The 121896-nt window shown below is 46.4% G+C and overlaps 4 protein-coding genes and 1 long non-coding RNA gene across 8 annotated transcripts; 4 read left to right on the top strand and 1 right to left on the bottom strand.

The window, feature by feature from the left end:
* Window positions 1-13419: 13419 nt before the first annotated feature.
* LOC144721979 (molybdopterin synthase sulfur carrier subunit-like) lies at window positions 13420-16534 on the top strand. Of its 2 annotated transcripts, none has more exons than XM_078599995.1 (3): window positions 13420-13515; window positions 15340-15461; window positions 16402-16534. In XM_078599995.1, exons 1-3 carry the CDS (start codon window positions 13501-13503, stop codon window positions 16526-16528), a joined length of 264 nt encoding a protein of 87 aa, XP_078456121.1. In that variant the 5' UTR covers window positions 13420-13500; the 3' UTR covers window positions 16529-16534. The 2 variants fall into 2 exon arrangements, with proteins under 2 accessions (XP_078456121.1, XP_078456122.1); XM_078599996.1 differs by lacking the exon at window positions 13420-13515 and adding an exon at window positions 13583-13938.
* Window positions 16535-17122: 588 nt separating this feature from the next.
* LOC144721978 (molybdopterin synthase catalytic subunit-like) lies at window positions 17123-21906 on the top strand. The gene is made up of 4 exons (XM_078599994.1): window positions 17123-17243; window positions 18619-18772; window positions 19191-19314; window positions 21416-21906. The coding sequence occupies exons 1-4, from the start codon at window positions 17123-17125 to the stop codon at window positions 21542-21544; spliced, it is 528 nt and encodes a 175-aa protein (XP_078456120.1). The 3' UTR covers window positions 21545-21906.
* Window positions 21907-29413: 7507 nt separating this feature from the next.
* Window positions 29414-41531, top strand: LOC144721982 (E3 ubiquitin-protein ligase RNF126-B-like). 3 transcript variants are annotated; one of them, XM_078599999.1, is made up of 10 exons: window positions 29414-29552; window positions 32135-32196; window positions 32417-32477; window positions 32865-32982; window positions 35858-35969; window positions 36867-36917; window positions 37036-37105; window positions 37481-37574; window positions 38342-38457; window positions 39328-41531. In XM_078599999.1, the coding sequence occupies exons 1-10, from the start codon at window positions 29460-29462 to the stop codon at window positions 39469-39471; spliced, it is 921 nt and encodes a 306-aa protein (XP_078456125.1). In that variant the 5' UTR covers window positions 29414-29459; the 3' UTR covers window positions 39472-41531. The 3 variants fall into 3 exon arrangements, with proteins under 3 accessions (XP_078456125.1, XP_078456126.1, XP_078456124.1); XM_078600000.1 differs by having other exon boundaries at window positions 35861-35969; XM_078599998.1 differs by having other exon boundaries at window positions 29415-29552; window positions 35852-35969.
* A 617-nt stretch (window positions 41532-42148) lies between these two features.
* LOC144721980 (integrin alpha-11-like) lies at window positions 42149-104280 on the bottom strand. Its single transcript, XM_078599997.1, has 30 exons — window positions 103948-104280; window positions 88095-88215; window positions 83658-83779; window positions 79641-79732; window positions 78627-78741; window positions 77581-77708; window positions 75914-76062; window positions 71817-71967; window positions 70180-70345; window positions 67955-68028; window positions 65159-65303; window positions 63041-63189; window positions 62655-62801; window positions 61443-61643; window positions 60732-60862; window positions 58968-59134; window positions 57989-58131; window positions 56854-56964; window positions 56653-56738; window positions 55071-55212; window positions 54054-54149; window positions 52932-53008; window positions 51155-51244; window positions 49829-49931; window positions 48062-48175; window positions 46414-46524; window positions 45137-45250; window positions 44601-44696; window positions 43886-43999; window positions 42149-43149 (listed from the first exon to the last, which is right to left on the bottom strand). Exons 1-30 carry the CDS (start codon window positions 103988-103990, stop codon window positions 43081-43083), a joined length of 3567 nt encoding a protein of 1188 aa, XP_078456123.1. The 5' UTR covers window positions 103991-104280; the 3' UTR covers window positions 42149-43080.
* On the top strand, window positions 102836-121011 carry LOC144721983 (uncharacterized). Its single transcript, XR_013586004.1, has 3 exons — window positions 102836-103135; window positions 120543-120657; window positions 120754-121011. It is a non-coding gene; the product is annotated as an uncharacterized LOC144721983 (long non-coding RNA).
* Window positions 121012-121896: the final 885 nt, after the last annotated feature.

Raw genomic sequence — 121896 nt, forward strand, 5'->3', positions numbered from 1 at the left:
CACCTCCATAAATAATTGACTGCATTGTAGGATGATATATGTTTTCTAGTAAGCCACCAAATAGTGCCACTATGCATCCAATTATTTAAAAATCATCGGACCGTGGCAGAAACGTGACCCTCCCTGCGCACGGGCTCCAAAGCGATGGTGACGAATGCTGATTCATGCAGCCGCCTATTTAATGTGTGAGTCCCAAACGGACACTCATCCTCAGCAGTAGCCATGATCAATCAACTGCTCGATGAAGGCCTCTCCCGAAGTACTTGCCATCTCTCAGCCCTGCGATGCAACAATCTATCTCCCGCACGCAAGCTAATCACGTCGCTCCATCTCCCCAGCGGACGTGCTCTTGGGTGTGTTCGCTACTTTGGCTGCCACTCCTGACTTAGTTTCAATGACTGACCATCAATCCCTTTCTGGGTGATGTGTCCTGTCCAGGCACACTTATTTTTCTCTCATCATTGTATCTCAAATTTGTGCATACTACATACCTGTCAACCCATACAGTTCACCGGTATTCTTGTATAAAGGGAAATTGAGTTGTCAGGTCCATACGGTGTTACAGCCGTTTCAATACGGGCAAACATTTGTTGTTGTCTATTTGTTTGTGCATCTCCCTTGTGAGAAACACAAACTTTGTAGGATTAACGGTGAGGTTTATAAGGGCACGGCGTGACCAATAAGGTCTGAGTTGGTCTGTAATAAGGTAGGCACTGATAAGGGGTTGACAGGTATGATACTATCAAAACCATGTGTTCCTCTCTTGGTCTCTAGGTGTAAATCCAAAGCATTACAACAAAACCCAACAACACAGAGAGCCCTCCAAAATGAGAAAGCACACCTTTGTTAGCATGCTCACCATTGCGAACTTATTTACATCAATTTAGTTATTGATGTAATAACCAAACATTTGTCATGCCTCCAAATGAGGTGGACACTTGCACAGAGTCAGTGGATGAAATACTGCCTCAACTCAGTACTGATTACCAGAATACCAACAGCTGTAATGTTGACATTCGCAATCTCAGAATGCCATTGCCAATTTAGGGATGTGTATGCGAGTGCATTGGGCCAACTTACAAAATGTTTCAATTTGCTAGGATTTGTGAATTTCGTGGAATTGAACGCATATGAAGTCAAACAACAATACAACCTTGAGTCGTATTTTGCTGCACATCGTTAACCGGCACTTTGTATTCACCATCGAGGACAAGTTACGTCAAATACACGACGGCTGCCAACATTAGGCGACAACAAATTGTTCCGTGGTCAACACGACATTGAATGCCTTGAAATAATTTTTTTTTACAAAACGAAGACGTCTCTAGTAAATATATTCAGAGTTAAGATTGTGAAGTGGACACCGCACACCTATGTTTTGGTCTCATCCTGGCCGCAGGTTGATTTGAGCATTGATATGAGCCAGATGTCCTTCTGCAGAGGACGCTGGTGTTTTGGTCCACTGTGTATCGCTCTCGCTCGCTCGCTCTCTCTCTCTCCCAGGGCTGTAGACACGCACCGGGGTTGGCAAGCTCACGGTGGTGGCGCCAATCCCAGTGAGCGAGAGCTCGCCTTGGCGCCTGCGCAATTAAACACAGCGGCTTGGGGGCTCCTCTCCCGTTCCAAGGGAACACGGAGTTACGCCTGCACTTGCGACGTCTCTCCCTCTTATATTTCGATTTAAAGCTTTCGTGACCGCAGGGATTCGTCTTCTTGGTTCTTTCGGTAAAGTCACGTCGAAGGGAAATAATAAAGTAATAAAAATAAAACATAATAAAATAATTCTCACGACGTTTCGGCCGCAACGCAAGCAGCCGTCCTCAGGTGAAGAACAGGTCTGTCGGAAAGACAGCGTCTGAATGGCCTGTTCTTCACCTGAGGACGGCTGCTTGCGTTGTGGCCGAAACGTCGTGATAATTATTTTATTATGTTTATTAATTTATTATTTATTTCCCTTCTACGTGACTTTACCGAAAGAACCAAGAAGACGTCTCCCCTTGTGCGTTGCGACGCAATGAGAAACACAACCGGCTACATCTGCGTGTAAAAAAGGGGTGAAATGTGCAAGTGCAGCTGCTTATATGGCTCTCACGCCACTGTCGGCAGATGGGCGAGCAAGGTTAAGGTGCATCCCTGCAATTGCTTGCTCATGGCATTGCTTGCAGAAAGGCCCCCACTAGAGCCAACACCAGAGAGAGTCTCTCTCGAGGGTACTTTGGCCTACTCTTTTCCACGCCCGCCGGGCGTCATGGAAGTGGTGGGAGTGCCCACACTTTATCTCACCACACACCACCTGCCTATCGATTTAATTGTGGTGCACCCCTTTATACTGCCGGGTGTATATCTCTCTATATGTGTTGAATGTCTTCCGCACCGTACGTAGCCAACCGTGCGAATCGGAGGTGCGGGATTATAATCGCAGAGAGGCGGGGGGATCTAAGTAGCTTGCCAATTGTTTCAATATTCAACCGGAAACCTCTTGATTGCAATTCCAGCGTGCTGACAATTACACCACAATCGTCTTGACTCTTACATTATACACAACGCATTGTATATCTGTCCATCCGTCATCAGTCAGTCACTGGAGTACTGTCAACTGCACAGAGTCAAGTAAGGGCTCATTCTGACTGGAAAGAACAAGAGACGTATGACATTCTTGATTTGAAGTTTTCGTGACTGCAAGGATCCATACTCTTGGTTCTTTCGGTAAAGTCACGTAGGTGAAAATGAATAAAAAACTAAATCACGACGTTTCGGAGGCAACACAAGCTTCCGTCATCAGGTGGAACAACCCCAGCAAAAAAATGTTTTTACTGTAGTGGGCAGATAATTTTTTACAGCACTCTCTGCCCACTACATTATTTTTTTGCTGGGGTTATTCCACCTGATGACGGAAGCTTGTGTTGCCTCCGAAACGTCGTGATTTAGTTATTTTAATTTTATTTTCACCTACGTGGTGACTTTACCGAAAGAACTAAAGAGTACATATGGAATTGATAATGAGCAATGTAATACATAAGACCAGGAGTGGATTGACACACGGGTAGTACAATTGTACGTACAACGCATGGTGTGTGCATGCAGGCCTGTACTTTAGCAACGTGTGCATCTTCTGCAAGCACCACCGTTTCTCGCAAGCAGAGACATCAGTGTATAATTGACCGAGCATCCCAAGTAGAGTCCTCCTGAGAACGAGTCTTGTGACTTTAGCGAGGCTATCCTGGCTATTGTGTTGCCAGTTCATCTGGCGGCACATGGGCACTGCTGGGTTACTGGCAGAGGTGTGGACTCGAGTCATGTGACTTGGACTCGAGTCAGACTCGAGTCATGAATTTGATGACTTGCGACTCGACTTGGACTTGCATATCAATGACTTTGTCCCACCTATGAGATGTGGACTCGAGTCATGTGACTTGGACTCGAGTCAGACTCGAGTCATGAATTTGATGACTTGCGACTCGACTTGGACTTGCATAACAATGACTTTGTCCCACCTATGAGATGTGGACTCGAGTCATGTGACTTGGACTCGAGTCAGACTCGAGTCATGAATTTGATGACTTGCGACTCGACTTGGACTTGCATAACAATGACTTTGTCCCACCTATGAGATGTGGACTCGAGTCATGTGACTTGGACTCGAGTCAGACTCGAGTCATGAATTTGATGACTTGCGACTCGACTTGGACTTGCATAACAATGACTTTGTCCCACCTCTGGTTACTGGCTGCCTTTCTCCATGGAGAGATATCACTGGCAGTTCTTCTTTGTTTCTTTCGGTTAAGTCACGTCTAAAGATAAAATAATAAATTAAATTAAATAATAGAATACGACGTTTCGATTGCAACACAAGCAATCATCATACCTGATGGTGATTGCTTGTGTTGCAATCGAAACGTCGAATTCTATTATTTAATTTAATTTATTATTTTATCTTTAGACGTGACTTAACCGAAAGAAACACATAATAATTCCTGCAGTCACGAAAGTTCTAAAATTAAGACTGGCAGTTCTGTTGGGCAGATAGCTGTGCACCTGGCAAGTCTTCAATGGGTGCTTTTGCCAATTACACAACTGTGGGGTGGGTGGGGGGGTTATAGCCTTGCAGATCAAAGAGTCTTGTATAAAGGTAATACACTTTGTTCTGTGTTGAGCTTCAACACACTGTTTGGAGGGCGACTCAAGAATGCGTCTAGAGGTATAAAGGAAGTGCCCAGTTTGGGGTTATGATGGTGGTGTTTTTGCAATGCAATCCAAATGTACAAAAATCTATCAACGATAACGTATTCAATATTTCAATTATCCATAACCTTAACTCATACATGTCCTAAAATGGTTACACTAATTCCCGGGACCTAGCTTAACCCTTAAGGCAGACAGAGAACGATGCTGCTTGTTGACTTGGAGTCAGAGAGCTGTACAGTGAAATGAAGAAGAAAGCTCAAGATAGGACAGCATGGAGGAGGTCTGAGCCAACTACCTGCCAATGAGCAAAGGACTGGAGAAGACGAGACTCGTCCTAAAGAGGTGAAATCTTTAAGACTCTAATGCAGCCATACACTTTTGGATCTGGTGGTGCATCCTTGTTAACCAACTCGTAAGGGCAAGAGTTTGTGGATCATCTAGGTTTGTAAATCTCCCAAACCCACTGGCTTGTGAGATGCCCAGGAGATGGCGATTCAGAAAATCGGCTGTGTCTTCCTGAACCTTTGAACATTCTCCCCTTGTGTTGCGTGTGTTTTTTCTGGGTCCTCCGGTTTAATCTCTTATGCAGCAAAATCGACGTTCATCGAATTGACCAAACATTTTAAACCTCCTCAAAATATTGTTTTAGACTAAATTCACCTATCTTGGATACATTCCATTGCAAAAATACCTATATGGAAGCGTGTCCAACTGAATACAGAACAATACATTAAAACCTACTTTAAATGCTCTATTCACAACATACGATCAGTAAAGCCCTCGAGACGAGTGTACCAGCGCAGGTACATTTTGATCCGGGCGCAAAGGCCAGGTGGCGAGCAGACTTCAAAAGTGGAGAATGCCTCACGTCTGCACATTGACCAGGTGTGGAGCCACAGGGTGCAATGGGCCGCGAGATTATGTGGGTGAAAGGGTGGCATCTCACTTCGTGGGAATAGCTGCACAACTCCTGTCTGCCACTGCACGTTTTTTGTGTTTTATAAGAAATGTGTTTTTTTTTACAGCAGTTGTAGTAAACCATGACGGTGGTCAAAGTAGCTTACTGGTGATGAATTCTCTTTGTACAGATGCCACCAGCCAGCACTTTATCAGTCTGCTTCTGGATGAATTGCTCCGCATATCGTCGTGTCAGTCATTTGGCCATATTTCAGAATGCTGGTCAGTGTGGGTTGGTGAAGGGGAAGGCCCTTGATCGGTTCAGACAATCAGAATATGTATTTATACTGGAGGAATCTGATAAGCTATAAAGCAGTTTTCCACAGATGTCCAGGTAGAGGCGAGTAAGAAGGTTAGAACAACAAACAATACAAAAACACGATCGGAGTGCAGGAAAGGTAAGCAAATCACAAAACAAACAATTTTTAATTTCTAATACAAATTAAGTATTCGTATTTTACCAGATTAAGTCCACTGTGCTATTAGTTTCTTTTTCAGAAACGACCTTGCCACAAATCATTGCTCAACGAAGTGGCTTATCATGTGGAAATTTATAGCAGCCAAATAATCTCAACGCCAGCACTTCATGAGTCCACTGCTGGATGAACTCACCATATCGTGTCAGTCACGGGGTTATTTGGCCATATTTCAGCATGCTGGTCAGTGTGGGTTGGTTAAGAGGAAGGCCCATGATCAGTTCAGATATCACTCGTCACCGATGTAAGAAGCCACGGCCAGGAAAGTAACTTTCTGTCACGCGGGTTTGTAGAGCAGTGTGATAAACACCGCGTTACCACTTAACATTCGACACCTATAAATCTAAATACATAAACTGTACAACATGGAAAAGTATCCATCGCATGCGATTCAACGTGTGTATCTTGAGCCTTACGATTCGATATTTTTTATTTGTGGAATCGATGGATTATAACATCTCTCTACTAACGACGCATTACCCAACAGCTGGTATAACAATCATAATGCGGGTGGTTGTTCATAGTTTAAATCCAACAGCCTCAAATCTTGACTTAAAGCTTTCGTAACTGCAGGAATTCATATTCTTTGGGTCTTTCGGTAAAGTCATTTGATTATTTATTATTTTATTTGAACATATCTACGTGACTTTACCGAAAGACCCAAAGAATATCCAACAGCCTCCTTTTTTAATTCTTCACCTAATATGCAGCCATAAATTTACAGTCAAAATATAACACAATTATGACTGCAGAGCTAAACCAAATGACCAAAATGAATTCATTGGGCAGTTTCTTTTTACAGGTATTGTATTTTTGTCTCCTTTTTAATATTACAAATGTTCTAGTAAATGTCACCGATGCTAATCAGGTATGCACAGGTGTGCAGATAGATTACCCGGAATCAAATGTCTGTGTGTCTGATGAGGGTTAAAAGCACTTTGTTTGATTGCCATTTATCACTTAAACATCATCAGACAATGGAGTTCAGTAAGTCACCAAACTCATTTCCACTTGTGTTTTACTGATGTAGCTTTTATGGGTTTTTGTAAGTTTAAAATATATGTATTTGCATGATTAACTATGTTGTTCACTTAACAAATGTGCTGATGGAATGGGTTTGATGTCTGAAGATGCCGATGCTTAATTTTAAATTATGCTTACAAATTTTTTTTTTATATTTGGACAAAAGTATTGTATTTATATTTAACTTTCCAAATGTAGTACAGCACCGACAAAACATGTAATGTTGTGCCATTTTGATATATACTTTTAAAAACTACGCAACAAAATTTCACATTTAATACCTGGAAAAATGTTTGTGAATGCGGCTTTGTGTGTATACAATTTGAAACTTTATAACAGTGGAAAACATTAACCCAATCTTTCTCCAACTACAACGCATTAAGTCCTTGATGAGGTCACTGAACGTCTGCAGATGGAAACGCCTCTGATGGATAAATACTCGCCCCCAGCAAGGAAAATCTTGGTTCAGAGTGGTCGAGACATGACACCACCTTTGTTGTGGCGATGGAAGAAGGGTGGTCCCAGCCCTTGACTTCCTTGGCTGATTAAATTGAAGTCGAGCAATGAAGGTACCGACCACTGAAATGTCACGTTCTCGTTTTCATGTTATTCAAATTCTTGATGCTTGGCAAGTACAACAGAGGCCGACCTGGGCCTTTGCCAGTGATGCATCTTTGGTGTAATTTGCCTTTAGTTAAGCTTACCCACAGTGATGGGTACAGATCTTGAGATTTGGTTTGGTGGGTGGCACTCCCACAACACAAGGATTTAATGCGTGTCCTCCAATTAATTGACGTCTGTCCAATTTTGCAAGCCACTTCTGTGCCAAGGTGGAATTGCCAACTTGCAACGCTACCGCTCTGAATTCTTGCCATGCAGATATCCACGCCCAGGAAAGAACAAGTACTTTGCTGCCATTTCAGCAACGGAGTTGGTTTAATAATGCTTGTTTAGGGATGGAAATGACCATATGTTTCTGGTCAAGACTATTAGTCAGAGTGGTTGGGAGACCGTGGCATGTCACCAAGTCATTTAGGTTTGGTTATAATTGCGGCATAAACCATTTCAAGCTCTAAATAGCTGGGCTTGCAGACAGCGGTGGCCAGCGCATTGTGTGGAAAAAACATGTCTTTCTTCTACTGCGTCCCATCATCCTTGCGTATGGATACATGGCGATCCTACTCAAAGGTACAGAATCTTAGTAACTGGAGCAAAATGTGACCCAATTGGTTGCAGCTCCGAGAAACCCAACTAAATTGGGATTCAATCTTGATTTGAAGCTCTCGTGACTGCAGGAATCCATACTCTGTGGTTATTTCGGTAAAGTCACGTAGGTATAAAATAAAATAAATCACGACGTTTCGGGCAGCAGGCCATGCTTTTCCACCTGATGACGGACGCTTGTGTTGCGCCCGAAACGTCGTGATTTATTTTATTTTATAACTACGTGACTTTACCGAAAGAACCAAAGAGTATAAATTGGGATTCATGTTCAGTTTCATTAATGTACTGTAGATCACATTGCATTCACAATTTGTTTGAATTTTTATACAACAGTACATCTGCTTTCTGTTAGTTGAATTGCTTGCTTAAATTTGAGAAATAAGCAATGTTTTTATTTTACAATGTCGTTTCGTGTCTGTATCCTGTATACGAGTACCATTCAATGCAATTTATGCTGTACATTTTCTGTGTGTATTGGGAAAATTTGTTCAGTGTAAATTTTGCTGGGCCGTTTAAATATCTCTTAAGAGGCACAAATACACTTGACAGCTGAAATGTATGTATGTTGAACTTCTTTCGCAGAATGGCAATGGATAGCTACAAATCATTTTAATAAACTATTGACTACTATGCACAATGACAAGAAAAGCTTCACTGTGTCTCACGTCTCATTTTCAGGAAGGTCCTTGGAAAGTTTTCACAGGAAAGCGCAATGATTGTTTCGTGTAATGTCTCGTGTAATGCCGATTGAGTAATTTAGTAACTTGTGGTGAGAGCCATCGTGTTTCCCACTCTTGTCAGTGTGCATCATCTACAGTGTGCAGGCTTCAGATTTGTATAAACTTTAGATGACAATTGAGCGGCAAACATGGAGCGTGCATTAGTGCACACACAATACTCGCGAACATCTGAGCCATCAAAATACACGTAACATAATTGTATCTATTTATACACTGAACAAATATAACACTACCAAATTTATAAAAAGGTCCCATGACACTGTTCTATAAAAATGATGACCACGTTGTAATTGCAAATGCCAATTTAAAGATTTTGTCAGAAAATGTATGGATGCCTGCGGGGACCACCAAACTAAGAATGTATGGGTTTTTCTAGGCCAACGCGCAGCAAAGCAATGCATTCCGCATGCACTACGGTCTAATGCAGTGGTGACAAAGCGGTCAGGGCAATGCTCTTTGAACCTGGTGACCTGAGTTCGATTCCCAGCCAGGTCACCTACCCTGGTCTCCTTCACCAATCAGCCCCACTGCGGCGTGGGGTTTGTGTTGCGAGGTGGCCAAGGGGACGTTAGCCTGGCACGAGGTTGTTGTTGCTCTCAGACAGAATGTGTGATGCCAATGAGACTAAAATTACTACTCAACAATGCACACCAAATGTGAAGTAACCGTTGTGCTATTAGAACATCACGGGAGAAGTGCATTCCTTTGGAAGACTTTCAGCATTAAGATTTTGAAAAGGCTGGAAGGACTCACACTGATATTACGCCACTATTATTAAGGTCCATCAATTGAACTTTACTACTTGAGAAGGCCTCCATCCAGCAATGGACAGATCATGGCTGATGATGATTATGAACATCACTATACATATATACATCACGTTAGGCATATAACGATGCATCAATTAACTGATTAAAATTGATGCTTATAGTTACGATACATTCGATGAATTTGGATTGTGAGAATGGATCGTTTTGTATTGACACAAGTTGGACGTATTGCAATTATGTTAGGAGACCCCGGAAGCCACTAGTGGTGCTTCAGTAACCATAATGTTGTAGTAGGTTTTTACTCTTTTAAACTGGTACAAAACTGACACCTTTATTATAATGTTGTGTTTAGTAACTATTATTAAATCAAACCGTGTCCACGAAACGTGACAATTCAAATCGCATGGGGGGCATGCATGTCTTAGAAACATGTTCTTCCATGAGTAATGGCAGGTCGGTTTTTTTGTTCATAGTCTCTGACAGAAAAATGAAGATCGTAACGTTTTTTGGCGACTTTTCTTGACGTAATGTTGAGGATTAATGAAAGGCATTCTTGAATAGTCTTGCTAAGTGAGGAAAGTGGTCGGTGCTGTATGATAGTATACACAGTATCCGCGCCTCCGCTTAACATGGATGTCTACGTGCCGTGCGAAATACATTGAACATACTTACATATAGGGCCCTGAATGGAAGCGAGTGAAGATTTGGGATACAGCAATGTACCTATGGATGTTAGAAATGTTAAAACACTGATAATAGTTTGAAGGAAAGGCTGCGGTAATGCTGAAAGGTGAAACTAAACTCAACTTTTTTTTATTTTTCCAGGTAAGGCCCACTGACCTATATAGCTCTTTTTCAGAAGCGACCTGGCCACAAATGATAGCTCAACGAAGTGGCTTGTCACGTGGAAGTGTATAGCAGCCAAATACTCTAAACGCACGTTGTGGCTAACTTTGGCTTAACAACAACTACAATGATGCATTTCAATGTATGAGGCCGTGCTGCAGGCCATATGCTTTATATTATTACACTGATTAGCGCGGCTGGCTACATATGGTGGGAAAGAAGTTAAACATATATACATACATTTGAGGTCACATATATAAGGAATAATATCTGGTATGCCTTATAGACGGTTGTTAATGGTAGTACAGTAATACTAACAATGCATTGCGTGTATGAGAATGTACGCGCTTGTGCCGTGTGGCTTTACAGGGGGTGGCGGCGCTCAATGCGGGTCTCGGTAATTAGGTCCCATGAGTGTACTCGCCTTGAGTTGAGGTAAGGAGTCTCCTCATTTTCTCGACTCTCACTTTCACCATCTCCCCCATTCTCTCGAGTGCACCTTGGGAATGACATCTCCCGAAAACGAAGCTTGATAGCCAGGTATAGCACGTGCCCAGGGAGAGTGCCGTGGGTGTCCAATTTTATATTTTTTTCCATAAAGAACTCACACCCAGCTCCACCAACTTATTTAGTCTAAAGACAAGAATATAGACTGGCTCTGTAATGTAACCCGATCTCATTTGTCTCGCTTACTTTAAGCAAGCGTGTACAAAAAATCCAGCGTTTTTAAGGTAATTTCCATATCGATGTGATATTCGTTTGTAACGAATACATTCTTTGATTGTGCTCAGGATTCGGCTTTGTTTTCATTTTCATGCAGACGACTCATGCTCCACTCTCATTCAGTGTGTTTGCTCATTTTTTTGTGGTTCGTAACCCATATGAAAAACGTGCTAAGCATACGACAGCGCTTTTTGCATAAATGTTGATCAGGTTCTTTACTTTCACAAAGCAAAATTGTTTTGCATGCACCAATGAAATCTCAATTTCACATACTTCATTTTTATTTGCTACGAGGAAAATTTGGCCTTAAAATGCTTATTGTCCCAAGTGCTTTTTCACGAAATCTCTCAAAGATCACAAAGCACTGACAACTTTCCCACGAAACCTATCAACGTCTATAAAGTGTGTACACATTTTGTGGCTTTGACCACATTTCTCGTGCTCATCGCTGTACTTTTAATTTTACATTAATCTATTCGTACGGGGAATAATTGGCATTGTTGTCCAGGTCACGCAACCACAGACAAATGCGTAATCTCGCCTTTGGGGTTTTATTTCTGCCATTCACATGACTGGTGTTTGGCGTCTGCACTGTTTGTGAAAACACACATATACCACGGTTGTGGTAAGCCACTGACACATCTTCAAAGTAACTCCGATCTGTTGAGTAACCAAGGTCACAGGATCAGTTGCATATTTTTTTTTTTAAAGTTCAAGCTGAAAATATTTCGTGTCACATTTTATTTTCAAGCCACACAACATTTTGTGTCACATTTTATTTTGAAGCCAACATTACAGAACTGGGACAACAGCTTCTCTGCTGTGACCCCCATATTCGACTGAATGCATTGTTTCTTGTGTCAGTAGTTTATTCAGGATGGATTCGCATCACAAGGCCTCTTGAATTGCATATTACCTTCTATGACATGTGGATCACCAAAATGGAAACTGACAAAGGAAATTTACCAAAAGTGTGGAGAGATGCATGCTTGGAATTACATTGAGAAAGAAAGAGGAACACTTAGATGAGAGACTAAACAAAAGCTAGAAAACAAAAACGAACTTGTACAGGACACATTACCAGAACGGATGATAGCGAATGGTTAAGATTGACAACGGAGTAGCAGCCAAAGAACGATACATGCCTGGGAGGATCACCACCATAAACATTGGGAAATCAGATGAGCTCATGTGCAGGTGCCAGATGGAGTGTTGCATCACAAGACCGTCAGGGATGGTGTCAGCTTGGGGAGGTCTTCATTCAGCAGGGGATAGATCATGGTCAGAAAAATATACTGTCAACATAACATATATCCATAACTGTTCATAGATTAGTACAATAGTCACCCTGTAGCGCGTTCACGTTTCTGCAACTTAATTCTAACTGTACTAGGATCAGTCAGAAATGTATCTACCTGAACCGATTTATACTACAGGGAATTTATTATTTAACAATGATTTATATTAGTGCAATATTTGCGAATGCTCTTTTTTCTATTTTCTCCATTGCTGCTACTTTATTTAGTTTTGTAATTTGGTGACCCAGGTCACTCTTACAAATGAGACTACTGGTCTCTTGATTTCTCACCTCCTGGTTAAACAAAACAAACTTTAAACAATCATGAACGTTGGATGGAAACTGCGTTTGGACAATAACAATCTCTTGCTGGTGCTCTGAGCAATCTCAGGCTATGGCACGCAGCCTGCACGTACAGCCTTGAAAACTGTTGCAGGCCTCTATTTTGTTTTTATATTTTTTACCTTTCATTGGCCAGAACAGTCAGATAGACATTACCGTATGAGAATAGGTTTTCCCTTTTTTCTCTCGCAACAAAGCAGGTGTTAGGATGTTAATACACCAAACTGAAACCTTTTACAAGGATTCGTGTGTGCATTAAGCACATATACTTGTGGTTAGAATGCAAACAAAAAACGTACTCTGAAACTGATTGGTCCACGCCAGAGGCAGCTTTCTTTTGAGCCTAGTCTTAAAACGGTGTTAGACCAGAAGACGCCAAAAGGCGTACATCACAAAGGCAAGCACTATCAGAGTAATGAGAGCTCGGGGTGAGCAGCTACATCATGGGACCTGTTACCAGAAAAAAAGGGGAAAACCTATTCTCATATTTTGGTACTGGCAAAGGAGGTCCCATGATGAAGACATTACCGTAGTTGTGTATTGGAGATATTTTGTTCATAAGCAACATTAGTCGGTCTAAGCTACCACCTGCTGGTACAATGTGATCATTGCACGGGCCAGCAAGCTAAACCCAATCGTTGGTCTGAAGCCCCCGTGGGCAGTGAATGCAATACGCTCTGCGTTTTCACGAAACACATTCCCAGTAAACACGCAACGTTGCGCCAAAGTTGACATGCGGTTTGCCCAACGTTGGCCCAAAAAGTTCCATGTGCACTCGATCGTTCTTTGGGATGTGACGAGAACTCAGAGGGGCCCCTGTGGTAGACAGAGGCAATTGTGGTCACGTGGTGCGTGGGAAGTGGAAGTGACATGCCACGTGTTGTCGGGTGAACACGGCGGTCCGGATATCCACGTGAATGACTGCGGTGCAGGTCAGTGTGTGAGTTGTGAGTTACCTGCTCGTACAAAAGCACCGGGTTCGTCACGGCCACGGCTATGGCCCTCCCTTCTCTATGCTCGCGAAACGTGCAGCCCTCCAAAGGAACATTTTGCGCCGGTTTGACACATTTCAGGCTGGCCCTGCCTGCGATCCATCCCTGGGTTCCACCAGGCTGGATTGTGCGAGGAGCTGGACACAGTTCCGTCAGTGAGCTACTCCAGCCGGCAAGGCTGCGCTGGCTGGGTCATGTAGCCCACACTCATTGCTCTACTTTACGCGACGAAACGGGCGCGGCACGGGCTGGAGAAGAGACGGGCTGATGTGGGGTATACAGAATGATTCCGTGGAGCAGATTGGACTTGCCGATGACTGGTACCAGCGGTGTCAAGATCGACCCCTGGAGGAGGAGGAGGAGGTTTGTGTGGGATGCTGCGGGGGGGAGTTGGAGGCAGTCGCCCTCCAACAATAGCGGGGGACAGAGGGGCGACGCTCACAGTAAGGAGCGGAGCGCAGAGGGTTGGCACATTGGGGGAGGCAAAGTTGGTGCAATCTGCCACAGGCATCTCCGTCTTCCCATGGCACATGGGTCTGTCCCGTCACCTGCCAGCGGACTCTTCGACACTTCACGTGGCCTCAAAGTGCACCTAGCATGGCACTTTTTGGCCAAGGTTATATAGCCTTCAACAGACTGTAGGGGCAAGTGCTGTTAGCGAGCAACAATGAAGGCCTGCACGGCACACCAGGGGGTGGGTGGCCAGCAACCACGCCTCTCACCAGTGTCATTGTTTACAACACCGAGCCAGGTACTCATTTGAGGCCGAGTCGACCTAGGGGAGGCCCAGGACCCATTCCGTGCATCGTCACTTGGTGTTGGCCGTGAGCAGGAATCGAACTCGGGTCGCCGGGCTCACCGTGTTGCGCTGCGCACTCCGGACAAGGTTGGAGTGGTGGGGGCCCTAAAGGCACGGAGAGTGGCACTGGGAGACATTGGGAGAGACGGGCATAGTGCTTTAGACACGGAAATACATGTACCTTAGAGAGACGTGGAGACGCAGATACAGGGTTGGCTACGCATCTCCCATTATTAGGACGGTTGGCTACGTACGGCGCGAAAGAAGTTCAACAACATACAGGACGCACACTGCGATAGTCATTTAGACATGCACGTACAAAAGCAGAGCGCAGAAAGTGAAAGCTGGAGACAGGGACATGGGAGAGACAGGGACATGGGAGAGACAGGGACATGGGAGAGACAGGGACATGGGAGAAACAGGGACATGGGAGAGACAGGGACATGGGAGAAACAGGGACATGGGAGAGACAGGGACATGGGAGAGACAGGGACATGGGAGAAACAGGGACATGGGAGAGACAGGGACATGGGAGAGACAGGGACATGGGAGAGACAGGGACATGGGAGAGACAGGGACATGGGAGAAACAGGGACATGGGAGAAACAGGGACATGGGAGAGACAGGGACATGGGAGAAACAGGGACATGGGAGAGACAGGGACATGGGAGAAACAGGGACATGGGAGAAACAGGGACATGGGAGAAACAGGGACATGGGAGAGACAGGGACATGGGAGAGACAGGGACATGGGAGAGACAGGGACATGGGAGAGACAGGGACATGGGAGAGACAGGGACATGGGAGAGACAGGGACATGGGAGAGACAGGGACATGGGAGAAACAGAAACAAACTCCATATGACGAGGCACGATCAGCATACACAGCAGCAGCATCTGATGATGGCGGCGATATTGGGACCCTGCGGTGGCAGTGAATGTTCGTCTGTGTCCTCCCCTGGCCAGATCACGGTGCTGTACTTTGCGAAGAGCGCCGAGCTGGCAGAGACGAGGAGGGAGGTCCTCACTGTGCCGAGGCAGCTCACGTCCCAGCAGCTCTGGCTGGAGATCGTGTCTCACCATCCAAGGTTCAAAGAGGCCCTTTGGCTCATTTACATGTTTCCAGTATTTTAAAATTGTATTAAAATATCATCCTCATTAGCCATGATTAATCCGCTGCCGGATGAAGGCCTCCCAAAGCCAGCCATCGACATCTCATCTCTCACGATCCTGCGATTTAATAATCCACCTCACATCTCCGCACAAGCCAATGTAATCACCCCACCTCATTGGTGGACGTCCACTCAGACGCGCTTGTCATCGTGATCATTACATCAGCCACGGACCGCCATCTGACCTGGTTCCTAGTGAGATGTTTTACCAGACCTCTGTTTTTATCAGCAAACATCAAATTATTCGATCTGATTTAGTTGAATTAATCTGTGGTTAATCTACATCGTTGTGGCATGATTTGATCATCTTAATTTAGATGCACTTCACGTCAGAAGTCAATGGAACATTACATTGTCACAAACCAGTTTGCAACATGTATATTTATGTTTAAAACATGTAAACAGGAAACTACTGGGAACACTACACTTTTATTTTTCAGAGGTGGTGCAGTGTTGACGGGCCTGAATAATTATTCAGTTGTGATGGGTTGATGATACTCATTCTACACCTTCACCATGAGAAGTGGGTTCACCACAGGAAACAATAACACTGAATTTAAAGGAAACATATATTAGAGGTGACGTTTCAGGCAATCGTCCTTGTTCATAGCACATACATATAAAGGCCAGAGAGATATCGTGGATAAAGGTTGGAGACTGAACTTTACACCATGGGGCCTAATAAGAATAACACATTTTTTTAAATGTCCTAACGACCGCAACCAAGACCCAATAAAACAATAGGAATGTTTATTCTCAGTAAGGCATGAGGAATCAAGTGACCAGCAGTCAATGATGGCAGGCCGTTGTCAGAGATTCACATTTTCTTGTTGCCATGTCCATACTTTGCCCGCAGCCTTCGAGTGATTGAGCAGAACCTGGTCCTCGCCGTTGGGGAGCAGTACGTCTCCTTGGGTGACGAAGAGCTTCTTCTTGAGCCAGGCCAGGAGGTGGCTCTCGTGCCCCCGCTGAGCGGCGGCTAGCGGCAGGTGAGCAGCGATAACGATACAGACATCATCATCATTATCAGCCGTGGTCAATCCGCTCCCCCAAGCCACCACCACCACCTCTCACTATCCTGTGTGGTAATAATCCACCGAGCACCTGCACACAAACTCATTTCATCGATCCATTTTCTCAGAGCGCATCCTCCAGATGTGTTTATACACTTGAAAATATCAACTCCTAACATTCTAAAATTGTTCATATATGTCTTCACGTATAAAACAATATTTTTTGTACATCGGTCTATTTACTCTCCACGCTAATATTTTCAAGCTAAGAGGCGAATGGACAAAATCATTTTATTTAGAGAGAACAGAGTTCAGTTTAAATATGCTTTCCCCCATAATTCTCCACAACAACGCTGTATTAGCCTCCTCAGCTCCTGAATCTCCCAGCACGTGGAGCAAAACGTCGCATATCTGGCCGATAAATTCTCAGCACAACCCGAAAACACATCGGAGGGCCAAACAGCACAACTGCGTCAACCTATGCAGTTGTTAAGGATATTACAGTTGTGAACTGCAGTTGCTACACCGACAGTGTCTGACAGGTACGGTGTTTGCGCGCAGGCCATGGTGGATGCTGCAAGCCGTCAGAGGGATGTGGTGACACTGTCGCATCACAAGCTGAGCGTGGAGGAGGCAGTGGCGGCCGTTACCGCCCCGTGCTGTGGGGCCGTGTCCCTCTTCATCGGCAAGTCGGACACGCTGCAGCAGGCAGCACTTACAGTGACACAAGTCTATAGGCATGCCGAGGTAGCCATGTGGCTCAAGAGTGTGGAGCTGGCACTGTTGAGATCCTGGGCTCGACTCCAGGCAGCTGCCTGTGATTAAACCGGGTTCTCTTGTGTAGAGAGTAGATGGTCTTGGGCCAGTGACCAATCTCTGCACAAATAAACTCCAACATCATATGTTGTATACATTTCAGCTCTGGAGGATTAAAACTGTCAGTTTGACTGTCATGTGACAAACATTTATCTGTGTAGTATGGCGGTTTGGAAAGTATCACTCCCTACTGTGTAGAAAGCAGTCTCTTAATGGGATCTCAGAAGTAGGTATGTTATCTCCTTGTATGGGTCATTCTCTAGCATGGGGTAATGCACTGCTCTGAGAGAGGCTGGAACAGATTCGTCTTGTGACATAATGCCGTGATCACGATCAGTAGACATTCTCGCTCCCACGATATGTCCACACATCGAATCGTGTGAATGAACATTAATTATTATTTACAATTTCATGCAAATTATATGTAAATGTGGCATTATACATGACCGGAGCTCACAGACTTACAAGCGAGACAGAATTTTTATTTGTAAAAATAAAAAAATAGATGATTAAAACAAAATATAATTGAATAAAATTGCAACCCAAAATTGTGACAATGAATAACAATGGGGGGGGGGTCAATGTTCATATGGCTACAAATCAGTACACAATACGAGTTTGCTGTCTTGGCAGACTGTGCGTATCCACAGATACGACACGTTATTATTCTGTACAGTTTTGCACTTTACTCTTTTTCCCCAAATTCGCATGTTTCATTGTACTATCATCATCGTAGTCGTGTCACACGCCAAACAAATTTCCATTTCAAACTCACAGCTTGCAGTGCAGCACCCTGTGCCGGAGAAGGGCTCTGGAAGGTGATGTCTAAGAAGTATTTTGAGAGTCACCTGCTGCTGTGAAACATTTGTCCAAAAGTGCCATTCTGGCAAACAGCCTCAAAACATTTTATTTTGGAAATGAAGCAAGGCGTCTCGCGTCTGCGTGGGTCTTCCCGGTTGCGCTGTGTAGCTCTCCGATGGGTTTTCGGCTTGTGCCTGGTTTTGTTGCGCATGAGGTTCCAATTCAGCTCCTGAAGAAGCTCCCAGCACGTGGAGAAAAACGTCGGACATCATGCCAAACAACTGCACGGTACAACACGGAAAACCCATTGGAGAACTAGACACCTCGTTCGTTTGTTCCTTCATGTGCTTCATTCTCAAATGTGTCACTCGCATGCGCTTATTGACGCCTGCCTGCCGTTGCCGTTGCGATAAACGGGGTCGGGGACGCTGTGATGAATGCAGGCATGACACGCGACAGCTTCGAGGCGAGGAGAGTGGTGCGGCTGGAGTACGAGGCCTACGAGTCCATGGCGATTGCGGAGATGCGCAAGGTGTGCGCAGCGATGCGCCGCCAGTGGCCTGCGTTGGAGCACATCGCAGTGGCTCACCGGCTCGGGTTCGCAAGCGCAACCAATCACCCGTTGTTTTTCTATCAACGTCAACAACAATGCACATTCGTGTTGTGTCTAAATGCAAAAGCATCTCAAGACGCTCTCACGCATGTACGTGGTGGGGAGCGTTGGCGCAATGGCCAACAGAAATGGTAAGCGGTATCAGAACTTGTCCTGGGCCTCTCCTAGCTCTACTCTGCCTTAAATGAGTAGCCTAGTACAGTGTGCGAGCATCTAAACTTGCGCGTTAAAGGTAGGTAGGCCTGGGTCCGGCTACACCACCCCGGCGTGTGCCGCTGTGCCTTTCTTAATCGGTGCCCACTTAACAGCACTTTGACTGACAGTCTGCATTGCCGTACATAGGACATTTGGCTATGTACGGCGCAACATAAGTTCAACAGGCATACATTTGGTTTTGTGCAGTGTGGTGCCGGTGGAGGAAGCGAGCGTGGTAATCGCCGTGTCATCCCCGCATCGCCGAGACTCTCTCGATGCCGTCAGCTACTGCATCGACAGCCTCAAGGCCACAGTACCCATATGGAAGAAGGTGAGTGGGAGCTGTTCTCTCAGAATGAAACCAATCTGCTGTCTCTCCGTTGAGTCGCTGTGAACATTAGGGCAGCAGACCTGTGAGGTCAATTATGAGTTACTCAATCATCGGTGGACGAATGCTGTAGTGGTAAGCACACTGTATTATGTACAGGTAGTCCCCGACTTACGATGGAGATGCGTTACGACGACCCCATCGTAAGTCGAAAATATCGTGAGTCGAAAATGGCCTAGCCTACCCAGGAGTCTTAAAGAATGGTGATAATTTAGCAAAACAGAGCAATTTACAGTACCGTACTGTATAAACTATATACTGTATGTATTTATTAATTACAATACATGCTTTTTCACTAAAATTGGGCTTTGAAAAACATAAAACAGAAAAAAATACACGCGCTAACACCGTGACAACTTAACTCTGTCGACCGCTGGTGAGAGTGAGAGGCATCACCACACAAGGCGGGAGATGCGTACATTCCGGCAGCATCCCAACGTACAGTATCGTACCTCGTACGCTGCTGCGTTTGCCTGCCGTGCGAACTGTAAAATATTTTACAATTTTGTCAAATCGCTATCGCCATCGTAAGATCGATATATCGTAAGTCAGACCATCGTTAGTTGGGGACTACCTGTATTTGTTTATTCATTGTGATCTTATTGTACAGCACCGTCAGATGTTGCTGTTCCTGTTTTTTATCGTAGGATTATAAAATATAAATTTTTAGTGACAAGTGATTGCATTATGTTAACTGTTTATTTTAAAGTAGTTTTGTACACTATTATTTTAATTACTATTCCTTAATTTATAAAATATCTGTCGCGGCGCTTTGAGGCGATTTTATTGCTAAAAGGACAATCTAAAATAAATAAAAACGATCGATTGTGCTATGATCCTGGCTACGGTTAAAATGATGACGAATATCTGACCTGGTCCTGGGTCTCCCCTAGGCCGACTGGGCCTAGTATTTTCTTCTTATTTGTGTAACCCAACTGATGAAGAAGCTGTTGATGATTGCTCCCCATACATCTATCAAACAGTGATTTTTCCTGAGTATTACAATACTTTTGCGTGTTCACTTCATTGCCACTTAGCAATACAACCTCAACAAATATGAGATCATTTGTACATAATGATGATGTGCTATTCAAATAATAAAAGCTTTCACAAAATTAGTGAATAGATTTACTGGATAAAGATTTGCCTTGAGTAAAAACTGTAAACATGCATCTTCTCGGTTCTTTCGGTAAAGTCACGCAGAATTGAAATAATAAAATAATAAAAATAAAACATAATCAAATAATTCTCACGACGTTTCGGCCACAACGCAAGTAGCCGTCCTCAGGTGGAGAATAGGTCTGTCGAGGAGAACAGGTATGTCGAAGAGACAAGAGTCTCCTCGACAGACCTGTTCTCCACCTGAGGACAGCTACTTGCGTTGTGGCCGAAACGTCGTGAGAATTATTTTATTATGTTTTATTTTTATTATTTTATTATTTCAATTCTACGTGACTTTACCGAAAGAACCAAGAAGATGAATCCCGGCAGTCACGAAAGCTTTAAATCGAACTCTAAACATGCAGTCATTTGTATTTGATTTTTAAAAGTTTCAATGTTCTACTCAAGCTTATGATGTCAAGCTTTTGGAACCCTTGGCAGTTTGCGTGAGAAGAGTTAAATACTCTTAGGTTTTTTGGGTAAAGTCACGTAGGTAAAAATAAAATAAAAAATTAATAAAAGTAATAATAGAAATAAAATAATAAATCACGACGTTTCGGAGGCAACACAAGTCTCCGTCATCAGGTGGGACCGTCACAGCGAAAATTACTGCATCAAGTTAGCTGTGACGGTCCCACCTGATGACGGAGACTTGTGTTGTCTCCGAAACGTCGTGATTTATTATTTTATTTTATTTCTATTGTTACTTTTATTAATTTTTAATTTTATTTTTTACCTACGTGACTTTACCGAAAAAACCTAAGGGTATGAATCCTTGCAGTCACGAAAGCTTCAAATCTAGAAGAGTTAAAGTTTACCACTCTGTCGATTTAAGGGGCAATTCTGCGTGTGGATTTACAAGGTGTTGTGTTTGGATCTGCAGGAGGTGTATGACACCAACGAGTACTCCTGGAGGGAGAATAAGGAATGCACTTGGACCGAAAAACAGGGAAAACACGAATGCGGCACGAATGTACGAGACTCTGAAGATGCAGTTGACACGTCCTCGTGAACTCATAACGCAGTATTAACATGATCGTGATTCTAAGTTCATTTTAAATATACAGTAATAATAATTGCGTTTTTAGTTATTAACAGTTGGACATTTTCCTGGCCTCACTGGAGATTACTTGGTAAGGATGCAAGATAGATTACACCAGCAGTATAATGCAACTTGAATTTATATATAGTGCCTAAATGGAATGAGACACACACTACTAACTCAGCATTTGTTTCTTGATTGTTGGCTCAATTGTGTAATTGATCTGGTGGTCATATCTAACCTGGCTGCTCAGAGTCTTAAGGGTTAAGCTGTCTTAATCCCGAGGTGTGCTGAGTGGGAGGTACAATATAGATAATAAATTATGCACAATGTATGTGTTTAAAATATTGTTTATTTGTGTTCGGTTGAGTATACGGTATAAACATTGTTTCATGAGGTTCATTGCAAGATAAAGTGTAATGCCCTCATCCTACCCTCTTCGTACAGCCACGTACCAATTGCTTGGTGAGGTCACTGTGTGCAGATCTAAATGCCTCTGACAGCTAAATTCTGTGGCCCACAGCATGGGAAATCTCAATTCCAAGTGGCAATGACAAAACACCACTTTTCTTGTGGTTGTGCAAGTGGGGTGGTCCCAGCTCATGACCTGCTTGGATGATTATTACATTGAAGTTCAAACGAAAAGGCTACCAGATGCAGAGCATTTTATTATTTAACTCTGCTGATTGGGTGGGTTTAGCAATTAAGCTGCGGTCCCCAATGTCTGGCCAGCATGGACATATTTATGTAAGCTCACGTCACATTGAACCCACCTGCCCAAGCCAAATTTGTAAGTCCCAAGTTCAGGGTGAGAATCGTTATCAGGGTAGAAGTTCAATGAGTGTCCTTGGTGCATTCATTTGAGGCCATTGCCCTAGATGCCTGTAGAGGCAGCTGAAGCATTCTTGGCAGTGAACAGAAAATATTTGCCTTTGTTGAACTCTCGCGTTAATGAGCGTTACCTTGTAGGATGGGGCCAGTGAGGGAGAATGGCCCAAGTGATTTAGGGGAGCTGAGGGCTTCACTCATAGGAGGTAAACTCATGTGACAGATCGGAGGTCAGAGGGAAATAGTCGATGAGTAACTTGGAGGGCCCCTATTTAATGGCAGGCCCCCCGTGGTAGTGTTCAGAAGCCTTGTGATGGCCTGGTATGCAGGTCAGCAAGGTTATTTGTAACATGGGAACTATGGCAACCAGGATGCCTACACCTTGACTCACATTGCAGAGGGGAACATGGCTAATGATGGGTTAAGAATGTGTGTATAAGAAAGAAAAATTCTAGCTAAAACTACATGCCCCTTCTCTACGAAAAACTCGGTACATTTTTTCGTATAAGTGTGTCATTACACAGCACTTAATAAAGGAAGCGCATGATGGCATTTAAGCTAGATTTTTTTTTTAGAAGACGTACATGAATAGACAATTTTGGTATTTTTGTCTGGTCGTACGTGCTTTTTACAGTTTTGAAATGCCAAATATATAGGAAAGTTACGTTTTAGAAACATGAGGGGGGTGGAAATGGGACTGTATGGTCTAACTGGACATCAGCAAAGAGCACTTGGTGGTAGACCTAGATTCAAATCCTAAAAGTAACAACAATCCCAAGTTTTTTTTGGCTAATTAATTTGTTTTCAAATTTTTGGGATTTATATAAGCGTAGATTTGATTGCGTTTGTGCTAAGTTTCAGCTTTCTAGCCTGTATACAGTGTCATGAGAATTCAAACCAATTCTCTCACAAGCAGATAGATACACATCTTACGTGGGGCACTGTCAACGTTTGGAGGACTGACTTGCACAGTGTGTGAGATCGAGGCCGACGCCGCTCGTAGTGCCCCCTCGTGGCAATGAACCGGTAACCCACCGGCCACGATGACGAGTATCGGACAAAATGTTTGCGTTCGCGGTGAGAAGGTGGTGGGGGCCGAGTTCTTTTGGGCCTTTTGTCTTTTCGTGCGGAGGAAGTTGACTCAGCCGAAAGCGAGTTCTTGGTGCGGTGCGTAATCATCGGCACTGGGGTGACAAAGGTGGTCGAGTGTGGGGTTGGTCGCCCACCCCCTCGTGCACAGTGGCGGCCTTCATAGTTGCTCGCTAATAGAATTTACCGCGACATACTGTCGACGAGACCGGAGATCTAAGCTCTTTAAATAAATAGTATAGGAATCAAAGGGCATCCGTGTCGCACATTCACCGCAAGGTGAACAGGGAGTGGCCGTGCAGATTTATCTCGAGGCTCGCTCACCAGCATAAAGGCCAATCTATATTTGAAGTTTTCGTGACTGCAGGGATCCATAATCTTTGGTTTTATTTGATTCCTACGTGACTTTACCGAAAGAACCAAAGAGCAGGACCGCCCTGAATTATCATGAGCAGAGGGTCGGGGAGACCCCCACATTTTCCATCACTCACCTCACCAATGATCACCCACACCGCTCACCAGACACCTTTCACCTATGACTGATGGACGAAGTGTTGACGGTACATGCTGAGTGTGAACGGCACTTTTTTGTGAGTGATGAGCGTGCGGTCAGTGTTTATACTGAGCGCGTTGTTATACTGGTAGGAACCTCCTGGTTACACCAGCCCACAGGGGATTATTGTGTCCGTCGTGCAGGGAGGGGCTTGGTGGGGAGGGAGGGGCTGGGTGGGGAGGGGCTGGGTGGGGAGGGTGGGGATGGGCTGGGAGGGGCTGGGTGGGGAGGGGCTGGATGGGGAGGGGCTGGGTGGGGAGGGTGGGGCTGGGTGGAGAGGGGAGAGTGGGGAGGGGCTGGGTGGGGAGAGGCTGGGTGGGGAGGGTGAGGTGGGGCTGGGTGGGGTGGGGCTGGGTGGGGATGGGCTGGTCACAGTTTATTTGCTTACATTGTCATTTGAAAAATAAAGGTAATTGTGACAATGAAAATTGTTTTATAACAGTGTGTATTTTCACGTAACTTTTGTGGTTTAAAAAATGTCAAAAGGAACTATTGGCCCCCGGGCATCTTCACTTTATCAAATGTGGCCCTCTTTGCAAAAGGTTTGGACACCCCTGCTATAAGGCGTTCATCAGATGCAATAGCACATTTTATCCAGAAGAAGGTGCACCACTCATTGCGATTCGCGGGCGGTTCCTGGGGTTTGTATCGCTTTCCAACTAAGGTGGAAGGCATTAATGCATTAGTCCCGTCTGTCTGCAGCGGGGAGGAAAGTGACAATAACTCTTGTAACGATGATCCATATAGAACTACATTTTAGTACCAGGTTGTGTTGCTATTAGGGACTTACCCGATGGATAAACAGGCACAATTTGACGTGCGGCCGTCTTGTGCGGCTCGGAAGATAATGTGATGATACATAATCATCAGCCATGATCAATTCATCTTCGTCGTCACCAGCCATGATCAAGCCAACAATTAACGATGTCAATTACGAGAGAAACCCATCAACTTCACAAATGACGGTGCAGGCTGGAAAACCATACTCACGGAAACGTCTAAAGAGCCTCTGCTCATGCAAAAACCTTCAGCAGTTCCTAAATAATGCCATTGTGGTCCTCTTCAATCCAATGCTTGATCAAGGCCTCCCCACGCTGCCGAATCTCCCACGGTCCTGCGATGTAAGACGACAAACGGTACCTGCACATGGTCTGATTTCATCGCTCCATCTCCACGGTGGATGTTCTCTCGCCGGCGTGTTCACTCGCTCAGCTGCTACTCTGTCATTATTCTCGACCATCGGGCACAATCCCTTCTAACGACGGGTCTTTGTCAAGGGCGGTCTCTCCATATAGGCGAGGTAGTAGGCGGTCGCCTAGGGCGTCAAATTAAGTGGGGCGCCAAATTCGAGGAAAAAAATATACAAATACAAAACATAACGAAGATGCCATTTCAATTCCCATGCGCATACAGAGTGAATATGAATTATAATTATTTTTAGTATATTTATGAGAATATTGGTTGGACGGACGGACGGACAAACCGAACAAGTATACCTCTGTTAAATAAAAGAAAACATTAAAGGGAAAATAGGGGCAAAATTTTTCCCAGTTTACCAAAAACCTCAGCCAAGATCTACCCTTGGGATTTGGGAGTGGGGGCACCGACTGCATGGTTCGCCTAGGGGGCGCAAGTTGCTGGCAGCTAGTCTAGGGTGGCCCCTTGTCTTGGTCCAAGCCCACTTCTATGAGGTTGATGTCAAACACATTCCTGCGGAGGGAGCTGGTAGGAACGTTGGGTTGCTCGGTCAATGGCCAGGGTCAACGGCGGCGTGGTGTATTCCGCAAATATGCCCGACTGTGAGGGTGGGCACAAGCCGGCGTGAGTAGGTTAAACGTTGAGTTTTATAAGGGCACCACGGGGTGACCAGCCCCTCCCCACCCAGCCCCACCCCCACCCAGCCCCCCCACCCAGCCCCACCCTCCCCACCCAGCTCCTCCCCACCCAGCCCCACTCTCCCCACCCTCCCCTCCCCATCCAGCTCCTCCCTGCACGACGGACGGACGGACACAATAATCCTCTGTGGGCTGGTGTAACCAGGAGGTTCCTACCAGTATAACCTGCGTCTACTCTATGAAGTCTAAATCTGCGTCATTTTAAGCATGTACCTCTCGATGCTCCGTTTTTTTGTTGTTAATGTTCGTGATGAATGTCATAATAACTGAGGATGGGCCAAACATTATGTTGTACATTGGTAACATTGATTAATTGGTTCTGATACATGGAGGTTATGCTTTTGATGTGTATTACGCTGGGATAAAAAGAGGCTCAACATGTATTTTGGCTCTTTGATGAAGATAAAACACTGGTCCCTTTCCAAACATATTTGACAGGCGTGTATGGACTGCAGATTGGCTTCAAGTTAATATTCTGGAAAGAAGACACAAATTTGATATTGGCGTCAGGGTCGGGATTGAACCCCCACACTCCTGTATTTTAGGCTAGATAGAGACCCTGCAGCAACATCCTTGTGCCATTGTATATTGTTGTGGAAATTTGTCATTCTTTTTTACGAGATATCCTGGAAAGTAACGTAAGGTTGTGTTTAGTGTTGACCCTGCAAACCCCAGTAAACAAGGAACGTTAGGCAAACGTTAGTCCAATCACATGCTCACGTTTGCCCAAGGTTTGGCGTGCTTCCTGGGACAACAGACCTCTCTCTGTCTTTTGATTATGTTAATAATCATTGCTTTTTAATATTAATATTATCCATTACTGCAAATAGTTTATTTAAAAAAAAAACACCATGAGTATCATAAATGTTTTATTCCAGTCTTTGAGTGTACATCGCTGGTTTCATTAAAAAATATTGAGTGTGATATATCGATGTGTTTCTTTCAATGTCACAAAACCTATTAAAATCAATACTTACGGGGACAAGTGCGTGTTGGAAAGCATAAAAAACGTGGACATGCATGATTCCTTGTTTTACATACTGTAGCTCACAGAACATCGCTCGTTCCTAATTGTAATCCCATAAGTCCCTGGTTTCTTATAGTACGAATAAGCCCTGTACAACAAAAAATATCTCAAGTATAAGTTACACTGTTGGCTAGCATTACGTTTTTACTGATTAAATGTATTGTGGCAATTTGAGGTGAACAGCGTCATCTATTGATGTTAAATTCAGTCGTGAAAAATCACTGGTGAGGAGATATATTGATCAGCATTTAATCAAGACATTGGCAATTGTAAATAATATCTGTGTAACCGTGGCAATCGTTCTTGATTTGAAGCTTTCGTGACTGCAGGAATCCATACTCTTTGTTTCTTTCGGTAAAGTCACGTAGGTAGAAAAATTATAGATCACGACGTTTCGATCGCAACACAAGCAATCGTCATCAGGTGAGACAACCACAGTAAAAAAGAAACGCCTACTTCAGCAGTTTTTTCTTGCTGTGGTTGTCCCACCCGATGACGATTAAATTAAATATTTAAAAAAAATTCCCTAAACAGTGTAAAATTTAGGAAAATTTTTTTCACGAAAATGCATTGTCACGCACAACGAGTCTGTGTGCAAAATGTCAGCTCGATTGGATCACGGGAAGTGGGTTAAAAACGACCGAAAGATTTGCACGGTCCTAAGCAAGCAAGCAAACTTAATATAAAGGATTTAAAAACACATTTCCCGATCAACCACGACTCCTATGATCTGTTGATTTCGTGGGGTCCATAAAAAAAAACTATTATCTGCAGTTATCAGCCGTTTTCCCACCCTGCTTTGCAATTATTCACGAATAAGGGGAGTCGCAATTAATCCGATTTTCCGAGATTTCTTTTTGTTTTTACGGATAATAGGATCGACAATATTATTCCCTTACGTCACCATGGATAAGACGAGTTCTCCTGTACACACACGCAGTAGTACTACACGTGTGTGTAGCCTCCGTTCACCCGGCAATATAAATGCGCAACACCACAGTTATAGTCTTAGTTCTTTCGGTAAAGTCACGTAGGTAAAAAATGAAATTAAAATTAATAAAAATATTAATTTATATTTTTCTTAAAAAAATGAAATTAAAATTAATAAAAATATTAATTTATTTTTCTAAATTTTAATTTATTTTTTTACCTACGTGACTTTACCGAAAGAACTAAGAGTTAAAATTAATAATAATAAAAAATTTTTATTTTTATTTCATTTTTTACCTACGTGACTTTACCGAAAGAACTAAGAGTTAAAACATTTATATTTTTTTATTTTTTATTAATTTTAATTTCATGTTTTACCTACGTGACTTTACCGAAAGAACTAAGAGTATGAATCCTTGCAGTCACGAAAGCTTCAAATCTAGAACAGTTATAGTCGATTGGCGGGTCACGCGTGCCGGGGTCAAGTGTGGGTCTACTCCCACCTCTCTTCTCAACTCAACTCTTGCAAGACGGCTGACCAGCGTATAAGACGAGTAGGCCAAATACAATCTCCGCAGGTGGAGGGCTCTGTAGACCTGAGCCTCCCTATCGTTGGGGTGGAGGGGGGAGGCCCTTTTGCCAGCAGTGGCGTGAACAGGAAATTGCAGGGGCTGCACCTTTATATGTTGCAACACATGCGCATGCCTGTCAACCCCTTATCAGTGCCCGAACTGATTACAGGCCAATTCAGCCCTTGTTGGTCACCCTGTACCCTGATACATCTCAACGTTCATCCTACACAGTCCCGTCACAAGGGAGAAACACGAACAAATAGACAAAAACGGGGATTTTTGACCGAATTGAAACGCCTGTAACGCCGTATGGACCTGCAAACTCAATTTCCCTGCACAAGAACACGGCGTAAACCGCATGGCTTGGCAGGTACTGTACTCATGCGTGCTCGCGTGTGTGTTCAGCGCACCCTTTGCACTCTGCCCCACCACCTCTCTCTCCCTCGCTCTCTGTCTCCTTTTTTTCTCTCGCTCTCCGCTCTCTCTCTTTTATTTTTTATCTAATTTTTTTATTTCTTATTGTTTCTTTTTACTATCGACTCTTTTCTGTTTTTTTAATCTTTATTCTTTTTTTCTTTATTTTTTCTCTTTCTTTTTTTCATATTCTATTCCGCTCTCTCCCTCTCCGCTCGCTCTCCTTCTGCTTCGCTCCCTCTCCTTCGTTCTCCGCCCTCTCCCTCCCTCTCCCCCTCGCTCTCCGCACTCTCCGCTCTCTCTCCGCACTCTCTCCCTCGCTCTCCGCTCTCTCTTCCTCGCTCTCCCCCTTGCTCTCCTTCGCACTCTCCCCCCTCCCTCTCCCCCCTCTCCCTCTTCCCCCCCTCTCCTCTCTCCCTCTCCCCTCTCTCCCTCTCCCCTCTCTCCCCCCCCTTCGCCCTCTCCCTCCCCGCTCTCCCCCGCTCTCTCCCCCTCTCCCCCGCTCTCCCCCCTCTCCCCCCCGCGCTCGCGGTGACGTCACTCCCCGCCTCCTCCCCGTCCGCCACCGACCGCCGCGATGGCGGAGGCTCTGGGGCCGCAGCAGCCGCAGCAGCAGCAGCACACGCACTTCTGCCACCAATGCACGCGCGAGATCGACCCCAAGCTGCCCGTGAGCCGCGCACAAACTCCTCCATCTCCTCCCGCGCCTTCATTCGCGGGGAGAGAGACGTTCACGAGGCGGTCGCTGTTGAGAGAGAGGGGGGGGTAGGCACATAGCCGGGTGTGTGAAGCTTGGTTGGTTGGTGGTGGTGGGGAAGGGCGCTTGGAATCCGAGGGTACAATAAGGCGCTGGAATGTTCTTGAGATTGTGGGTGGTGTGAGAGGGTAACTGTAGTTGTGGTGTGGGCGCCGTGGTTGTTGTGGTGGTGAGGGCCTTAGCATGGTGGTGGTGGTGGGTTGTAGGGTTAGGATGGTGAGGGCCTTGGCAGACGGTGCGCGTCTGATGGGGGCGGTGTGGCCATGGTGAAGGTGGCCCGCATATGGTTGAGGTGGTGCGGGTGTCGTAGTGCTCGGTGGTAATTGTGGTGGTAGATTTCAAGGTTAGGATACGGCCTTGGGTGGTGTGGTACTAATGGGGGTGTTTTTTTGCCATGGTGATGGTGTGGTTTACAGTACTGGACTGCTCGCTCACAACACCTGGCCCCAACAATTGTATGGCTATGGGGGGGGGAGCATTGCCTTTATGTTCGGGCTGGTGTGGGTATTATGTGGTGTGGTTACGGTGAGTGAGTGTGTCATTGGTCGGGTCGGTACAGTGAGTGTGTATATGTTGGGGGCGATGTGGGTTGAGTGTGGTTATGACTGTGCTGGGGTGTTTCCGAAATAGTTGTGGGTATCGAATGAGTGGTGTGGGTCTGATGATCGTTTTGGGACGGTAGGGGTCGGTAGGTATGATGGTAGTGTCGGTACGATTGGGTTGCTGTGTGTATCTTTACAGTCGTGGCGTGCCACTGAGTTGTCACATAGGTATTGGTCGCGGTGTGTGTTTGGTGGATGTGTGCATGTGGTGAGGTAAGAGTGGGGTGGATGTGGTGGGGGGTGGTGTGGGTCTGGTTATGATGTTGGGTCTGTTAGGGGCGGTGTGCATCTGGTTAGGTTTGTGTTGTATTTGTTTAGGGTGGGTATGGGTGGTGACACATGTGTCTGGCAGGTTTGGTCTCGGTCTAGTTCAGTCTAGTGCATCCATATGGGGTGAACTCCGTTTGCTGGAGGTCTGGTTAGGGTTGGTAGAGTGGTGGTGTTAATCTCCTATGGTTATTTTTACTGGTAAATTTGGTGCGTTTCTCGTCAGTGATAGCTTGATTATAGAATGGTTGGGGTGTGTTTAGGTGTGTTTGTGACTCGAGTACAGTTGATTTGTGTCCGGTAGTGGTGTGGGGTTACTCTAGAATTGACGGTGTGTGTTTTACTCGTACGCTTGGTGTCTGGAAGGAGTGGCATGAGATGCTGTGCCTTGTGCCCCCCTTTATTAAGAAAATCTCCCCACCACTGCCAGTGTGGACAGTGGGCCCACTCACTCACTCACTGTCTGTGTCTTGGGTGCCAATGATTACACTTCACCCTTTGGCTGGAGGACACGAGAACGAACATAATGTTGCCATCTGCACCCATAATGTCTTTCAACATTAAAAAGTGTGGTTAGTTTGTGGCCTTGTCTTTTTTTATGCGTCTGGTATCTTGGTACAAGGGTTGTGTTTACAAGCTTGGAGTGACGCTATCACCAACGCTGCATTTACATTTTGTGCGGTGAACATGGTTTTTTCTTTCACCTCCCTCCCCTGGCTCCGTGTTTTTTTGTTCTCTGTATTTTTTACACAGCGTGCTGGCCGATGTGTGCAGACAAGCTTGAGCACGGTCTCAAAAGTCCCCCCCCCCCCGCTTGTGTTTGCGAATATGGCCATGGGTGTCTTGTTCCTGTACTTTTTTTCCTGCGCGTGATGGAAAGGCCCACCGCGAAGGGGAAGTCAAACTAAATGTTGTGAGATGAAATCACCTTGCAGCATTTGCATGTACGGCACAATTCGCCACAGAGACCTGGTTCCTGAGTCCTGAATGATTCAAACCTGCCCTTCCCTGTTAACCCCCTTCCATTGATTCGATGGATCGTCACGATTTGAGGTCACGAATCGAATCAGGAATAATTTTTGTCTCATTATTTAGTGTAATTTGTATTTATTCTGTATCATTGGTACATTTTTATTCGTTGCAGTAGCCTAAATGTAAAGCTAATATAACCATTTGCTAAATCTGTATCTAAAATAATGTATAATTCCACAACTTCATGAATCTCGTGTGAGCATAATTGTAATTGATGAATTCATGCACCATTACATGTCAGTTAGTTTTCTTTTACACCAGTTATTTAACATGCAAGTACAGTTTATACCGTAATTTCCAATGCGGTACTGCCATTACTACATGGCTACAAACACACTTATCCTCCTCCCCCATGTAGTTAACCAAGAGTTATATCTAACTCCATACACAATGCAGCTGGTACACCTCTCAACTGAATTGCAGCAGGATTGTCCCATTGAGACGTTTAGGGCTGCATCCCTGCTGGTTGGAGATGAATACTGCATCGAATGTCATTCACAAACGTGGCACTTGGCCAGTGGGGGGGGGGGTACTTGAGTGGGTTTCATGCGACCTGTTTGTGATGCTCGTCACTGACTCGTGCGTTTAATCTAGGATTACACTTGCCCGAGATGTGACTCCGGGTTCATTGAGGAATTGCCTGCGGGAGGATCTCGGTGAGTAGTAAAAAAACAAAAGAACACACGGAGAAGGATAAGCCAAATGCAGGCTGCCTTTTCAACACGCATGCTAATTATTTATTGACATGTATGTATGTTGAACTTCTTTCGCACCATACGTAGCCAACCATGCTAATATTTAAGCCAACGAGTTGAATTTTCGATTGAAATGAATCTATGATATGCACGTTTTTATTTTGTAATTTGTTCTTGCCAGGAGTACCATCAATCACAGATCCAGGGTGTATGAAGAAGACCCATACATGCTCTTGGACCAGGTATGTAAAATACCGCATTTTTTTTTTATATAAAGTGGTTAATCAGTGGTCAGACTGCAGTGCACCACAAGAAAACAGACTTGACATATGGCAAAAATATTGGGGTTCAAAGTCATCTGGCTAATAATAGATTTATCCGGCTTATCCCTGTACAGAAAGTCTATAATTTCTGCACATAAACGTCATCAACAAATACCAAATTATTGATTTGTCTCCATTTCATCATCTCACCTTAAGAGGTATTTTGATACATTAATATGACCAGAGTATTCACGTGGACTCACATTTGTATTAATATGCATTGTCTGATAAATATTTATTGACAGTGTTTGCTTGGCATTTGTCGCATCTTGGTGAACGCTTTTGTTTTTTTTATTTCTCCCACAGTTCTTGTGGCAATCGGTGTTCGTACAGGACCCATCTACCCTGGCCCGGTCTTGGGATCAGGATGGGAGAGCAGCAAGTCCCAGCTCGTCTGACGATGAAGAGGAGAGGGAACAAGGAGGTTGGTTACAGTACCCATCTCAGCTCTGAGTCATGATTATTTCATAATGATTAGGCATGTCAGGATGAACATACTCTCCATCCTCCCCTACTTTTTAAAGACACAATTCAGCTCAAACATCAATTGTTTTTAGTCTTTGTACCGATTTGTGTTCGGTCTCATATGATCTGCCTCTTTTGTTGTGGCTTGTCCGGTCTATCAGCCTAAAGGCGCATTAGCATATTGAGCTGGACATGATGTTGTGCAGACCTATAATCCTTGCAGTTTGGAGGAGTTTGTTTGGATCACATAAAGATTTGTGAAATTTACAAACCCCCCTGAGCTTGTGAGATGACAAACAAGGCACATGCCGATAATCCATTACTTTGTGGAGGCGATGGTTAGTGGATGTTGTGAAACTCCCATCTCCTGGGCATCGGGGTCGCCATACCTTAGCTCTGCTGGAGTTGGCAGTACTGCAAGTGGAATAATCTCCATCTGTTTCCATCTATATAGGGATAGTAGAGTATTGCCCCCCCCCCTTGCACGTGTGTGTTTTCTCTGGGTGCTCCCACATTTATAATTACACATTAATGGAGTTGGTCAAACATAATTTATGGCTACAGAGTTGGTGCAATTGTTTGTGCTGGTTCTGGCTGCCTTCCCACTTGTCTATGGTATCCCATTCCTCTGAATCATCAATGTATTTTACAAATGTGTGGCTTCAACTTATTTTTTGGAAATGGCAGGACAGCAAATTAATGATTGAATCCACCTGTGCAGAGCTTTGTGTGCAATCCCATCATATTCATGAATTCCTCTGGGTAGTCACGTATTCCAAACACCTATAAATGGAATTGGTCGAATATCTCGATGCAGGAACCTCCTGAAAAATAATCTTCAGACTCAGGCAGGCTTTCCTCAACAAAAGGCATTATTGTAATTATCATAACATGTACATAATCAATCCGAGACACATTATTTTATTCATATTTCATAAGCATGCTGTTTTCATACAGTGCCCAACCACCCACACCTCTGATTAGCACGGTTGGATATGTATATTGTGAAAGAAGTTTAACATACATACCATTCTGCAGGTCTTCCCTCCCTCTGTGCGACTTTGGAGAATTCTTCTTCACCGTCTCTTTTCCCCGGCTCTTATAACCTTGCTCAGTTCAAAAAACACTTTAACTCTTACATCTTTTATAACTTCAATAGTGGGCTTTGTTGCTGGCCGCTTGATGTTTTAGGTTTTTTTGGTCCCTGCTCGTAATCTGTTTTAAACAAATCATAGATTTTAAGACATAAATGTATACATGCCTAATAAGGAGACTGTTCTGGAAATACAGGTTTGATCTGGCTGAGCTAGATTAATCAGCCTGCAAAAATGACTCGACATTAGGTTACTTATATTCAAGTATGCAAATGGTTTTATACGATTCCTTTCACCGGAGTTACTCGGTGTGAAATGTACCTGCAGTGCTCAAAATCAGGCTATTCATAATAGTCCGCAGCTATTTTTTTTAAGTACATTGTAATGTGCCTTTTTAAATTTACCAGTACAGGAAAGCCTCTCGAAGACAGAGTAATTGGGGGAATAATATTCCGGTTATGGTGAAATGTCCAGCATACTGTAAATAATGAAATAAATATCTTCCTTACTTTTTACTACACTGGAGATATTAAATTGAAACTTAATAATTTTATATTACTCAACTCAATATTTATTGGTTAATATTGAAAATGTAACATTGCAAAACATTGCTACTGAACGGTTTAATATGAATCCCTATCACCAGGAAGCATGAGGTGGAAGGCTGAGATTTTTCTTGATTTGTAAGGCTGAAGAGATTTATTTGACCGGCTTGAATACTTTATACGTAAAATAAATCTAAAGCACGTGACATCCAAGGGTAACGGGTTCACCGAATTCCATCTTTGAGAATTGCGAGTGCACATTCGCACACCATAGCCTCCTGGGCACAACTTGCTTTGTGTGAACGGTGACGGTGTTCCGATCCGTTATATGGTTGATAGAATACTCGTTATTTCTTTATTTCGTTTAGCCGCTTCCGAGAGGTTTGTTGTTAAAGCAAATTCATGTAAAATTCTGATAGAAATGCAAGTTTTTGGGGAAAGTGTATACAACTGAAAGCACTCCCAGCTAACAGCCCTGTTGACACTCATTGACATACTGCCCACTCACTAGAAAATTGCATAGCTGTGGTGTAAATGTGTGCGGATATCTGAAAGCGCAAATGCACAGTGTGTTTCCATGGATTTTAGTGCTGGGCATAATTTCACTCCACACGGTCAATGACTTCATGTGGAGCAAAATACCTGAAGGAGGTGTTACACAAAGGTTTCCATCTGCAGAGTGTTGAGCTTTCACTGGCCAATGCAGTTCTCCATTGTGCAAAAAATACTCAAATAAACTTGCCAAACATCCCAAGCATGACCCTCCCGAATTTCCCCCCCAGTTATATTCTGTGCTGTAAGCAACGTGTCACGAGATGCACAACTTTTTGGAACTCTCATGTAAAAAAATCGCATTTACCCATATTTCATGTCTTATAAAAGAATGACACTGGATAGTGCACATTATCACTTGCCCTGCGGTAGAGGTATTCATCATATAGAAATCAAACACAATTAATTTTAGTTGAACGAAATGATGAGTAATCCTGAAAGTGACGATGAACTCATTAGACGTGAGAACCCAGTTTAATCGCAAGCAGTTGTCTGGATTTGGATGCTAGGTCTCAGCAGTGCTGGCTCGGTACTCGCGCACAGAGATTATTAGTCCTCTTGAGGCCCCCCACTTCCCCCATAAACAAAGTATAATGAACCCCAGGACTCCCCAAGGTAAAAATAATAATTTAATCAGTTCCAGCAGATACGAGCCGAGGATGGGACAGCCAGAGGCAAGGACGGAGCACCAGTCGGGACAGCGCTGGCAACACATTTCTGCAGACGCACAACGGACGGGCCCCCTCCGTCGAAGGGTACGTGTCCGAGATCAAGAGACAAAGGGGCTGTCATTTGCTGAACTCCATGGATTGTGTGTTTCAAGGAGGCACTGAAAAGAACATCACTTCTTAGAGTTCTATTTAGCCATCGGTTAAAGACCTCTTACAAGACAAGTGTGGTCATTTGCAGTCGAGAGAAGATTATACAGGCGATATTCATTTGCGTTTTACTGTTACTGAGCACACTTGCATAGTGATGAAGAGAGTTGGTTTGGATGCCGCGGTGCAGTCTTAATATTTTCCAAATGTAACAAATGGCTCCATTACTATAGGATCCGCACCTTGACTGGATTGCCCGGAAATGGCACATGTAAGTGTATTGTTTATGTAAGTGATATTGGTACAGCACACTCAATTAAAACACAACCTCCAACTATCACAGTCAGAGAACATGTCGTATAGATGATCCTTATGGCGGTACCCAGGATTTCCAAATAATACAAAAGGGGCAAGGCAATTAAATATTTTATTTCTGGGACACTATTTTTTCCAGGGGTGTACTTAACTCCGCGACTGGGGTAGCAATCAATCTGAAATCAGTGCTATTCCACGATGTCGAAACGCAGCGAGGACAATTGCGCCGAAACTCTGAACGCTCGCATGCACTGTGGCGGTGCATCGTGTACAGCTCGTCGAGATGAGTCGATTTCCGCATCGCCGACCATCAACAGACTAAAAATGACTGCATCACGGACATTATGCGAGAGCCGGGGTACTATGGTACCCCGGGGTACCGCCATAAGGTTCATATATGCGTGTTGCAGTGGAGTGCTCCGTCATATATAAACATTGAGAATATCAAGTAGAACTCAAACATTTGCATAGAAATAATAGCTCATTTATTTTACTTTGACTTTCGCTATGTTTCTACAGGATTATTCAGCACCTTTTAGGAAGCTTTCTCGGACGGCAGTTTGCACCATGGTAAGCATCATTTAATTGGCATCTCCCACGGGATATTTGCATTCAAAGACCAATTTTTGCAAAAATGTTAAAAGCCTGCAGATCAATAAGTACAATATGTACCATTGCTGTTGTCTAGGGGAGCCCTGCATTCTGATCCTGGAGACTACGTGTGGGGAGTAAACGGCATTGATCAAATAATCACGCAGGTACTGCGCCTAAGCCCACAGTGCACACCAGAACTCATTAAATTTCCCACTTGTATTCCACTGCATAATAATAAAACATCCACCATAATTATTCTTGAATCGTTGCATTACTCAGAGACCGTTTATAAATAATTCAGTTTCAATGTAATAAATCATGCAAAGTGCAATGCACCACACATTACAGTGGTTGTTCCTAACAAGTAGCCTCTTGTGCTACAAAACTAAATTTCAGTCGATGCATAAATTGTATTTACGAAGCAATTGGCCCTGTGTTTTTTTTATAGGTCAGATTGGACAGATACTTTCTGCTCACTGGGTATTGTGCAGTGTGGTGTCTTGGCCGGTCGATGACGCTGTTGCATTTTGCATTGGCAGCTCCTGGGACAGCTGGACAACTCTGGCCCGCCACCTGCTGACAAAGACAAAATCATGGCTATCCCAACCATAAGCATCTCATCAGAGCAAGTCGGTGAGCATGTGCCTCATACAGCATGATGGAGACACCAATATATCATTGTCTTCGAGTATATTTGATCTCAGTTTAATATATGTTCAATGTTTAATTGTAGGTAAAGATGTAGTGTTGCAATTGCTTGCTCATACTGCTGCTGGTGGAAAGGCCTCCGCTAGGGGGACCCTGTAGAGGGTATTTGGTCTACTTCTCCACACTGGCAACAAGGCTTGGAAAAGTTAGAACGAAGCACACGCGATCTGCTGATCGACTGATGTGCCCATTTATACTGCTGGGTTGACAAAGGTGGGAGCATTTAAGAAGCTTGTCCATTGTTTGAATTTGCCGTGTCGGGAGATTGAAATAGCGAGCTATGCATTGCAAGTGATCTAAACATTACACCATGGCAGCATTCCTAAATTGTACATGTCCACATATACTTTGTACACCTGTGTCTACACTCGTGCATATATATATACACACACACAAACCCTTTGTTGATTCACTGCTGGATGGAGTTCTCTTCATGCCGTGTCAGTCATGTGGGTTAACTATACTTCACTATGCTCATTAATGCCAGTGGGTGAATTGGGGGTGGCCCAGAATCAATTCAGATATCGTTCATCACAAATTTTGGCTGTTGGCAGGAGTCAAGTTAAGGTCGCCAACCACTGCCACCAAATTATTTGTTTAAAGAATGTAAAATATGAAAAATATGTTATTTTCAGTTTACGTTATTGCCAGCATGCGATCACGTGTGTTTGTGTGCGTGGGAATTCATGTAGATTGCGGTTTGGAATGCTCCGTTTGCAAAGAGGACTTTGATGAAGGGGAGAAAGCCAGGCAGCTGCCTTGTAAACACATCTACCACACGGACTGCATTATCCCGTGGCTAGAAATGGTGAGAGTTAACCACCTGAACCATTTCAACTTAATTTTTTCAAACATCTTTTCACAATTTCTGTAGAATTGTAACTATTTCTGTGATGTTCTCTCTCCACTTTTTGGAACTGCATTTGCTTTGATGATCCTTTTAGACACCATTAATTCGTAAATAAAAAAATCACTTAATCTCTACTATTGTTTCACTTAAACGCATTGTCACATTAACTTTATCATTGTCCACCTCGCAGAAAATTGTTATCACATGCAACTTAACCCTTTCCCGTTCCGAAACGTCTGCAAGTTGCGAGGTGGGTCCCGTTCACCGTTGAATCTCATATAAGGGATTACATCTTGAATCATTGCCTCACTTGATGCAGCTAATCTGGCTGTGACGGTCCCACCTGATGACGGAGACTTGTGTTGCCTCCGAAACGTCGTGATTTTTGTTTTATTTTATTTTATTTTCATTAATTTTGATGTTTTACCTACGTGACTTTACCGAAAAAACCTAAGAATATAAAAAACGGTTAGCATTAATTTTATTTAGAGAGGCATAGGGCCATTGTTTTTAAAGACATTATACCCATCGTAGATAACTATAGCAACACGACTGCATTTCATGATAGCTGGCGCCAAACTGTGCCACACTTATTCTCGTATGGCCTTGTGGGAACCTCAAGACGGATCTCATAAGGATGTGTAATTTTAGCTTTTATTCCGATTCTGTACACGCACGTGCACGTCATCGAAATGGGAAAGATTAACAATTGTCAATTTTTATAAACAGACATTTATTTTCATAAAATCGCAACTTATGCAATAATTGAGCAACAGAGCAGCGCATTAAAACAACGCAACTGACTGTACCGTCTCTCACCGAGCGCAGCACGACACGTGCCCTGTGTGCCGCACGAGCCTGAGCGGAGAGAGCACGGCCACGGCGCAGCACGCCTTCTCCGGGCCTTACCCCGCCCCGGGGAGTGCCCCTTCCTCGGAGCCCCAGGGCCCCGGCACCAGCCAGGACGTATAGCGCACGTCGCTGCCACCGTCGCTGCCGCCACCGCCGCTGCCGCCACCACCGCCGCTGCCGCCACCACCGCCACCCACGCAACCGCCCCCAGCTTTCGCCTGAAGTATCCGCACCACCACCACCTTGCCGAGCCATGGAACATGGCCACTATAAACGTTCGCCTACCAAATTTGCTGGCGGATGACCACCTTTACGGTGGAGGGTCGTCTCTTGCGTTAACTTACACTCGAGGGTAGCGAACTGCGTAGATGCAACACATGCCGATCAGATTCATAACAGTGTGTTTAGGCTGTGTCCTCGTGTTTAGTATTGATGATGCTGCACACTGCGAAGGATTGTATGCGTATGATTTTTAAATGTGAGGTTGGAGCCCTTCACGCATTGGCTTGCATTAGTTTTAAATGGAACTTTGCTATAACGATACCGGCCTTTTCAGACTGGAGGCATGATGCAGTGCCAAGCTGTCTGATATTTCTCTAGGTGCCACCCCTGTTACGGGCAGTGCTGTTTCCAGGAGATCTGTAGGCCCGGTGCAAAGCTCATCGTTGCACAGTCAGCTTGCACAGTTGAACAGCTCTTGCTCTGGGATACAATGGCGCAATACGAATTATGTACAAGCCAGCCCATGAACATCATCGATTTTCAATCCAGTGGAAAAAAAACGAATCTGCAATTCTAACACATTCAGAGGCTGTGAAAGCAATGTAAACGCCAATAAACACAATTTGTCGACATTTCAAACAATTTGTCGACTTTTTTGGGCTCGAGTGACGTGGTAAAGCAATCTTTTGCGGAATTCTAATGCAAGGCAAGATAAAGCCAGTGTATTTAGCCAACAGGTCTTTCTCAAGGTGCACTTTTAGCAAAAAAAAAACTCTGCTTTGCCAGTAAAATAATGTGTAATTCCACCATGTGTATAGCATCCCTATTGCTGTTGCAGAACCCTGTTAGTGCTTATTTATGCCAACACTGTTACAAATAAATACTTTAAATTTTAACGCAACTCATTTTTAATTTTAGGGTAGTTTCTACCCGAATCACTTTTAAACATTGAAATAACGTGAACAATGTTGGTGAGTAGTGTAAAATGAACGTGGGATAAAATGGTTAACAAGGGAGAGCGAATGTTGTTTTTGGTTGTGAAGTGAAAGTTAATGTTTTTTTTCTCCCGAGTTGTTTCTTCATGGTGCACAGAACAAAGTGACATTATCAGCAACTTACATGTTTTGCTCTTTGAGTTGAAAAATTCTATTCCTTTCACCTGAGCCTTACTTAGCAAAAATCTTGTTTTGTTGTTTATGGTACGCAGTGTAATGTTTTTTCAAAGTTTGAGAAATGTGTATACAGTTTTGGATTTCTGTTGTATAATAAGGGTGTTTAAAGGAGTTTGCTTCACCAATATTGATAATGATGATGCATGAGGGTCAATTTGGAAATATAAAATTGTGTGTTATTGGTATTTCTAGATTGTGACTTGCACTTGTGTTTTGTCAGATATATAATATTCCATATATTGGTACACCATACTGTTGTTCTATGTGGATTATCATGCAAGTTTTTGTTCTTATTGTTTAACAAAGAAAAAAATAGACACCTTATATTGGCAGCTTGTTGTTGTTGTTGAGTTTGGTTTTTCTGAGCAAACATTTGTGTATTTGAACACTTTTCATGTTGGTGACTCGTCTTGACAAACGGATATTTTTGTGCAAAAATTTTACATTCACGTAAAAAAATTATAGTTCTTAGTTTCTCCCAAAAAACCCCCGCGGACGTTAAGGATAGGCAGTTCGAAATAATTGTTTTGGGATGCACATACACGTAACGTGTATATGCATGTGGAAGTTGTGTGTACATATTTGCACGATGGAATAGCAGGCGTTGCAGATCAATACCTGTGGGAAAGGAAACTAGATCTCGACCATAGTGTCTCGTTTATACGTCTTCATTTGTGATGGCATAAAACTCTACCAATAACTGCTGTGATTTCTGTCATGCAACTGAACTAATGTTTTATGTAATCTGTGAGCTGTAAATGTATACAGTAAATCTGGCATTTGTAATCCTCGTAACGTTTTGTCACTTCTTCCTCCCCGTGCCCCCCCTCTCCCCTCCCCAGTTGAAGGTACAGAAAAGGATATTACAACACAGCATGATTTTCCAGTGGTGAGATGTAAATACGGTACTAAATTGGTATTTTTTTGGACCGAAGACGCATTCCGAAGTCATTAAGAAAACACATTCATCAATAACACTGCCTTAAAATGAAAACAAATCTCCAGGTGACGTTTCAGGAAAATGGCCCTTATGTGCTATGAAGGGCCATTCGCCAAGATGTTGCCTATTGTATATTATTCTTTTTATTTCAAGGCAGTGATGTTAACGAATGTGTTGATTTTTCTTAAATGTCCTTGTGCACACAATGCATAATTTAATCAATTTCGAATCTTAAAGCTTACGATAAATGCTTCAAAACGTGTGTAAGAAGAATCATGTTCTTTTTAGATTTCAGTAAATTGCGTGTATGTAATGCTTGTTACAGGCTGTTACATTCACCATGGTGTAAGAAACCCGCAGTGACCCTGCATTACAATGATTCGTCAAGTCTAAATGGGGACAAATCATCACACTCCAAGCAGCCAAGCTTTGGCCAAGACATTGAAAAGAAAACACGAACGCAAACAGTTAAACAGTGCATGTATTTTTCACGTTTCGTTAAAACGTCTGCATCATTAAAGTAGCGACCCTGTTTAACAATTTGTACATCGTTGCTTAGAAGCAACACGACAGAAAGGAATCTACGGGTCTACAAACTTTACAGCAGAGATTGTCACCCGGATTGTTAGACAAACATAAGCTCCACATGCCAGAGCTTTTAATCAACGAACGTGCGGATGACAATGAAACGAGAGGAATGCATATTTACAAAGAAGCACATTTTGGTCTAAAAGACATTGCCTTTTTTATAGAAAATCAGTGTCACTTTTGTATCCTTCGTGGAAATATATACGTGCATAAACTAAATATCTGTAACATTACATTTCTGAACAATACCTGAAATATAAATTGTGTGGTCTTCCTATTTGAAAGGGGGAAAAAAACATTGGGGGGGCGTAAAGCAGTAATAAATATAACTTTAAAAAAATACAATCCCCCAACTCCCATGATGCACCCTTTCATAATGCACAAGGGTAACAGACCATGTAATCGTGTTCTCTATACACAAGGGAGAGGTCATATCGGGGACATTTGGGACATGAAGGAAAACCTTTCGAAGGACAGCATATGGAGTGGGGTGCCCGTGGGTTTCCTACGTGGAACATTGTAGACAACACATTTTTAAAAAGGTCAATTGTTGAGTGTAAGGACTAGAGAATTACCCTTTATATTTTTTCCACCACAGTGAACTAGTTGTACTATAAAATCAACTAAAAAGTGCAACCAATCCTAAACAAACGTTAACGCCCACTCTCTTGACCCTTAAAGTTGTAAAGGATGTGCACACAAAATTGGACCTTGGGCTGGGTACGAGTGTACAGCTACTAACGAAAACGTACGTGAGACAAAGACCAAATGAGAGGGAGTGAGAGAGCACCATCCTTTGCGCCGCAGCTATGTGGGGTGAATCACCTCTGCCTTCTGGAGCTGCTGCATCGGCTGCTTTCGCTTGAGGAAGCCCAGCTGCAAGCGACGCAAAGCACAATCTCATTAGTGCGGCAGATGACATCGCGCACCGCTCCTGACCGCCCCTGACGCAACTGCTGGTACACTGGCACCAGCGCAGTGTGTGGCCGTGCTTGTGCCTGGGAACCTAATGGGGAATCGCGGCGCCTTCCTGATAGGCTTGCATTATAAGAATGGCATGGATACCAAATGTACTCAGCTATTATTAAATGCGTACGAGGCTGTTGATGGGCATTATTTAACTATCTCGTATCACGATTGCTGAGCGCAGGCCCAAAGAGGCATATACGGTAACGCAAAGTGGACCACAACTAAGAATGCTAATTATCACATCAGATTCTAATCAGTCACTAACAAGGGAAGAGATTTCAAATGGTGAAGTTAATGGGAACAATGACTGGTAGCAATACAAGAATGATAAGGAAATGACTGAACAAAAGTGACTGGAGTGAACCAGCAGAGGATCATCTCTCAACTGACATACCATAAAGCAAGCAGATCTAATACATCTCTAGCCTGTACTCCCATTGCAGGAGAGGTGATGGATAAAGCATAGACTCACGATTAGTTTCCCACACTGAATGATGAAAGTAATCTGCAAAGCCAACATATATGATTCTTGAATGCAGAACTGTTGTTAAATTGGTGCACGTGTATTAAAACGTTTCTGCTCGAGCCTCGGTGGGATCCACACACATTTCGGCGATGCACTGTCGGTGTGTGCCGAGGTTACCTTCCACAGTGCCAGAATGATGAGCGCCAGCAGCAGCAGCCCTCCCAAGACACTCGCTAATATTATCCAAAACGGAAACACGTACTTCCCTCGCTTTATGACCTCCACGGTAACCTAAAAATAAACAACAAAGGGGAAAACTCACTCAGTTCGTTGGTGCTACTGCGTTTAGCAGTGGTGCACACTGACAAAAAAACCTGACATTTGTCAACAGTGGCCTTAAAAGGATAAATATATAATAGGCAATGTCGGCCAATGGTCCTTCATAGCACATCAGAGAGATATAGTGGATAAGTATTAGAGGCTGCACTATACACCATGGAGCCTGATACGAATTACATTTCACAAAAATACTCTTTAGTTCTTTCGGTAAAGTCACGTAGGTAGAAAAATAAAATACAAATATTTTTCTACCATAAATAAAATTAAATACAAATATATTTCTACCTCCGTGACTTTATCAGAAGAACAAAAGAGTATGGATTCCTGCAGTCACGAAAGCTTCAAATCAAGATTTCACAAAAATGTTTTCTGATGAAAATTTTGAAATTTGCCATATGAATAGTTACCCAAAAAACTCGGTTTAAAATCGTTGTGTGTGTATGGCACCATTAGCACTTCTCCATTGCAATCGCTGTACTGGAAAAGCCGAAGCTCTGAATCCCATCGATGTGCGGGGTTCGTGCACGCTCGACCACGCTGCGTGCGTGCGTACGTTCGTCGTGCCGTGTCCTTCCTTGATGACCATGAGCGAGGAGTTGAGAAGGTGCAGCGTCGTGGGCGCCACGATCCTCACGTGACTCAGCTTTCCCTGTGACAGCGAAAATCGCGCATCGCTAGAAATGTCTCCGAGCTCGACTTTCCATCGCCGTCCCCACAATTGCCGCCACTATTGTTGTCATTGTCATCAATCGTCATCATCATAATAACATCGTCAATGTGCCACACATCATGTTTGTCATTTTTATTACCAACATCATGATCATGGTCATCATCTGCTGTGCTTAATATTCTTTAAAAATTAAGGCCGATGTTGATTCCATCAGTGCTCTGCCTGTGGACACATTTTAAGATATTAGTTTAACCCTGGCTTTTCCAGGTTAATTATTACTTAAACACAGGAGAAATTTGTTTTATATTTAGAATCAGAATCTTTATTCAGACTGGAGGAATCCGATGAGCTATGAAGCTCCTTTTCACAGGTCTCCAGTAGGTGGAGTATACTACGCGTTAGTGAGTCAACCTCCGCACCTTGTGAAATGTGGAATTCCACAGCCTCGTCGTCACCTTGACCCCCAGCGTCTGATGCTTGTCCATCCGTTTTATTGTGCAGAGAAACGAGGCACATTTGGCCGTCTTGCAATTCTGTAAAACAATTGCACGCATTTAATTTCACTCGTGGGCTCAGGAGGCGAGCACTTAGCCGCCACCACCACCGAGGTCCTCAATTCAAATCCTCCGTGTTTCAGTTGCCCAGGATTAAACCATGTTCTCATGTGATGAGTTGTTGGTCTCAGCCCGGTCACCAATCACTAAGCAAACATACAATTGCATTTGGTGTTTCCGTCAAATGTGGCTAAATTGCAGCTCTAGGCCAATATTTATTTGATGGACATACAACACACACTTTTCAGGGCATATAAAAGGTGTGTCTCCTATGTAGCTGCAGAGGTCTACTGAAGTGACATTTTCTCGGGCCATTCTCTGACAAGAGATATCCACTGCTCGCGGTAGGAGTTACAAATTAAACTTTAATTGCATGGCACCAATAGCATAACTTGAATTATAATTGGTGGCGATAAAACTTAAATAAATGACTTTTTATTTGACGACCATACGTTTACCATTACACCACAGCTGACCAGGGGCTTGTGCCAAAAAATATTTAAAAAAACAACCCCATCCTATATACCATTCATCTCACTGTATTACTAACAGACTCCATTTGATTAATGAAGGCATTTTGGAGAATAATCAATGGACACAAACACACGTGCACATTAAATCTACAAAGACCACAATGTAATGAGACTAGACTCTAACGCTTTAAATTGATTGGAGGCAGTTTCATAGATGGGATGTTCGACGTACAGATATCCATGAATTAAAAAAAAACAGCTCTAATAAGATGTAGCAACCTTGTCAGAAACATGTATCACAGTGGTACATTTAAATAGCAATGTATCTTTTGTGTAAAAATCACTAAAAACAGTCGTTAATCACCACTGCTAGGTGAGCAAATGTGTTATATAAAAAATATTAAAATAACGTTTATTGTATCCAATAGATGATATTACGTCCAACTACGACCGATATCTTAAAGACATGGTATTTGCTTTTAGCATCTGGCAATTCACCAGCATTGATTCAAGCAAGCCTGACTGCTGTATGTTGAAACCGGTCCAGAGGTTGTAATGAAACAATCCTGCCAAGACGATTTACTTTTTAGATGTGCGAGACGGATATAAACGAAGGCGATATATTGCCCGCTTAACGATGTTGTTATTCTTGGGCTTAGGTGAGCTCACCAGTTCTCTCACAGCCGTGAAGTCCTCGGCCAGGTACACGGCACGTGGCTGGCTCTGAGCCACGGCGAACGGGTCGACGGCGTTCCCAGTGTGGCAGCGGACTTTGTGCGGCTGGAAGAGGCACGATGGAAGGAAAGAAATCAGTGCCTCCACCACAAACACTGCAACCCACACAACAAAGGCTCATTCTTAACAGCGTGCTTCAGACGCACCGAACCTCACAAAAATAATATTCAGGGCCTACCTTGGCTCCTCACCACCCTCAACCAGTATATATATACAAGGACTGTTTTCTTGGAATTTCTCTCACTTGATACAGCTATCGTGCTGTGACGGTTCCACCTGAAGACGGAAGCTTGTGTTGCCTCCGAAACGTCGTGATTTTTATTTTATTTTTTATTATACTTTTATTAATTTTAGTTTTTTTACCTACGTGACTTTACCGAAAAAACCTAAGAATACAACAACAACCCGTTTGTATATGCTGAAAATATGAACGCCATTGGATTGTGTTTTTACAAACACTTAATATTTTTTTACGTGGATAGATAGACATGTGAAGAAGATGCCCTGTCTGCTCATCATGTTTTGTCACTTATGATCTCCACAATGATACGAATGATAATTTTGTGTGAACGTGTTATGGGTTCAATGTGTGGAATTGTTTCAATATTTACGAATGCGATACACAAGCCGCTCTAACAATCAAGTCGCCACGCTGAACACACGACCACCGTGATGGCACCGCCATTGTAGGTGTCGTGGCCATGTGGACACTCCCAACATGATTAGATAGAGCTTAGAGACACCCACTGAATGTTGTGCCCCCGGGTCAACACACACACACGCAGTCAGCACACACACACAAAGTCAGTCCACCCAGCACACACACGGTAAATACATGAAGGTAGCACACGCCATCAGCACACACACAGCATCGACACAGAACAGACAGCACGCACACATGTTCAACACGCACACACATTCACAATTAGCACATTCACAGGATCAACACAACACATTCACACGGCCACATCACTGGAACGTCGGCTGTGGCATCATGTAAATTATTTCGCTTCCTGGAAGATGATACCGAATCGCTGGGTTTGGGCTTCAGTAGAATTTTGCATAGTTATGCAATATACATAATAATCTTAACGATGCCTAGGTGGATGATTATGTGGAATAAAATTATATAAAATAATGCAAACAGTCATGGTGCAATGTGCTTCAAGCCATTACTTCCAGCAGAAAACAGGCAAATTCTGGACCAGTTTTGACCATCTGAGTCTTATCAGCAGTGTCAATGTATGGCTTCTACTGACGGTATAATACTGCATGAAAAAAACTATGAACTTTTTTTGTACAGGACAAACCTTGCTGATGAGACTCAGGAAGTCAAAACCAGTCCAGGGCTTAGAAAACATAGGTCCAAATGAACCAATTGTCGAAATGAACATGGAGATTGTTTGGCGGTGAAATTAACCCTTACTGGTTAGTCCGTTTATTTTAGTTATTTTCTGTTAAATGAATACTTGGCCACAGAGTTTAATTGTGGCACGGTCGACGGGAGGAGCTGTGTAATGCAGGCGATCGCTGGCTGCGGCACATGTGCCATGGACAGGTGCTGCTGCGTGCCACCACAAACCGGGAAGGTGTCCACGTGTGTGATGTAGAGCAGCGGATTTCCTTGCTGCGAGAATGCTGGAATGGAGACGTTCACCTGAAGGTGCTCTAGAAGATACGGCCCCGTGTTCTGTATCTGCAGATGAGTACACGTGTGTGAGCAAAAGTATTGGCAAAAGCAGACAATAGGCGCCACAGTGGCGAGATATTAACTACCTCGCCGGGTATATTTGGAGTTTGCATGTTCTCCTGGTGGTCGCGTGGATTTTTCTCCGGTCCTTCGGGTTTTCCATCCACATTTATAAACAAGCGTTTCAACTATTTGGTTGCTATACATTTCCACGTGATAAGCCACTTTGTTGAGCTATCATTTGTGGCCAGGTCGCATCTGAAAAAGAGCTATATAGCTCAGTGGGCCTTACCTGCTAAAATATAAAATTGTTCGGTTTAGTTTTAGATTGGGCAAAGCCGACACGACGCACAAGGGGATGGTGTGGCCAGAACCACACCCGTTCGCCTTTGTCTCCCCGGTGCTGATATTTAATACACGCTGCACACCAGGCACTAGTTTAAGGCCGTGTCGACCTAGTGTTTTGAGCAGGAATCTAAGTCAGGTCTCCAGGTTCGAATAGCAATGCCCTAGCCACGACACAAGCACTCCCCACATATGCGAGCACGTGTGGTAGCACACATGGGATTCAACGGGTAAAAAGTAACGATTCACTCTGTCAGAAGTAAAATGGATTGTTATGATTCAGCTCTGTGCTTCGATTTTAAAACATATATTCTTCGGGCTTCTATGTTTTTTTTATTTGTTCTGCCTAGTTTGTACAATTTAGTTTGCTCCGTTAACTCGCATATAACATTCACATAATGTACATATAATTTAAATAAATCATTATTAATAATTTTAAATGATCAGTTTTTTTATATCGCGTCGTTCATACTCAAAGGCTGCCAGGCAGCCAACAATTGTTCTGCAGGTTCTTTATACTGTATATAAAGATGTCTTTCAGCCAATTGGTGAGTGTTAATACAAGTGGCAGAAAAATCATCAATGTTGATATTCATGATTATATGCATGTGGCATGAGCCGGAGAATAACTTTAACTCGATGCATTTATGCATCGTTATTGTCGATTTATGTCAGTTATGAGATAGACTGCCCAATATATTCTGCATGCAGTACAGAACACATTTCAGGTTATGTTTTCTGTCACGTGTTTACATAATGAAAGAACAAATGTAAAGATCAATGACGCACATTTCATGTCTAAATTTCATATTGAGTAATGTACCGATGAACCAATAGAATTGTGCGTGTAGTAATGTTTCGTGTTGGTAAAGTGCTGCCCCCTACTGTGGGATCTCCGAGGTAGCTCTGTGATGTCCGCTTCCACGGGCCATTCTCTAACAGGAATGGTTGCACTGCTCTCTGTGAGAGATCCAAATGGATTCTCTCGTGATGCGACTGACTGCGTGATTTGGGGTACAATTGGGGAGAAATTGCAAATAAATTTGGATTAAAAAAATATAATCTACTATGCTTGATTCGTCTAAGTTCCATGTAATTGGTTCTCGTGACTTCCGCAGCAAATAAAGGCTCTGCATTAACCACAATGGCAACTGAAAAAATAACCGAGAATCGGAACGCAATCCTGAATAGTGAAAATTCATCAAAACACAAGCAGTTGAGAGGATCGTTACATGACCAATATGTATCCCTGAAAACTATAGGGGGAATTGCTGTGTGTCTATTGAGATCAGCTTATGACACGGGCAAGCTTACTGTGATGGTGAATTTGAAAATCGTCCCAATGTCATTGAAGGACTTGATGATGTTGGGAGGCCGGACATCTTTAAGGATTTCAATGTATTCGATGTTGGTCTGCCTGGAACAATAAATAAATACATTTAGAATTACATATACGTGATGAAATACGTGTTGAATGTGTATCGCACTGCATCATTGGATAAAATAAAGGTGCATTTCTGAGTTATGTCTGAGCTTGTTCCATTGGCCTTGTAAGCTACTGATAGTTTGCAGGGGTATTACAGATAGGTTTTTGTCTGTCTGTTGTGCACGAATGCGCTGTCCAACCAAGTTCCTACCTGCCCTCTCCAAAGGAACGTGTTGTTGATTTTTGCCACTGACGAATGATGTTCATGTGGCCTATGCACACGCAATAATCCAATCCCCAATGGCCTCTCATCCAATCCAATAGACAGGACATTCTGATCCCACTTGAAGGTAAATTACTTTGCGTGAGAGTGTGGGGGTGCATGCATATATACAAGGTGCTCCCTAACTGCACTTGCCCCAACAGTTTGTTAAGGCTATACGGGGCATCTTTGTATTTGTATGCATATATACAAGGTGCTCGCTCACTGCACTTGCCCCAACAGTTTGTACAATGCGATATGGGGGACTTTGTCTTTGTTTGTATATTGGGGGATTTTCGTCTGTGTATGTGGGAAAATACACAGCAGCATATTTACGACAGCAACGCAGTCGCACACTCGATACGGTGATGGGATTGGCTCTGCATCACACCACCCAGCAGCGCAAGAACATTTAGAAACTACAATGTCCCAAAGGATGCTTATACTACATAATGCGATGATCAGGTTGTGTGTGACATGTTGTAATCCCATTACCAAACAATTGGCCATCGAAGAAGCACGCAGTATATACAAAGGTTAGGCTGAAATATTGCCGTGGATTATTTCACATTTGAACTCCTATTTGTTTATATGCACATCATTTATGTTAGAGGTACTGTTTTAGTCTTGAAATATGTATAGCAAAATACCAATGTAAATTGAAAAGTAAAGAAACAGGTTTAAGTATTTTGATGTTGTTGTCAAGACAGAGCATAGAAAAAATTAATTCAATCGCATGAACCAGTGACTACTTTAATGCAGCTTAGTGGTGTAAGTGTTGTACACGAGCCGCCCAAAAAGCACGCTCGATGGGACAGCAGTTTGCCCAAATCCGAGTGAAATGACACGAGCAAGGCTGATAATTTTTCACGTTTGGTGACTTTAACATTCATCGGCAGCAATTGCACTTTTTTTTACGACAGCCACAGCGGCTGGCAAAGTTCGAATGCACCTGAGTAAGATGGTGTCGGCTTGATAGCGCACGGGCAGCGACAGATGGAAGGCGTTGTCGTGCATCGTGTCCGGGAGCTCGTCGCTGTCGCTGCAGGGTGGCACGGATATTCAGCATTTGTTTTGTTGTTTTTACATAGGACACACCACCGTGAGCATGTGGTTGTCAAAAAACGCTGTCCACCAGACTAAACGTAAAATCACTTGAGAGAACCATCGTTTATAAGAAGACACAAAGCATTCCCAATGCGGTGCTTGCAAAAATAAAATCGCTGACATCCGATTAAATTAAACGATATGAATTATATATTGCCCTTTAGTTTCTGAGAAGAGAGCCTCGCTGAGTCTCAGTATTCATCCACAGGAGGTTCCAGCATTGGCATGTTTGGCCAATGCCATTGATGAGTGGCATGTGGGATGAAACTGGAGCACCCAGAGCAAAACCCATCACACAGTCGAAGTAATGGCACTCAATACTTCGCACAAATGTATCAAAGAATGCTGTACTCTCATGCCCTGGTCACTTCACAACCCCAGGTCATTAGTCCCACGAATAAAAGTGTGCTTCGAAATTTAACGTTTGCTATCATACGCAATTATCCCTTTACGAATGTTCAATAACAGCCATTTCAATTCCCGCATTCCGTGGGTTATAAAATGCTCTGCAAAAGTACAACGCACTCCACACTTGTGTCCAGTGTCAATAAATGTACACAAATCTAGTCTATTTCACATACACACATAAACCGGGCTATAAGATTAACCGCCTACTTTTGCTTTAATAATAAAGGGGTGAAAAGGGGCATTCTACAATCTGCACCATCGTAATGGTTTCATTGAAGCAGAAATGAGATACAAATGAAGTTTCTTCAAGTAGCCATTCAGGTACCACGCTGCTCAGTCTAATTTGACTATATATGGGCGCGTTGGCCGATGGCATGAGTAAATTACCACGGGGCACACTCCACTTTCGGACATTCCAGACTCGCTGCACGAAACCCCACGGCTTCCTGTTTCCAACAGTGTCAAGTAAACGCTGCGACAAGAGCTGGCAGTACATTTGTGTACCCGACTTATCAGGCTGTAATAACAACAATATCAACATGAAATATAACGAGACATTATTGGCAGCTTGAAGGGACACTGTACCTGGCCCTTGGTGGAACCGTGTTAACAAAGGGCCCACAATTCAACTCATCGACTTCTGGAATCCGATCTTTATTCACTTTTCATTACAGCATTCCTTCACGCTGCTGACAGGCAGCGTGAGAGGGACAGAGAGAGAGAGACACGCGCGCAGCCACGTGGCAACTTGGACCTCCGCTCTCGTGTGGCCTCCTCCTCTCTTCGTTCCAGTTCTGACCACGTGTTGCTCGTCTCCACCCCTATTTAATACCCGGGTCACGTGGTACGTTTCCACCAATCCTGGTTAGCCTCTATGTAATCTTCCAGACTCCGTCGTAGTCTCCTGGGACCACGCCCCTGACTCGTCTCCCCATTGGCTGTGGCTAAAGCCAGCAGAACCAATCCTCTACAAACAGCTGTCACCTTTCCATTACGTCAGGGCCACGCCCCTAGGCTTCCCCCCATTGGCTATGGACCAGGACCGGCAGAGCCAATCATCGTGACGAGTTGTAATCCGTCAACGACCCGGATATAACCTCACATTACACATGTGAGACGCACGTGGCTCAAGTGGTGGCTTTTTTGGGGGGGACGATCAAATGGTCAATGCTGTCTCTGCGCATTCAATATTTAAACGTGCGGTGAATTCGTACCTCATGGCTTCCATCTGAAAATCAATGTGGTTCAAAAGCGTCGTTTCGCTGAGCTTGAATTCAAACATGCGGCTGATCTGGAAGATGAAAAGCAGGCAGCGAGTTATGTGCCTGTCTAACGTGTCTGTCTAAATGTGTCCATGCCGCCACGCAAGACTCTGCTCTTAATTTTCATTTGCCTGTGGTGCAGAAAATCAAGGGTTAGACCTTTCGAAGCTTAACATTTGCAACCGGGTAAAATTCTATAGTGCTTTTCTCCCAGGAGGAATGGTGTTTGATGTTGATAAAGCAACTCTAAATAAATAGGCACTTAACAGCAAGTAATAATAATAAAAATGTACAATCGTTTACTATTTTTTATAGTCGTTTGTCAGTTAATTGCTCGATGAAGGCTTCCCCTTGCCACATACGTCGTGGTTGTTACGTTACTCTATTTCACCACACTTCGTCATTATGGGTTCATGGAGAAGGTGGGGTTCATAGCGCAGCCTGATAAACCATTGCACCACCACTCACCCCAAAAGCAAATATTTTATTTTATAATTATACAGTGCGGTGAATATTTGGCATCTATAACCATGCATTGATTCAGCAATGAACGTTGCTTCGGAAGTTGGCAATATAAACTGGCAATAAAAAGTTACTTTTGATTCATGTGTTGTGTGCAATTGGGTCATATAAGCCCTGCAGCCACTAGCGGTGCTACAATCACCAAAATGTCAATAAAAATGGTAATCTGTTTAAGTGAACCACGATCCAAATACGCTATAATCATGAGGATGGTTTAAACACACAATATTAGCAAATGAGAAAATAAGAATAAAAAGCGTGACATGTTACGATTTTGTATGGTTTCATTGCATCGTTATAGACAATAAGACTATTTAAAGTTTACATTAATCGATAGCCAGTAATGGAATTGTGGTTAAAAATGCAGTGTTTTAAATGTTTGCAGAACATTTGATAATGGAGTTAAAAGAATGTTTTAAAACGCTGTGGTCACCTTTACTGCCGAGCCACGATCCCGGCTCCCGAGTAAATTAAGTCGCTTTAATTTCATTGCAGCTTTGACTTGGTGCCTGCTTGCCGTTGTTTTTTGGCTGGCGTGCCACCCCACCCTACCTTGGTGTTGGACTTGAACACCGGGTAGCCCGCCTCGCACACTCGGCCCGTCGCGTGCGCCAACGAGTGGCAATTAATCTTCACCGCCTTCTCAGCCTGCCGCAGGGCAATGTGACAGCGCAAATTAGACTCGCCGGGGAATCCAAACGGCAGCGCTTTTACAAATCGGCTTTCGTGGCACTCGCAGACGATGAGGACGTCGACGACCAACAAAGGAGGCGAAGCAACAACATTTCTGTGAACGCGCAGAAGTCAGAATTAATTGGGGTTGTGCGGGACCAATTTTGTCAAATCTCAGAAGCTAAGCAAATTTCAGCCTGGCCAGCAGTTGCATAAATTATCACCAGAGATTGCCAGGTGTTACAAGTGAATAGGACAGCAAGGTGGGCAGGAGATGGCGGTGCCGAGTGATGCCCCCTCTGAATATGTGGTGGGTTTCCTTTCCAGGTACTCAGACTTTTGTCCCACATCAAGCAAAGCACTTATCAAGAAAGCATCGGCCAAACATCTGAATGCAGGACCCTCCTGAAAACAGTGGTTACCGCCCTGTGAGTCAATCCCCCACTAAGCCTTTCAGAGGCGGTGCAGGCTGTGGAATGGATACCGTGGAGCTGAAATGTTGTGCGTGTGCAGGAAAAGTCTGCGCTGTGGAGGCTCGACAAAACAAATGATTACACAACAAGCAGCGATGCCTCACAGACACCACACCTGCAGTGCGGGGGGGGGGGGGGGTGCAGGGGTTGGGAGGGGGAGTGGAGGCTCGGGGGGGGGGGGAGGTACTAAAAGTCTTGATTAGAGGGGCCGTCAATCAATAAAGTTGAGAGGCACTGGTAATAAATAATAATAATAAAAATGAAAATAACTCATTTATTATTTTACTATTAATTTTTACCTACGTGACTTTACCGAAAAAACCTAAGAGTATGAATCCTTGCAGTCACGAAAGCTTCAAATCTAGAATTGAGGCACTGGTAACTCAGCCGGATTGCATGGGGTGGGGGGGGTGGGGAGCCTCACCTGGTCCATGACGTTGCTGAAGTGCAGGTTTGGGGAGAGCGACACGTTGAGTCGCGTGTTGTAGGCGTTCTCCAGCTTGTTGTGCAGCGTCACGTTGAGGAGCACGCGGTGCATGGTGCTGCTGATGAGGAACGGAGCGCTCCTGCGGGAGACGCGCACAGGACGGGGCTGTCACGTCCGAGGAGCGAGGCCCACGGCAGAACGTGCGTGCGCGCACCCCGGTTCAGTCGGCTAAGCGCGTGGTTTGCGGTTGGATGTTACGCCTTCCTAAACATTCAGGAGGCTTTGGGACCAAACCTCCGCTCAGGGTTTGCACCAGGGACCTCTCATTAAGCCTGTCCGTCAAAACATCCTGCGAGTGCAACCAAGCTTTGAGCGAGTACATTACACGTGCGCACGAAGCCCCAGTTAAAATGTTCTGCTTGTCATCAGCGTCCCCCTCCGGGGCATATTCGGTGTCTCGTACGAGTTGTATGTTACATGCACGTGTTCTCTGAATAAATTGACACTCGTATGCTTCTTTGCGATAGCAAGAGCGCAGGGTTCACAGCTGTTTATTTGTTGCAGAGGTCCACGTTTCAAATCAAGCCGCCACCCTGGTTAATACTGCAGGTGAAATAACACAAATAATGAGTGCCGTACGATTCACAGTGGTTGTTTAAGATCGGACGATGGCGTTCGCAAACAGTAGGCCGTTGTGTGCTGGTGTCAGGGTCCAAAATTTACCGAATTCAAAAACGACTAGCGGGTTACTAATTTGGGACTATGCATGGCAATCACCGCCCCCTACTGGCAGGCTAATGGCTCCAGGTCACTCTCGCAAATGAGACTCTACACCGTGGCCTCTTGAGTGCTAGCCTGGTTAAATAAAACGATTTAAACTCAACGCAGAAACGTTATAGAAATCTACGGTTTCAGTGGGAGTGAGTAAGGCACGTCAACAAGAGTTAACTCACAAGAGTGACTGCGGTGGATGGGACAGCCGGGTTGAAGAAGCAGGTGGAGCCGTGGCACATTGATTGGCGCGCTGCACTATGAACCCGGAGACCACGAGTCTGAATCCCAGCCACAACTCACATCGGTGGCGAGTGATATGTAATGGTGTTAAATGTCTCCATGTCTTCAACAACTCCCTTTGTAAACGACTGTATTACGTTGGTGTTCCGACATATTGAAAAAGTTACTTTTGGTCTCAATGGGAAATGTACTTTTGTACTCATACGCTCCCACTTCTTTGCGCCCCGCCTGCACCGACTTGCGCTAACCAGCGTGAAGTATTATCAAACAGGCAATACATAAATAATACAGTTTATAATAGAAATAATAGAAAAAATGATAAAAATAAAATAATAAATCACGACGTTTCGGAGGCAACACAAGCTTCCGTCTTCAGGTGGAACCGTCACAGCACAATTGCTGTATCAAGTAAAGAGGAAAAACCTAAGAGTATGAATCCTTGCAGTCACGAAAGCTTCAAATCTAGTATTATCAAACAGCCCACGTGATCCGCACAGCGTGGAAAGGCACACATCTAGCAGTGGAATGGCAGTACGTTATAAAATGTTACGAATTTGCGCCTCACGTTGATCCGCTGGCATCGGTGTTAACGCTCAGCACCAGGTCTGTGATGCACTGGTCATCATCTCCGCAGTCCTTCTTGAACGGGATCTGCGGGGGGCAACACAAGCACAAATCATGAGCGTGCACACGGCACGATGCCAGCGAGTATGAGAGGCGTGTGTACTGCATTCGTTAGACAATACGGTACAGTTATATTCCTGACCATGTATTCAACGTGTTTGGGCTTGAGCAGGTTTAGGACTGGTCCTGAATCTGGGTCAGCCATGCGGAAATCCACGCGGACTCCCAGCGGTTTCACATAGTCCGATGCTTCCTGGGAAAGAGAGACGACACAACATGAGGATACAGTAATCCCTCGCCACTTCGCGGTTCAAGTTTCGCGGCCTCAGTGCATCGCGGATTTTTCGAACTGATTTAAAGGCCTCATTATACCTGTGCAGTAACACCATCATCATCATCATTCATCATCACATTCATCGAACTGCACAGGTCTGTAATCGTCGTCATTGTCATCGTCATTGTCATCGTCGTCATTACTGGAGTCAAGTCTCAAGATACTACTGTCATTGGTGAGTGTAGAACACCATAATACGTATCGTATGAGAGAGAGAGAGAGTGAATGTATAATATTAAGGTTTTATAATTAAATAGATTTAAGTAAAATATATATATAAAGTATAAATATACATATTTTAAACATTCTGGTACCCACACACACATATACGGAAATTCCCAGGAGGCCAATCCTACTTCGCGGATTTTCACCTATCACGAGGGGTTCCGGTCCCGATTAACCGCGATAAACGAGGGATCAGTGTATAAATATTAGAGAAACGTCATCATTATCATCATCTTCTTCAACCACGGTATATCCCCCACTGGATGAAGGCCTCTCAAACGTGTAGCTTATCTCCCAATCATCCTGCAACATGACGATCCAACGGAGCACCTGCACACGAGCTGACTGCGTCGCTCCATGTCAGTGGTGGATGTCCTTTTGTGCCTGTTCCCTCCTTTAACTGCAACATTGTTACTAGTCTTGACCACCGGCCATAATCCATTCCAGTGAAATGTTCGGCCCGAGCCGATTTACTTTTATTAACAGTCAATATGACATCTGACTTCTCTCAGATACAATTAACTAAACGAGAGGTTAATGAGAAATACACGGTGTTTTCTGGCTGGGGTTGCGTTTTCCCCTGACAAGGCAGCGCATGCGTCTTTTGCCTTCTGCTTTCAGGCCCAACCTCTTAAGAACGTGGACGATGCTCGCGAGGTGAAACAATTGTAACAAAAAATATGAAACAAGAAAAACCCCTGCATTGGTTGCTACTCACGAGCATGTAGATTTTAAAACGCGAGCACGTCTCCACGTCGTAGGGGAGGATCGCCTCCCGCAGCAGCCTGCGCTCGTCGTACTTGTCGAAGAGCGCCCGCGGCGCCAGCCTGCTCGCGTCGATGGTCACGTTGTACACGACGGCTGCGCGGGAGCCACGACAACACAACGCGGCAGCTCAAGTCAGTTATGCTGCCAGTTATTTTCAAGCGTGTTCTGCAGGAACGCCCAGGCATGGTGTCACACGCAAGTGCACGCACCGATGTTAGATTTTACTCAATTCAAATTGCTCGCGTTGCGATTATGACGCGTCGTGTTCATGTTCCCCGAGTAACGCTCATTTGCAGGCCAGGTGCGGCACAGGGACAGCTGCCGCTGGGGGTATCCTTTCAAATGTTTTGAGATGAGATTGTCACGTAAAGCGCTGTGAGATGCCCTGGTGTATGGGATTGATTAACACCATAATTAGAGCGGACATTTCAACTTGGGATTTGGTTCACTGTAGAAAGTGCATTTATAAATCAGTTTTGATTGAGCACCTATGTTTTGATTCATGGCCCGATTCACATTCTGCCGAAAGTTACGCTGTGAAAACAAGACCGCACCTCAAGGCAACGAACGGGCAGAGTGAGCATATTTATTTTATACAGAGTCACATACGCAGAGGACAAGTGGAAGTTTTGAGCCTGGACTTGAACAGGGAGTGAACAGCACAGAAGGCTGGGGAAAAGAACCTCCAGGAAATGGAGCAGCAAAGAAGAACTTGTGACTTCCCACGAGTGACAATTGAATGGGGGGCTTCGAACGATTGGCTTCCGTGTGCCGAGGTCTCGATTTCCAACAGGAGGGGAAAATTGCCAAGGCAATGTTTTTCAGCCCAATCGCCCAAAGACGCGATTCCGGCTCTCAGCATTCCAACTGCGGCAGTGATGGGGGGTGATGCACGTGGCCAGGCCCTGGGGGGGGTGGGGGAGGCTCACCGACGTGCTGGGCCTCCGGCTTGGGAGCCCTGGTGCGTGCGGTGAGGCACACGGAGGACTCCACGCAGAAGGTGCTGCGCCCGCGCGCCTCGCACGTCAAGCTCCAGATGTCGATCTCACCCGGGTCAAAGTGCGTCGCCACCTCCACCTCCACGATCCCGCGCGACCTGCGAGCGGACAGCCACGCCGGCATGATCTCACAAAATAAATTGTTGATATATATACCACGTTCCCAAATAATTGATCCCGTTGTGCTCTCGGAGTCGCGTTATGAGACGAAGAAGAATCCACTCGGATCTCTCACGGAGGATTTGTACGCGGGTGTTTCTGTTGAAAGTAACTATTTCATTTTGTATTGGCGCCAATAGATTTTGCAATCAAAGCGAATAGAGTACTGACGGTATTCTGATTGAGATTGCAATTTGTTATTTGTGGAGGCTGAAAGCGATGGGAGTTTAACACCCTGCCCGGTCAGCAGAGCATGGCACCTTAAATATTGTCCCCTTCATTTTCTCAAAAATAAAAGCCTAAAAACAAATTAACACAAAAATATTGGCTGGATCAAATCTTAGAAAGCTTTGGTTTGAAACATCTGTGGAACAGAGTAAAAATTAAAAAAGAATTTTCCATTGAAGCCATGGGGGGGACAGCAAAACAATGTCTTGAAGAAAGCTGTCTTGCATTGCTCGGTTCCAACAGGAGGGACTGACAGACGGTCCACACATGACGTCTGACCACCTGTGCACCCTTAGCCCAGTCACGGAAGTTGTACGGCTCTGGCTGAGACACGTGTTCTCCGCAGCGATGTTCAATCGCGGGCGCATATGTCGGTGACAGCCCGGAAAACTGCTGAGCGCACCCCCGACTGCATTCCAGCATCACTCGCGGATCGAATTACTCCGTCCGAGGTGCCGTCATGGTCCGTCGCAGGCTTCACCTCCGATGTAAATTAGGCTCCCTCTGTTCGACTCTTTGTTGGGTTGAGATCGTCGCATGGAGTGCGCTTTGTGCCGACACGTCAGTGCTACTGAGGACCACGGTGATGAGGCTTAGAAGGTAGACACAGCACAATTGGACAAAGAGGTCTCGTGAAGTGGTACATGCAATGAATTGTGCACGTAACAATTGTTCATTTTTCTATTCGTATGCTGTGGAGAGATTCACACTGACAGAAAGAGGCACACGTGGAGCAGAGAACACATGCAAGTTAGTCACATTGTATTGACTGAATGAAATCAAGGAGGCTACAGCAGGACTGACCAGTGATCAAGACCAATGAAAGAATGACACCCACGGGATGGAACGTGCCCAAAAAGGTGTTTGAGATGGAGTGATGTTTGTTGCATTGCAAGATTGCGAGAGGTGGCGGCAGCTTGGGCAGCTGTTAATCCAGCAGTGGATAGGTCATGGCCGCACATTATGACACCCTGGGCTCGTGTGATCCTTGCTGCCGCGAGAGGACAATATTCTCACCGCAACAGAAATCAAAGAACAGGTGAAAATTCGTCGAACCATTTCAGGCTTACAACAACAGGCCTAGAAATCAAGAGCAGTATTCCGCTCGGAAACGAGCGTCTTGGTGGAGAAGAGGCCACGCAAGTGGAGAGTGGATGCAGAGACAGGGAGAGAAGAAGCAAGGCGTGGGGGGGGGGGGGTAACAGGAGTTAAAAGGAACGAGAGGCATGAAGAGAGGGAGAGAAGGCGCGTGTGAGGTAGGGACGGTAGGAGAAGGAGCGAGTGCGGAGCAGGTGTCCCGAGCCTCACCAAATCACGACGGCGGCGCCCAGCGAGCCCACCGCCACGTCAGCGATCTCGTTGCCGTCTACGTCGAGCTGCGCGTGCAGCGAGCGCCCGAAGAGTTGCAGCCCGTGCCCGAGCTCGCTCGCCGCGACTCGCTGCGGGGCGCGCGCGGGACAGAGAGACGCAGCGATGAGCAGCGCGGCCAAAAAACCTGCGCGTCGCGCACGGCTCCCCACGCGGCGGGCACACGAGAGACGAAGCCGGCAGCGGCGCAGTCACCCACCCCCTTGCACCCGTCCGTAAGCCTTTGCGCCCCCAGTGAGCGGTCGGGAGTCTTGCGCTCTGTCGCGGGGCGCGCACAGGCCCGTGGCGTGCCTATTGAGCGTGCAGGTGTTGCGACTGCACCTCGGCGTCCATGGGTCAGAAGGACCCAGGCTCAGAAGGGGGAACATTGCATGGGGGGTGGTGGGGGGGGGTGACATTTCGTTCCGCGCACCAGGACCCATCTTAAACCGTGCTACACTCACTTTCTTTTCTCTACACCTGATGACGACCGCTTGTGTTGCGATCGAAACGTCGTGAGTTTTTTATTATATTTTTATAATTTTTCTTGTTTTTATTTTCTGTCTAGGAAACTTTACCGAAAGAACGGTAAAATAAGAACATGCTACACCACTCAAAGAGTTCACGTTAGGAAGGGGGTGTGAAGGGGGGGGGATGAGGGGGGGTCAGCACCTGCACGTGGGTGGTGCGCAGGGAGCGGCCGTGGCCCTGGAACAGGTAGACGGCGCCCTGGCGCTCGTCCTCCAGCGGAGCCCCCACCGCCAGCTCCCCCCAGCCGTCCTGGTTGAGGTCGGGGACGGCGGCCAGAGCCGAGCCGAAGCGCGAGTCCTGGCTCTCGGCCGGCGAGAGGTGAGCGCTCCACTCCAGCACACCCTGCGCACGTGCAAAAGTCAAACAAAGACAAAGATTCCCTGTCTAGCCTGTAACAGACTGTAGGGGCAAGTGCTGTTAGCGAGCACCTATGAAGGCCGGAACGGTACACGAGGGGGTGGGTGGCCAACACCACGTCCGGCCGCCTTTGTCTCCCTAGCGTCGATGTTTACGCAGTGCACTAGGTACTCGTTTTAGGCTGAGTCGACCTAGGGGAGGCCCGGGACCGGTTCAGATAATCGTCACTGGTGTTGGCCGTGAGCGGGAATCGAACTCGGGTCGCCGGGTTCATAGCGCAGCACGCTAACCGCTACACTATTGCTCCCCACGCGCGCACACACACATGGACAAAGACCCCCCGTATAGGGTTAACAGACTATTGGGGCAAGTGCTGTTAGCGAGCACCTATGAAGGCCTGCATGGCACCTGAGGGGGGTGGGTGGCCAGCACCATCCCCGATTGCCTTTGTTTCTCCAGTGGCGATGATCACACACCTCACCAGGTACTCATTTAAGGCTGAGTCGACCTAGGAGAGGCCCAGTACCGGTTCAGATAATCGTCACTGGTGTTGGTCATGAGCGGGAATCCAACTCAGACGCACATGCACACAGAGTGACTTTGTGCCAATGCACTTCCCTGGCATATCCAGGATTTGGTAGAAAGTGTAAAGATTGAGTGAACATGGGGGATGAATTTGGCCTTCATCCACTCTCGGGATACATCTGTAACGTCCCTGTTAAGAGTATTCTTCCCAAGGCAACCATACCAACATATTCCATTCTCAGAGCTCGAATATACCTACAAATGTAAAACGATGAGTTTATTTGATCAGTCGTCGGTCACCGGGTTGAGAGTATAAACTCACAGCTCTTGAAAGCCCCGTTTAATGACAGGCAGCTGAAACCCGGATTCAAATCCAGGAACACAGCAGTGCCGGCTCGATGACCCCTAAAGCTCCCCGGACACCTTTCGTAGGTCGTCTGTCTGTAGCGCCGGGGTCACGGCGGGGCACACCTGGGGGCTGAACGTGTAGAGGTAGACGCGGCCCGTCTCTCTGCTTGACGAGTCCATGAACATGGGGGCGGCCACGAGCAGCACGTCCGACACCGAGTCCCCGTCCACGTCCATGGCGCACACCTCCCCGCCAAAGTACGAACCGATCTGCGGGTCACGGCAACGCGGCGGCGTGCCCGGTGACCGGACCGCTCACCGGATAACGCTCGCGCCGGAACGCCGGCGCATTCGTCATCGAGAAACAAAACAATCCCCCTCGAGAAATTAAAAAGTCCATTCATCAACGGGGCTTTGAGCTGGGCAGCACAAGACGGACGGCGGTTTCGCGTTACGCACATGTGCTCGTGTCCGGGCACGGCGGTGACGCAATCTCGCTTCCTGCTCACCTGCTCTCCGGAGAGCGTCTTGAGCACGCTGACTTGAGAGTTGTGGTCCTGCGTGAAGACGACAGTTCGGCCCGTGTGGTTGAAGCGCGGCGCCCCGGCCACCAGGATCGTGGAGCCGTTCTGCATCCTCGCCGACGTCAGCGAGTAGCCTGCGGTGCGGCACGGTGCCGGGTCGCGTTCGTTGTGCAGGTGTCAGGCGCAAGCACTTTTGTCGACACGCTGCTGGGTGAGGGGCTGTGCGCACCGTGCGGGTTTGTTCCCCTGACTGCGGCACGCATTTAAGTCGTGGGTATTGCTGAGGTGCCCTCTGCTGCCCACAATCTGGCCGAACAGCAGCCTGTCCTGCATGGTCCGTGGCCCATGATTAGAACACGAACAAGGCTATCCGTGGGACCTGTTTCCCAGTATAACAATGATGAAAAAATATGAATATTTTTTCAAAAATAAGAATATTTTTTTCAAAAATAAGAATATTTTTTCAAAAATAAGAATATGTTTTCATCACCACAAGGCAGCAGGTATCGTGCTTCTCGCAGCAGACATCGCGGCTCTCGCGATTTTCACCTGAAGACGAACGCTTTGTGTTGCGTTCGAAACGTCGTGATTTATTTCGTTTTATTTCTACCTGCGTGACTTTACCGAAAGAACCAAAGAGTATGGATTCCTGCAGTCACGAAAGCTTCAAATCAAGTTAAGAGTAGGCATTACCCTTTCTAGCAATAAAACAGGTGTTAAGATGTTCAGGTCCCATAGCTATAACTACTCAACCCGAGCTACGGATACCTTGATACTTGCATTGACTTTGCGCTGTTCAACTTTTGTCATTATCTGGTCTCATTCTGGTGATGAGACAAAGCCATGAAGACGGCTGTCTATGATGGAGGCCAATCAGTATACAAAGCAATGCATACATTCACGAAAGCCTCAAATCAAGATCAAATCAAGATTGAATGCAGTCACGAAAGCTTCAAATCAAGATTGAATGCATATATCATCAGCGCATGCTTGTTTGCATGTTTTGCCACAACTTACGTGTGGTTAATGCAGACTTGATGCCTTGCAATAGGTATCGATTTGGTGTTTGAAAATATTTACACCTGTTTTATTGCCAGAATGGGTAAAGCCTATTCTTACTAACGAGGCGAAAGCCTGCTCAGCTTCCGATTTTCTGACGAGAGCAGGTTCACTCCTAGTGATTTGATCAGAGGCTGTTTGTTCATTACATTGCTGTTAAGAGTGTCAAACTATTCGGGCTCAGAGGTGGCCACAGGGCTCAGGAGTCAGGGGCATTAGGCTGCACCGTCGCGATCGTGCATTTTAGCCACCCTGGAAAAAAACCGTTCCTCAATTGTAGTCAATGAATATGCTTGGCTAAGTTACAAAAATATAAATAATATTGAATTTTGTGTTTTCACTTCATTTGGTCAAATGCCAGTTCTGGGTTTGACTGCCACGAGACAAACACTCTATGCAGGGCTTATTACCATTAATAAATAGGTCAATTGAAGTGACCTCATAGGTACTTCTGTGACGCCATCTTCCAGGGCCATTTCCCGACACAGGGTGATGCACTGGTAGCTGCAGAGTTCCAAATCAAAGTTTCTTTGTCTCGTGATTATAGACGATATTACGCTTGGAACGTAAAGGGTGAAGGTGGAGCCCACCAATTGATCGCTCACGTCACTGCTGCAGAAAAGGCTCCACTAGAGAGAGCCCCTCTAGAGGGTGGTTTGGCCTACGCTTCCACGGCTAAGGGGCCGTCCATAAATGACGTCACGCACCTAGGGGGGGTCAGACATTTGTGACGATGTGTGACGAAGGGGGGGGGGCAGAGCTTTGTGACGTCACATTTTAGGGGGAGGGGTCTGACTTTTTGTGACGTCGTGTGACGAAGGGGTGGAGGGTCAAAAATCGTCCAAAATCGCGTGACGTCATTTATGGACGGCCCCTAAACATGTTGGAAGAGGTGCGAGTACCCACACTTTTCCCCATGCCTACGTACGGTGCGAAAGGCGTTCGACGCGCACGCAACACAACACGACCTGTCAATCATCTGTGATTGGGGGGGAGGGTACAGCGATGAATATATAAAACGCGGCTCGTGCAAGAGGCACGGACCGAGGTAGGCGGCGTGGCTTCGCAGCTCAGAGGGCAGCGCCGACTCGAAGGCGTGCTTGCCCGGCAGGGACACCTCGTCTCCCACGCGCCGCACGATGGTGCCCATCCACTCGTACGCGCCCACCGCTCCCAGCATCAGGGCGCCCTGGCACGGAGCACGCGCGCACACACACGCACGCGCACACACGCACACACGCACACGTGCACACGCGCACACGTACACACGCACACGCGCGCACGTGCACACGCACACACGCACACGTGCACACGTACACGTGCACACGTACACACGTGCACACGTGCACACGTACACGGCCCGACAAAACACCACGTACACGCAAGCACACGCACGCACGCAGACATCAAAGTTAAAGACCCCCCTCCCCCCAGGCTCTTGGAGCAAGTGCTGTGAACAAGCACCGATGAACGGGCACACAAGGGGGTGTGTGGCTAGTGTCACGCCCGGCCACCTTTGTCTCCCTAGTGGCGATGTCTACACATCACACTAAGTACTTATTTGAGGCTGAGTCGACCTAGGGGAGGCCTTGGATCGGTTCAGATGATCGTCACTGATGTTGGCCGTGAGCGGGAATCGAACTCGGGAACCCAGGTTCGTAGCGCAGCGCGCTAGCCACTACACTACCTCTACCCACCACGTACACATATAAAGACAAAGATAAAGATCCCCCGTATAGCCTTAACAGACTGTAGGGGCCAGTGCTGTTAGCGAGCACCTATGAAGGCCGGGACGGTACACGAGGGGGTGGATGGCCAGCACCACGCCCGACCGCCTTTGTCTCCCCAGTGGCGATGTTTACACACCGCACCAGGTACTCATTTCAGACTGAGTCGACCTAGGGGAGGCCCAGTACCGGTTCAAATAATCGTCACTGATGTTGGCCGTGAGCGGGAATCGGACTCGGGACCCAGGTTCGTAGCGCAGCGCGCTAACCACTACACTACCTCTACCCACCACGTACACACACATACATACACACATGCACACACACACACGTAGCCAGAGGCAGAGCCTCAGTAATTAGGCGCAGGACCACCGGGAACAGTGGTACGGCGCTGCGTGGAATGGAAACGATGAAACCCGGTGGCGACTTTCATTGCTGCTACTGCTGCATTAAACTTAGCGTGGGGTGAACGGAGCCGCAGCTGTAATAGCAGCATGGGTGATTTATTTTATTTTACTGCAGAGGTCTCCCTGGTATTCATTACCACTCTGGACACAGCCAGCACACAAAAATGGTACCGGCAACGATATTAATTTGCATACGGTGATGGCGTCACCTCTAAAATACTGTTGAGGAAGTCAAGGGCAAACCATCCCAACCATCCTCTTCCAGTTAGGACTCATAAACCCCGAGTGCAGAGTGTGGTGTTAACAACGCAAAGATGGGGGAGAGATCGAATGGGATGGATGGAAATATTAATATTTGTTCGCGTGTTGAGCAACGTCATTTTCTTGAACCCTCCACCACGCGACACAATTGTCACATTTACAAAGTTATTATTGATTTATACCGTGCCAATATATTGACCAAATTCTCACCAATAAATCTTCGACTCACCGCTGGCTGAATGATATTCACGTTTAAATGTAACACCAACATACGCCAATTTGTTGAAACTGCTTTGAGCTTTTCCTTTAAGCTGACTCCGTGGTTTTGAAAAAAAAAAGCTGTCAGCTGATGCAGCCTGCTCGATACGATGGAACGTATATAGAATAGCACATTTTTGTACAATCTTGTTGTGTGGTGGAGGGTTAATGACAAGGACTTTAAAGCTACGTGGCCTAAAACAACAATGTGGCCTTACGCAAGAATAAATATTGATCACGGTATTGGCTCAGAAAACCTACGTTTTAAGGGATGGATGGAGCTTGAGCTATACTGTAGACCTGTCCTTGTGCAGAGGACTTGAGAAGAAGGAAGGTTACGTGTGTGTGGTGTCTGCAACTCGCTGCTGTAGATTAACCGTGCCCCAGCAACAACAACAGAAGCAGCCTATTCATCCAAACAAAAATTCCCCGACGCTGTGCAGTGCGCACACGGTGACAAAAGTGCCGCAAGATTTGACCGCACACGAGCCGTTGGCGATGATCAAATGAGAACGGCTGAAACGCACCGCCGCGGAATAGGCTTGTGCCAAAGCAGCAACATCGGCAGCGAAAGGGGCAGCGGTGAAGAGTGCCTGAAGCGGGCACGTGGCCATCACACGGGACGGCGTGTTTAGCGGCGAGACAAAACAACGCTCAGCCTCGTTGGTGTCCCTGCCTTTAAAAGGGGGAAGGATTTAAAAAAAAAAAACTTCCACCCTCTGAAGATGCATGAGAGGAGCGAGATTTTAGAAGCCGCTGCTTCTACGCTTTTGTCATCGACTATGATAAGTAAATTTCGATTTAAAGCTTTCGTGACTGCAGGGATTCATCTTCTTGGTTCTTTCGGTAAAGTCACGTAGAAGGGAAATAATAAAATAATAAAAATAAAACATAATAAAATAATTCTCACGACGTTTCGGCCACAACGCAAGCAGCCGGTCTGTCGGAGAGACACGTCATTCAGACGCTGTCTCCCCGACAGACCTGGTCTTCACCTGAGGACGGCTGCTTGCGTTGTGGCCGAAACGTCGTGAGAATTATTTTATTATGTTTTATTTTTATTATTTTATTATTTCCCTTCTATATGATAAGTAACTTTGCCCCGCTTGGAATGCGGGAGTTTTGTTCCCCTCTCTCTGTTCCGTGCGTGGGCGGTCGAACGCTTCGCGAGCATTTGCGTTCGTTACCCCGACATAGTGAGCGGAGAATCCAGCCTGAGACATCTCCAGGTCAAACGAAGTCTCGTTCTTTTCCCTTGTGCCTGTAAAAACAGCAGTGAAACAAGTCGGGAGGGGTGGGTGGGGGTCAGCAGGTGACAGGGTGTGAAATCACTGCGAGTGATGATGTAACGCTGTCCCATGTTGAATTTGTCTTCGGGAATGTTTGATTGGCAGTACGGAAAGCTGACGGGTAGTTGTCAGGGAAAGGTGCGTTTTGATATTGGAGAATACACAATAATCAATTTGCGCTGGACTGCTTCTTCCAAGTTGTGAGCAACCATTTGATAAATTCGGTAAGTTTTCAAAATGGCATATTCCTAATATCAATAAAACTTTCGAATAAAGTTTCGTTCTTATTCGATCACCTTGACGAGAGTTATCGTGCCCATATCCATTACAGACATATGGGCAGACAGAGCTAATACATAAACACTTCTAACCTCAGTTGAGAAGAGTGCAATTATCATGAGGGGATAGAAGCTTACTTGAGATGGAATCTTAATAGAGCTGGACTTGTGGAGATAACGCTTTTAGCGTGTATGTGGCAGTGGCACAAATAACCATGATGCCAGCAACTTGGGCTTGGATAACACCAGTGCGGCAATTTGTATCTAAACCTGTCCTGGGCCTCCCTTAGGTCAGCTTGGCCTCAAATTAGTACCTGGTGAAGTGTGTAAATCATTACCTCTTTCGAAAACAAATATGGCAAGTCAAGGTGCTGGTCACACCATACCCTCATGCAAGTATCGGAGAATATATGTCCCCCCCCGAATATTTGTTGTCCCAGGAATTAATATTTGTTTCTAATCGGAACCAGTATTTGCAATATATTTGGTTCCCCTTCAGAATATTTATATCCAATCGTTTTTTTTTTGTAACAGAGTAACCCAACCCATATTCAAGGAAACACTTCTTTACAATGCTGGATGAGGGCCTCCCCATGCCACGGGGGTCGTGGGGGTTGTTTGACCAAACATCACCACACTGGTAAGTGTGGGTTGATGAAGGTGGACAGGATAAATGTGGGAGTATAGAAGTATAGTAACAACATATATTTTTCTTCCACACTGCCTTTCTGCCATCTTCAATGCCTGAGAGCGTGTAGCCTCAAAACCTGTAACACCTGCTACGCCTGCTATGCCTGTTGGTCGCCCATCCAGGGCTCAAACCTGCTTAGCTTCCTCTGTCTGACAAGATTGTGTGCATGCCATGTGATTTGACCGTAGGCTACACAAGATAAAACCACCCTTAATAGGTGCTCGGTAAGAGCACTTGCCCAGCAGCCTATAAGGCTGTTGTTGTATGTGTGCGTGTTTGCGTGTGCATAAGCAAACCCTAACTTCACAACCGCCTGGCCAAAACCCCTGCGTACACGAATACCTTTTGACGGTTTACGCACGACGATAAATAAAACGTGACGTCAGGGATAAATGTTTGTGAGACTGCAAGCGAGCGCCGGGCTAAAGCGAGACATGTTTACATTTCTCCGTGCCTCTACCCATGTATGGTCGCTACGCAAAAGCAGTGGGTCGGGGGAGGGGGGGGATCTGGGTGGCCAGGAAGACTTCCAAGTGGAGGCAGCAGAAGGACCCTGACCTGAGAGGACACTTTACCGGCAAGCACGTGCTTGGCTCGTCACCTGCACGTGGGATTATAGCAAATAAGCACGAGAGTGCTTCCAATCAATCACAAGGGGGGGACACAGTCTGTGGTCTCTAGTAGCCTAGAACAAACATAGATCAGTGTTAGCATTGCTGTGTAATTGCTCGCTATTAAAAAAATATATTTTTGGAAGCCGCATAATTTATTGTAAATATTTACACCCCAGAAGACGGGGAGAGGTCGCCGTTACAGAGATCGCCACGTGTGCCGGGGTTATCTTTGTTACCGATCGCCAGCACGACACAGTTGTCTCTGCCTCCATCCGTCTGTGGCCACATTCACGTGTTGATGCAGTGGACAGAACACACTACATTGCCAACACACGATACTACATGTAAAGCGATATTCCGTGAGATTCTCAAAGCTATGGTTTCCCATAGTGCCACGTGGTAATTGTGCCTTTTGCAGGCAGTGTAAAATGTGGTGCGTTCCAGTGGTTCAAGGTTCAGTGCACTGAGCGGTCATCTCCGAGTTCCTGGGTTCAAATTCAGGGCGCGCGGCGAGAGAGTGAGAGAGCGCGTTTCGCGCACCCTCGAGGCTGAAGATGCGTTCCCCGAGTGTGCCGACGATGTCGATGAGGGTGGCCTCGCTCGTCACGTTGAAGAAGTGCCTCTCCACGGGGTGGCTGGCGATGGAGCGCACCTCGTTAATCAGCCGAGCCACGTCGTCCGCATTGGAGCTGTACGAGCGGAGCACCTGTGATGACGACGACGACATCAACATCATCATCGTCGTCGTCTTCCTCATCAGCAGCAGCATCATCATCATCGTTACAAATGGTTACCAACACTGTGTGCAGCAAGCAATGGCGCAGTGGTGAGCACAACTCTGCTATGAACCCGGCGAACTAAGTTTGATCAATTGCCACGACTAAGGACAGTGGTGAGTGATATCGTCACTGGTTCTGCCCCCCCCCCCCTGCACAAACGCGCACTGACCAGCGTGGTGTAGTATGGCCCCACAACCTCCATGACGAAGACGGCATGGAGAGCCCTTCATGCAGCAGGTGTTTAAAAAGAAGGGTCGTAAATTAGCATTTTTTTAATTAACACATGTATGTCAATATGGATATTTTAAATGAGCGTTCTTCACTCATTTTCACAGGGGGGACACTTTTGCCGATAAGACATCACCATTTGAAACCAATGGGTTGAACAGCACGATGGGGTTTTTTTACTTTCGTGTACTATCGGGGACCGCACGCCAGGGGCCACGCTCAAGGCCACCAGGGGCTGCCAGAGGCCCGCGGGCCTTGCAATGAAGAACTCGGGTTTAAATCTAGACAATTGTCAATTCCACATCCCATGCTGGGGGTCAATATGTCTATGGGGCAACTACTGTTGATGTCCCAGAAGGTGATCGCAATTGCATTTACACCATTGGAACCTCATTTGCCAGTAAAAAAATATGATAATTGACACCTTTTTTACAAGGAGTCATGTTTGCATACATTATCAGAGTTATGTTTTTTGTTTGCATTATGACTGCAGGTATTGTGGTCTATGCAAACATGACTCCTTGTAAAAAGGTGTCAGTTTTGTTGCCAGATAGAAGGGTAAAAAACCAATCATCAATTGTATTGTCCATGGATGGATGGTCGGATGAATAGACACCCCCTGTCTATGATTTGAACTCCAAGGGCTTCTGATTGTGAGGCCAGAGCCCTAACCCCAGCCCTGTCCAATGATTAAGAACATTGAAATTGGTCAAAATACGTGAGTTAAGGTATATTGACCTTGTTGTACCATTTATTTATCGAGAAGTATCCTGCATTGGGGTGTTTGGATAAAATCTAGATTGAAAACTCACTCCTTTAGATTCTAGATTTGAAGTTTTCGTGACTGCAAGGATTCAAGCTCTTTGGTTTTTTCGGTAAAGTCACGTGACTTTACCGAAAAAAACAAAGAGTATCACTCCTTCAGAACTGCTTTTTGTGCTTAGTTTGTTGTCCTTCCCTCCGATTAGCACGGTTAGCTACGTACGGTGCAAAAGAAAGTTCAGCATACATACGTGCGTACACAATACCATTAAAGATTGACCACCGTGAGCCGTGAGTCTGAGAACCACCCCCCCCCCCCCCTCCCCGGAGCGACAGTGATCGGCCCTGGGGCCCTCTGCGTGTCGGTGCCGCGTGTTTTGCGAGCGCCGGTTGTTGCGGGCACCGTACGGCGATGGCGTATCGCGTGATGCCGTCCCTCTCGCACTGCTCGATGACCTCGGGCAGCAGGTACTTGTCGTGCGACTCGCCGTCCGTCACCACGATCATCACCTTCTGGGCGTCGGGACGTGCGCCCCGCTCCGGAGAGAACGCCTCCGACCTTGGAGGTTGCGAGGGAGACACGCGCGATGTGCCGTGAGCTCGCGATCAGCGATGCCTTCACCCGCTGTTGCGCTCTTTGTGAGGAGTCGGTGGGGGGGGGGGTGGGGTTTGGCAGTCATGTGGTCGTTTGAATTATACTCTTAGGTTTTTCGGTCAAGTCACGTAGGTAAAAAATAACTAATAAATAATAATAGAAATAATAATAATAAAAATAAAATAATAAATCACGACGTTTCGGAGGCAACACAAGTCTCCGTCATCAGGTGGGACCGTCACAGCTAGATTTGCTATCTCAAGTATTATTTCTATTATTTATTATTATTTATTTTTTACCTACGTGACTTTACCGAAAAACCTAAGAGTATGAATCCTTGCAGTCACGAAAGCTTCAAATCTAGAATTAGTCGTTTGAATTATTTGTTGTTTCATGTCAAATTTTATATGTACACACACACACAAGTGTTGTTGCGTCTGTATCACGACTTAGGTGTCGTGCTTTCTAAGTGATATGGTTGTTATTTTGTTTATTCAATTATTGATTGAATACGTAAACGTTCAGGTCGTTACCGCGCTCCATGCCCCACCTCCTCCGCCAACGTTAAATAAACGTTTGTTGATATTCGAACGTTTAGCCTGGTTGCACCCCCCCCCCCCGCCCCACCAAATAATATTACAGTACATGCACAATCACAACAATAATGCGAATTATTAACCCTGAAAATCCATGCCGAGTCCCAAAACTCGTATTCAAGGCTGCTACTTTGAGATGTTTCACCTCTCCCATGAATGAGAGTTTGGCTTCACATCAGAGGAGACACCAGAGACACCCCCCACCATGCATACAGGGGGGTGTCTCTCAGCACTGCCATTTCCTGGCCAACTCACACACCTACAACACCTGTAAAGGCCTTTGTGGTCACCCATACAAGCACGCACTAACCAGGCACCGGCATGCTTAGCTTCTGAAACTTCTGAGATCCGATGAGATTGGGTGCATTTCGGGCAATAACTGTTGTCTGACATTAAATTCATTTTGTCGTGTGGTCAATCTTATTCCAGCTTTGAGAGTCAGAAATTATGGTTTCACGTGTTTTGAACACTCTTGTCGGACAATATTATATCGTTCCTTCTCTCGGGATTAGCCCCTTCTTTGATGTAAGCTCAATCAAGTGACTTCAGAAGTAGCTGCATGACTTCTTCGTCTTTCGCATCTGATCTCTTGACACCGAGTGGTGCACTACTCACTGCCGGAGTGCCGAATGTAAATGTGCTCAGCTCTTGCTCGGATGGATAAGACGCTATCGACACGTGCGTAACATTGCAACAGAGCACAGAGCACGGTGTGCCGCGCGGAGAAATCTGGCACCTCCATTTCCGCACGTGCACATGACTGCAGTGGCCCAGATGGTCCAGAGACCCCATTGCGACGTGCACCAATAAAACGTGACCACAGATCGGGCCCCTTTCCGTTGTATTTCCCCACGGAGCGCGGTGACCACCCTTCCCATCCGGCGGCTTGTTTCCCCAAGAGTGCCACAACCACCGCAAGCAATGAGCGCAGCTGTGTTCTTCTTTGGTTTTCTGCTTTCACGTAATTCCACAACTACTTGCGAACGTCAACTGGCCAACCTGCACCCACAGGCCCCCGGGGGGTCTATGATCGTGAGCAACCGCGGCCCCGACTTGACATCGTTGCTCATGAGCTGCCCCACCTAAGGATGTGCACGTCGAGTGGCTCTCGACTAAAAACGCCACAAAGACTCTCAGCACCGTACATCATCTCAACCAAGCCCAGTCCCCTGCTGCAGGGTAGCCCCAAGCCCAGTGCCCTGCTGCAGGGTAGCCCCAAGCCCAGTGCCCTGCTGCAGGGTAGCCCCAAGCCCAGTGCCCTGCTGCAGGGTAGCCCCAAGCCCAGTGCCCTGCTGCAGGGTAGCCCCAAGCCCAGTGCCCTGCTGCAGGGTAGCCCCAAGCCCAATGCCCTGCTGCAGGGTAGCCCCAAGCCCAGTGCCCTGCTGCAGGGTAGCCCCAAGCCCAGTGCCCTGCTGCAGGGTAGCCCCAAGCCCAGTGCCCTGCTGCAGGGTAGCCCCAAGCCCAGTGCCCTGCTGCAGGGTAGCCCCAAGCCCAGTGCCCTGCTGCAGGGTAGCCCCAAGCCCAGTGCCCTGCTGCAGGGTAACCCCAAGCCCAGTGCCCTGCTGCAGGGTAGCCCCAAGCCCAGTGCCCTGCTGCAGGGTAACCCCAAGCCCAGTGCCCTGCTGCAGGGTAGCCCCAAGCCCAGTGCCCTGCTGCAGAGTAGCCCCAAGCCCAGTGCCCTGCTGCAGGGTAGCCCCAAGCCCAGTGCCCTGCTGCAGGGTAGCCCCAAGCCCAGTGCCCTGCTGCAGGGTAGCCCCAAGCCCAGTGCCCTGCTGCAGGGTAGCCCCAAGCCCAGTGCCCTGCTGCAGGGTAGCCCCAAGCCCAGTGCCCTGCTGCAGGGTAGCCCCAAGCCCAGTGCCCTGCTGCAGGGTAGCCCCAAGCCCAGTGCCCTGCTGCAGGGTAGCCCCAAGCCCAGTGCCCTGCTGCAGGGTAGCCCCAAGCCCAGTGCCCTGCTGCATGGTAGCCCCAAGCCCAGTGCCCTGCTGCAGGGTAGCCCCAAGCCCAGTGCCCTGCTGCAGGGTAGCCCCAAGCCCAGTGCCCTGCTGCAGGGTAGCCCCAAGCCCAGTGCCCTGCTGCAGGGTAGCCCCAAGCCCAGTGCCCTGCTGCAGGGTAGCCCCAAGCCCAGTCCCCTGCTGCATGGTAGCCCCAAGCCCAATGCCCTGCTGCATGGTAGCCCCAAGCCCAATGCCCTGCTGCATGGTAGCCTCGGGGTAGCCCATATGGCAGCTGACCCTGAGCGGCACAAGGTAGCACCAGCCTGCCAGCGGACATTCGTCTGCCACTGTGCCACCTCGCGTTGCTATGAATAGTATAGAGAGTGCGTGCGCTCATTTGTAGTTTATTTGTAAAGTGTGTAATGGTTCACACCGACAGTGATTTTAAGAAGTGTAACATTCCACGGTCACAGTACAACATAAACCCTCAATAATGAGGATGACAAACGAGATGGAGTCAAAATGACAACCCATTGTTTTATCACCTCGCTGTTGCCATCTCGGTCGAATGATGCATTCACGTTGTGGGAGGAGTGACACGGTGTCATTATGAACCGGCGGTGCGGTACGTGAGCCGGGCGAGGGAGTGCGACGCAGTTCGCCCACGTTGCTCCATCACGAACCCAATCCCGGCGCTCGCAATCCCGGCGGAGTGCCGACAAATCCCCACGTCGCCACCGCTACCACGCCTCTCGGCCACGCCGCGCGTTCCGTTTAGGGGCCGTCCATAAATGACGTCACGCGATTTTGGACGATTTTTCACCCACCCCACCACCTCGTCACACGGCGTCACAAAAAGTCAGACCCCCCCCCCTCCTCCTCAAATATGACGTCACAAAGCTCTGCCCCCCCCCCCCAAATGTAAAACATGCTTCAAATCGCTTCAAACTATTGTCATTGTAGTGCGTATTTAATGTGGCGCTGCACTCTGATGTTGTAGGAGAAAACATTTATCAAAAAGTCTATTTAATTAAGTAGAACGTGTTGTCTATATTTATTTAAAGTTGCGCATTTTGATGTGACGTCACATTTCTCAAACACCCCCCCACCCCTACCTCGTCACACATCGTCACAAATGTCTGACACCCCCCTCCCCTAATTCTAGATTTGAAGCTTTCGTGACTGCAAGGATTCATACTCTTAGTTCTTTCGGTAAAGTCACTACGTAGGTAAAAAATGAAATTAATAAAAAATAAAACAATAAAAATCACGACGTTTCGGAGGCAACACAAGTCTCCCTCATCAGGTGGGACCGTCACAGCCAGATTTGCTGCCTCCCCTCTCTAGGTGCGTGACGTCATTTATGGCCGTGCCCCTTACCGCGCCGTGACGACACCCTTCGCCGTGTGCGTCTCGTTCCCGCGCAGCTGGTGGACGCGACGCGCCGCGTCCACCGCCTCCTCGGTCGAGCGGAAGTCGCCCAGGTCGAACTCGTGCGTGGCCACCTCCCCGTACTGCACGATGCCCACCTGCGGTGGCGGGGTGCATCCACGTCCAGTGAGCGGGGTCACTCCTAGTGTGCGCTTGCGTCGAATTGGTGTGTGTGTGTGTGTGGCCTGGGACTGTTTTGATGTTGCCCAATCTTGATGAGTCAGGCTCATGCAATGAATGTGTTTATTGCTCTTTGGTTATTTCGGTAAAGTCACGTAGGTATGAAATAGAATCAATCACGATGTTTTATACCTGCGTCACTTTACCGAAATATTCTAGATTTGAAGCTTTCGTGACTGCAAGGATGCATACTCTTTGGTTTATTCGGTGAAGGTTAAAACCTACGTGACTTTACCGACAAAAACAACGAGTATGAATCCTTGCAGTCACGAAAGCTTCAAATCTAGAATCTTTCGGTAAAGTCACGTAGGTATAAAATGTCGTGATTTATTTTATTTTATTTAAAAAAACCTACGTGACTTTACCGAAAAAAACAGAGTATTTACCGAAAGAACCAAAGAGTATGGATTCCTGCGGTCACGAAAGCTTCATAATCAAGAATGTGTTTATAATTTAATGATATATTTAGTGACCTGCTGACTCTTTTCGCTGTGTTGCACTCCTATCGGGGTTTTGTTTGAATCGTTTGCTGCTGTAACTCGCTCACCTGCCCGCACTGCACATCTGTGAGTAAGAGCTTCATAGCTCATCGGATTTCTCCAGTCGCGATAAATATTCTGATTCTGATTCTTAAACGCGGACAAACACGGACACAGCCCACAGCACAAATACGTAGCGTTTGTCTTGTGGCTTTTTGTGTGTAGATAGGGACGTAGACTGTGTTTCTGGGCTGTCCGACATGAGTTTAAAGCTTCAATGATGACAAGAAGAAAAAGAGACTGAAATTTTAACAGCACTGTAGAACTGTTACTGAAGACGTTAAAGTACGCCAGAATGGTTTTCAGAATTCATTCCAGAAGTGCTGAAGACACGTCACGCCACCAGATACATCAACACGTGCGGGAGTCATCCTCCGTTGATGTGAGACCACAAGTGTTCTCCTGGCTCTGATCTTAAGGGGGTTTTTTGCACGAACGAAGATTCTATCTTGTGTCAGGCAGCACAGAGACTAGATGTGTATCTATGCTGAAGGGGCTATTGCCAGAGACATCAGCCTGTTATATATCTATACACGTTTCTATTTAGGCAGCGTTAATGACAATTGTGGCGAGTTATTTTCATTTCTGTAAGATGGGAAGAGCTTGCCTTGTGCTACTTTTTCCTTGAAAACAACAACAACATTAGCTCCGGGCAGGCAAACGTCATCCTCTAAAGAGGCACAACGATGAAGATCCCCCCACCCAATTTGGTCTGTGACAGACACAGCGTGACCTACACAATGATGGACACAGAGAAGATGAACAGACACGAAGCTCACTGCTGTGTATACATTTGCGCGATCTAACCCAAAAAAAAACCTATGTTTTGTATGAAGCTCGTGTAAGTGAATTGGCAGATTGACTCTACTGGGATGTTCCCAGGCGCCTGCCACCAACCTGTGTCTGATCAGGCCCAATGTGGAACGACTGCAGAGTCTTGACCAGGAAGTTTTGGACATCGGACCATGGGTAGATGCTGTTGGAGCCGTCCAGCACGAAGACAATGTCCATGTAGGAGCCGCATTCTGGGGAAAGGGACAAACAGTGGGAAAGGATCACTCACGGTACAACTTGCTGACGCGCCCCCACACTGGGCATCTCTGAAATATAGCTTTATTGCTCATCGGATTCCTCCGGTCTAAATGAAGATTCCGATTATGATTCTCAGGAGCTCTCAGCCGATATCATGCAAACCCTCTACGTGCGCATGTATGGCCACTGCTGCTGCCGTTTTAAACCCATTATTCAGACGGCAAAGCCAAAGTTGGATGAGCAGCGCCGCAGTGGTTATCGCGCTGTGCTGTAAACCAAGCGACCTAAGTTCAATTCCGAGGTGTAGCTAACATCAGCGGTGGGCGATATCCAAACCGGCTGCATCTCCAGCGCTTTCACCAACCAATGCCGACCAGCATGACGAGGTACTGACAAACAGTGCACGTGACCGACGTGGCGTGGGAAGGCCTTCATCTAGCATTGGATTAATATGGAGATATAAATTATTATGATGATTAAGGCCATCCACACATTCAAACAAGATTCAGGTAGCTCTAATCTATCTTGGTGGTCTTGAGCCAGAGATGGAATTCATAATACAATCAGTGTGCTTTGAGATTCGCATTTAGATGCCGTAAAAGTTCAAAAATTAAATTCGTATTCTACCAATCCCAAAGAGATGGTGCGCTGCATCAACCTCCAACCAAGGAATTTGAGCGCATGACTTCTGTTTGAGAGATGCGCACGGGGCCACAATACCACGACCTCTCGTGCCTGCAGAGGGTCAGATGGACCCATTGACGCACAACGTAAAAGGTGCGATTCAGCGCACGAATACGTGCAGCTTTTGTATCAATATCAATTGACGAATCGTTACAGCCCTTGTGCTAAACGCTGAACACGGACGCAGCCGAGAAGTCAACAGTGTGGTCAGAGGCTGTCGTTCCTACTTTGAAGCGTGGGCGCATACGACTCGGAGACGTTGAAGCCGGAGTCGACATTGCTGCAGATTCCGGGGGCAAAGTAGGAGCTGCCACACTCCTGGGCCCAGAGTGGCGCGCACACCTGCACACGCACGGCGGGGCAGGGCGCAGCGGGCCAGGGCATCACTCTGGCCGCGATGCTTTGCGGCGAGGAGATGATCCCGGCGGCTGGGCAGGGCGGCCCTCCCATCAGCGGCTCGCGCATGTCACCACGCCAAATCAACTCGTTGGGCATCGACTTGAGAACCCGGTATGGTCTCAGCTGGCTGACACCCAGATTCAAACCCACCATCACAGTGCTACCGGCCCATTGCTTGTATTTGTTGTTCTATTTAGTGTTTTTTTGTATTTACGAAATTTTTATTACTTGATTGTTTATGTGGTTGCCTTGTATAGCATTTTGAAACACTCCCATTTTTATAAGATGTACACATTAATAGTATTGTTCAGTGTTATTACACTAAAGAATGAGAATGAATCAATACTGACTACCCCAGATTCGAAATCAGGAACACAGTGGTAACCTCAGTTTAACACGTAGGCTTTCGCGACCAATATTATTCATAATCAACGTTTTTGGGTTTAGATCGCGTTATTTATAAATGTGTCGTAACCCTCCACCACCCAACACGGCCAATCATTTAAAAAGTGTCACGTTGACAAAAGACAAATAGTTCACTGCTTTAGCCCACCGGTGTGTTGAAGCGTGAAACCACAACATTTACAATTTGAGTACGACGTTTCGCTGGTAATTGCATCCAGCATCATCGGGCAATTCGCCAGAATGGTGAGGCTCTGCTGTGTCTCCCGTTCTTATATAGAGCAGCAGCAGGGTGACATCATCATTAACTCATTAACTCATCAGTGGTAATTTGCCCAGTGTCGTGGCCCCTGAACCAACCATCCACATCCCCAGCGGCATTCTGGTAACGATGGCACCAGCTCGCAGCCGTACAAAGTGCGGCGAGCGTGCGGACGTACGGTGAAGCTGCCTGGATCTGGCCCCGGCGCGAGATTCATTCCCAGGTTCATGTTTTCCTTCACCTCCGTGACAGATGGCACGGACACCACCTCTGCACCACACAAAAGACAAAGTTCACACGTATAGCCTTAACATCCTGTAGGAGCAAGTGCTGTTTGCGAGCACCTATGAAGGCCGGCACAACGCACGAGGAGGTGGGTGGTAAGCACCACGCCCGGCCGCCTTCGTCTCTCCAGTGCCGATGTTTACACATCTCACCAGGTACTCATTTGAGGCTGAGTCGACCCAGGGGTGGCCCATGACCCATTCAGATAATCGTCACTGGTGTTGGCCGTGAGGAGAAATGAAACCCGGGTGGCTTTGTTCGTAGAACAGCAGACTAACCACTGCACTACTACTCCCCACACACGCACGCACGCGTACGCAGAAGGCCCGTCGTACCACGAGTTTATCCACCGTGCGAAAGTCTCGCGCTTGAGGCAGGCAGGTCGCCTCCACTTCAAAGCACTGAGACTTGAGTGTAGTTAAAGCGAAGATGTAATAATCCATCCTGAGAGATGATGATGAGGTTATGAAGTCTGGCCCTCAGTGGGACTGGTGCTGCTTTTCCATGACACAATACCCGGGCCATGCTGGGACTCGGTCCTTCCCACGAGGCCCCCTCCCCTTGAGCCCCCCGCCCTTCTCCTCTCCCTCCACCGTTGGAAGGAAGTGAACGTACACTGCTTTATTTTAGCAAGATTTACCATATGATTGGATTAGCCTGCGCATTTCCAATCTAAAAATCTATTATTTTCTAAACAAAGGCACAACCCTGAAGCCGACCTAAGGCACCAGATACCCATTGATCACGTGTCTCTCTTCCGCGCTGACCCCGTGACCTCAAACCCATTTAAAGGCGATCCGTCTAAAGGCGCGCAGCTCCCTTAACCGAGTGAACTGCGCAACCCATGAGAAATGGGCCATGTGGGGTGGACAAGACCGGGTTAGCTAAGTAGGGCAGACACTCGGGCGGATGCCACTCGCCCCGGGTTTGTGATCCAGGACAGGGCCGACTTTTGAAGTGGTCGTGGGAGCACAGCATGGGTCTCCACTCAAGACATTGCACGTGGAGCTGCGCCAGGCTCACGTCTTCATGCCCATGCCCACCCCTCTCCAAAAGTGGCCAAAGCCAGCAGCAAAAATAGCAACACAACCGACAATCAAAAAGCAAACGGAAATAAATTGCTCCAGGTCATAACACTGTACATGCAGCAGCCAAGATTGGCAATGTTGGCAGATGCGTAGATTTCCCCTGATTATAATTACATATAATGTGTTGTGGTAAGTTGTTAAATGTTAAACAAGGGGTAATTAAATTATGCAATTTGGAAAACAAATTTAACGATGATTATTTTAATTGAAAAAAGCAAAGTAAATATTTAGATTCCGTACATCCTTTGCATTATTATTTTGTTGGTGCTGTTGTATTTTTCTTGAGCAAGCTCGCCAAAATATCTCAGTCGTATCTGTTTTTTGGTTTCGAACGTCCTCTTGGGAGATCATTCCCTTAATGAGTAGCACGAAGAGCAGCAACGATCTGAGAATATACATGGCCTGAGGCCCCGCAGCCCGAAGTGCCAAGATCAGATAGCCTGAACCCAACCATCGCACGCAACTCTCTCTCTAGTTGCTGCTGCACTGAGGCCGGGGATGCACAGTATATCATTCCCTGCTCCCCCTCTCCCTCCAGACTCGACAGGGAATCCCACGGGAATCTGTTACGCTGCCTCAGAACCAGCTCGATTATCCGGAAGGAAAAGCAAAGGCCAAGCGAGCTTCTCCTCTGCTCAGCAATTCTCTTTCCGGCAGAATCCCCCTCCCCCCCCACACTCCTCTTTTGGATTCTGGAAAAGTTGAAAAAGCAAAGAGGCAGGGAGGTGTTGAAACAAATGTCTCGCGCAAGGGATGCTTTCGCTGCGTCAACAACAGATTCCTGCCGTTCGCATCCAGCCCACAAATCAACATACATCATACCCACTATTCATCTCCTTGGTTCTTTCGGTAAAGTCACGTAGAAGGGAAGCAATAAAATAATAAAAATAAAACATAATAAAATAATTCTCACGACGTTTCGGCCACAACGCATTTATTACTTCCCTTCTACGTGACTTTACCAAAAGAACCAAGAAGATGAATCCCTGCAGTCACGAAAGCTTGAAATCGAAATATCCACTATTGCTAACGTATATATTTTCCAGGATCACAGTGACCTAGCATTTGGGAAATGGCTGTTAAAACTCCTGCGTCTTCTGCGACCAAGAGCTTCTCACCAAATAAACGTGGATCACATTATCCGCTTCCTAACTTCCCCGTTATTTGCAGTTGCGCGATGTAGCCTTTGTTTGCGTTCCACGATGGCATTCCTCCAAACAGCTCGCTGAGCTCCCTTGGAAAGCATCCATCCGCCCATTCCGGATGGATTATAGGTTCTTCACCACGTCCGATATTAGCCTGTTGTTTTTTTAGATCCAAAGTCGAAGGGGATGATGTTGCCAATTTACAGAGAGGAAGAGAGAAAAATATCGGCCGTTGGTGTTTGAAAGCTTTATTCACCAAATGCGGTCTACGGTGGTAAACTGATGAATCCAAGCTGGCAGAAATATCCTTGAAATAACAATAATTGTTAACTGTATGTACGCAGGAAAGTATTGCTATGTCTTTAAACTGATTTTCTGCAGGGTCCTGCATTGGCATGTTTGGGAAATGACATTATGATAATAATTCAATTAGCAACGTGCACAACATTGAACAGACATTAACTGCCGTGACTCTGAGGCGCGGAACCATTAATGAGTGTTTGGTATTTGCAAGGAAACCAGAGTTGACAGAGAAAAACCATGCTAATGGGTGGTAACAGTCAAAGCTCCACGGAGATCGGTTAAACATGCAGACTCAATTCAGTGAGTGGACCGAATCTATTTGCTGACTACGCCCATTGCTGTACTTCCATCTATTGGCACCTTATTCTTAGGTTTTTCGGTAAAGTCACGTAGGTAAAAAAATCAAAATGAATTAAAGTAAAATAAAAATCACGACGTTTCGGAGGCAACACAAGCTTCCGTCTTCAGGTGGAACTGTCACAGCCAGATTTGCTGTATCAAGTCTAGATCTAGAACTATTGGCACCTCTCTGCTCAGATATCTCTCTCAACCGCATCTGGCGTAGGAAATCGGCAAATCTTACCACTGGGCCCTAAAGCCTCTCACTGTTAGTGCTGCGGCTTTACCGCCATCCGTGATGATGTCACTGCTCACAATCCCATCACAATGGGGTATACTCATTGCCGATGGAAGCAATGCGTGCTTGGGACCAGGGCCAGGTTTACGCAGGGGCCTCCACACGGGCTGTGTCTAGGACCTCAGATTTAGAGGGGGTCCTACAATATATATAAGAATATGCGCTATAATGGTTCAAATGCAATATTGTAGGACTGACACATTCGATAATGTAATTTGGTAATTAAAGTCATATATCATCACTGATATATGTGTATTACCACCAAATATGCCCCAAAATTTTAAAAGTTAAGTTTGATTTAGTATTACAACTCATGTATCACATTTAAAACCCCAAATCACCAATGTGAATATCAATGCAGCGTTTGGCATTGGGCATGGGTGGTGGTGAAACCGTCAAAGGCAGGGAATTAAATCTACAAAGAAGCCCCCCCCCTAGAACCACGCACAACCTCTCTATGCCGGTCCACCGACATTACTTGAGGCCATCCTCCTTCTTTAAACCGAGTGGCCATGTCTCACCGGGCGCGACCATCAACGGTCACCCCCCCCCCACTTTCCCCCCTGGGGTGGCGTCGCTGTTGACGTTCGCCCATCGCGGGATTGCCCTGGCTGGCGGTGCCAAATTTCAAACGCTTCCCTGCGCTAGACAAAACTTCCCCGGCGCGGGGAGGGCCGGCCGTTTTCTCGCCGCTTTCGCGCGGTCCCGGACGGCCGCCCCTTCATTGCGCGACTCACTCTCCAAGCCCAGCTTCTCGCAGCTGGAGTTGGTGACCTCCGACCCGAGTCCCAAGGGGCATCTGTACACGTCGCCCGGCCGCTTGCCCGCGGAGCCTTTCCATGGTGCCCCCACGAGCAGCCTGCAAAAAATAAGAGGCGGGAGATGGTGAAGGAAAAGAAAACCCCATCATGTGTCTCACGGAGCATTTTATTTGCGTTGTTTTTGTTTTGCACGCGCGCGCGTGTTTTTTTTCTTTACTGTGCATCGTCAAAACAAGTGCTTTATTTACCCAGGATGACTTCACTTTGTTTAAAGACTCTTTTAAGATGGTCCTGATTATTTGGATGTTTGACCAAGTTTCTGTATTTTTGTTATTTTTTAGCACGGTCGGACAATTAAGTCACTGGAGAATACCCACTGTTACGAGGAGAAAACGCGCACACGCTGTACAGATAGGGCAGCAACCTACTTGCTATACCGCCTCCTTAAGAAGACCTACTTGCCCTGCATATGGGCGTCTTTGTTGCAGTCGCCAGGTGGTTCAGGGATCAGAGCACTGACTTAGTGCAACTGAAATCCTGGGTTCGAATCCAGCTTCTCATGTGAAGTGAGTTGGTCGTTTCAGCCTGCTTCAAATTGACAATATTTGTAAATAAAATATAATTATCAAACATAGATTTTCCATACTCTTTGGTTATTTCGGTAAAGTCAAATGAATAGATCACGACGTTTCGATCGCAACACAAGCGGCCGTCTTCAGGTGAGAGAGGACCTAAAGACGGTCACTTGTGTTGCGATCGAAACATCGTGATCTATTCATTTTCTACCTACGTGACTTTACCGAAAGAACCAAAGAGTGTTGATTCCTGCAGTCATGAAAGCTTCAAATCAAGATAGTTTCTTCACTTAATTTATCTTATTCAGTTCTGAGACTAAATGTTTTTGTTTTATTGGCACGCGACGCGATGTTGGCAGGGCATTCAAAGGTGTTCTCTGGGTGTGGAGGCCTCCAGTAGCGATTTCAGAAGCAGTTCTGTGATGTCATTTTCCCGGGGCTATTATCTTACACAGGCTGATACCCTACTCGCTGCATGTAAATTTATTCATCTCAAGATATAACGTCAACAGCAAAAGTAGCAGACTAGAGGCAACCTAATTCTAGATTTGAAGCTTTCGTGACTGCAAGGATTCATACTCTTAGGTTTTTTTTCAGTAAAGTCACGTAGGTAAAAAATGTGATGGTTCCACCTGAAGACGGAAGCTTGTGTTGCCTCCGAAACGTCGTGATTTATTTTTATTTTACTTTTATTAATTTTATTTTTTACCTACGTGACTTTACCGAAAAAAACCTAAAAGTATATATACAACCTAATCGTCTCAGAATATAAGAACCGTGTACGACCCTTCAGCATCTTATACAACTCTGACAGTTGTTAATAAAACAATAAAGTGCGATTCTTTTAATAGTAGATGAAACATGTTTATATTTTCATCGTTACACCATGGCTTTAAAAGGGCAGCAAGTACTCACCACGAAATGCCTCTACAACGCCCGCGCACTCTCACCACTAAAGTGTCAACGTTTTGCGGTGGCTTCCCGGATTGCCCCATTCACGGCACTCAAACTCGAGCCCCGTTTGTCCTTGCTCTCGGTTTGGCAGGAACGATCGCACGTGTGCTTGTACGACGTCTCTGGGGGGTTTGAATTGAAATGTGTTTTTCTAAGGGAAAGAAGAACGGCAGCCAATTTCTGCCCACGGCTGCGAGTGTGAAATACTGCTGCCTCCGCCGACCGTCCACGGGACAGCTCGGTGAAGTCGACCTTCTGTACTCAGCGATGTTGCCAAGTCAGCAAGTAAATCTGCAGGGCTTGGAGACTTGCACTACAAAGACCAACATTTTATTGTGTGTGTTTTTTTTTACATTGCAACGTTTTGGAAGAGGAACAATTGCTCCGAGTCTCTCTCTCTCTCTCTTACTCCCCATGCCTCCGTGATGACGATGCGTGCCCTTTCCATGATCTTTCATGAAAGGACAGGGATCTGGATAATGACCTTGCATGGTTCAGTCATGTGGACGAACATTTAGACAATTGTAGTGTACGCCTGTAGTGCAAGACTTAGGAGGCAAGAGTTCATGTAGATTTGGATCATGGAGATTTGTGAAACTGGGCTGTAAAGTAGCCAGGAGATGGCAGTACAGCAAGTGGATTTGCGAGCCCACCTGTGGAAAACGTTCACGTTATTCGCTCACATGTTGGGTTTTCTGCAGGTACTCTGGATAAAACCGTGTCATTTTCTCCCACGTGCGGAATACTTTTGAATGGAATTGGTCAAATATTCCAATGTAGGACCGTCCGACAAAAAAGTTTTGAGACTCAGTGAGGTGTTCCTGGTTAAATAGATACATTTCTATTTTTTTTATCAGCATCGGTGTTCATTTTTGTCATGAATCGAGTAGAAAATATTAACTACAGATTTCACTTGCATGCAGGAACACAAGCAAAATACTGCAAGCACACAACAAAAATTCACGTTAAACTGATTTATGGTGTGTGGAAACTAAACGCACTGTTAACAGACTGCATACTCGCGGCTAACACGCCAAACGGGACTATCCAAACTGCAGGGACAAAAAAAAACAATTCACGTGCCAACGTTGTGCATAATCACGCGCGTGACTGGGGTTCACCTTCACAAGTCCACTTGTTCACGCCGACTTCAAAGGCGTCGTGGGAAAATAAAACCAACGGAGAGAAATCACCGTAGGCACCAGGCTCAAGTCATGCGGTAAACGAGACAGCAACGGAGCGAGAGTCCCAATCACACCCCCCACTCCCCCAGCGGCGTCCACCGCCCGCATGTCGACAGCGGCAACAAGGAGCGGTCTTCATTCTCTGCGGGCGTGGGGTGGCTGCCGCTGCCCCCCCCACCCATCGCGTTGGCCACGCGGCCCGGGGCGAGCGCGAGGCAGTGTAGGTCCTCACTCATGGGTTCAGTTTTAGCGCACGGACGGACGGCGGCAGAGACGTACCCCATCTATGAATGGGCACGAGCGTGCCAAAACACACACACGCGCGCGCCCTGTTGCACCTTCTCCCTGAGCCCGCTGTAGTAACAATTTAATAGATGGCAGTGCGGCTGAGCACAGGCCCAAAAGGCTAAACGGCCAGCATCAAACAGCACGAGCGATGGTGTGAGAGAGGAGAGTTCACACATTGGTTGGAGCAAGGCAGCAAAGCACTTGGTGAGGGTCGGAGGGCATTGCAAAGTGGAGCCGTGCAATTATAGAATGTATTAATCGTTGCATCGCTGATGTAATCGGTTACATTCTTACATCCATGTAGGTGGGGACCACTCTCTCCATAGGATAAACAATGCGGAGTTCTCACAAAACGGTAGACGTTTTAATGACCCTGGAAGTTTGATGAACCGAGTAAACCCTGGTTGAGATTTGACAATGTGAGCTTGCGGAAAAACCGCGGTGCCCAGCGAAAGGAAGCGAAAGCGAATTGCAGTACCATCAATGACCTATTGTCCTTGTGATCAATAGCCCAATGTTCTGCCGAGGCAGCTTCACAGTGAATAATGTCACGTACCAAGCTCTTGCTATTAAATGCCTCAAGGCCAAGACTGAAATTGCTGGCATTGCCTCCTTCGCTGTGGAATAAATAAAAACAACCTCACTCTGCGGTATTCATCCACAAGGCAGCCAGCTCAAAGTTAACTGAAACCAACACTCGACCAGCAGCAGTGATCATTACAATGAGGCCAGGGTCAATAAGAGCACACAAAGAAGTTACAGACCCATCCCACAGTTTTCACCGTGATCCCTGCCCAAGCGAACATCTTCGCCTCATCGAAAGCGAGCAGTAATCACGTAAGACAGACGGGTTTGCCGTGAACATTCCCTTACAACAGAAAAATACAATAGGCGGAGAGTAGAAAAATTGACTGGAACGTACGTTTCAGTTCTTCGTGCCTTATGAACTTTGATGAAAGTTAACATGCATAGTTTGAATGGACATATGAACAGTTTTTCCATAAACAAACATGAAGTAGCAAACAAACCATTAAAGAGTAAAATGTGGACGTGCCAATTTATGTACGTACAAATATGTACAGTATTATATTTAGATGCCAGAACTGTGTCATGGGAAGGCAGACAACCGGGAGTGGTAAGGGAATGTTATAATAAAATAAATCCTATTGTTGTGCTTGGCATTTCTTCTTATTTAAAGAGGCAATATGCGTCGTTAAAACAACCAAGGCAAAATCAATGAGACAGCGGATGGCTCCCGAAGTGACTTGAAGCAAGTCTGAGATGCCGCCAGCAAACATCCGAAGCGGGGGGGGGGGGCACTGACTTATGTTGCAATCCAAACCACACCGTCTCCTGCGTTGAGAAAATTCAGCAATCAAGAGCAGTGCTGCCGGAGTTGAGTGGGGGCTTACCAGTTTTTCCCAGAGGCGTAGTGCTGTTGGACACTGAAGCCAAACTGCGCTTCCTCGGGCCCACGGAAGACAGTCGGCCTCTTGGTGTCGAGATTGAAGGCACGGGAGGGCATCCACGGGCCTGCGTTTTGATTTGAGGGCGTGCGATGACAGAGAAGGACGCGAGGGTTTGGGAACAGACAGCCAGCCGGCGGGGGGGGGAAGAGTTAGAAATTCCGTCAGGCAGCACAGAAGGAAACGCTCCTCCAGTGCTCGCGAGACGCCTGGCTGCCTCTTGTGGTGGCACGAGCCAGCGGGCAGCTGCCGGTACAATTGTGAACCCTTGTTCGTCTGAGCGGTCACAAGTAGCCATTGAGTGTGCATCGCCGGGGAGATGGGGATGGGATGTTCTTGCGGAACCTAATTAACAGCTGCGGACACCCATGCGCACCCCGACACTTTTTTGTCGTAACCATGAGCACCACTTTCAGGGAAAAGATGTTTCATATAAATGGGATCAGTGCACAAAGCCATATTTCATCGCACGTACGTAACTCAAATGCTTGTTTTGCTAGGGTTTTTTTTTTGCTCCAAACATCTGCTGATAATTTAATTCAAGACTCCTCGGCGGATGTACGACGGCCTAAGCCTTGACATTGTGCAAACATCTTCACATGACTAAGGGCAGCATGAAGGCGGAAAAATAATCCTTGAGAGAAATTACTAAAACAAATTGTATACCCCCATGTGCCAGACATCTCCAAACAATATCTATTATTGCACGGGAAGCAGACGGGACCCGACTCTATCAAAATTTCCCAAGTGGGGCATGAAAAGTGGTGGCGGGGGCCAGAAGATAAAGGAAACGAGGCTCTGACTCAAGTTTCTCGGCTCGAATTCAAGCCGAGGGTCACCGGCATCGTCGCAAAGAAGCATCGCTCTCCTTTGCGCCACAGCTCCCACAACACCTCCAGCCCCGTTGGAACCTCCTTTGTCAGTAGCAAAATATGATAATTGGTCTTCTTGGTTCTTTCGGTAAAGTCACGTAGAAGGGAAGTAATAAAATAATAAAAATAAAACATAATAAAATAATTCTCACGACGTTTCGGCCACAACGCAAGCAGCCGTCATCACCTGAGGACGGCTGCTTGCTTACGTCGTGACAATTATTTTATTATGTTTAATTTTTATCATTTTATTACTTCCCTTCTACGTGACTTTACCGAAAGAACCAAGAAGATGAATCCCTGCAGTCACGAAAGCTATAAATCGAAAAATTATAATTGGTGTTTTACCCTTTTATCTGGCAACAAAACTGACACTTTTTTTTACAAGGAGTCATGTTTGCATTGACCACAATACCTGCAGTCGTGTTTTTTGTTTGCATTCCGACTGCAGGTATTGTGGTCAATGCAAACATGACTCCTTGTTAAAAAGGTGTCAGTTTTGTTGCCAGATAAAAGGGTAAAAAACCAATGATCACCTCCAGCCCCGCCCGTTGTCGATCCGCCGCCCAGCGAAGACCTCATCCCGCACGCCATCGGTGTTGTTTGGTCAAACTTTTCCCCACGATCGTCAGGGCAGGTGTGTGAAGTGGAGCGGGGCGTTACTTAGGACCAGTTCAGATATCATTCGCCACTGTCGTTAGCCGTGAAATCGAAGCCAGGTCGCCGGGTTCATAGCGCGGTGCTCTAACTACTCCACCGATATGCCGATCCAACGCAAGCGGCCAGACAATACAAAAAAATTCACGTGGACGAGAGGTCACCCCCTGTGTGTCCTGGTTCTAAATAATTAAGCAACTAAGCCGATTACTGTAATTGACAAAAGAAATTGCAATCAACTACGTTTTTGGCAGGCACTCCCAAACACTGCCTCCTGAAAGCCAGAAGCCCTTTCACGAGCCATACCCACCACGACGCCGAAAATGGCACCAAGCGACGCCCATCACCTCCCATCCAGAGGCATGCATGGGAACAGGGGTGAGACTTTATTTTTCAAGTCTTTCCTTGATATCCGATCCGTTGGGTAATGGAATCAATAATCGTAATCGGTCACTTAAATAATCGGATAGCTCGGCTCTGCCCTTGTCATCTTGCGATTGCGAAGGCGGTCTGGTTTGCTCAATGGTAGCCCACCTTAATTGGAGGCTGTTTTCGTCAGCGGATTCTGGTCCTTAGGCGATAGCTCTCAAGCAAACGTGTTAACAATCGCACGCTGCATGGCAACACGGGTGAAATGGTGAGCGTGTGATGTTCTGCTTATTGGAAAAAATACTCCTCTCCTCGGCTCTGAACGGGGCAACAGTAGGGTTCTTGAAAATCTTTCGTGGCTGTTGTGTTATCTTTGAATACAAAACACCAAAAGCTACGCAATAAATCAAGACACGGTGGAGGCATACACAATTAAACAAGTGTTTTGTTATTCTTGGTTCTTTCGGTAAAGTCACGTAGAAGGAAAATAATACAAATATAAAACAATTAAAATTCTCACGACGTTTCGACTGCAACACAAGCAATCATCATCAGGTGTGAAATCCACAGCAAGAAAATGTAAAATGTTCTTGCTGTGGATTTTCATTGTTTTATATATTTTTTATTTTATTATTTCCCTTCTACGTGACTTTACCGAAAGAACCAAGAATATGAATCACTGCAGTCACGAAAACTTTAAATCAAAATGTATGTGTTTTGTTATGAATTTAAAAAAATGTGAATGCTGTATTAATTAGATCTATCAGTCAACCACAACATTTTGAAAGCTGTACAAATATTTGCTCAATGTGGGAAAAGGAATTTTTGTGCCATAATTCAGTTTGGAACATGAAGTACTAAAACATATCCAAGAGAATCTAACCTAGACTCAAGCATGTTTCAGCCTACCTCCCCTTTCCTTATCAACACACATCTAGCATTAGCACAATTGGCGTCAGAATTTTAATCATCACTTTCTTAACCATTGGCATAACTACAGGTGTATGAATTCACACCCACCATGAATGTTTCAATTGTTGCAATTGATGTTTGCAAATCCATTCAAAAAATATTTTGTTAAACGTTGTGGTGAATCTAGCAGCCTCTGGTGGATAGAGGGATCATAAAAACCCAGAACTATACATGCTGCATAACAAACAAAATACAAAGTTACTTCAGCTCACATGTCAGAGTTTATTTTCAATTTCCTCACCAGATGATTTACAATTTAATATTAAGTCTAAAAAAAAACTTCGGGTGAATCATGACACAACTTTTTATGAGAAACGTTTTTGGGTTGCATCATGCGTTCAATAAACAGACAAATTACAGCTGACTGTCGAAAATAGTGTATTAATAGTTTTCAGCCTTCCTCAACCATTGCTGGATGAAGACCTCCCAACGCTGAGCCATTCACGGTTGTTCAACACGAAACTTCACCAGAGTAGCCGGTGGTCGCTGTAGATTGGTGAAGGCACGGGGCCCCGTGACCGGCTCAGATATCGCTCACCACTCGTGCTAGCCACGACCAGGAACTAAACTCGCGGTCGCTACATTCAGTTCGGCAACCAAAAAAAGGAAACACGCCCCAAGCATATGACCATCGCGGAGATGGAGCTATGGAATTGGCTTTTGTGCTCAACGTTCAAAAGTTTGGCACGACAGTGAGGGTTGGTGGCGACATGAGGAGGAGTCCTTCATCCAGAAGTGGACAGATAATGGCTGATGACGATGCTGGTGAAATTGTATATCAGAGTTAATAATGTATTAATTTTTCGGTAAAGTCACGTAGGTAAAAAATTTAAATTAATAAAAGTAAAATAAAAATAAAATAAAAATCACGACGATAGCTGTATCAAGTGAGAGGCTGTTCCACCTGAAGACGGAAGCTTGTGTTGCCTCCGAAACGTCGTGATTTTTATTTAATTTTTATTTTATTTTTATTTTACTTTTATTAATTATAATTTTTTACCTACGTGACTTTACCGAAAAAACCTAAGAATATGAATCCTTGCAGTCACGAAAGCTTCAAATCTATAATGTATTAATTGATTAATCAAAGTATCATTATAACCACAGCCATCATCTCTCCCTGTCACGGGGCCATTAATTTCATCACCATAATCATCATTGGAATTGTCATCAATCACCTTTATGCTAGGCCACTGGCATGGTTGCTTTCCGCTAGCCCATGCGCCACACGGGATCCATCCAGAACAGACGTAAATCGCAACAGCCCCCTCTTTTAAATCATTATTACCATTGTCAAGCAATGTGCCTACATGCCTTATGATGTAACTGCAAGTAACGCACATGGCACGACTCCCCACCGCACCGTCTACATCTCGAGTGCCGTAAAAGCCATGACCCCTCCGCTGGGGTCACCTGCAGCAAATGCGATGAAATCTCCCAGAGGGCTTCCTTTGCCGTTCTGCGCCAGGGCTGCAAGGGCCTCTTCAGCCAAAGGAGGAAGAAAAAGAAAAAAAAGCCCACGGCTGATGATTTGTCCTTGTGTTTAAGCCGCAGAGGTTTTATAATTAGCTTTTGCTGCTTCACGAAAATATCCACAACCCTTTGGCATCTCGTGTCGTTGCATGCAAAGACCAAAATCTTCCACAATTGTTTTCGTGGCATTATGAAGTGTGTGCGGGTAAAATACTAAAGCGCAATTAAATGTAAAAAATATTGATAAATAGAATATATATACAACGTATCGCCCTTTGCAAATATATTGCTGGATAAGGGCCTCCTCACGACGTCTATCATGAAGGTCGTGTGACAATACTTCACCATGCCGGTCAGTGCGGGTTGTGTGAACCATTGCTCAACCACTCCACAACCCCAATATATTATAACTATTGTGCAGATGACATCCTGTTCAGTAAGCTACGTAAACGCATCATAACTGGGGCTTGATATCTCACTCGACAGTTGGCGTAAGGCACTACCACTAGAGTACAAGGTACACCTTTTCATTACAATACTATATTATTGTACCCTATATTCCTTTCAAAAGGTTTATAAAATTATATCTAGAGACTCAGAAAATTAAGCGAGGTGGATGTGGCGTGCCAAATTAATTTACATTGTTGCAGGCTGTTCCGGCTGAAATTGTGCACCGCTTACACGCAATATACTGTCCATATATATACACTGTACATATTATTTTATATGTAAAACTACTAAAGGCCTGATAAAAGTCAACTACCTGCCACAAAGCCACAGAGCGTGGAATGGTAAGCTCCTGGTGACTGGCCCTGTTTGTTCCTGGTTGCGTGGGAGGCTTAAATGTGAAGGGTTCGTTCCAGTCACGCGAACACACCCACAGCAAACAGCCTCGTCCACAGAAATGGGGCCACGCAGCCCACGAGCGGCATCGCTTCACGGGCACCGGCAAAGTCCGCTCATCGTCGCAGACTCGCACTCCCCCCGGGTTCACATTTGCAGGGCATTTTTAGGATTTCTCTCGCTTCAAAACAACGTAACTCCTCAATTTTGTTTCAAGTTGGGTGAATCATAAGTTACAACACTTCGATGTTTAAGTACAACTAGCTTGTTGGGTTGCATACTTAATAAATAGACAAGTTAGAGGTGACCCTATACAGTAGAAGGTAGCCCTTTGTTGATCCACTGCTGGATGAAGGCTGCCCCACCCTATTCAACCACGGTGAAGTATGCTTATTTAACCACACGTCACCACGCTGGTGAGTGTGAGCTTAGTGAAGGAAGACGAACCCAGGAATCAGTTCAGATGTCACTCGCCAATGACGTTGGTTGTGGCCAGGATTCTAACTGAGGCCTCCGAGTTCACAGTGCAGTCGGCTAACCGCTGCCACCATTCTCTGCAGTAGCGATATGCTAATACTCATTTTATTTTATCAGGTAAGGCTCACTGAGCTATGTAGCTGTTTTTCAGAAGTAACCTGGCCACCAATCATAGCTCAACGTAGCGGCTTATCATCACGTTGACATTTATAGCAGCCAAATACTTTCAATGCACGTTGATTCTAAATGTGCAGGGAAACCCGGAGGACCCGGAGAAAAATCCACGCGACCACGGGAAGAGAGACACGCAAACTCCAAATATACAGGCGTTAGGGTCGGGATCGAACCCATGACTTCCTGCATACAAGGCGTTGGAGTTAACATCTCGCCACCGCAGCTTTTATTGAGTTTATGCCATCATCAACTGACGTCTGTCTGGGGGACCTGCTGGCATGTCAGCCATGGACTAACACAAGAAGACCCTTCTTCTCATCAAGCTCACATCTCACATCTTTACAGCCAACGGATTTATAGCAACCCCATGAGACACTCGTGGTCTCGCAAATAACAAAGCAATTGCAGGATCACAGGGCCGTGACAACGTGATGGGTAATTATCGCACTCCAACACAAGTGAAACGATTCACACGTTCGCATGTGTGTCCCTTTGAAATGACTAAACCTGAGCAGAGCGCTGGTGGCGAACGTAAGCCAGCCATGTCCCGGGTTTACGCAATTGGCTTTCATGGCATGCCATCCTGTGGAAATAAAACACACTCCCACACTCTGGCTGACAAAATTGTTTAGTGAAGATATCAATTGATAAAAACCTAAACGATACCCGCAGCGTTTACAAGACTTTATCCGAACATCTCTTTGGTGAAAATGCTAATTTTCTCACGGTGGGATCGTTTAGAGTTCCGTCAGCACTTTTGAAATCGGCTCCAGCAGGAAAGCATTAAGGTTTATTTTCAGATATCTCTTGCGAGGTATCTCGGTATCTCAAAACCGTGCGTGCATGCATGGCACATGAAGCATTTTCTCTCCCTCCCTCCCTGTGTAGTTAATGAATATCATCCAGATTAACAATCAGCGTGTGTTTAATAACAAAAAACAATCTTGACCAGCGGGAGGGACGTCGCTTTGCGAGCGACAGCAGGCACGTCAAGAGAAGGGTGCGTCTGAAGGGCAAAGTTGACCTTTCGTGCTCACCCAGATCGATGGCGTTCAAGTAACTGCTTTTAGATTGTAAACATTTTCCTCGCGGCGTTCCGTTGGTGCTCACGCTGTTTTAAATTCAATAATAATCATCGCCTGGTTGGGCGCTTGAACAGTGTTCCCGGATTAGTATGAGGGATCATTAGCGTAATTTTAATTCTTCATTTTCATAGTATAAACGTTCTTCGTCTCTTAACTGTAATCCTTAAAGATGTAATTGTTAGTTTTAATGTTATGCTAGAAACACTTAGTCTTTGCTCTCCAGTTACATGGGTGAAAATTGGCGGGCTACGTTTTGCCTAATCATGGCCAGCAGGCTCAAAAGCTTACTAAACTGAAAATGTAAACAATGACTACGAACTTGCAAACACAAAACGTGATCAATGCACGTGACGTGTGTTCAACGGCATTCTTTTCGTACAACATGTTACACATACTCTGCACAGGAGTGATGTCGTATCACGTAAATTAAATATTCTTCTCCAGCAAAGGTTTAACAAACTCCACTTCCTAAGACCCTTCATGGCATGTCGTTCAAAGTTCACCAGGTTCCTTTAATGATAGCGAGGATTTAGCCATAAAACTACGACCACGTGGCCTGACCCAAAAACAAAACGCGATACGCGTCAGAGAAGTGAAGATGAACACAATTGGCTCTTGCGACCAATATTAAGGCTCGCGTGTTAGATGTTTGGGTCAGGTTGTGTGAGTAAAACCCCAATGTGAGTCATGCACCCTCATCCGGCCGACACAGCCAAATCAATGTCTTTGGCACGAAACGTCGTCCGTGCCTCGTGGTTCAGCGAAGTTGTGCATCGCTGTCCAGCATACCTGGTGCTGCTGAAGCACAGCAAACTCTGTCTATTCGGGAGGAGGATTGTGTACGACACAACACATTGGTATTTTACTCACGCGATCTGACCCAACAACGTGTTACGAAGCGAAGATTAGTGTCCATTAATAGGCGCCCTCCACACCCTGCCTCTTGTAGGCCTGAAACTCCCGACAATTACACGACTGATAATGTCTACGAGCTCTGCCCATAACCTCCCGTCCCGTGGCACATGTGAGAGAGCAGAGTTGAGACTTTCCCCCCTTCCCAACAAATAATTTTGCGTTATCCAATCAGTTCTAGATTTGAAGCTTTCGTGACTGCAAGGATTCATATTCTTAGGTTTTTTCGGTAAAGTCACGTGACTTTACCGAAAAAACCTAAGAATACTTTCCCCCCTTCCCGGCAAATAATTTTGCGTTATCCAATCAGTTAAGTAATCTGACCAATGCTTGACAGAGTAATCAATGACAGTACTTAATCAGAGAGGCCAGCTCTAAGACTAAAAAAAATTGAATTTTGGCAACAAAAAACCCTGCCCTACTGTTTGTGCAAGGTCAGTGCGGCGTGCCACACGAACGCTGCTCAACTGGACGTCGCATGCACAGCGCTCACACGCGCAAGCATGAGGGTGATGGGGGGTGATGGGGGGGGGGTTGGTGCTTACCACAGCAAGCAGCTGTACGGGCCACTGGGAGGGGCGATCGGCGAGGGGAATGGATACCGGGAGGTGCACAGGGACTGCCTGTAAACATTTGGCAGGCTCTACATTTCAAAAAATGTGGCCTGTAAAATGATCTGCAAACTGCAGTGGACGCTAGCAGCGGTGGGGCGCGTGCGCGTTGACGAACATAAATGGTGTTGCGGTGTTCCCGTGTCGCAAAATCAGGGCCGTGCCGACGTATGCGTGCCAACCGGAGACGCTTCCCTTCGCATTCCGATAGGTGTTCAGACATTTATGAACTGGGAAAGGGAGTCATGTTTGTGCGCTGTTTGCTAAAGCGGCAGCCAGGGCGAGCACGAAGGAGGCCGGGCAATGGAGCGACGGGGAGCGGTGGCATGGAAATGCCACCTCCACGTGACGTGCTTGAAAACAAGCTTTTCACATCTGAGAGAATTCCTCACTGTTTTCCAAACTTCTTCAAGAGATGGTCATATCGCAAACCGCTTCAAAACAGGAAACCGTCACCAAAAAATTGGAATGTCGAATAACACAATCTGTTTTTGGATGTGTTCATCAAATGTGTCAATGTCAAGAAAGCCACATCATAACAGAATAATAGTGCATGCCGGAACACCATGAAGTTTCACATTTTTGTTTTTGATCGTGACCTAAACCAAAAGGACCACAATGCACTTCTTCAGAAGCTGCTGATGGTATTGTACATAACGCACAAATGCTGAGTGCTTTTTTACACGTTTTGTGTTCTGGATATGTGGAGTTTATTTGGAATATCAGTCTATTTTGAATGATGAGACCTTTTCATTCAAAAGCATTCAAATGGCTTTCATTTTAAACACCTGTGAAAATATACTGGTTCGCGCACAGTGTTATGAACCCATTGACCTAAGTTTAATTCCCTGCCACAGCTAACATCCGTGGTGAGTGATGTCTAGCCAAATCTCCCCCCCACCTCCTTCACCAACACCAACCCTTCCTGACCAGCGTGAAGTCTGGTCAAACAACCCCATGACCGACGACATATGATGAGTAGCTATCGCATCCAGCAGTGGACTGACAAAGACCCGTAAACCACGAATTTACTCATTTCATTTCAATCGCATCATATAATTTGCCAAGTGGCTGCGAGCGGTCAAAATTTCACATTCGGCTGGCAACACTGGCGAGCAATGACTTACTCTCACGGACGAGGTCAAGGGATTCCAGAAAGACGTTACAAACGGGTGACATTCTCTGGTCATTCCATACAAAGAGTGAACTAAATTACTTTGGCAGCTGCGGAAATCTAACCGTCGGACTGTAAACAAACCGGCTCAACGGTTGAGTTCCCCGAGCGCGACGCCACCCTGCTGACAAGAGAAGACGCTTCCACGACGGAACAAGATGAGCATACGCTGGAATTCCGAGCGCAACTGGGGAACGAACGGTGCCATAATGGAAAGATGTAAAATTGTCGGCGAGCAGTTCATCACCAACTATCAAGGACGCAAAATGAAATCGGCCGGCACACTGGAGATGGATTAGGGAGTTCATCTGCTCTGGGAGGCGGAGGGGTAAAGGAGTTTTGTGGACAGGGGACTCGGCAGGAGGGGGGGGTGAAAAGGCAACGGAGAAGACGGCAGATGGATGCGCAGAGTAAAGAACAAAACCTCAGCTCTCAGCCACCAATATTTTAAAAGTCAGAGAAAGCCACAGGGGACTGATGTCAACGTTTTCTTTTTTAAGGGGGAAGGAGGCTGGAACATGGGGAAAGGAAATAAGAGGAGAGACTAAAGCACAGGATGGACGAAAGCAAATTTGGAAAAAGAGGATGTTTCTGTCCTGGGATAACAAAAAACGAATCTGTCTTCGCTAATGGATGGTGGCATATCAAGTGAAGGGTCCGCAGCTGACTGTGTTGTGTAAACAGTAATATTTCTTAGAAGTCGCAGAAGCTCGCCTGGGACCTTTTAAGCTGCTTGTCTGATCGAGATGAAGGGCCTCTGTTTAAAACATTCACAATTAATTATTGGCTATTGCCAAGGTCATTCAACTTTGGAGTCGTGTTTTATTTAATTATTATTGTTGGTGTCCTTAGTAAAACCTATCTCTATGCAAGTGTAAAAATAACGTTTACATATTTTTTAAAATAGACTACAGTATTGCTCAGTGACACGCGTTGTCCAACTTGCCACGTCGTGTTTTGTTCAAAGCAACAGATTATTTCCCACTCGATTGAGTGTGGCCGGCACTCATCATCTGTATACAGCCTTGAGCCAGTAGTGAGAAAATTCCACATTCCTATGGCGGGATCATCAAGAGTATCCATACGACAACCATTGTTGACTTCCCCACGAAGCGGCACTTATTTTACCCACTAAGAATGTATGAACGGCTGAGCTGAATCCCAAACCAAGAGTTGATTCCGAGGCCGCGTGCTGATATGAGTGCGCCACGCGGCCGGATGTAAATCTCAGCATGGGTTGTAGACGTTAAACAAAATCAGAACAAATTACTCGCAAAAAAATAAACCCATGAACCAATGTAAAAAAAGAAAATCAGCTGATTTTGCATGATACAATAAAGCACAGTGGGTGCACGTGTGCCGTTGTCTTAAGGCTGCACACTGTCAGCGCATTGCTGCGTTAAGTGTTTGTGTGCTATTGTTGGGCCAAGAGGCCCCGTCCAGTGGTAAACGGCACCTTATAGAAGCAGCCGCATACCTCTCAACCCCTTATCAGTGCCCCTACCTTACTACAGACCAATTCAGACCTTACTGGTCACCCCGTGCCCTTATAAATCTCAACGTTCATCCTACAACGCCCGTATTGAAACGGCTGTAATCCGTATGGACCCGAAAGACTCAATTTCTCCGCACAATAATACGGGTAGACCGTATGGGTGGACAGGTATGCAGTCAGCGGGGATAGTTCGTATTGATGAACATCACTCGTGATCTGTATATCATTTTTCTCAAAGCTTGGTTCAATACCGGCATGACAGGTGTATGATGAAATATTGGTACTCAAGCTGGGCAGCCACGCTTCCTGGCTACAACGTAAATATGTATCTACACAGGCAAGTAAATGACCGTAAAATCAAACTGATCAAATTATCTACTGTGACGAGTTAATTAAAATGAGTCAATCAATACACCCTTAGATATACATTGTTCAGCCTTCCAATATTTCACCAACAAAGATAACCATTGTGCATTGTTACTGAACTCTCTGTGCCTTTAAAGGATCACGGCATAAACTTGAGTGATGTGAAACCTCATTAAATTGTTCACACCTTGCAGCATCCACGAACAAAAAAATACATATAATGATCCTCAGAATGGATACAAAACACTGCATTGTTGAAGTCTACGCATGCGGTGCGCGAGCCTCAAACTGACCCTGGAGCGTCGCTTCACACGTCAGCTGACTTCACACAGCAGCCTTTGCAACAGTTCCAAAACCGCCTCCCACCCCGCAGAAGAATTTTTTTTTTATAGAGCGCCCTTCAATACGCTGGGGCATTTCTGAGCACTTCACATCGCATCTCATCTCAAACATAGGAAAGAACACTGCCGGTCTTCTTGGTTCTTTCGGTAAAGTCACGTAGAAGGGAAGTAATAAAATAATAAAAATAAAACATAATAAAATAATTCTCACGACGTTTCGGCCACAACGCAAGCTTGCGACGTTTCTCTTCTACGTGACTTTACCGAAAGAACCAAGAAGATGAATCCCTGTAGTCACGAAAGCTTTAAATCGAAACACTTCCGGTGCCAGCTGTGCGTCTGGACACAAGGTGACGTAGCACTCTGCCTGCAGCAGACAATAAGCCTGCAAGTAGTAGGGTGCGACGATTGCTATGTTTAATCCCAATTGAGACATTCGAAGGGATTTTTTCGAATCTGGAAAATGTGGACCCCAGACGCCGGCACACGATGGCCTTGTTCTTGCGAACGTTGTCAGGGGATCTTGAACTTCCACTGTGAGTGAAGAACATGGCGCGTGACATCATCACGTTTATTATACCCACAGTAATTATAATCGGGGCGGCCGCCGGATTTGAACTGTGAACCTCTGCAATATTACCCGCAAGCATTTGTTTAAACGCATGGAAATCCTGGACCGGTTTAAACTTTCATCAGTCGAGAGGCGTGCCTGTTAAACAAACGCAGTCGGCTTGTCCTCTGGCACGAGCGAGAACTCTCCATGAATGTTCCGGAGCCCAATTACCAAAACACAGCAGCGGCACTGTACAGCATGCACTGTGGCCTGTGGTGGTGAATTGTGAGCAATAAAACAATAACGGGGTCTGTGTTACACCACTTACAAAAAAATAGATATAATATTTTTGGCACAGCAGCCGACATTCCGTTGCAGCCATTAGTGACGGGCCAAATTGTTATTGTTATTTAAAGATGATGAAATCATTGGCTGTTAATTTATTATGTTATTATCCAAGACACACCACATGGGGTGGTGCGGCAGATAGCATGGCGTTCCATGATCCACGCTGACGTGGATCTGATTCTTGACCAACGGCTAACACGGGCGGCGAGTGATATCAGAACAGACCTTGGGGTGTGGGTGGGGGGGAGTCCCCTTGACCCATCCTGCACTCGCCAGCATGGTGAAGTATGTTCGAAACGTGGGTCGAGGCTTTCATCAACAGTGGACTGCCGAATTCGTTATCGTGACACACAGCCGCACGTAAAATATGTTGCTGTATCGATGCTCCCAGTCAAGTTGTGGGAGGCCACTCGTTCTCATGCGCTGCTCTTATTGCTGAAGAGCTGCGTTTTGTGTTGACTCTGTTGTCCTTCCCCTGCACCTCCGATTAGCGCGGTTGGCTATGTAATGTGCGAAAGAAGTCCAACATGCATACTCAGAGTCTGGAACTCCCTTCCCCCAGCCGCCTGTGCTGTTGGTTCCCTGTCCCTGTTCAAGTCTAGGTCATGACCTTCCTCTGTTCCTCTGCCTCCGACTGTATCTTTATCTACGTGACATAAACAAGCCTCTTTCCCTAGAATGCCACATGCCGACGGTTTCGTGCCATATCTTGACAGGCAGTTGCATTTTGATGCTGAAAACATTAAACTTTCATATTTTTTAATAACTGACACTGAAGCCCTTTGTCAATCCACTGCTGGATGAACAGCCTCCCTTCCCACGCTGTGTCGGTTGTTTGACCACGTTTCACTTCGCGCTGCGCAGTGCAGGTGTGGCGCGATCGGTCGGGAGGTTCCCAGGACAGGTTCAGATGCCTCTCGCCGCTAATGTTAGCTCAAGGCCAGGAATCGAAAATAATTCGGTTCAAACAAAGCAGCGCGGACTAATCTACATCGTACGTTCTATTGGCAAGAATAATGAAGCTCCTTGCTGATCGCAGGATACTGAGAAGCCCAGAGGCATGGCCTTCAGAAGCCAGATAGATGTTCCCAGTATGAGGCAGGAAAGGACCCATTTCACTGGCCATTCTACATGGAGTGAGCTGGCTGTGGTTACAAGGCCATGCCGTCAAATGCCTTCCATCTCCACGGGTGGCCGAGGCCAGATGTTGGAGCCTTCCCCCTGCCCATATTGAGCAGCAATCAGCTGAGTGCACAATGAAATAATGAAATGCCTGCCCGAGACACACGCACACACAAAAAGACAGAAAACCCTCACGCACGTGTGGAAATTGACTACTATTGTTTCAGCTCACCCTTCCACCCACCCACTTCCATTGGCGTCTAATGAATGAATTGGGTGGGCTATCTGATTCGCCAGTTCTTTGAGCAATCAATTAATTCAATATTTCAATAGACAGAGTGGACGCATAGATGGATGGGGCTGCTACGTGGTGGGAAGCGGAGGGCGGTGGAAAAATCGATTGTTGTAATGTAATTCTATGCTCCCCCCACCGAAACTGACCAGCTTGGTTTAGTATGGTCTACGACCTCACCGTGACCTGCAATGGTGTGGGCAAGGCTCTCATCCACCAGAGGATTGACTAAGGGCTGTAGATCTACAAGTAGATTGATAGACCGCTGTGCAAGTGACAGGACAGGAGAGCAAAAAAAAGGCGTCCACCTCTTTGCTCGCCGTCCTGCATACACAGAGAGTCTAATGAGACGTAAACAAGATCATTGTTTTTTTACCCTTCTATCGGGCAACAAAACTGAAACCTTTTAACAAGGAGTCATGTTTGCATAGACCACAATACCTGCAGTCGGAATGCAAACAAAAAACATAACTCTGAAAATGTATGCAATGTCCTTGAAGTTGATTGGTCCACACCCGAGACAGCTTTCTTTAGAGCCTAGTCTCACATTGGGTTGGACCAGATGACGCCAAAAGGCGCAATTATCATATTTTATTACTGGCAAATGAGATTCCAATGGTGAGACATAAACAAGGCTGACGAGAGCGGCGAATCACCGCGTGTCTTGCCGAGTGTATTATACACACACGTGCAACCATACCCCGGTTAACGTCGGGAATGCGTTCCCGCAAGGTGCGACGACGGCTTATCGAGACGACGTCAATCGAAGCGATTGACAGGGCGAGGTGGAGGCGAAGGCCGAGAGGCGACGTGGTCAGAGGAAGGTCGACACAGACGACGCCGTCAGCGCGGTGAGTGCGGCTTGAGGCGACGCAAATGAGGTCGCGGGGCTCATAAAGTGACGACGCATGTGTGAAACGACGTTAAAGGGGGAGACGTCGATCGGGGTGTTATTGTATACACCCTGCATAAACAATGAAACAGTGGGGGACATTTAAACTGCGTAGAAGCGATAGACATATCGCATCAGAACATGTGCATTAAATTAATAAATGCGATTTATCTCATGAACATGTCCGAACAACAGCACTTCTATTATCAAAACAGATGTTGACTGAAGACCTATGCTGATGGTGCATTGAGAGGGTTATGTGAAAAGGCAAAGTGAATCATGCCCATAAGTGTCTGCCTTGATTATCTCACAACCCTAAGTCAACAGCAACCAAGCGAATGCTTCCTCTTGTCCATACCACAAGCGCTACTGGGTTTAACGACAAAGTCAAGATCCGAACGGGTTAAAGCCGTAAACAATTCCGACAGACGCGGATGCGTGTATCCACCCTGAGCTACCAGCCCCAGTGTGAGTGTGCACATGCAAGGAGCGTGTTCAATGTAAACGGATTTTAATTGTGAAAACAGAAGCGCGAAGCTCTGCAGCAGTCAACGTCGCACTGTGAGCCAATGATTTGTTTGTTGTTGTTGTTATAGTCGGAGATTACAGTAACGCGAAACATACTCGGTCAGAAAAAAACACATGTACTTACACATTCCTTCGTAAACATAATAATGATTACGCTTGCGTATCAACACACATATACGAATCGGACCGCCACGTCGCAAAGCGGCCGCGAACATTTATGGAATCAATGGAGATCATTCTTACCGTGAATCAGGACCCATATGATGTGCCACACGTTCAAGTCCATGGTTCCCAAACAGCTAATTTTGGGTCCAAAGAATCCTAAAAACTCCAGGCAGAGCGATGACGGTGAGACTTATTGTAGGTTTGCAAGCAGAGGCGAGGAACAAACCAGGGCGCTTCTCATTTTCAGAATAAAAAAAAAACACCAATGTCCTCTTTTGTTACATTTTACATCTCAACATTTATTAACTCTGCCATAATGTGGCACAATCTCGACCAAGGACTGCTCAAGATTCGGGGAAATGCTTGGTGGGAGCCGGAGGAGTTCTGAATCTCGCGTGCATCAGGGGAGGGTGGAGGGGTTGGTGGGCGGAGAGAGGGAGGGCTTCTTGGCGGTTGATATGGGTTGTTTTTTTAGAAAAGCGTGGTGGACGGGGGGTGGGTGGGAATGAGGATACACACTGGGTTGGAGGCAGCAGTGAAACAGGCTGCGATACACACAGCACGTACGTACGCACGCACGGTCTCGGATTTTTGCGGTGAATCTGTCTGACCGCTGTCCCCTGAAGGGGCTTTCAGAATGGTCTTCTTCAGCCCTCGTTTTCCTTCGTCTTGAAACGTTCGAGCACAACTCTTTACCAGACACAACTCCGAGACGTGACATCACACGCAGACTGCCATGTCGGTCTCTGACGCGCGAGCTCATAAACTTAATTAGAAAAAAAGGGAAAGCAGAGGTTTCGGCTCGTGGCCCTCTATCACCCACCAGGAATGAAGGTGTGCTACATTTCCCCACATGCCAAACACTCGTTCATTGAATTGGCTTAGACGTTGCAATGCAGGACCCGCCTGAATATTGAGTCTTGAGACTCGGGGATTTGACGCGCGTAAATAACTGGCGTTCATCAGTTTAACACGTAGGCTTTCGCGACCGATATCATCCATAATAGAGGTTGTTGTTTTTGTTTGGGTTAGATCGCGGAAATATATAAATGTGTCGTTAAATCCGCCACCACCCGACACAGCCAACTAGTAAGGGTTGTCGCGTAAACAGACGTTCATGTAATTATTACATTTACGGGCCACTTCACATGAACGACATCCGCAATGCATTTCCTGTGCAAACATCGCTCTACATTCCCCCCAAACGCTCATGAAGTGGCAATTAAACCACATTTTTGTTATATAATGTAGAGTCAAATGTGACTTGCTTATTTGGTCGCTAATGTGACCAAATGTGTTTAAACTAAATGTTCCGGATAACACGCAAGTTTGGCAATGTTTTTCAAATTAGCAAGAATGTTAATCGCCGCTCTGCTGAAACCCGCCGACGGAACAGCAGACTAGGGATTTTGGGACACTCATGGCGATCCCCGGTCGACAACTGTGGCGGAGCGACAATCTTCCAACTGCGCGCATCGCCCATGAGCATGCACTGCTACTGCAGCAATGCGTCTGCGTTCAACCGTATTCACCTTAACACACGGCAAACAGCTCTGAGCGAAAGCACAAGCCCTTCTTTGGACATGCTCGCAAGCTGACTAATGGCTGTTAAAGCAAACGATGTCAAGCTTCGTAACAAATTACCGCCGCTTCCCCGACAGCCTCTGCCCTCCTCACCCTACTCGGCACGCACGTGCAGCCAGGGCAGACGCGTCACGGGTGCCCCGTGCCAAACACATCCACGGCAACCACGCACCGCAAAGGAGGCTGCTGGACTTTGGAAATTGTCATTGGTTCACCATTGGAACCTCATTGTCATTGGTTGGCACACTGGCTCTGATCGATGTGACTAAACCATACCTCTCAGACCGGGTCACTTCGAAGAGACTTCATCCTCTCATTTGATCATTGGAGGGATTCACTTCCGAGTTCTCACGATGAGCTTCGCCTGTGTGGGCTTTGTTGTTGTTGTTGTCCTGCACAGCCTCTGTAACGCGGACTCTTGCAAATGGGACACTCCCACTTTGACCAACGCAAAGACTTGGTAACATTTACCTGGAGTGTGAAAATGTTCTTCTTCTTGAGTTCGCTGTCCAAGCGCAGGCTCAATTTCTTCCACCCGACCAATAATGCTGTTTCGACTTAGCCAGCTGGGTGGTGTAGCGGTAGAGGGCACGGCTGAGAAAGTCGAAAGCTGCTGGTTCAAATTCTGGTTGAGCCTGGACTCAAGTCAACAGTGGTGGCTCTATTGAAAGACTCGCCCTGACATGTATGGACTTTCTACCACTGCCTCCGAGCTATAAAAGGAGATAATTGCCGCTCCACACTTAGTTGAGTGGGAACAAATTGAGATTAGATTTTTTGTATCTTACAGTCTTGATTGCTTCTGTTCGTTTTTCCATTCAGCCCCACGTTCTTCAGGTCACCAAGCAGCACCATCTTTTGTCTGCATCTTTGGCCTTTTCCTCGATACAACTCCCTCGGAACTTCCTTCCACAAACTTCTCGGAACATTTCGTCCAATCCAGCCCTTCTGCCTCCAGTAGCATACCCACCGTGGCACGTTCTCGTTTTTAAATCCTTTATATTAAGTTCACTTGCTTGCTTGCTTGCGCGCTTACGACCGTGCAAATCTTTCGGTCGTTTTTTAACCCACTTCCCGTGATCCAATCGAGCTGACATTTTGCACACAGACTCGTTGTGCGTGACAATTAATTTTCGTGAAAATTTTTTTCCAAAATTTTACACTTTTTAGGAAAAAATAAATTATATTTAATTACCAATTGCTTAATGGTGGCAGGCAATCATCTGACCCATAGGTGGCAGCCATCTCAAGCCAGAGGACGAGAGGACTCTAGCCGCCACGCATATAAAGGATTTATAGTGAAAAACTTTGTTTTTACGGGTTAATTTTTTATTTCTTTCGATCAAGCTGATTTCTCTGCGTGACGCTAGCCCCCACATCTCAGAACATTCCATTTGTCTGAATGTGCTCCGTTTTAAGGCACGCACAAGAACATTATAATTGCTGTATATCAACACAAGCGTGAGCAGTTGCGTTGCCCGCGTTAGGCGAGGATCTTCAACTCACTCGCACTGGCCACGGTGGTGAAGTATGGCCGCAATTGCTTTCCACAATTACGAGTGCAGCCCAAAGCGTGAAGAAAGCCATGCTAGGAATTACAATGAGAGAAAGAAGGAGAGACGGGTGGCTTTGGAGATACAGCATACGGAAGTTAGACACCACAATGACTGTTCAAAAATATTAGCGGGCTTAGGCAGAGCACGTTGCTACAAGGTACGATGGCCAGTGGTCAAGACTAACAACACAGCGGCAGCTTCAGGAGGGAATACGCATGACAGGACATCTGCCACGGACATGGAGCGATTAAATCCGCGCATGTGTAGGCGCTGGATGAATGTCCACATCGCAGGGAGAGGTAGCCATGGCTTGGGAAGGCCTATCGTCCAGCATTTGATCAATCATGGCTGATGACGATGATGTATTTAATGTGCGTACATATTTGGTGGTATACATACTCAACACTCATTCCAAGCCATTAGAAAGGGGAGGATTTTTTGGTTTCCACTGCATTTGCACATGACCCTCTGACCTTAAACAATCCCGCTCCGCTCAGACCCAGCAGACATCATTCACACCACGGGAGTTAAAGCCTGTGCTGAAAGCTACTTATTGGGTCATTTGAGCTATCCTCGGTTTGAAAAAAAATCACAAAAAATCCTTGAAAATGTTCTCACAGAAGCAACTCCAGAAACATGTCCCAAGATTGTTGTTAATAATTCCAGCCAAGGCACGAATGCCAGTTGGTACCAGTAAATATGTGGCACACAGTGATTGGACAAGAGTATTCGTATCGGGTTGAGTTGAAGATATCATGCAATTATTTTTTGTATTATTGCGGGTCTGCCTGGTTTATAACTTCAATTTGATTGCTTTTAGGCAAAAACATGATCAGAGACAAAAAAACACCTTCGATTTTAACGTGGCGATGAAGAACATGGGAATAGAATAAATCTACACAAAAGTCAAATGTAATGCACACAGTTGCCAATGGACAGATAGGCTGTTTGTTGCTTTGTCTATGCAATAATGTATATGATTTCCATCTGCTCATTCGTTTGAGAATTCCTCACATGTTCTCGGGAAAAGCACAAAATCCCGAAACCAGTCACTCCAAAACTCGCCACACAGCTGACTCACATCAATGGTCACATCCATGTTTTTTTTTTTTAGAAAATTGCAAACAAAATTATGTTAAATTCTTCTTCATAAAAAAATATACAATTTGATGACCATACTGTTCTTGTGGCGTTCGCGTGCCTGTGCTCGGACACACCTGTGCTGGTGTAATATCGCGTGCCGATAAACCACGTCGCTCGCGCATGTGTTGCGTTTCCGTGGGCACACTTCGGTACGCAGTCGATTCGCCCAACGAAAATCGAGGCTTTCTTCCTGGACTGGCTTTGCAGCTTGTTTTTTATTGCAACCAGCCCAAGTTTTAATGAAGTAGATTTCTAAAACATGTGAACACGAACATTTTTTTCTTCCAAATCTGATACTGTTTTCTCCAATTTATTAGATGCCCTTTGCTCCTATATGAAAACAAAACGTTGCTGGTACATCTTGCAATCCGATCCGGTGTGAGTGTGTAACCAGATTTCAGTAATATTATTGACACTGGGCACAAGTTTCAGCCACTGGAGTGCCTTATAATCTCCAGAAGAAATAGGGCCCTACTTGTTTGTTCTTCCACATTTTAAACATACGTACTATTGTCCTCAGCCAGCACGGTGCGTGTGATGATCATCAAACGATGGACACGTGCTGTTGACTTGCTAGGTAGGGTGGGGACGAGGATTAAACGTTAGCAGATTCAGTGTGCCTGACCATGAGCAGAGAATGTGCAGGCGACACACACGCCTGCAACTTGCTATACAGTACTACATAAAAACTGTCATTTTGGAATGTCAGTACACACCTAATTTCTGGTATCTATTTCTAGATTTGAAGCTTTCGTGACTGCAAGGATTCATATTCTTAGGTTTTTTCGGTAAAGTCACATAGGTAAAACATTACAATTAATAAAAGTAAAATAAAAATCACGACGTTTCGGAGGCAATCCACCTGAAGACGGAAGCTTGTGTTGCCTCCGAAACGTCGTGATTTTTATTTTATTTTACTTTTATTAATTTTAATGTTTTACCTATGTAGTAGGTTCAAATTAGGTGCACACACACGCAACTTGGAGGCAACACTATTTATTAAACGGTAAATAATATAACACTCTACATGAGGTGGTGACCACCTTCCTCAACTCACTAACACTCTGGAACACGACACAGACTGGACCAGGCAGGCAACGGCCTGCCTGGCCCAGGACGACGACTCGGGACTTGACGACCGAAGATGTCTTCACCTTGGAGTACAGTACAACAGCAGCCTCGCTCTGCGTTCACACCACGCTTATATTTGGTTTGGCGTGGCTGGCTCCGCCCCGGCGTGGCTGGCTCTCTTCAGGCCACGCCTCCCTTCCCAGGACACGCCTCACTTCCCCCACCTCTGGGAGGGTCCGGATCCCTCCACCACGTGACCCCCCAGGCACCCCCTTGGGGCCCCCAGCCTTCGTACGGGCCGACACAGTAGTGACCTTTCTCTGTCACTACATCACCCTCCCCTGTATAAACACACAGCCGTCCCCGGCTGTAACACAACTGTGAAACATCGAAAAGGTGTGCCTCCGAACCAACAACATCAATAAATGACCGGCGACCGATAAGAAATACAATCACGTAATATATACAGAATCGACGAGGGTAAAAGGGAACCGCATAGAAAACGGGGAATTAACAACAATTATACATGAAAACTGGCTAACCCACTTACGCTCCAGCACAGCCCCCCCCACCTTTCCGACGTGGCGTCACAACTAGTAGCACGCGTCGGCCATATCGGTGGGATTTTAACCCAGTCTCTCTCCAAGACACGCATCGCAGCATATAGCTGTACCGACCGAGCTGAGACCCAGTCTCTCTCCAAGACTCGCATCGCAGCATATAGCTGTACCGACCGAGCTGAGACGACCCAGTCTCTCTCCAAGACTCGCATCGCAGCATATAGCTGTACCGACCGAGCTGAGACGAGCCAGTCCCTCTCGAAGACTCGCATCGCAGCATATAACTGTACCGACCGAGCTGAGACGACCCATCGTTCACTCATTGCACAACATGCACCCTAACAACTGAGGGATACAGTCCCAACGTAACAGGACAACTCCACCTGAACCTTACGAATCTCCAGCCCACTGTTTCAACGCACCTCCGAGTGTCTCACTCTCCGGGCCGTCAGGTCAAGCCATCAGACACAGCATGATGGGACCACACTCTCTGAGCCATGTGAGCGCACAGCCCACTTGGCTAGACAAGCCACGGAGTGTCTCGATCTCCGGGCTGTCAGGTCAAGCTGTCAGACAGCATGATGGGACCACACTCCCCGAGCCATGTGAGCGCACAGCCCACTAGGCTAGACAAGCCACGGAGTGTCTCGATCTCCGGGCTGTCAGGTCAAGCCATCAGCCATTGCATGACGGGACCACACTCTGAGCCCTGTGAGCGCACAGCCCACTAGGCTAGACATACCACAGAGTGTTTCAATCTCCGGGCTGTCAGGTCAAGCCGTCAGCCATTGCATGATGGGACCACACTCTCAGAGCCCTGTGAGCGCACAGCCCACTAGGCTAGACATACCACGGAGTGTTTCAATCTCCGGGCTGTCAGGTCAAGCCGTCAGCCATTGCATGACGGGACCACACTCTCCGAGCCATGTGAGCGCACAGCCCACTAGGCTATACATGCCACGGAGTGTTTCAATCTCCGGGCTGTCAGGTCAAGCCGTCAGCCATTGCATGACGGGACCACAACGTTCATGTTAGACACGCAACACTCACTGGGCCATCCTGGTCAGGACCTGCGCCCCAAGATAGGTGACAGCCAGCAGCACAATTACAAATCCCTGGCAGCATGTCACCATCGCAATTTAACACCATCACAACACATACAATTTGAATTATGATCCCCCACAGAACTGATCCAATGCCGAACAGGTACGCCCAATTTGTGACGATCCCGAATATTCAATGGTCACAACAATACACCTCACATCCCGTATCCGTACACATCATCTCCGAGACTCGCATTGCAGCATGCAGCTGTACCAACCGAGTGGAGAGAGCAACGCAATTTGACAGCAATTAACGGAAACGCACCCCCGATCGATGTAGAACACAAGGGGCATTCCCGCACAAAATACATCATCTGTGCAACAACGGACAGGAGCCAACCAGTGAGGTTGAAACACACCGAACCTGTCATTTGAAAAACCCCTTCAACATTAACCATGGGACTCAGGGCATTCGAATTTTGAGAGCAAAACAATACACAAACCCCAAGAATCGCCGAATTGATTAATACAGTATATGCAGTATATGAATTTCGTACAGTCAATCATTTGGTGCAATGCTCCATCCAGTCCCCACATGGCAACACACACAATCACTACTCCAGACAATCCGTACATAGTAAATAATCACAAGCAAGTACCCAACAGTCCATACACTGTTAACAATTCCAAGCAAAGCTCCATACGGTCTGTACCTTGGCAAAAATGACGATCAAAGTTTCTTACAGTTACACGTGGCAATCACGAGCGAAACTCCATACAGTATACACAATAACAATGGCGATTTCGCAACAAAACGATGTAACACGAGTCATTAACACGGCAACCTACAGGATATCAACGGAGCTCGGGACACCAACACGAATTAATCATTAACTACACCCAGAAGATACCGATCTCGACGCCGTAATTAACAGCAACACTTGTTACAAGCAGAAACCCCCATGGTCGCCGCGTCAATTTATCACGCACACAACCGGACAGTGCCGGCCCGAGCCTCTTGGGGGCCCTAAGCAGAATTTGATTTGGGGGCCCCCCTCCCACCACGCAGACTCATCTGTGCTAGAAGATTATTGACACAAATGTCACACTATAATGTTATAGCGAATATTATAAACGAATACAGTGAGGTTATGTATTAATAAAAAATAAAAACAACACTTAAAATACTTCACTCTTTTATTAAAACTTCTGAATACAAACGGTCACAAAAAACATATTAAATAAATTATTTGCAAATGTGCATTAAATGTGCAATCTTTTAAATAAAACCAAAATAGACAAACATTAATCTAATCAAAAATAGAATGTTACAAAAAAAAAGATACTTAAATAATGAAAGCAAACATAAGAACAGCAAGGGTTCAACAATGTCAACTGTACAACAATGACCTCAAAATCGTTCCTTCCTAGCTTTTCTGGAGGCAAAGTCACTAATGACATCATTGTATGGTATTGCTTGGCCAACTTTGTTATTAATACTAATGACTGCAAGTCCACTTAGTCTTTCCTGGGCCATTGATGATCTCAAATATGTTTTTATCAATTTGAGCTTGGAAAAGCTCCTCTCTGCTGAGGCAACTGACACAGGCAGAGTGCAGGCTATCCTGAGAGCTACCCAAAGATTTGGGTAAAGCTCACACATCTCATTTTGTGAGAGGTATGTGAGAAGCTCAAAGGCAGTCATCATAGTTTGGGGAAGTTCAGGAAAAAAAAAAAACGATTCGGGGGCCCCCTGGTGGCCAGGGGGCCCCAAGCAGCCGCTTAGTTCGCTTATGCCTCGGGCCGGCCCTGCAACCGGACGAACACGCTCCGCAACCCAGCGAGTTAAAAAAAAACACACGCGATCGCAACCCGGCGCACGTAAGATGGGTGAAGATTATTATTATTTTTTTCTTGGGGCCGGGTGCTTGTCATGTCACGACTCGCCTGGCAAACTGTGAATAGTGGAGGGCGGCAAGGTGGAGCACTGGGACGGCCCGAAGAATCTTTCATGGTGAACACGGCCTGCTCTTGCGAACCCATCCACCTCTCGCGCTCGAGCTGAAGACTGGAACTCCCCCTCTGCAGGCGTTGATGTCGGCGGGAGCGGCATTTCAGCAGCAGGAGCGGCGTTCCCGCCGCCGAAATGGCGGGAGCGGCGCTTTGGCGGGAACCGCGCCCCGACCAGCCGCCGAAATGGCGGGAACCGCGTGGCCCGCATGGCCGGGCCTCCCCTGCCAGCCCCCGCAGCGACGATGGTGTCCTCTCCCCGCGGCTCCGTCGCTCCATTCACGATGGCGGCGAAGCAGCAGTGTGGTGCCAGTCCCGCCGCTCCGCGTGCAGCGCCATCTCTCTCTCTCTCTGTCACCGGGGCTGCCATCCCCGGGGCTGTCCGAAGGATGGTCGTCACACCGTCCCCGTTGTACAAAGGCGTCCAGGTGAGTTGTATATTTGTTTTTCGTGTGCCCATTTTATTTCCCTAGGATAACACCTAGCAATATTTATTTTTCCAACTTCTGACGCCAAATGTAGTAGGTTCAAATTAGGTGCACACACACGCAACTTGGAGGCAACACTATTTATTAAACGGTAAATAATATAACACTCTACATGAGGTGGTGACCACCTTCCTCAACTCACTAACACTCTGGAACACGACACAGACTGGACCAGGCAGGCAACGGCCTGCCTGGCCCAGGACGACGACTCGGGACTTGACGACCGAAGATGTCTTCACCTTGGAGTACAGTACAACAGCAGCCTCGCTCTGCGTTCACACCACGCTTATATTTGGTTTGGCGTGGCTGGCTCCGCCCCGGCGTGGCTGGCTCTCTTCAGGCCACGCCTCCCTTCCCAGGACACGCCTCACTTCCCCCACCTCTGGGAGGGTCCGGATCCCTCCACCACGTGACCCCCCAGGCACCCCCTTGGGGCCCCCAGCCTTCGTACGGGCCGACACAGTAGTGACCTTTCTCTGTCACTACACCTACGTGACTTTACCGAAAAAACCTAAGAATTCTGGTATCTAATAAAAAAACAAATTAGTGTATGTACTTTATAGAATAAATGCAGGTCCTTCATTCGCAGTGTATAAACAAAAATACGATATCTTGGTATCGTATTTGTGACGTGCAGGTGTGGCTTGGTAGTAAACATGATGGCAGCGGGAAGCCTTTTAACTGAGTCCGGCATGAAATTTATGCCCAAAAAAATCTAGAGCATGCACTCCAGTCATATGCACACGAACAAATGTATCGCCTTTGTATATTGCTCCTGAACATTCAGTCTCATTTATAGTTTCATTTTTCCTAAATAGAACAGGACATCATTTTCATGAATCTAAAATAATGTAGTGTAATAGATTCTCCAACTACTTCCTACGTAGGCTTTTTTTGTGCGGTTGGGCTGTACACTGTATCTCTGATGTGTGACCCAGTTTTACCACACGTTGTTCCAGCACGATGTTGCTGAAGAAACTACCAGCACTTCGCACCTCCAAAACAAAGTTCAACATCCATACGTATGTAGTAGGTTCGAATTAGGTGCACACACACGCAGCTTGGAGGCAACACTATTTATTAAACGGTAAATAATATAACGCTGTACATGAGGTGGTGACCACCTTCCTCAACTCACTAACACTCTGGAACGCGACACAGACTGGACCAGGCAGGCAACGGCCTGCCTGGCCCAGGACGACGACTCGGGACGTGACGACCGATGATGTCTTCACTTCGGAGTACAGTACAACAGCCTCGCTCTGCGTTCACACCACGCTTATATCTGCTTTGGCGTGGCTGGCTCCGCCCAGGCGTGGCTGGCTCTCTCCAGGCCACGCCTCCCTTCCCAGGACACGCCTCACTTCCCCCACCTCTGGGAAGGTCCGGATCCCTCCAGCACATGACCCCCCAGGCACCCCTTGGGCCCCCAGCCCTCGTACGGGCCAACACAGTAGTGACCGTTGTGTCACTACATCACCCCCCCCTGTGTAAACACACAGCCGTCCCCGGCTGTAACAAAACTGTGAAACATTGAAAAGGTGTGCCTCCGAACCAGCAACATCAATAAATGACCGGCGACCGATAAGAAATACAATCACGTAATATATACAGAATCGATGAGGGTAAAAGGGAACCGCATAGAAAACGGGGAATAAACAACAAATATACATGAAAACTGGCTAACCCACTTACGCTCCAGCACAGCCCCCCCCCCCCCCCCCCGTTAGAATCACGCATGCAATGACAGTCACCCGTTAGCACCCCCCCGCCTTTCCGACGTGGCGTCAAAACCAGTAGCACGCGTCGGCCATATCGGGGGGGGGAATTTCCATGTTACCACCCCACCGCCTTTCCGACGCGGCGTCACAACCAGTAGCACGCATCGGCCATATCGGGGGGGGGAATTTCCATGTTACCACCCCACCGCCTTTCCGACGCGGCGTCACAACCAGTAGCACACGTCGGCCATATCGGGGGGGGAATTTCCATGTTACCACCCCACCGCCTTTCCGACGCGGCGTCACAACCAGCAGCACGCGTCGGCCATATCGGTGGGAATTTAACCCAGTCTCTCTCCAAGACTCGCATCGCAGCATATAGCTGTACCGACCGAGCTGAGACGACCCATCGTTCACTCACTGCACAACATGCACCCTAACAACTGAGGGATACAGTCTCAACGTAACAGGACAACTCCACCTGAACCTTACGAATCTCCAGCCCACTGTTTCAACGCGCCTCGGAGGGTCTCAACCTCCGAGCAGTCAGGTCAAGCTGTCAGCCATAGCATGACGGGACCACACTCCCCGAGCCATGTGAGCGCACAGCCCACAAGGCTAGACAAGCCACAGAGTGTCTCGATCTCCGGGCTGTCATGTCAAGCCGTCAGACACAGCATGACGGGACCACACTCCCCGAGCCATGTGAGCGCACAGCCCACTAGGCTAGACATACCACGGAGTGTTTCAATCTCCGGGCTGTCAGGTCAAGCCGTCAGCCATAGCATGACGGGACCACAACGTTCATGTTGGACACGCAACTCTCACTGGGCCATCCTGGTCAGGACCTGCGCCCCAAGATAGGTGACAGCCAGCAGCCAAATTCCAAATCCCTGGCAGCATGTCACCATCGCAATTTAACACCATCACAACACATACAATTTGAATTATGATCCCCCACAGAACTGATCCAATGCCGAACAGGTACGCACAATTTGTGACGATCCCGAATATTCAATGGTCACAACAATACACCTCACATCCCGTATCCGTACACATCATCTCCGAGACTCGCATTGCAGCATGCAGCTGTACCAACCGAGTGGAGAGAGCAACGCAATTTGACGGCAATTAACGGAAACGCACCCCGATCCATGTAGAACACAAGGAGCATTCCCGCACAAAAGACATCATCTGTGCAACAACGGACAGGAACCAACCAGTGAGTTTGAAACAAACGGAACCTGTCATTTCAAAATCCCCTTCAACATTAACCATGGGACTCAGGGCATTCGAATTTTGAGAGCAAAAAAAAAACTAGACACAAACGTCAAAAATCGCCGAATTGATTAATACAGTATATGCAGTATACGAAGTTCGTACAGTCAATCATTTGGCGCAATGCTCCATCCAGTCCCCACATGGCAACACACACAATCAATACTCCAGACAATCCGTACATAGTAAATAATCACAAGCAAGTACCCAACATTCCATACCCTGTTAACAATTCCAAGCAAAGCTCCATACGGTCTGTACCTTGGCAACAATGACGATCAAAGTTTCTTACAGTTACACGTGACAATCACGAGCGAAACTCCATACAGTATACACAATAACAATGGCGATTTCGCAACAAAACGATGTAACAACACGAGTCGTTAACACGGCAACCTACAGCATATCAACGGAGCTCGGGACACCAACAACGAATTAATCATTAACTACACCCAGAAGATACCGATCTCGACGCCGTATTTAACAACGCCGTTACAAGCAGACACCCGCATGGAAGCCGCGTCAATTTATCACGCACACAACCGGACAAACACGCTCCGCAAACCAGCGAGTAAAAAAAACACCCGCGATCGCAACCCGGCACACGCAAGATGGGTGAAGTTATTATTATTTTTCTTGGGGCCGGGTGCTTGTCATGTCACGACTCGCCTGGCAAACTGTGAATAGCGGAGGGCGGCAAGGTGGAGCACTGGAACGGCCCGAAGAATCTTTCATGGTGAACACGGCCTGCTCTTGCGAACCCATCCACCTCTCGCGCTCGAGCAGAAGGCTGGAACTCCCCCTCTGCAGGCGTTGATGTCGGCGGGAGCGGCATTTCGGCAGCAGGAGCGGCGTTTTGGCGGGAACCGCGCCCCGACCAGCCCTCGAGTTGGCGGGAACCGCGCCCCGACCAGCCCTCGAGTTGGCGGGAGCGGCGTTTTTGCGGGAACCGCGCCCCGACCAGCCCTCGAGTTGGCGGGAACCGCGCCCCGACCAGCCCTCGAGTTGGCGGGAGCAGCGTTTTGGCGGGAACCGCGCCCCGACCAGCCCTCGAGTTGGCGGGAGCGGCGTTTTGGCGGGAACCGCGCCACGATCAGCCGCCGAGTTGGCGGCCCCACCGCGTGGCCCGCATGCCTGGGCCTCCCCCCGCCAGCCCCCGCAGAGACGACGGTGTCCTCTCCCCGCGGCACCATCGCTCCGTTCCCGATGGCGGCGAAGCAGCGGTGCGATGCCAGTCCCGCCGCTCCGCGTGCAGCGCCATCTCTCTCCCTCTGTCACCGGGGCTGCCATCCCCGGGGCTGTCCGAAGGATGGTCACACCATCCCCGTCGTACGAAGGCGTCCAGATGAGTTTTGTCTTTGTTTTTCGTGTGCCCATTTTACTTCCCTAGGATAACACCTAGCAATATTTATATTTCCACAACTTCTGACGCCAAATGTAGTAGGTTCGAATTGGGTGCACACACACGCAGCTTGGAGGCAACACTATTTATTAAACGGTAAATAATATAACGCTGTACATGAGGTGGTGACCACCTTCCTCAACTCACTAACACTCTGGAACGCGACACAGACTGGACCAGGCAGGCAACGGCCTGCCTGGCCCAGGACGACGACTCGGGACTTGACGACCGATGATGTCTTCACTTCGGAGTACAGTACAACAGCCTCGCTCTGCGTTCACACCACGCTTATATCTGCTTTGGCGTGGCTGGCTCCGCCCAGGCGTGGCTGGCTCTCTCCAGGCCACGCCTCCCTTCCCAGGACACGCCTCACTTCCCCCACCTCTGGGAAGGTCCGGATCCCTCCAGCACATGACCCCCCAGGCACCCCCTTGGGCCCCCAGCCCTCGTACGGGCCAACACAGTAGTGACCGTTCTGTCACTACACGTACATAGACTCACACAGAGACCCGTAGACTCACACAGAGACCCATAGACTCACACAGAGACCCGTAGACTCACACAGAGACCCATAGACTCACACAGAGACCCGTAGACTCACACAGAGACCCATAGACTCACACAGAGACCCGTAGACTCACACAGAGACCCGTAGACTCACACAGAGACCCATAGACTCACACAGAGACACCCGTAGACTCACACAGAGACCCGTAGACTCACACAGAGACCCGTAGACTCACACAAAGACCCACAGACTCACACAGAGATCCGTAGACTCACACAAAGACCCATAGACTCACACAGAGACCCATAGACTCACACAGAGACCCGTAGACTCACACAGAGACCCATAGACTCACACAGAGACCCGTAGACTCACACAGAGACCCGTAGACTCACATAGAGACCCATCGACTCACACAGAGACCCACAGTGTGTTGTCCTCTCCCCGCACCACCGATTAGCACGGTTGGCTATGTAAGGTGCGAAAGAAGTTCAACATACACACATACTTGAAGCACATCAGTCATCGCACACAGTACGCCCCGGGATCTTATCAGAGAGCAATCATTTCTTAAGCTCACAATCCGATGCGCTCATCATGGGCACAGCACAGACATCAATTTGAATAGGCGAGGCAATGCAGCGTTGTGTGTATGTTAAATACCTCGAGGCTCTGAATTTAATTCCACACGTGTTGCACGGCACGACACAGTGAGTTTCTCTCTCTCTCTCCCCATAAAAGGAACCGTCGATCCCAAACCCACGCTTCAGTGACATGCGCTAAATTCCCATTGAGAAAAAAAAAACACCCCTCAAGGTTCTAGCCTCAAGATGTTTCTAAATCCATAGGTACTTCAGCATCTGCTGATCATTAACATAGGTTATTTTTGTTAACTTGACAAGGTGGACAAGTAACGGACACACAAGGATTGGGCATTCCTTGTCATTAGACTGTGGGATGTGTTACTACAGTGCATGGAGGAAATATGTTCGCTAATGAGGAATGGTAATAGCTCACAGACTTATGTTTAGTTTGGCGGTTTACCACGAAATTAATAGAAAACTGAACGCTATTACAATTTATATTTTATGTTCACTTATTTGACATTTGGCACGGAGTGGTGGCACAATGCTTGGCACACTTATGGACCTTTAAACTTGAGTGTGATTCTCGGCCACAGACAACTTTAGTGGTGATTGAACTATTTCACCAATCCTTGGCTGACACCATAAAGAAACACTCATCCAGCACGGCATTAACACAACGGCTGTCAATCAATAGTATTTCATTGCATTGTGTACAACGACTAACAATGCGTCTCAGCTGCAATATGTGCAGTCTAGAGCAACCAGTCAAACACATCTCTTTTGCTACGCGAGAGCCGAGTGGAGAGTGATGGTGGTTGTTGTTGGTGGTGGTTGTTGCTGTTGGTGGTGGTGGTTGTTGTTGGTGGTTGTTGTTGGTGGTGGTTGTTGTTGTTGGTGGTGGTGGTTGTTGTTGGTGGTTGTTGTTGGGGGTTGTTGTTGGTGGTGGTTGTTGTTGTTGGTGGTGGTGGTGGTTGTTGTTGGTGGTTGTTGTTGGTGGTTGTTGTTGGTGGTGGTTGTTGTTGGTGGTGGTTGTTGTTGTTGGTGGTGGTGGTTGTTGTTGGTGGTTGTTGTTGGTGGTGGTTGTTGTTGGTGGTTGTTGTTGGTGGTGGTTGTTGTTGGTGGTGGTGGTTGTTGTTGGTGGTGGTTGTTGTTGGTGGTTGTTGTTGTTGGTGGTTGTTGTTGCTGTTGCCAGCCGCACCGGTTGTCACCCGGGGCCGATCACCCCGCACATCCAGGTGATGAGACACGGACGCTTTGAGGTTTGCCCGGTGGTGGACATCGACTGCTATCAGTGTCGGGGTCAACTCCCCCCCACACCTCCTGTCACGCCGCCACAGTTCTCGGCTCACCCAATTTCTCCGTCTCGTTTCACTCGAGGCTCGCCTCGAGCTGTGTGGTCTCATCTCTTTTTTTTCCTCTCAGCAGCCTTCCTTTGCCAAAAGTGGAAATTATTTGTGTGGCTTTTTTTGCTGTTGACGCGACCTCACTCTGCGATGCACTCCGTGTTAGCTCCAATATTTCCGGTGTTAGGCCATTGGTAATTGCTAAGTCTCTCTTTTTTCATCACAGCAATAGGAAATGTTTAAAACGTGACTTTTCCAAGATAAACAGGGATAAAAGTGTACATATCACGAGAGCTGTAGGAGGGATCCCTACATCTTCGGCTTGTACCGCGTGGTGTTCGGCATTATGTCCGACGTTTTGCTTCACGTGCTTCTCCAGGAACCGAATTGCCCATGGACAGCCGGTACAACCGTGAAACAGCCGACCCCGTAAGATGAACTTCCCCGGGCTTCTACCGATGCACCTCACGACCTTCTGAGCGCGTGCATGCAAAGTAAAAACCCCTACACGGTCAATCGCACCTCAATATTCAGGGGACACTACAATTCGGCTTTCTTTTTACAACGTCTGGCCATCGCTGTCATTTCAGCTTCGTGTCACCTTGCGCGCACAGGATTTGTGGCTGGAGCAGGCGGGGAGATAACCACATCCATATTCCCTGCCCCCGAGGGCTGTCTCGTCCCATCATCCATCCTCGCCATCCGCGCGCCGAATCTCTGACCGGGGGAGATCATTAATCTCTCCCTACTGCGTGGCTGGGATCAGAGGACTCCGTGAACGTGAACTCCACCAGGCACGCACTTGGAACCATCAGCAAAAAAAAAATGCAATAAAGCTTTGAAAACTACCGTGCGTATTGTTGTGTTTATATTCTTGCCTATGGCAGCAATTTGTTCACGAGCTAAATGCCAATGTCAAGGTCTGTTCACTTACGGCGAGAGGGCTTCAATGAGTCCGTGTCGTTTTGCTCTTCCTCCTCCGTTGAAGGGCCGCAGAGTACAGCGGTTTATTCATAATACGTGTTAAATTTACAGCGGTTTATTCATAATACGTGTTAAATTTACAGCGGTTTATTCATAATACGTGTTAAATTTACAGCGGTTTATTCATAATACGTGTTAAATTTACAGCGGTTTATTCATAATACGTGTTAAATTTACAGCGGTTTATTCATAATACGTGTTAAATTTACAGCGGTTTATTCATAATACGTGTTACATTTACAGCGGTTTATTCATAATACGTGTTACATTTACAGCGGTTTATTCATAATACGTGTTAAATTTACAGCGGTTTATTCATAATACGTGTTAAATTTACAGCGGTTTATTCATAATACGTGTTAAATTTACAGCGGTTTATTCATAATACGTGTTAAATTTACAGCGGTTTATTCATAATACGTGTTACATTTGCAGCGGTTTATTCATAATACGTGTTAAATTTACAGCGGTTTATTCATAATACGTGTTAAATTTACAGCGGTTTATTCATAATACGTGTTAAATTTACAGCGGTTTATTCATAATACGTGTTACATTTACAGCGGTTTATTCATAATACGTGTTAAATTTACAGCGGTTTATTCATAATACGTGTTAAATTTACAGCGGTTTATTCATAATACGTGTTAAATTTACAGCGGTTTACTATACAGTACTTGTTATGGCCCATAGCTTGGGTTGCATGGCCACAAGCCAGAGGTGTGGACTCGAGTCATGTGACTTGGACT

This window comes from Lampetra planeri, chromosome 13 (genome assembly GCF_965212315.1).
Source record: "Lampetra planeri chromosome 13, kcLamPlan1.2.h2, whole genome shotgun sequence".
In the NCBI taxonomy this organism is placed as follows: Eukaryota; Metazoa; Chordata; class Hyperoartia; order Petromyzontiformes; family Petromyzontidae; genus Lampetra; species Lampetra planeri.

What these genes read in the sequence shown, in the direction of transcription:
- LOC144721979 (XM_078599996.1), top strand. Translation starts at nt 13,843, where the DNA reads ATGTGGGGTATACAGAATGATTCCGTGGAGCAGATTGGACTTGCCGAT. An exon ending in CCCTGGAGGAGGAGGAGGAG is followed by an intron (nt 13,939 to 15,339) that starts GTTTGTGTGGGA and finishes TCCCCTGGCCAG; the next exon opens with ATCACGGTGCTGTACTTTGC. An exon ending in ATCGTGTCTCACCATCCAAG is followed by an intron (nt 15,462 to 16,401) that starts GTTCAAAGAGGC and finishes CTTTGCCCGCAG; the next exon opens with CCTTCGAGTGATTGAGCAGA.
- LOC144721978 (XM_078599994.1), top strand. Translation starts at nt 17,123, where the DNA reads ATGGTGGATGCTGCAAGCCGTCAGAGGGATGTGGTGACACTGTCGCAT. An exon ending in GCAGTGGCTCACCGGCTCGG is followed by an intron (nt 18,773 to 19,190) that starts GTTCGCAAGCGC and finishes GGTTTTGTGCAG; the next exon opens with TGTGGTGCCGGTGGAGGAAG. An exon ending in CAGTACCCATATGGAAGAAG is followed by an intron (nt 19,315 to 21,415) that starts GTGAGTGGGAGC and finishes TTGGATCTGCAG; the next exon opens with GAGGTGTATGACACCAACGA.
- LOC144721982 (XM_078599998.1), top strand. Translation starts at nt 29,460, where the DNA reads ATGGCGGAGGCTCTGGGGCCGCAGCAGCCGCAGCAGCAGCAGCACACG. An exon ending in GGACGGCAGTTTGCACCATG is followed by an intron (nt 36,918 to 37,035) that starts GTAAGCATCATT and finishes GCTGTTGTCTAG; the next exon opens with GGGAGCCCTGCATTCTGATC. An exon ending in TTATCCCGTGGCTAGAAATG is followed by an intron (nt 38,458 to 39,327) that starts GTGAGAGTTAAC and finishes CACCGAGCGCAG; the next exon opens with CACGACACGTGCCCTGTGTG.
- LOC144721980 (XM_078599997.1), bottom strand. Translation starts at nt 103,990, where the DNA reads ATGGACTTGAACGTGTGGCACATCATATGGGTCCTGATTCACG. An exon ending in ACGCATCTTCAGCCTCGAGG is followed by an intron (nt 68,029 to 70,179) that starts GTGCGCGAAACG and finishes CTGTTTTTACAG; the next exon opens with GCACAAGGGAAAAGAACGAG. An exon ending in TGTTCAAGTCCAACACCAAG is followed by an intron (nt 53,009 to 54,053) that starts GTAGGGTGGGGT and finishes TTCATCTTCCAG; the next exon opens with ATCAGCCGCATGTTTGAATT.